This window comes from Mesocricetus auratus, unplaced genomic scaffold, assembly GCF_017639785.1.
Source record: "Mesocricetus auratus isolate SY011 unplaced genomic scaffold, BCM_Maur_2.0 Super-Scaffold_100029, whole genome shotgun sequence".
Taxonomy (NCBI): domain Eukaryota; kingdom Metazoa; phylum Chordata; class Mammalia; order Rodentia; family Cricetidae; genus Mesocricetus; species Mesocricetus auratus.
This window is the reverse complement of record NW_024429210.1, coordinates 10,761,500-10,905,678: the sequence shown is the minus strand read 5'-3', so window position 1 is coordinate 10,905,678 and position 144,179 is coordinate 10,761,500. Positions and strand designations below refer to the sequence as shown.

General features: G+C 43.9%; 2 protein-coding genes across 9 annotated transcripts in view; one reads left to right on the top strand and one right to left on the bottom strand.

Moving 5' to 3' along the window:
• Positions 1-43,733: 43,733 nt before the first annotated feature.
• Aftph (aftiphilin) lies at positions 43,734-105,590 on the top strand. Of its 5 annotated transcripts, none has more exons than XM_040733139.1 (10): positions 43,736-43,919; positions 63,633-65,578; positions 76,239-76,396; positions 79,791-79,917; positions 80,715-80,771; positions 85,222-85,344; positions 92,953-93,013; positions 94,496-94,576; positions 98,547-98,670; positions 104,478-105,590. In XM_040733139.1, the coding sequence occupies exons 2-10, from the start codon at positions 63,665-63,667 to the stop codon at positions 104,623-104,625; spliced, it is 2,793 nt and encodes a 930-aa protein (XP_040589073.1). In that variant the 5' UTR covers positions 43,736-43,919; positions 63,633-63,664; the 3' UTR covers positions 104,626-105,590. The 5 variants fall into 5 exon arrangements, with proteins under 5 accessions (XP_040589076.1, XP_040589077.1, XP_040589073.1 ...); XM_040733140.1 differs by lacking the exon at positions 43,736-43,919 and adding an exon at positions 44,564-44,749; XM_040733142.1 differs by lacking the exon at positions 85,222-85,344 and having other exon boundaries at positions 43,734-43,919.
• A 36,217-nt stretch (positions 105,591-141,807) lies between these two features.
• The window catches only part of Sertad2 (SERTA domain containing 2), a 103,101-nt gene continuing 100,729 nt past the window's right edge, over positions 141,808-144,179 (bottom strand). For all 4 annotated transcript variants that reach the window (XM_013113621.3, XM_040733157.1, XM_005070393.4 and 1 more), the window contains exon 2: positions 141,808-144,179. This exon is cut by the window's right edge and continues 2,749 nt beyond it. The gene's annotated coding sequence lies outside the window, so the exon portion shown is untranslated.

Sequence of the window (144,179 nt, the reverse complement as noted above, 5' to 3'; positions counted from 1 at the left end):
CCATAGGACTTTTGAGAGAGTGTAGGAATGAGGCAGCACCAGCCCAGAGCCACTTTTAGAAACCCAGCAGGAAGTGAGAGGCCGAGCCAGTCTCCCATGGGGAACCGGTCCTGTGTGGCGCTGTTACGTCTTCTAATATCTATAGGATAAGTGCAAATCTGTCAGTAGCAGTAAACTAAATATGTAAGGGTAGATGATCTTCTGCTAGGGCAAGCGCGTCCCCAGGCTTCAGCTTAAAGGACTGAGCAGGAAAAGGGTCCTGCTTTGCATCAGTTTGATCTGATTCCCCTACAAAACTCCCTAGACTCCCTCAGAGGCCTTGGCCTCTTCCATACAGGCAAGTCTCTTAGCCTGGGAGCCTGCTGAGCACAGAGGTCATCCTCTACTGGAGCCATGTGCCCTGCATTTGGGGGTCTGATCATTTCACAAACTGAAGGCTTTGGATCAGCCTGAGAAAGTTTTGCATTTTGTTTGTTTGTGGGGATGGTGTTTGTTTTTTGAGACAGGGCCTTAGTATGTCACCCCGGCTAGCCTGGTGCTCACTGTGCAGACCAGTTTAGCCTCAAATTTAACAATGATCCCTTTGCCCCTGTCCCTGCCTCTGCCTCCTGAGTGCTTTCATTACAAATATGCACACCGGGGCCAGCTTACCTTGGGAATTTTTGTGTGTGTTGTTCATTTATTCACGCCCTTCTTTGAAAAGGTTTGCAGCATGTTGCAGTATAAAAAGACATTTTGAGAAGTCCTTCCCCAGAGAGACATAAACAACGTCTACCATTCCCTATAAGCTCCCACCAACAAACCAAATATGGTTCCACCAGCTCTCACTAGAGAACCAATGTGTTTGCTGGCCTTACTCACAGAGGGGGGACAGACTACTGACAAGATGGGGACCCCCTTCTGGAAATCTATGGTTTCTCCATAGCCACATAGGTGGAGCTCTCTGTCACCCACCCCTGCCTCAGCTCACCAGTTTAGGGCAGAATTGCATACAAATAAATGGCTGGAAGGAACAGGAGGGAGCCATCCAAATCTCAGGTGAGGACACCCTGCTCCTCAGAGGGACGGTCAGCAGTCACCAGCCCCGGCTCCCCATGGCCTCTAGTAAGCAGACACAGTGAGCTGATGAAAACTGAGGCTGCTTTGCTAGGGAGACAAATATTCACGATTTAATAATTGGGATTGGGATGCCTTCCTAGAACACCTGTGGGGCAAGGGTTCAGGCTCCCCCTGCTGGTTTAATTTTGCCCCTGCAGCCTCTTTTTGTCCAGAGGCTTGCGTCCCAGTAATAGGATGCAGAATTTCACAGGGACAAAGTTGGACTCAACAGATTCAGAAAATACTCTTCCTCTAAAACCAATAATAACTGTACCTGTTAGGGTAATCATGCTCAAAGCTCACTCCATTACGGTCCGCCTTTCTTTCTCAGTAGATCTTGTGAATATATTACAATGTGTTCATTTGTGGAACATTGAATGGGCCCTGGTCCTCCAGTTCTGAGTCAAGAACTAACACTGGGCATGCCCCAGTGAATGAGCAACACTGACTGTGACATCGGGAGGCCAGCAGACATGGAGCTGCCGCCTTTTAGAAGCTAATGCTACGGTTGTACTGGCCATAGACTAAGGCAGAACTAGGCTGACCCCTGCAGGTGGGGGCAGGGAGTGCTGAGCATCCCAAAGGCTGCCCTTGGTTGCCTCTGCTCTACTACAGGGCGCAGGGTAACCTGGCCTGAAGACATCTGCGTATAAGCTCTCAAATGGGAGCAACGCTTCCCCTCGGACCTTAACAAGAGCAAATTCTCAGAGCTAAAAGGAAACCCTAGGGTGGGCCCTGACGTCTGTGGTTTAGCGAGCCTCACAGGAAGAGTTTGAAAGTTTGAGACCCACTCGGTGTAGTGTGACCTCCCTGGCAGCCCTCGTTGAACTTCACAATTGGGTGTCACAGGATGGCCTCTGCTGCCTCCGTCAGACTGAAAGCACATTTCTGAATGTGCCGATTCTGTTCTCCTTACTGCTACAAACGGGAACATTAAGGTTTGCCCAAGCCCATTTTCTCCCCATGTTTCTAACCTGCTTCAGAGGAAAGTGGAAGCCAGTAAAAGAGGTCTCCCTGTCCTCAGAGCTTCCGATAGTGGCTTTTAGCTCTGATCAGCTGCTCTGTCTGGAGTCTGCTGCTCTCAGGCCTACAGCTAGATCACCACGGAACCGTGGCCTTCACTCTGGTTCTGTGGGTCCTTTGTCTAGTGTTCTTTCTGGGATCCATGTTACCTCAACTTTCTCCTCTTTGTTCACAGACACCGGGCTGCCCCTCACTACAGATGGAACATGCAAGGCCAGCCATGAAAAGGTCGTAGCAGGGTTTGCTTTTTAAACCAGTCTCCAGCATTTAAAACACTGTCACTTACAAAGAACTAGGGAGTCACTAAAGACCAAAACCCCTTGAGGATGGAAGTCTATTCCCAGTGAGGATGGATGTCTGTCTGTTCCTGTAGCCCGGTCATAGGGCACAGATGTTTTCAGGTAAGTACAGGGTGGACTCAGCGGCTGCAATAAAGGGAATACGCTGACACTCCCCCCCCCAGCATTCTTTGTTTTGTTTTGTTGTTGTTGTTTTTTCTGAGACAGGGTTTCTCTGTGTCTTTGGAGGCTGTCCTGGAACTGGCTCCTGTAGACAAGGCTGGTCTAGAACTCACAGAGATCCACCTGCCTCTGCCTCCCGAGTGCTGGGATTAAAGGCGTGTGCCACCACCACCCGCCCCCACAGCATTCTTTAATGTTGACTTTCTGGCAGGAGAAAAGAATAGAGCTTCTATTGATATTGGTGCCTTTGTGAACATCGTCAGAGAACTGGACACCAAAAGGGAGGTTGTACCTGGAAGACACAGCTTTCTCTGAGGGAGCAACAAAAGTGAGGGCACACAGTAGGAGCTCTGTGCACAGAGCTCACTGTGGGGCGTTGAATCTGCCACCGGCAGGCTTTCTGTGCAGAGCTCTCCACCTACAGGTTCAGTCGTTCTTCCTCCCTTCCCTTCCTTAGCCATGGTGGGAGGAGCACAAAGGGGAAACCGTGCCTTCTCACCAAGCAGATATCATGCTATGAATGCATGGAGGAGGATCTGGGGGACAACCTGTGGTCGAGCAGCCCTCCGAGAGGCGGGCTCACATAGCCCTCTTCACTCACAGGAGTTTCAGCATGTAGGCAACATGGCCGGGTTTCAGGACCGGAAGTAAAAGGAAAGAATCATGCAGTTAGCACAGGAAGAGGAAACTGGGGTACGGCAGGAGTGACCGCCATGTACACACAGTGCGAATACACAGAGTGGGCTCTGCCTTGTTTCTGGATATCCTTCCAAGAAGTGTCCAGCTCATCCATCAGGAGGAACTAAACGCTAATGTTTCTAGAAGATAAACTCCTTCCAGTCCTTAAATGAATGGCCATCCTACTGGAAATCAACCATCTAGACGTGGGCTATGTATAGAAGGATGGGGCATGAACTGAAGGAGAGAGAGATTTGTAGGCTCATGAGTAATTGGGACCTACACCTTGGCTCTCTCGGAACCCTAGGGATGGGTAAAGTCCTCTGGGGGAAGTGGTGGGGACTATGTCTAAGGGAATCGGATCTGAGTGGGGACACAAAGACAGCATAGGAGCGAGAGGAACCAGGGGTCGGACACTTTGGCTGTGTGACATGGAAGTGACCGCTTTTGACTGCTTCTATCTGTGGATTAGGGTCATTTATTCATTCCATGAATACCCATTGTCCTGTATGCGGCAGGCAGCGCTCTAAGGCTGGAGAGACGGTCACTAACAGAGAGAAGCCCTCTTCTTCAAGCTTGTCTCTAGACAGGACAAGAAAACAAAAAAGCCACAGTACCCCATTGCTATGAAACCTCCGAGCTTCGGATGCCTGTTAGTATGGAGACCCAATGCCTCCGTGCGCAGAAGAGCAGGGGTGCTGAGGATCAGAGAAAGCAGGAGCTGTGGGGAATGGGGCACGGGGTGGGTCAACATGGGTTGACCCGGTGAGACGTTACTGTCTGAGCAGATCCAAAGACTAAGAAGAACGTTTGTTTCATCAAAAAGGATGTTCTAGACCAAAGAATAAAATTGCCTCATACAAAACTATCTATGTAGAGCATTGCTGAGTTCCTAGAACTTTGATAGCATCCCATAAGTGTCGTCTATTGTTAATTTTTACCCCCAAGTGCAGCCCAGCAGTTTCATGAGCTAGGCAAATGGGCAGTGTTCAACCAGCACGCTCTGAGCTGGGGGCCTCTTCACATGTCTGGCTCTGGGTAAGATGCACGGCTTTTGTTTGAATCTCAGCTAAAGGGAGGAGCCTGGTGGTGACTGAGCCCTCCGCCCTGGTGTCTTAGGGTTTCTGTGACTGCGATGAAATATTGTAACCAAAAGGCAAGCTGGGGAGGACAGGGTTTATTTGGCTTAGACTTTAGCATTGCTCTTCATCACGGAAGGGAATCAAGACAGGAACTCAAACAGGACAGGAACCTGGAGGCAGGAGCTGATGCAGAGGCCATGGAGGGAGCTGCTTACTGGGTTACTGCCCATGGCTTGCTCTTTTTTTTTTTAATGTAGAATGTTTATTGGGAGAAGTGAAGGGAGTGAAGGAAAGGAAGGGAGAGAAAGGAGAGAGAGAGAGAGAGAGAGAGAGAGAGAGAGAGAGAGAGAGAGAGAGAGAGAGAGCAGCCCACCTTCCTATAGAACCCAGACCAGCAGCCCGGGGATGGCACCCCTCATCTCCCGGATGAGATTTTTGAGCCCATTCAATTTTAACCCCTTTCTTCTTCAAAGTGAGGAGATTGGGAGTTATAAAAACACTTAAGAACGGGGCTGGAGGCTTGGCTCAGCAGTTAAGAGCACTGGCTGCTCTTCCAGAGGACCCAGGTCCAGTTCCCCGCTCCCACACACAGCTCACAACCACCTGTAACTCCAGTTCCAGAGGATCTGGCATTCTCTCCCGGTCTCTGCGAGCACCAGGCACAAGCAGTACACAGACATGCAGGCAAAACACCTTTACACACACAAATACAATGAAAATTAAGAAAGAGCTCTCTCTTTCTCTCACTTCTCTCTTCCCTTCTCTTACTCCCTTACCTTCCCCCAATAAGCTTTCCACATTAAAATAAAATTAAGAAAGCATATGGAAACCTTGCCTGGAGCCATGTGGTGCTGGTGAGAGCCTCGTTCACAGGGTCAGAAACACAACCAGCTTGCAAAGCCACGGGAGTGCCTGCTGTCGGGACGGTGAAGGCCAGACGGGCCGTAGCCAAGCACTGAGGCAGAAATGCACACAGGAGCAAATCCAGGCTCTGTGACAGGGATGGGAGGACAGTCAGTCTGCTGTCAGTGTGTTCCGTAAGCAACAGGCAGACAGCAGCTCTCTGCGACCCACATGGTTCGTTTCATAGCATAAAATAAACCAGACATTGACATTGTTGGAGGCAGGGTGTGGCTTGCAGCTTAAAGTGGCACCTTCCCCCAACAGCTGTTCCATGTGGACCTGAAACAGGGTTTGTAAAGAAATGGCGCATGCGCTGAATCCAGCTTTGTCTGACCCTCACAGCAAGATCCCTTTAAAATCACTTACTTAAGGAGTGCTTGTTGAGTGCTCACTGTGTTTGGCAGTGCTCTGGGAGTCACTTAGCATAGCATCTATGGACAAAACAGAGGTTAGCCTCACCTCATATACTTTTATTGTAGTAGCCAGGCCAATCAATAAGTCTTTAGAGCCTATGATTTAATCTAACTTCATTAATTTCTTTTTTTTAAACAGGGCTTCCCTATGAAACCCAGGGTGGCTTTAAACTCAGGTTCCTCAGACCCCAGAGTGGTGGGATTACATCTATAGTCTACTGTTTTTGAAGATGATAAATTATGGAGAAAGGAAACCTCCAGCATCAGGAGCTAGTGCACCACAGGAAGAAGGGGCGCGGTTTCAAGTGTGGACCAGGAAACGGTTCGCCATGGAGAAGGGGGTTTGTCCAAGATCTGAAGAGAAGGCTTTGGGCTGCAGGAGCCTAGGGCCAGAGACACAGAGACAGCAGCAACACACCTGGAGAGCTAGCCAAGACGGCTGCGTTTCAACTTTGCCCTGTGATCTGTGTGTTAATAATTCAGAGTCCCCATATTAAATCTAGGTTTTCAGTTTTTCTGAAAACAACTTTTAGCTAGGATCTGGCAATGTTATTCCCCACATTATTTTAGAAAACGATGAACAAGGCCTGACTAGATCACAGCTCATCCCCTGTAACGGGCCCTGCATCTCCCACTCAACAGGCCTCTCCATGTCCCTGACCTCTTGCCTTAGATTCACCACGTTACTTCCTTATTTAGCTGCTGATCAAACCCTTCTGCCTGTGTAGGAGAGGCTAGGATGTGTTCCACATGCCTCGGTGGTTTGATTTAACAAATTTACTTCTACTCACACAAAATTCAGGAGCGGGTGGCATTTCAGGCCACTCCAGGAATGCTGGTTATTTCCAGCCTGCGGCTCTACCATTTCAACTTGTACTAGAAGGGAAAGCCAGAACTTGGGGGAAAAGCACTTTGACCCCTACAAGCTTGACCATGGACATGGCGACTCACAGCACTTCCTTTGGCCTTTTATTGGCCTGAATTAGTCACAAGGCCTTGCCTGCCTGCAAGAGTTCTAATACAGTATAGGTATAGTCTTCCTCTGCATTCAGAACAAAGGATGGGGGTAGAAACGAGTTACTTCTGCCTCTCACCGGCCTGTCTGGGGTAGGTCTGGAAGAGCCACCTGAGTGTGTCTCTATGCTGTGATATTACTGAGGAAACCTCCCAGAGAGCTGAGCTGCCCAGCATCCTCAGTAATTGTATCCAGGGGATCGGACAGTCTCCATTCCACGGTGCATCTACCACTGCTAATAAGTACTCTTGGACCAAGTTCCTCAGCCCGTCTAAACCTGTTCTCTTCATCTTTAATTTGAAGGTAAGTCTACCCATCACAAGGGGTTAATAAGAGGATTAGAAGGTATTATGCATACAAAGGGCTTTGAAGGTTACTTGGCAAGTTCTCAATACGCATCCATTGTCCTCAACAAATAGTCTCATCGTTTTGAGATGCTTTTAAACTTTGCGTTATTCAGACTGCGCAAAAACAGTGCAAAGATTCACTGGTGGTTTTCTTTTCTTTCTTTTTTTGTTTCATTTTTGTTTTTTGAGACTGGGTTTCTCTATGTGCCCTGATATTAATCCCACTGAATGAGAGTAAAGACTTTTACCCAATTTCTTTTGGTTAAACTAAGCAAGCTTTATTGTCCGTCAGAGAGGGCCGTGTCTCTAAAGCAGGGTTTGAAACAACAGCAACAGTGGGTTTTACGTGGTTTTAAAAAGAATGGCAAAACCGGGGTGTTTCCAGGGGCTGGGGGATGTTTTTTTGGTTATGTAGGAAATGGGCTAAACACTTTAAAAGTTTCTGGCAGGGCATCTTATCAGAGTGAAGGTCAGGGCGGAGGGTGTGGAATGTGTCAAATTCCCAAAAAAATGGCCAAGACTTGGTCAAATTTAAGTTTTGGGGGAAACAGGAATGAACTTACTTTGACCTTGTAATAAAATGGCTTCTAATCTTAAAATGGAATCAGGCTAGTCCATTACTGACTGTCCAAGAATTTACTCTGTAGAATAGACCATGCTCAGAGATCTCCTGCCTCTGCCTCTTGAGTGCTGGGATTAAACCAGCTTCCATATAGCCTTCTTGAATTCCCAAAAATGTTATTATTTTACCACATTTACATAAAAATTCTGATTCTTTCTGCCAGGTAGTGGTGTCCCACGACTTTAATTCCAGCACTCTGGAGGCAGAGGCAGGTGGATCTCTGTGAGTTCAAGGCCAGAAGGACAGCTAGAGCTACACAAGGAAACCCTGTCTCAAAAAAACAAAACAAAAACAAAAAAAGAGGAGGGGAGAAGGAAGGAAGGAAAAGGAAATTCTGATTCTTTTTATGTACACTTTTTCTGAAATATTTAAGCACACATGACAGACATGCTGACTTTTACCTCTACATATTACAGTGTTTCTTCTCCAAAACCAAGAACTTTCTTTTATACAACCATAGTAACTCAAGACACTAACAATGAAGTCATGTATTATCTAATCTGCAGAACTTACTCAATTTGACCAAAATGGCTCACCAGTGTCCCTTATCATTGTCTAGAGTCTGATGTAATTCGTGGTGTGACACATTGAGTTGTAACGCTTCTCTAAATCCCTTTAATTTGGTGTAATTTCTCCTTTTTGCCTTTGTGATGTTAGCATTTTAAAGTTACATTTATTTTCTCGTGTGTGTGTGTGTGTGTGTGTGTGTGTGTGTGTGTGTGTGTGTGTGTGTGTGTGTAGGGGCAAGTGCACGCCATGACTCAAGTATGGGGTAAGAGGCTGACTTGTAAGAGCTGGTTCTCTCTTCTTCCACCACGTAGGTCCCAGAAATGGAACTTAGGTCATCAGACTTGACAAGCCAAACCCACTGAGCCACCTCACTGGGTTTTTCTAAGAGCACTTGCTGCTTTGTATAATGTTCCCATTTTGTGAGCCCGTTGTTTCTTCATAGGCAGATTCAAGCTATGCATTTTTGTCAGACATATCCCCGGTGTGATACTGTACCCTTCTACAATCTTAGTGTAGAAGCCATAGGCGGTTTGTCCCCTTGTTTAAGGTGACATGGGTCAGATGGCTCCACTACAAAATTACTCTTTTGATCTTTCTTTTTTGTTTGTTTTGTTTTGTTGTTTTTTGAAACATGGTTTCTCTGTGTAGCCTTAGCTCCTAACTGTACTTGAACTCACTCTGTAGACCAGGCTGACTTGCAACTCACAGAGATCCACCTGCCCCTGCCTCCCGAGTGCTGGGATTAAAGGCGTGTGCCACCACTGCCCAGCAATGTTGGTCTTTCTAATCAGCATCCTATTTGGAGATATTTTGAAATTTTGTGAATGTCCATCCTCTCATCTGACTGTTTTCAATGAACTAATTTTTGCAGTGGGAACCTCACTCAGGGTCTGGTCCCTGCAGTTAAGTACTCTACGGCCAAGCTGCACCTTCAGTCTTTTGTAGGAAAGGGGTGGGGGGGGGGACAGGGTATTACCTGTTTCTTTTCTATTGTTCTCTTTCTGACCTAGCGTCTCACAATGAGTCCAGGCTGGCCTCCAACTCACTATGCCCCTTGAGAATGAGTTGGCTGTTCGATATTCCTGCATCCTTGTGCCGAGAGCTAGGATTACAGGTACGTACCACCATGCTTGGGTTACATAGATGCACAGCCATGCACTTTCTAGGGAAGTCTTTACTAACTGAACGATATTCCCAGACACTGTTTGATTTTCTTAATGATTTACTTATTTTTATTTTATGTGCATTGGTGTTTTACCTGCATGTGTCTGTGTGACGGTGTGTGATCCCCTGGAGGTAGAGCTACAGGCTGCCTTGTGGTTGCTGGGAATTGAACCCAGGTCCTCTGGAAGAACAGCTAGTGCTCTTAACCACCGAACCATCTCTCCAGCCCTGATTTTTTGAGACAGAGTCTTGCTATGTAGGCCTCCAGACAAGTCTGGAACTCTCCTGGCAATCTTCTTTCCCTGCCTCCCAAATGCCGGCTAATTTTAGCTGTCATTGATGAGCCTTGCCTGAAGCAATTAAGACCATGACCACAGCCAAATGATCATTTCCCAAAGCCATCATTCCTTCATTCCATGTGTATTTATAAGTACTCATTAATATGAATGTATCTGGAGCCTCTCGATGGAATAGGCCTTCTGGTGTGGGACCAGGAAACTTGCCCTTAACATAAAGCTCAAGGAGAAAAACTGAACAATGAAAGGACATGTTGATATCAGAAGACTTGTGGAATGGACACTATTATTCCTAGAGAAACTGATAGCATAATTTCTATCCTGAATGAATGTGGTCACCATCACCACTCACACTTTTCCAAATTGGCAAATTAGGGTAAGGCGGTAAGATACAGGCTTGCACACCTCTCAAAATTATCCAAATAAACCACTTCTTCTGAGACCCAGGACCCTGGAAGCACACTAAAAAAGAGTCAGTTCCATCCTGTCTTCAGAAAGCATGGCCACGAGTGGGGAATCACGGAGAGACAGGGCTGAGAGCAGAGGGACCCGCTTGTAGGAGAACCTTCTGATGTCTGACTTAGACGGGACGTGCAAACCAGCTGAGAATCCTGTGACGCTATGCAGAACACGGTAAAAGTCTGAAGGGAGAGCCATGCAGCATTGTCTCTCCACTCCCCGGTGTAGTTTTCAATGTAAAATCATTTGGGTTAATGTCAGTGTGCTGGCTAGTTTTATGCCAACTTGACACAAGCTAAAGTCATCCGAGAAGAGGGGACCACAACTGAGAAAACACCTCCAGGAAATCAGGCCATACACAAGCCTGTAGGACACTTCCTTAACTAGTGATCCATGGGGGAGGGCCCAGTCCGTTGTGGGTGGAGCCATCCCTGGGCTGTTGGTCCTGAGTTCTATAAGAAAGCAGGCTGAGCAAGAAGGGGAAGCAAGCCTCTGCATCGGCTTCCGCCTCCAAGTTCCTGTCCTGACTTCCTTCAGTGGTGAACAGTGATATGGAGGGGTAAGCCAAATCATCTCTTTCCTCCCCAACTTGCTTTTTGGGCATGGTGTTTCATCACAGCAATAGAAACCTAAGACAATTAGTAACAAGTAAATGGCTCAGAATACATGACATATTTTAATGGAATACCTAACTGGAGCTACATTTTTTAGTATTAGCAATAATCCCAGGAGTATAAAGTAGGGGAAATCTTCTCTATGGGCTCTGAGATATTTGTCTAAGGCCTTTCCCCAAGGGGAAAAACCACACATGGCCATCCATTCTCCCAGGAAGTACTGCAGCCAAACACATCAAAATGGACAAGGCTCACTGATGTGATTCTAACAACAGAGGCTTGAGAGCCCATTCTGCCCAGTCCTTCTGTCCCTGTGAGGAACCATGACCAGGTTCTGCTGTGCTTCAAGGTGACAGTGAGTGAGAACTTGAAGGTGCCAGAAGGTGACTGCTCTAGAACTAGGGAGGAAAAGGAAAAGAAAAGGCAAAGAACCAACGATACTCCAGACAAAACTAAGCACCTGATGAGCTCCGAGGCTGGGAACATATCAGGAAGCCAAGAGAGGAGAAGAATGAGGAGCAGCGTTTGGAATGGTCAAATTCACAAATGACTCAGAGAAATCACAGGGCTGCCTGAAACAGAACAGCTTAAGGATCTGTGCCTGGGTGATGTGTTAGTCCAGACGAATGGCCTCAGAAATCTCCCAGCTGTCTGCTTGTTGTAACATCTAGCTAAGTGTCTAAGCTTAACAGAGATCTTTAGCAGAATAATAGCTGCAATAACCATTATCATGCACTTTTCAGTACTTAGAGACAGGAGATCTTTCATTCCCATCGCACTGTTAAAATACTCACTGTTCCTCTTAATTTCAGAAGCTCGCCCCTTACAAAGGCATGTGCACACACCCACACACACTCTCACACACTCATATTCACATACACTCACATTCACACACACTCACATGCTCTCACACCCACACACTCACACACAGTCACATTCACATACACTCACATTCACACATACCAACCATGAGCTGTCTTGATCTTAATTTCCCCGCCCATCACCGCACCCTGTCATTTTTTGACACACTGACTTTCTTGTGACCTCATTATGGATTTTTCTGAACAAAGTTGGCTTTCTACCCATTCCAGTGACAGCAGCCATGGGTCTTTATTAGATGTATTTGTGTCAACTCCAAAGCATTTACTTGTGGTGATATTTTGTTTATGATGTAACAAATAAAGCTTGCCTGGAGATCAAAATGCAAAGCTAGCCACAGTCATAGAAGCCAGGCAGTGGTGGTACACATCTTTAATCCCAGCACTCAGGAGACAGAGGCGGGTAGATCTCTGTGAGTTCAAAGCCACCCTGGGCTACATGAGAGTGAATCAGTCTAAAAGAGAAACAACTCACACCTTTAATCCCAGGGCTAGGGAGTGAAAGGGGTAAACTAAACCCAAAGGCTTCACTTCTAATAATTTAGAAATAAAGGGACCAGCCCCTCACTCAGCCCCCTGCTTTAGTAGCCATGACAGGCTACAGAAAAGACATGTAGGCCTCTGACACCAGGAAACTCTAGATCCTCTGGCCCCCCAGAGCCTAGGGCCAAAACTAAATACAAAGAAACTCCAGACCCCCTCTAGCCTTCTAGATATTTGGCTTCCGGGAACTGTTTCACCACAAAAGAAACTCCAGGGGAGACCAAAACCTTCCCTGTAGTCTCCAGGATATAGTTCTGAAAATTATTGGTGTCTATATACAACAGGCCACCTTGTTGCAAGTAATAAGACAATGCCATAGAAACCATAGAATGTTCCCTCTCAGCACTGACCAATGGGAATAATTGGTACACAGGTATTTCATGCCAAAATATGACTTTGAAAAATGCTCCTAATTGTTCCCAAATGTCAACCAATCAGAAACCAATCTGTACCTAATCATGTGATCTTGTGACTTTCATCTATAAAACCTAGCGGTAGACAGGGAACTTCACTCCCTCTGGAGGCTGCTGCATCAGCTTGCTAGACGGGGTCCCTGTCATGGTTGGATGAACAATTAAACCTTGCTTTTACAGTTTGGTGGGTCTGTCTTCCTGGTGGTCTCTGGGGACTTTGCAACTTGGGCACAACACGGAGGTGGAGACAGGAGGGATGTGGCTGGGCAGAAAGAGGAATGTAAGGTGGGGGAGGCAGGAACTCATTACAGTCTGCAGTTGCACTGAGGACAGGATCGCCCCTTTTGGTCTGGGTCTTGGTAGAGGTGAGAGCTCTCTAGTTGTTGACTGCTTTGCTTTTCTGATCTTCAACTTGAACCCCAATACCTGTCTCTGGGTTTTTATTTATGCTGCCTTTACTCATATGCCTGTGGTCTTCTCTGCCACAGTGTGGTCAACTAGCAATGAAACGCCAGTCCTTTCTTCCTGTGCTTCTGTGGAGAGACTTTGAGAGTCATTTCCTGAAGAGCTGATGCCTGTGAGCCCCGGCAAGACAGGGCATGGCTAGCCATGGGAATAGGAAATGCTTGGTAGGGGAATGAATTTAGGCTACTGATGCCAGAAATAAGGTACAGTTGTTGGGGCCACCTCTTTCTTTCTAGCTTCTAAACAGCTTCTATGGCTTCAAATGTAAAGAGAGGCCTTCCTGCCAGCCTGGTTCCAGAGCCGCATGAGTCCCAAATAAACACACAGGAGGCTATATTAATTATGAAGCTGTTGGCCTTGCTTGTTTCTTACTGGCTAGCTCTGACTTAAGTATTTACCCCATAATTGTTAATCTAAGTATTTCTCTTACTGGAGCAAAGTTCCAGACCTCTTATTTCTCTTGCGGGCTATATCGTGACTTCCTGTGTTTCTCCTACCCAGAGTCCTCCTTGACTCCTAGTCCCACCTATCTTGCTTCCCTATTGGCCAACAGTGCTTTATTGACATATACACAGGACTTCCCCCATCATCTCCTCTTTTCTGTCTAAACAAAAAGAAAGGTCTTAACTTTAACATAATGAAATTATATATAACAGAACAGCAATCAAGCAAGAACACAGTTACAATATATTGTCTATCAACATTCAGCAATATTTAAAGAAAATATCATCCATCCCATCCTTGTGAGTCCAAAGTTCTATATGTAGCTTATCTTTTATCATAACTAAGGAAAACTATAACTATCTATCTGCCTTCAACTCTATCAAAGACCACAGAAGGATAATATATAAACACTAGAATTGACAGAGACATCTTGCTACATGGACAGTCACCTGAAGTTTCTCTGTAATGTTGGGGCATCCATCTTCAGCCCATGGGCCACAGTGTGTCCAGAAGATTTCTCAGCAAAGCAGGAAATTTCAAACTGTCTATCTGCATTGGCAGTCTGTCAGTCATTTTTCTGTGTCCTGCAGAAAGTCTCATAGACTCTTCAATGAAGCAGGAACCCTGTAGGACTGTTTGAGTTTAGCAGTCACTTTCCTGTGGGTCCTGCATGTCCAGTTCATACAGCAACAGTCAAGCAGTCTAGGAAAAAGCAGTTTCTTGCCCAAATGGCTAATCTTGTCATGTTGAAAGCAAACTCCATGATGAGTTTCTTCGATGCCCATCTTCCTCTCAGACATAATTGGTGCTTCCAGGAGCAGACATTTCTCATTGTCAAGAAAAACCCTAAACCATTTTAAATGCCATTTTCTGAAGGTCTTTGAAAGGTTTGAAGACTATCTATCTGTCTCAAATATATTTCTGTATATCTAGAAAACCCAACTAACCTAACTATAAGATCTAACTATTATAAGTAACTATCTATAGTCTGTATTCAATTATGCATTATGTATTAAAAGATCAGTATAAGCACAATACTAATCAAGAAGAGAAATATACACATCACAAAATTGACCTTGAATTTGCTCAAATCCATACAAATACAAAGTACTCATTTCCATATCATAATCCCATTTTTCCTTTAAGAAGAGATTGGTTGTGATCATTAACCAATTATAAACAATCCCATTTAAATGAAAACAAAGATTTATAAACAAGATGGGAATTAGGACGTCGCTCATTCCTGTAGGCTTTACCGGACGCTGTAACAATACGCGACACACAATTACTGACAGTAAAGCTAAGTATTTAATGTAGAAAATTACTCACAAGATACCAAACCCAGAGGAGCAGTTTTCAGTGGCTGAACTGGAAGCCGAACTCCAGGAAAAGAGACCGAGACTTCCTGTGTGCTGTCTTTTATGCCTTCCCCAGTAACGCCCCTAGCCATGCCCAAAAGTGGGCCTGGCTAGTGATGTAGTTCCGCCTACGTACATATACGTCTTTACGTCCAGCCGTATACGTCTTTAGTCCTGCCTAAAGTGGGTGTGGTTAGCGGTGTGGTAAACCGCCCTTTTATTACCTCATCTGTATGCGCCTCTAATAAGTCACATGTTTAATGGCGGCATCAGACTTCCTCCTACAATTCCCCTTTTAGTCTAAAAAGGACAACTAACTTGTGTCCATGAACAAAATGTATCAAACTTCTATCTAAACCTAAACTTATCTGAAAGAAACACCCAAATATGAACACCTCCTTCCAATCCCAACTCTAAAATAATTGAAAACTAACACTAACAGGTGTAAACTATCTTATAATATCAATAGTAGGGAGAGGGGGCGTGGAATTCTCAAAACTACTTCCTGCTGAGATGGGACGATGATAATCTCATGGGGACCTGTGAAAAGAAAATGTTAGTATAACAAAATCTCAGTAGATCAGACAGTCTCAGTATGGCAGGAGATGCTTGATTGAAGTTCCTGACTGGGGTTCTAGTGTTGATTGAAGCTCTCATCTGAAGCTCTGGCCAGATTGTAGAAGATATGCCGTTTCAGTTTCTTGATCCGGAGTTGTGTAGAGTGATGTAGTTTCAAGCCAGTTTCAGGATAGTGCTTGTCAGGTGGAGTCAATGATGTGGGGCAGTTCAGATGCCTCCAGTCGAATCAGGTGAAGTCAAGGAAGTGGATCCTCATTCTCTTTCGGAAGCAGTTGAAGATTGCTGTCAGGAAATCCCTTGTTCTCTGGAAAACTCAAACATTAATGTTAACAAAGAAATATTTTAACTTTCATATGTATGCATACCGGAAGAGGTGACAATAGGGAAGATGGAAAACCTGGAGGAAATTAGACTGTTCAGAAAAAGAAATCCATAGATAACAGTCCCTCATTTTATTTCTTCTGTCTTATATCAATGGCTCTTTGATATAATACAGAAATTCTGAATTGTATTTAAATAATATGCTTGAGTTTAGAGTAGGAGAGCCAATCCAACTCCAAAGCCAGCGTCAGTTAAATGAATGGGGACTGAGGTATGTGAAGAAATAAAGATAAAAGGGTACTATGAAAAAACAATATAGAGAGATTTAGACTTTGATACCACACAGTGAGTTACTGTTTGTTTGATGGTCCCCAGGGTAGCTATTCATTCTTCTACAGGAATCCATATGTCCAGTATTCCTTGCTGAGTTTACCTGTGAAGACAAAAACAAAACACTTCTCTTTCCTTTTAGGAGGTCACTTTACCCATGGTGGACTATGAATTTGTAGATGGGCTGTTATCTTCCTCCTCCTGAGATGTTTTCTGTTCTGATCGAATTTTAATTAATTTTGATGGAACCCAAACCTTTTCTTCTCCTGTGGAAACAAAAGCATAACCCCTTCCCCAACGTAACACATATCCTGGTTTCCAGACTGAGGTCATAACATCCTTAAAATACACCGGTTGGTTCAGTTCAGAAGTCTTCTCTGTAATCCAGTGTCTTTCTGCTGCAGTTTGTCCTTTTTCATCAGCATTAAGAAAATTCAACGTTAGTAAAGCATTGTGTAACCTGTGTCTAGGTGTCTTTGTTTTCGCTGGCTGTTTATGAAGAATCTCTTTTAAGGTTCGGTTAGACCTTTCAATTATTGCTTGTCCTGTGGGATTGTAAGGTATACCAGTTACATGTTTTATATTATAATATTTGAAGAATTGTTCCAATTTACTGGAGACATATGCTGGACCATTGTCAGTTTTTATTGTTTTAGGTATACCCATAACAGCCATTACCTCTAAGAGGTGTGTAATAACAGAGTCAGCTTTTTCAGAGCTGAGGGCAGTAGCCCATTGGAAGCCTGAGTACGTGTCTATAATATGGTGTACATATTTCAAACTGCCAAATTCTGGGAAGTGAAATACATCCATTTGCAAAAGTTCATTTCTGTGAACACCTTTAGGATTACGACCTGCTGGTAATGGAGTTTGATTGTACAATGAGCAACTGGGACAATTTCTTACTATTTCTTTGGCTTGTTGCCAGGTGATAGAAAAATCCTTCTTTAAACCTTTGCTGTTAACATGGTGTTTCTTATGAAATTCTGAAGCTTCCAACACAGTACCTACTAATAAACGATCAATTTCATCATTGCCTTGTGCCAGAGGACCTGGCAGACCTGTATGGGATCTGATGTGTGTTATATATATAGGATGAGTCCTGTTTCTGATGATTTCCTGCAATTGTAAAAACAATGAAGTTAATTCTGTATTATCAGGAACAAATTCTGCAGTCTCAATGTGCAGGACAACTCTTTCTGCATACTGAGAATCTGTGACTATATTGAGAGGCTCTGTAAAGTCTTTAAGTACCATGAGAATGGCATATAACTCTGCCTTTTGTACAGAGTTGTAAGGGCTTTGAACTACTTTACTTATTTTTCCTGATTTATACCCTGCTTTACCTGATTTGTTTGCATCCGTGTAGAAGGTAAGAACTCCAGAAATAGGTGTTTGCCTCACGATACGTGGAAGAATCCAAATTGTTTTCTTTATGAATTTGATTCTCTCTGTTTTGGGATAGTTATTACTAATACTTCCCAAAAAGTCACTGCAAGCTATTTGCCAATACTCATCCTTCCATAAGGAGGAAATTTCCTCATTCGTTAAAGGTACAATAATTTCAGCTGGGTCTTTCCCAGTCAGTTGACGAAGCCTTAATTTACCTTTTAATATCAAATCTGAGACCTTTTCTATATAAGTTTTCAATTTTTTATTCTGTTTATGTGGCAGAAATACCCATTCTAGAATGATGTCTTCCCTCTGCATTAATATTCCTGAGGGGTATTCTCTAGATGGTAAAATAACCAGAATACAGTCCAGATTTGGATCCACACGGTCCACATGTGCTTCTAATATTCTCTTTTCTACCCATTCTAATTCTTTTTCAGCCTCAGCTGATAGTACTCGTGGGCTGTTTAGGTCTTTATCTCCTTTTAAAGCCATTTTCAGGTGTTTTAAATCATGCCCTTCTACACCAATAATCGTCTGTAATTGAGAGATTTCTCCTAATAGTTTTTGAAGATCATTAAGAGTCCGGTAATGATCTCTTCTGATCTGTACTTTCTGTGGTCTAATTTTCTGAGCATCTATTTTATAACCTAAATAGTTAATAGAATCTCCTCTTTGTATTTTTTCTGGGACAATTTGTAATCCCCAGCGAGGCAAAATTTCCTTTACTGCCTCAAACATCTTTTCCAAAGTATCCTTATTTGAATCAGACAATAATATGTCATCCATATAATGATATATTAACGAATGTGGAAATTTTTTACGAATTATTTCTAGAGGTTTATTCACAAAATATTGACACAAAGTTGGACTGTTTAACATACCTTGAGGTAGTACCTTCCACTGGAATCTCTGTACCGGACGGGAATTATTATAGGTAGGTACCGTGAAGGCGAACTTTTCTCTGTCTTTTTCTTGTAACGGTATGGTGAAGAAACAATCTTTTAAGTCTATAACTATAATTGGCCAATCCTTAGGAATTAGAGAAGGTAACAGCATCCCAGGTTGTAGAGACCCCATAGGCTGAATTACCTTGTTGATGGCTCTAAGATCAGTAACCATTCTCCACTTACCAGACTTCTTCTTGACAACAAAAACAGGTGAATTCCATGCACTAGTTGATTCCTCAATATGTCCAGCATCTAACTGTTCCTGAACTAACTTCTCCAAAGCCTCTAACTTCTCAGATGTCATAGGCCATTGACCCACCCAGACAGGTTCATCTGTCAGCCATTTTAATGGTAGAGCTTTCGGTTGCTCTGTAGGTTTGGCACTAGCATCTTGCTTCTGTACAGCCTGTACATTTGGCATCTGTTTTCTGTACTGTCTTACTATATTCTTTCTACCACTAAGAGCTTGTCTATAATTCCTAGCTGATACAGGAGGAATGTTAATCTGCATATTCCATTGCTGGAGTAGATCACCACCCCAGAGGTTTATAGCAATATCTGCAACATATGGCTTTAACCTTCCTCTCTGTCCTTCTGGCCCAATAAAGTCAATCCATCTAACGCTCTGTTTAACTTCAGATAGGGTTCCAATCCCTAAGAATTGAACATTAACCTCTTTTAAAGCCCAGTTGTGTGGCCAGGACTGCTGATTAAGGATAGTGGCGTCACTTCCGGTGTCCAGTAATCCGTAAATCACCCTATTATTTACCTTAACTGGCAGCTTGGGTCTATGATATTGTATAGAAGTTTGCCAAAATATATGTTTTGTATCTCCTCCTGATGTAATTGATTCATCCTCTGGAGCTAATGTATTATCCAGTGCCGTATTATTTACAATGGGCAGTGGATCTTCTAATTGTCCTGGGAGAGGCTGTCCTCCACTGTCACTGGGAATGACCGGATAATCTTCCTTTTCGGGCTCCATTGAGCCCCGGAACCCCGTTTCCCTGCTGTAAAGATCTACCTTGTCTGTCTATTGTGGAAAAGCATTCATCAGTCCAATGGCGCCCTTCCCACACCTCCTGCATAGACCAGGAGGCTTAGGCCTTCTGTTTGATGCATTCCTGGTAAAAGCATTATTTCTAGGAATGCGTTGTCTACAGTTCCTACTAAGATGTCCTATTCTAACACAGTTAAAGCATGTTGCATCTTTATGCCTATTTAGATTCTTTGAGATTGCCTTCCCTACCCATGCCTCTATATCATCACAGGTAGGGTATTTGGCATCCTGGTGCCTCCTCAAGCCTGTAGAAATAGCTTCACCTACCCAAGCTCCTGTATCCTGACTTTTACATTCCAGGTTCGCTGTATGTAGGACCCATTCCTCCAATGGCGCTGATCTTATTTTTAATGGCCAAATTACCTGCCTGCATTGAGGATTCGCGTTCTCATACGCCAAAGATTCTATAAGGAGACGCCTGGATTCTGGGTTCGCTACCTGTACTTCTACTGCTCTGGATAATCTCTCTAAAAATTCAGTGAACCTTTCCCTTGGGCCCTGTAATACCTTGGTGTAGGGTTGCATTATCTCTCCTGTTTCACAAACCTTATCCAAGGCATTTAAAGCAGCTGTATGGCACAAAGACAACATGCGCTCATCATATGCAGATTGAACCTGCGTGTCAGCGTAAGGACCCTCCCCAAGAATCTTGTCTTGGGGTACTTCATGACCCTTCTGCAATTCCTGAATCTCAATTGCTTTTGCTTCTTGCCTCCACAAAGCTCTCCATTGAATTTGACAAGAAATTTCGAGCACTGCAGAGGCTAATTGGGCCCAGTCTTTTGGGGTTATTTTATTTACAGTAGCCCATGAGGTTAGGAGCTCTCTGACAAAGGGAGAATGAAGACCATACATGACAATGGCCTCCTTAATATTTTTTAGATCCTTCATCTGTATAGGCTCCCAGTGATAAGCAATGGGACCATTTGATTGATTTTTCGTTGCTGGTTTTTCTGTTACCGATACTGGAAAAAACATAGGGGAACGCATAGCAACCTTAGGGAAATCATTCCGGCATTTGAGAAGCTTTGGGAAACTCCTGTCCTGACCTGTTGCCTGTATTTCTGATTCTGAAGTATCAGATTGAGCATCTTCTAAATCCTGCAGTCTATTCATCATTGTTTCTCTGAGCTCTTGAAGTTCTTGGGACAAATAATTTTCTAAGGACGTCATGGAATCTTTCATTTTGTTACATTCATTATTTACATGTGATTCCAAATTTCTAATATTCTCATCCTTAGCAAGTACCTCAATAGCATGTAAACTGCCTTCTACAAATGATATTCTATCAGTTAGTTTATCATTGCTCTCAGACATGGAACAATTCTTTTCTGCTAGCATTTCAATTTTATGTTCCAGTCTTTGTAATTTGCTAGTAAAATCATCAAACATGGAACCGTGTTTTTCGTTAAATGTTTCAACATTATGTTCCAATTTTTCAATTCTATCTGTGGAACACATTTTTCCTGATAGTAATTCAATTTTGTGTTCCGTCTCTTTAAACCTGTTCGTCAGACCTACATTATCATTTTTAATATCCTGAATATTATCTACCAACCCTTTCTTACTCTCCTGCAATGAATTTTGCACTTCCTGAATCCTTTGTATTAAGATTTCAAAACTATCCTGCGATGACTGTATGACCTGTATAAGTTTATTCCTATTTTTGAGCCATTTCATTAACAAATTATATTGATTATGAAGCTAATAATCACCATCGTGGGTAGGAAGTACATTTCAGGTAGGTCCTCAACCCTTTCTAAAATCCCATCCATACAAAAAACAAGAAAATTCTTAACATCCTGCATCATAGTGTTAGCTGTTGACATTGTATAAAGCAGTTACGTTTGTTACCAATGGAGTAATTCAGGCCGAAATCAACAGGCTGCCAGCGAAAGAGCACGTGGCCGGAGTCAGCAGGCCGCCAGTAAAACAGCACGTGGCCGCAAGAGAAATCTTGGAATACCGCCTAACTTTACTGGCAGGTAGGAGGTGCTGGTTCCTGGCGGCAGGAATCGTGCCTTGCCGAGCGAAGTGGTGAGGAACTTAGCGAAAGGAGAGTCCACTTGTGCCTGGTCGGGCTGAGAGAAGCCGCTTTTCTGGGTGCCTGGGTCCGGATTCCAATCCCACCGCTGCCACCAAACTGTAGGCTTTACCGGACGCTGTAACAATACGCGACACACAATTACTGACAGTAAAGCTAAGTGTTTAATGTAGAAAATTACTCACAAGATACCAAACCCAGAGGAGCAGTTTTCAGTGGCCGAACTGGAAGCCGAACTCCAGGAAAAGAGACCGAGACTTCCTGTGTGCTGTCTTTTATGCCTTCCCCCGTAACGCCCCTAGCCATGCCCAAAAGTGGGCCTGGCTAGTGACGTAGTTCCGCCTACGTACGTATACGTCTTTACGTCCAGCCGTATACGTCTTTAGTCCTGCCTAAAATGGGTGTGGTTAGCGGTGTGGTAAACCGCCCTTTTATTACCTCATCTGTATGTGCCTCTAATAAGTCACATGTTTAATGGCGGCATCAGACTTCCTCCTACACATTCCAAACTGCTTCGTGCTAGAAGGGGGCACTGTTCATACCATGGGGATCATGACAAAACTCAGAAACCTGCATAAGTCCGTATTTTCGGGGTCTGTAAGACTGCATCATCTTAGCTGTTTTACATGTTTAATCACTTGGGCCATTGCTTCCAGGGGTCTTGGTTCATCAAACCACAGAAGCCTGGAAGGAATCCTCAGCTTTTCATTTTCTGTAGAAACATAAACAAAAGCTCCCTTCCCAAGTAACATATCCTTATACTTAAATTTTGAAGTCAAGGCATTTTCAAAAGATATAAGTTGAATTAATTCAGCAGCATTTATAATCAAGTGTACTTTAGCACTTGTTCCTTCCTTAGCAATGAAAAAACTGAAAAACACAATAGCATGCAGTATCCAGACTCTGTGTATTTTCCATCTTTACGTGGCTTATTTATTTATCTATTATTACTTCATTTCTTTTACTTTTATTTATTTTTCTCTGAGACAGGGTTTCTCTTTGGAAATCTGCCTGCCTCTGCAGCAATTCCTACTTGCGTGCACCACCACAGCTGGCTTTTCTATTTATTTACCACTTTGCCGTTTCTTTTTGTCTCTCAATCTTATGTATATTTTTAAACACACTGTAAACCTTTAGAGGTTTTGTTCATCCAAGTCTGACTTTACTGTAAATCTTTGTGTTTTTCTGGCCATGTGTCTTATCTGTTAAAAACAAGGCTGTTTAAACTGCCGTTTTTCCAAGATGGCGGGCGTAAGCGTGATTCCAGCTCAGTCCATGCTGAGATCCAGCAAAACCTACCAGCCTAGAGATGTGGTCACTGCCACTTCCAGCTGTACGTACACACCTTTAAATCGCTAGTAGACCCTTGGTTTTTTTTGTTTGTTTGTTTGTTTGTTTTGTTTTGTTTTATGCTGAGTCAGGAAGACTCCCTTAAGCAAGCCACTTGAGTCTTTGCTTGTCGATAGCAAAATAGAGCACACCTGAGAAAAATGCTGCTACCAAGAACCCATGCTTTTCTCCGTTCTTTTGTTTCTAAAATTCCTTTAAATCTTTTGTCGTTCTACGTGGAAATTCATCATCCCACTCCTGATCACCATTATGTAAAGAGAAGCCTTCCCGCCAGCCTGGTTCCAGAGCCACATGAGTCCCAAATAAACACACAGGAGGCTATATTAATTATGAAGCTGTTGGCCTTGCTTGTTTCTTACTGGCTAGCTCTGACTTAAGTATTTACCCCATAATTGTTAATCTAAGTATTTCTCTTACTGGAGCAAAGTTCCAGACCTCTTATTTCTCTTGCGGGCTATATCGTGACTTCCTGTGTTTCTCCTACCCAGAGTCCTCCTTGACTCCTAGTCCCACCTATCTTGCTTCCCTATTGGCCAACAGTGCTTTATTGACATATACACAGGACTTCCCCCATCATTCAAATCTTTGGCAAATGGCAGCAGCTAAGCTGGTAAGTAGTGAGGAGCATTCACCTGGCCAGGGGAAGAATGACTGGGTGATGCCGTCCCAGAAATCCAGGCATAGGAAAATCCTGTGGCAAGCTGCTCAGAAGGGAACTCAGAACAGAAGAGTAGACCTGTGCTTCAAGCACTCATGAGCCACAGTAGAAAGGACAGAATGAAAGCCCTCCTCCTCAGTCATCCCTTCACAGAGATGGGATAGTCAAATTTAGAGGCTTAAACAGTTGCTCAGCAATTTAGAATTTATATTATTTTTGTTATTGGAGGCTGATGCTATTTAATAAATGTTTATCATATTAAATCTTGCTGTGGATTATTAGTGTGATGTTGCTCTTTGCTAAATGTACCTTTTTTTAAAGTCTCCAATTACTGATGCTTCAAAAAGTGATTTGTGTAAGGAAAAAAGTAATCATAAGGTTGTGCAATTAAGAGAAAGTCAGGCTTGAAGTCAGGCTGTGCTCATCTGTGGAGGCCTGCTGGACTCTTCAAGTGTGCATTGAATCCATTGAGTCTCAAACTGGATGAGAGAGGACGGGTTGGATGCTCTGGGCATGTACCTGTCCACAGGTAAAGAGTACAAAGAATATGCATGAATAGAGTGGGTTACTCACAGGAAATTAAAGCAATTAGGCAGAAACACAGCCAGACAGGTTATATATTGTATCCTTTTCCAAGTTTGGCTTTTCCATAACTGTGCTGTTTGTCTCCTAAAAACACGTGAATAGCTGCAGAGTCAACGTTTTAGCTAAGGCCTGAAGTCAACCAAGCACATCCAGGAACATCCCTGTTGCTGCAGACTCCTTGAGCGGGAACTGAAGACCCTCCCTAGCTTCCCAAAGGGAGACATGGAGGAGCCAGCAGACCCAGCAGCGTTCCAGTGTCCTCAGTGTCCTCTTCACATTCTCCTCCTGCGACTCCCAGCCCCTCCCCAGAGCCCAGCTGCACTCTGGGAGTGCTCTGGCCACCGGTTTATCACAGCCAACACCAGGCTTGCTCCATCCTGTCACAGCAAAGCATTGCGCAGACATAGTACAGGAACTACTGTGTCTTAAAGCTACAGAAGAGGAGGAGGGGAAGGGAAGGAAAAGGGAGCAGGGACGAAAGCACTGTGTGACTGCATTTTGGATTTTAAAAGGTAATTTGTTCAAAGCTCTATCTCTAACAAGATGATACCATTTTTCAAAAACAAAGAAGACAAAACACATCGTAAGTCAGCTTCCCGTGGGTTTGCTTGAAGAGCAATAGGTGGTTGACAAAGGGTTGTCCTTGCTGTCCTTGCTGGGCGGGCTGAGTGTAACCACTGAACAGGTCTAGCTGTAGAAGAGCAGGAGAAGGAGTAGGAGGAGGAGCATGGGGAGGACTAGAGCCAATCCTAGGCCAGAGACGCCCATCAGGGGAAAGTTTACCCAAATAGACCAGAAGCCACCAGAAGAGGAACTGCTCCTTTGGGGACATGTTATCAGAGAAAGTCCCTGTGGGCTGTGACATGGTCACCTCTTTCAACAGCCAGTTTCTCAGCTCAGAATATTTTAGTGTCTTTGCTTTGTTTTGTTTTTAATATACTTTGGGTATGAAGCTCCTTGTTGAATTTTTGGTCCAGAAACTTGTCAGAAGAACTTTTAAATTTATTTTGTTTTTAAACCACTGCAGAAGGGAGATCACAGAACACTAGTTCAGTGCCTTGAACTCCAGAGACCTCACTGAATGGTCTGAAAAAGAGAGAAAATACTTTGAGTTCAATATGTATGTATTTTCATACAGCAAATAAGAAGTAGTTGGTGAACCATCACCATCAACTACAACTGTCTTCTTACCTTCCATGACTGTCTAAGAGTGTCACGAACTCTGTGTCCATACAGATGCTATGGATTTACATTTCATATGGGCAAGGCTCTATCGAAAAGGCATTTGACAACACTTATCACTTTATAACTAGCGAGGCAGAGAACTCAGTGCCCTAGTGGATATCAGTGCACACATTTATAGCAATGTGAGGCTTTCCCACCATTCTAATAGTGAGCAACAAGGACTTCTTGTTTAATTCATTGGGTCCTTACTTCAGCTTACTTTTCAGCGAAGATCAGGACACGTGCAACAAAACCCTGATCAAGGAAGATGCATCAAACACAAGTTACTTACTTCATAGAGTCTGTTTCATATAAACCAATTCCCCTTTCAGGGGAAAATACCTTTACTTTTGCATGTGTTAGTGTTTTACCTGTGTGTACGCCTGTGCACCTCTCATGTTCCTGGTGCCCACAGAGGTCAGGAGGCACACTGCGCCCACTGGAACTGGGGTTACAGATGGTTGTGAACTGCCACCTGCTGGGAATTGAACCCCAGTCCTCTAGAAGAACAACCGGTCCTCCTAACCACTGAGCCATCTCTTCAGCTCCCACTTAGGATTTTTTCCTACTATTATTTCAAATTTAAGCATAGTCTTTTCTGTGTTTTTTAAAATTGTTTGACTGTCCTGGTGTTTATTATCAACTTGACACAAGCTGGGGTCACTGGGAGGAAGTGACAGCAATTGAGAAAATGCCTCTATCAGACTGGCCTGTAGGCACGTCTCTGGGGGAATTCTCTTGATAAATGACCGACGTGGGAGGACCCAGCCTACTGTGGCCGGTGTCACCCCTTGGCAGGTGGTCCCCTTTGACGGTTCTCTTCAGCAGGCTCTGTGCCTTCCTCATGCCCACCACCTGCACAAGCGCGTCCCTGTGTGCCGTATCGTCTCTTAAGCCTGGTGATAATTTGTCCCTGCAGCTGAAGTGAGGTGATGTCTTCCACTCGTTGCTAATCTCTAAGTTGCGTCTTTGGCTCCTGCTTGGCCTCTCAGTGGCCCTGATCCTGTGTATAAGAAGGCAGTCTGAGCAGGTCGTGAGGAGCAAGCCAGCACGCCGAGTTCCTCCATGGCCTCTCTTCAGTTCCTGTCTCCAGGTCCCTGCCCTGAGTCCCTGATTTGACTTCCCTTGATGGACGGCAACCTGTGCTGTGTTCCCTGCCCCTTTGTTTAATAGGTGTGTACTGCAGCCACCCCTTTCCTGAGTGAGATAGCATGGCAGGTCAGCTGAAGACCTATTGTGACTCTTCTGAGAGTAACCGCACATCTTTCAGTTTTGAGCCATGGTTGTACAACCACAAGTTTGTATCATCTAGTTTCAACAAGTTGGGATAAACACCACGCAAAATGTGTGTACCCTTTGACCTTGCACCAAGGGAAGCTTACACAGAAATGCACCCCAATGCAAAATGGAGAATTAATTGGATGCTTTCAATCAACGCAATGCAACACAGACACCGTAAAGGCTAGGACATTGGTTCATATATCTAAATGGAAAATGTGCTGAACGTACAGCCAATAGGAAATAAGCAGGTCACCAAATAATATGAACAGCATTGTTAAAATGTGTTTGAATGACCAAAATGCTGTGGTCACACACACACACACACACACACACACACACACACACACACGCACGCACGCACGCACGCACACATCCATACACACACTCACACACATACACACATGCACGCACACATACACACATGCACGCACACACAAACACATACACACATGCACGCACACATACACACACATACACACACACACACATGTATTTGTTTTCAAGATATTGACATTGGTAATTTCCCATGATAGTTTGTGTGTGAAATTGTGGAGTTGGATACTTGCTTTTTATTATCTAAAAAGGCTTTTTCTTATCTTTTCCATTTTAATTTTTATATCAAGTAATTTTAAAGTCTAATACACTACAAACAGATGCTGGAATAGACTGGGAATTAAAAATGAGCCTTTGCTTTTCTTTTTAAATTTTTTTTTTGGTTTGGCTTGGTTTTTTGTTTTGATTTTGGTTTTGCTTCAGGACAGAGTTTCTCTGTGCAGCCCTGGCTGTCCTGGAACTCACTCTGGAGACCATACTGGCCTCGAACCCAGAGATCTGCCTGACTCTGCATTCCAAGTGCTGCGATTAAAGGTGTGCGCCACCACCGCCGGACACACGTTTTTTAGTCCACACCTTGAGGCTGAAGGCACGCCTTTAAACTGGCCCACACCTTATGCTGGAAGCCTATGTAAGGACAATGGAAGAAGGAAGGGGGTGTTCTTCACCTGCCTGCCCTCACCTCCGTCAGGACTCTTTTTGTTTTTTGAGATCCCAGCAGACCAGTTGAGACTCTCAGTCTTATAGGTCTGAGCAGCTGCCAGATTCTTGGACTTTCCATTCTTAACCATTGTTGGACTGCAGTATGTAAATCACTCCAATAAATTCCCATATATGCATTCCCATATATTTACATGTATATACACATGTATGAGAATATGTATATAGATAGAGAGATTCATTCCATAATTTCTGTGACTCTAATACACGTGTAATTGAGTACATATGTGATTAATGAAATAACACAATAGGAAGCCAACAAAAATTATGGAAAACCTTGCTTCTAAGCAAAAGAGTTCTGTTTTTTATTGTACAGGCAAGCTGGGGGAAACAACTGAAGTGTTTTTTGTAATAAACCACATACTCAGATTTCTAGTATAGATAATTACTCTGGAAATAGCCCCGAGGTTGAGTTTGGAGGTGGCTAGACCAGCAAAACAGATGGGAAGGTGGTGTGTAGGTCCAGATGTGATCTGTAATGCAGTGAGTGATTTGTAGGCTCCCTCTTCATCACTGGCTGCCCTGCTTGACTGAAGGAGTTGAGTCTACATGACTGTAATCTACATTGCTGATCTGTGACGGGACTGCCAAGGATGAGTGTTGGTAACACTGCTCTAGGCTGGGGGCTTCCGTTTGTGCAGCACTAGTGTAAGCTGGTTGTCCTATGTCCCTACCAACATGTGTGCTTATTTCTGAACATGCTAATAACATCAAGATCTCTTAGCCCTTAGTTCTACCTTTCTTTTCTCCAGAGCACCTTAACTGTATGATTCTTAACCTAGATCCACTCAAACATGTGCCTGTGTTGAGATCAGTACTTGAATTTTTCAGGATAGACGTATTTCCACAGACGACAGCACAGGCAGAACACAGTGCTTTTTTGACCTATTTCATTGTTTGAACATCGTGTTTGCCTGAAACTGGGGGAACTGTAAAAGTATCCTGTGGCACCCAGAAAAGCTTTCAGGGGCTGGGATCACCAACCCTGTCTCCTTGGGGCATGGATTTTACAGGTTCTCTCTTACATATTGCCTTGGTTTCACTAGCTCATAAGACTAAAAGCACCATAAAGTATGTCTATCCTCTCACTACTGAGTTTTCTTACATAATTCTTCTCAAATAGTTAAGGTACTCTAGGGAATATTATCTAAATGGATTTTAAAAGCCACACTTTCAACATTTTCACATCAAAAGAAATGAAAGTAATTGTTGGAATAACAATGAAAAGTTTTTTTCTAGTATAAAAGGGGAACCATTACTATTGAGAAAGAATCCACTAACATTATCAATAGGGGTAATTTCCAAAAAAACTTATGACTGATACTTTATAAAACTAGTGCTCTAAAATTTGGTCCATCTTATTTAGTAAACCCTCATGGGCATGATACTATAACAATAATGTCAATGATTTTTTAAAACTTTGAAATGATGCATATTTACATAATATTACTGAGTACAGAATTCTATACCATCCATTTGATCCATTCAGCAAATGTGTGATGCCAGTAAAATAGAGATGAAAAAGAACTGTTCTTTCCCTTTAAGGAAAACCTCCAAGTTGTCAGTGTAGTGGAATAGACTGGGAAATGAGAAACTATAATAGGTATAAGACCAATATTGTGGGTATGCACAAGTTACTGAAAGGGCTTAGAAAAGGGGCAACAGATGGGGAAGTGGGAAGTAGGAGAAGGTTTCAGGAAGAGGGACTGGAGCTGTGATGGTTTCTTCTTCCTTTTTCTTCCTCCTCCCCCTCCTTTGCTGTTTAGGGTTTGTTGTTTTTTTTTTTCTTTTTCTGAGACAGGGTTTCTCTGTGCAGCCCTGGCTGTTCTGGAACTCACTCTGTAGACCAGGCTGGCATTGAACTCAGAGATCCACCTCCTCTGCCTTCCAAACGCTGGGATTAAAGGTGTGTGTCACCACCCGGTTTGATTGTTTCTTTAGGAAAAAATAGGAGAGAACAAATTCAAGAGTATCTGTCAGAGTTCTAAGCAAAAGAGGTCAACATCAGCTGGTTAAACAGTATGGAAATGATGATAGGCTCCTCAATAACTTTCTAGGCTAACAATAAGATAAGCTTCGGTGTCCACACAGCCAGAAGCAATTCCCAAAATCATATAAAAAAATCTAGTCTGGATGCTGCTGAAGTGCCTCTGGCCCTGAACATCAAATAGCACCCAGCCCCAGACCTCAGGGCTTCAGTCTTGTTGCAACTGCTAACATCACCATCAGAAGAAGTTCTCCATGCTTCTCTTTGTGTATCACTGGCTCTGAAATCAAAGTCTACGCTGGAGATGACACACCTGTACCAGCTCTTACATTCTTCCCAACCAATTCCTCTGTAACACTGCTCCCTGAGCTTTAGATGGGAAGGTCTAAAAACTCCTGTTTAGGGTTCAGCACTCCACCATCATTTATTCTTAGAAGCTTACATAGTGAGTTTGTGCATTTACTTCTAAGAGAAGGGTTCTCTAAGAATGAATGCAACATTTCTCTGTGTGTATAAAAATAGATATTTGGAAGGCACTTTGATACTGTATCAGTAAGTTCCTTCCTAAGGTCCATGACTACCCAGTCATGTGTTTTGAGTAGATTTGCCGTACCAGGCTTCAATTCGTACTTTCCAGTGGGGCAATTTCCTGTAGGGCAATTTCCTGTAGATGGGGGTGATTTCCTTCTGTTGAGTTTAAGCAGAGTAGTTGGTTGTTCTCATAACAGTCATATTACTATTAGACAACTGGGCTCGTCTTGCTTGGCAGGTTGGTAATGTAGAGTTCGTGGGTAAGATGTTGACACCTATTCTCCCCCTGCAGTCTGAACAGCATCTTCTAGCACTGTGAAAGCTAGCTAGCAAGGAGGACATTTCCAGTTCAGTCATAACTTGATTTCCCTACTGCCTTACAACACAGATAAGTGGTATCTTCAGCTACTGGGTCTCATCTAGTTCTCATGGATAACAGCAGAGACTCTAAGAGCCTGTATTATTGGAGGTCTTGATCAACAGCTACAGAAGACCCATGCCTGGAACTGGGATTTTTGTTAGCAATACAGTTCTTGTGATCAATATTATCCAGTTATGCAGGATGTATCTCTCTTTTCTTTTCTTAAATCATATTTTTAATTGGGTTACAAGGTTTCCATGTGGCTTTTTCATACACCTTCTCCTCATCTTCAGTATTTCCCCACTCCCCTCCCTGCTTAAACTCTTCTGCCTCCAGTATTCTGTTTCCTGTTTTCCACTCTTATTATACATAAGTTCTACTACCCCAGCACCCCCACCACAATGACCCCTTTCTAGTTTCCTCATTTCATAATTATTCCAAGTTAAATACAAAAGCTAAAGAGTCAAAGCTGAAATCTACATATGAGAGGAAATAGGTGGTGTTTATCTTTCTAGGCCTAGCTTACTTTATTCGATTTTTTCCAGTTCCATCCATTCACCTGCAAGTTTCATGGTTTCTTTTAAAACTATTATCATTTTTGTTGTTATATGTGTGAGCATATGTGCCATGGCAGGCATATGAAGACAATTTGGGGGCTACATTCTCTCCTTCCACCTTTATGTGGGGTCCAGACATCAAACTCAGGTCATTAGGCTTACATAGCAAATGCATTTACCTGGAGCCATAATACCAGCTCCCAGATTTCATAATTTCACTTTATTTATAACCAAATAAAAATAAATTGCGCATAAGTGCCACATTTTTATTATCCAGTCATCAGTCAATGGCTATCTAGACTGATTCCATTTTCTACCTATTATTGATCGAGCGACAATGAACATGGATGAGCAAATATCTCTTTGGTAGGATATAGACTCCCTTGAGAATGTGTGCAGGAGTGATATAGTTAGTTCATATGATAGTTACATTTCTAGTACTTTTAGGAAACTTCCACACAGGTTTCCGAAGTGGCTGTATTACATTCCCACCAACAATGCATAAGGGCTCCCTGAATATTCATACTAGCACTTACTGTCATTTTTATTCTTGATAATAGGTAATCTGACTTGGGCCATATGGAATATGGTGGCTAAGGTTGTTGAATACTTTTAAAAGTATTATCTAGTCATTTATATTCTTTTGAAAACTCTCTTCCGTTGCATAACTCATTTTTAGTTATTTTGAAGTTTTTTGAATGTGTGTGTGCGTGTGTGAACTACATGTATGTGGGTCCCCATGGAGGCCAGAAGAGGGTTTCAGATACCCTGGAGCTGCAGTTACAGATCATCTGGAATAACTGCTCAGTCTCTCTGCAGCCTTGGCATTGAGGCGTTTTAGTCTGTGTATGTTTTAGGCACTAGTCTCCTGTCAGATGTATAGCTGGCAGAGATTTTGATCATTATGTAGGCTATCACTTGACCGCTATTTTTGCTGTATAGAATTCTTCAGTTTCATGAAATCCCATTCATCAAGTGTTGGTTGTATTTCTTGAGTGACCATAGTCCTATTCAGAAGGTACTTTCCTATGCCTATATGTTGAAAGTGTACTCCCTAACTTTCCCCTCTAGAGGTTTCAGAATATCAGGTCTGATGTTGAGATCCTTGATACATTTAGAGTTTTTGCAGGGTGAGAGATAATTTTATTCTTCTACATGCTTATTATCTAGGTTTCTTGGAGCTGTTTATTGAAGATACTGTCTTTTCTACAGTTGCTACTTTTATAATAGTAGTAAAAAAAATCAGGTATTAATTACCCGTTAATTATTCCATTTTAAATCTGTATCTGTTGCTTGTGTGTGAGTACCACAATGTTTCTATTACTGACTCTGTAGTATAACTTGAAATCAGGTATGACAGTCTCTCCTGAAGTATTAGTTTTGCTGAGGATTGCATTGCCTATCCTTGGTCTTTTGCACTTCCAGATAAAATTTAAGATTGTTTTTCCTATGTCTCTGAAGAATGACTCTAGAATTTTGATTGTAAATGTAGATTGCTTTAAGTAGGATGGATATTTTTACAATTGTGAGGAGCCACCCTCACTATCGCTATCGCCATTAGAAGATGGCGCCGACATCCATTGTCAGTTGGAGTCCACCGTTTAAGCTCTGCCTCTCCCGTGGCGTCATCTGGGGTGATGAGCAAACCACCAATCCCGGCTCTACACGTCTCACTCGGAGCTCCTAGGCTTATATAAGGGGCTGGGTTTCTTAGCTTGGGGTCTCCCTCTCAGAAGCTGATCATCTATCTCTCAAGATGCATTAAAGCTTTACTGCAGAAGGATCCGAGTGTCCTGTGTCGTTCTTGCTGGCGAGACTGTGGCGCGGGACATCTAGTACCGAAACCCGGGAACTCTTCAACATCGCCGGCGCCGCGGGAGACCCCTTCGGAAGACAGGGCAGATTCAGTACTGCAGGGAGGTAAGTTCGGAGAGGTATGCTTGATCCTGAACCCTCCCTTTCTCGACTTTGGCCTTAATTTGTCACCACCGTGGGACGGGTCAGTGGAGGCTTTTGTGCTAGTCCTGTTTGTCCTTCTTCTTCATCGTGGCTGGTGCTAACAGAACGGTGCTGTCAGTCTGGTAAAGGAGTCGAGCGCCGTTTTTTACTTTTGTTTTGCCTCCAGCCGCGCCATTAGATAAGGCGCCAGCAAGATGGGGTCGTCACAGTCAGTGGTTACTGCCCTACAGACTGTGCTAAAACAAAGAGATCTTAAAATTGCACCACAAACACTTCAAAATTTTGTGAAGGAGGTAGATAGAGTGGCACCATGGTATGCTTGTTCCGGGTCCCTCACTGTGGCCTCGTGGAACAAGCTAGGTAAAGACCTAGACAGGAAGCATGCAGAAGGAGATCTCCGCTTAGGTACCAAAGCCATTTGGAAGCTAGTTAAAAACTGCTTGGAAGATGAGGCCTGTCACCCTGCTATAGTAGAAAGTCAGGGAACCTTAGAGGAAGTTCAGGATAGCATGTCAGAAACTGAACGGAGTGAGAGAATGGGAGCTTGCAAAAGGAAAGACATGTCTAAGAAAAAAGGCCCCCCCAAGAAGTTAAGAAAGGGGGAGAGAAAGAAAGGAGTGATCATTCACCCCCTAACAAATCTAAGAAAAAGAAAAAGCCAGAATCTAGCCTATACCCTACGGTAGAGCTAGAAGCCTTGGAGCTAGATAATTCCGATTCTGACACTCTGGATTCTAGCGAAGAAGCTGATCTAGAGGAGGAGGCGGCACGGTATGAGGAAGAAAGATATCACCCTGATAGACACCGGCCGCTGAAAACAAAAATGAATGTGAGGCCACCGCCTATAAATCCGGCGGGCTCACGCCCCTCGGCACCTCCGCCGTATGAGCTTCGGCTGAATACTGGTACTGACTCCTTTTTACCTTTAGAGGAACGGAGAAAAATAAAGTGGCTTTTCCAGTATTCGAGAATGCAGAAGGCAGAAGAGTACATACCCCCATAGATTACAATCAAATCAAAGAATTGGCTGAATCCATTCGTAATTATGGGGTCAATGCTAACTTTACCACAATACAGGTGGAAAGGCTTGCTAATTTTGCCATGACTCCCACTGACTGGCAGACGACAGTGAAAGCAGTGCTTCCCAACATGGGACAATACATGGAATGGAAGGCTCTCTGGTATGATGCAGCCCAGGCGCAAGCTAGAGTTAATGCCACGGCTGGAGATGAGAATCAGAGGCAGTGGACATTTGAAATGCTGACAGGTCAGGGTCAACATGCCCTTAATCAAACCAACTACATCTGGGGCGTCTATGGTCAGGTGTCGGCCGCCGCTATTAAAGCATGGAAGGCCCTCACAAAAAGGGGAGAATCCAGTGGACACCTTACAAAGATTGTCCAAGGACCCCAAGAGCCATTTTCAGACTTTGTGGCCAGAATGACCGAGGCCGCCGGTCGCATCTTTGGTGATTCAGAACAAGCTATGCCCCTGATTGAGCAACTTGTCTATGAACAAGCAACCCAGGAATGTCGAGCGGCTATCGCCCCTCGCAAAAGCAAAGGTTTACAAGATTGGCTCAGAGTGTGCAGGGAGCTGGGGGGACTCCTAACCAATGCAGGACTAGCTGCCACCATTTTACAAATGCACAGGCATAGAGATTTATCAAATCGAAAAGCTTGTGGGAAAATGGGGCACCTTAAGAAAGATTGTCAAGCCCCTGAAAGAACAAGAGAACTGGAGCTTTGCCGTCGTTGTGGTAAAGGTTATCATAAGGCTAGCGAATGCAGGTCAGTCCAGGATATAAAAGGGAGGCTTCTGCCCCCTATTGAAGAACCCAAGTTACCCCAATCAAAAAACGGGTCACGGGGCCCATGGTCCCAGGGCCCTCAGAAATATGGGAACCGATTTCAGAAAAGCAATCAAGAGAAGGTAGAGGCTTCCGAGGAACCCCCGGAATGGACTTGCGTGCCGCCTCCGACTTCTTATTCATGCCCCAAATGAATGTTCAACCGGTCCCAGTCCATTCCCCTGGACCTTTGCCCCCTGCCACCATTGGGCTTATTCTGGGCCGCGGCTCCTTAACTTTACAGGGACTCATTATATATCCTGGGATTGTTGACCTGTATCATAAAGAGGAGATTCAAGTTCTCTGTTCTAGCCCTCGGGGTGTATTTTCTATAAAGCAGGGAGATAGAATTGCACAACTGGTGTTGCTGCCCTCCCTTGGGGATGGAGAACCCTACACGTTACAAAAAAGGGCTATGGGATCTTCTGGAAGTGATTCAGCCTATCTGGCTATACCCCTAAATGAGAGACCTACAATAAAATTGTTAATTAATGGAAAAGAATTTGAAGGGATAATGGATATGGGTACAGACAAAAGCATTATTTCACTCCATTGGTGGCCGAAGTCTTGGCCCACTGTTGTTTCATCTCATTCTCTACAAGGTCTTGGATACCAGTCCTCTCCTGCCATCAGTGCCTCAGCCTTAACCTGGCAGAACGCTGAGGGCAAACGGGGATGTTTTACCCCCTATGTGTTGCCACTCCCTGTAAATTTATGGGGACTGGATGTGTTACAAGCCATGGGCATGACCCTAACTAATGAATACTCCCCCCAGGCATCAGCCATTATGGCAAAGATGGGGTATACAAAGGGTAGAGGCTTGGGTAGGCAAGAACAAGGCAGAATAAAACCCATTATGCAACATGGAAATCTGGGTAGAAAAGGACTGGGTTTTATTTAGGGGCCGTTGAGGCTTCACGACCCATACCATGGAAAACAGAGGAGCCAGTATGGGTCTCTCAATGGCCTCTATCCTCTGAAAAATTAGAGGCTATCACAAGATTAGTGCAAGAACAGGAATGGCTGGGGCATCTAGAGCCTTCTACCTCCCAATGGAATACACCAATTTTTGTTATTAAGAAGAAATCTGGGAAGTGGAGATTACTCCACGACCTGCGGGCCATTAACAGTCAGATGCATCTTTTTGGCCCTGTTCAAAAAGGCCTTCCTTTGCTTTCTGCGCTTCCTCAAGATTGGAAGCTTATTATTATAGATATTAAGGATTGTTTCTTCTCTATTCCACTTTACCCACGGGATAGACCAAGGTTTGCCTTCACTATCCCTTCTCTTAATCATATGGAACCAGACAAGAGATTTCAGTGGAAGGTACTGCCGCAAGGCATGGCCAATAGCCCAACGATATGTCAGCTGTATGTGCAAGAGGCTTTGGAGCCAATTAGGAAGCAATTTACATCTTTAATCATGATCCATTATATGGACGATATTCTTATTTGTCACAAAGAGTTAGATGTTTTACAAAAGGCTTTTCCCATGCTGGTGGCTGAATTAAAACAGTGGGGATTAGAGATTGCGTCAGAGAAGGTTCAAATTGCAGATACAGGCCTCTTTTTGGGCTCAATGATTACTCCCAAAAATATAGTTCCTCAGAAAATAGAAATTCGCAAAGACCACTTACAAACATTAAATGATTTTCAGAAACTTCTGGGAGATATAAATTGGTTGAGGCCCTTTTTAAAAATTTCATCTGCTGATCTAAAACCCCTCTTCGATCTCCTGGAGGGTGAGCCTCATATCTCCTCACCCAGAAAATTTACCCCTGCCGCCCACCGAGCCTTACAGATGGTGGAAGAGGCCTTACAGGAAGCACAATTACAACGTATTGAGGAGTCACTACCTTTTAGTCTGTGTGTTTTTAAGACAGCTCAATTGCCAACTGCAGTCCTGTGGCAACACAGACCATTACATTGGATTCATCCAAATGCTTCCCCCGCTAAGATTATTGACTGGTACCCTGATGCTGTTGCACAGCTTGCGCTTAGCGGAATAAAAGCAGCTGTTACGCATTTTGGCAGGGATCCTGATTCCTTGATTGTGCCTTATTTTGCTGCACAAGTTCAGACCTTGGCAGCCACATCTAGTGATTGGGCAGTTTTAGTTACTTCCTTTTCAGGACAAATTGATAATCATTTTCCAAAGAATCCAATTTTACAGTTTGCCCTAAATCAGGCTATAGTGTTCCCACAAGTGACAGCTAAAGACCCACTCCCAGATGGAACTGTGGTGTACACTGATGGATCGAAAACTGGTATGGGAGCTTATGTGGTCAAGGATAGGGTCATATCTAAACAATATAATGAAACTTCACCTCAAGTTGTAGAATGTCTGATAGTACTGGAGGTTCTTGAGGCCTTTCCAGGACCCCTCAATATTGTATCAGATTCCTCTTATGTGGTTAATGCAGTTAATCTCCTTGAGATAGCTGGAATAATAAGATCCTCCAGCAGAGTTGCTAACATCTTTCAGAAGATACAAGCTGCCTTGTTAAATAGGAGATTTCCTGTTTTCATTACCCATGTCCAAGCACATTCTTATAAGATCCAGGAGAGCTGTGTGTATTTTTCCACAGGAGGAAGAAAACCCCCTGTGGATCCCTGAAAGACTCACTCGAAGAGCTCCTTCACAACTCCAGAATAAGAAGGATGGAGGCCAAGTGGGTGATGAAGACTCTCCTACTCGAGATGATGGTTCCTAGTATGATGGGAGAGTTACGGTGGGCCATCATGTCTACCTTCCCCGTACTGATGCCAGTGATGCATAATGCCCAGGTGTTCCCTAGATTTTTCACAACTAATAGAGAGTTGGGGCTTGCCTTTTTGGCTTTGGATCCTCAGATACAGAGTTTTCAGGATGAGAGAACTTTGTCATTGGTAGGAAGCTTGTGCTTTACTGTGATTTCTTCATTAAAGGATAATTTTACTCATATGGATCCAGAAAGATCTAATGCTAATCCTTTTGATCCATGGTTGCTTTGTGGAATTAATGGAAGCTGTACTGATCTTTCTCCTATGGCAATGATTGCTGGAGGATATAGTGAGAAGGGACAGATTACTTTTGATTGGAAAGGGGCATTAGGCAACAGTCTGAGTAAGGGACAGAGCTCTGGATCATCTGATTGGTCCTCCTCCAATGTTAAGTATACCCCTTTTAAGAGAACTAATTATTCAGCCGCCCTTTATTTGGGTTGTAATGATACCTTAGGTAAGAATCAGAAAGAAATAAATTGCTCTGCTTAGAATTGTTTTTATGCATTATGCTGGGATGCTATTAAGCACCCTTTTGCTTTGGTAATGTGCATGCCTCAATTTGTTCCAGTTCCTGTTGAGGCGCCAAGTAGTTTTGAGTTTGTTTAGGGAAAAGCGAGATTTTTGGGATCTCTGCTATTATTGTGGGCCTGATAGCCGCCGCCGCGGTTACTGCTTCGGTTACCGCCTCGGCCCTTGCACTTTCCGCCACTGTGCAGACAACTCAAACCATTAATGAACTATCGGCCACTGTGACCATGGCTCTAGATAAACAGGCCACTGCCAATTCTCAGATACAAGGAGGCCTGATGTTGGTAAACCAACGGATTAATTTGGTTCAGGAACAATTGGATATATTGTGGCAGATGGCCCAATTGGGATATGAACAAAAGTTGCCTAGCCTTTGTGTCACTTCAGTACAATATGAGAATTTTACAAGAGCAGCTAACCTGTCAAAAGCTCTGTCTCAACATTTATTACAGAATTGGACTTTTGAGTTTGAGCAGACACTTCGTGAGTTGAGAGTGGCGATCCTGCAAGTTAATTCGACGCATCTGGATCTTTCTCTGATGGAAGGCCTCTCCTCCTGGATTTCATCTGCATTTTCTTATTTTAAGGAATGGGTGGGGGTGGGATTATTTAGCCTAGTTCTCTGCTGTGGAATAGTGTTGATGCTTTGTATGGTGTGTAAGCTCAGAGCCCAAACAAAAAGAGACAAAGTGGTGGTGGCACAAGCACTTGCTGCCTTAGAACACGAAGCCTCCCCTGACATTTGGTTAATCATGTTAAATCAATAGGTCGCTGGCCTCCCGGCTCTTGCACCCCACGAGGCTAGTCTCATTGCACGGGATAGAGTGGGTAGGCTTCAGCAGCCCAAGGAGTTGCAAGGCTAAGCACTGCACAGGAGAGGTCTGCGGTATAACGACTTTCTCCTGGGAGATAAGTCATCTTGCATGAAGGTTCTATGTCATGATCTCCTTCCCCCAGAAAAATGACATCGGGACTGGTCAGGGCTCCCTCTGAGGATAAGACCCTGGAGAGGAGCTTTGTACATGTTCCAAATTTGCACATGGGGATTTGACCTCTATCTCCACTCCAAAGTTGTGGGTGTCCTATGGCTTCAAAAATAAATGAATAGGGGGAGATGTGAGGAGCCGCCCTCGCTATCGCTATCACCATTAGAAGATAGCGCCGACATCCATTGTCAGTTGGAGTCCACCGTTTAAGCTCTGCCTCTCCCGTGGCGTCATCTGGGGTGATGAGCAAACCACCAATCCCGGCTCTACACGTCTCACTCGGAGCTCCTAGGCTTATATAAGGGGCTGGGTTTCTTAGCTTGGGGTCTCCCTCTCAGAAGCTGATCATCTATCTCTCAAGATGCATTAAAGCTTTACTGCAGAAGGATCCGAGTGTCCTGTGTCGTTCTTGCTGGCGAGACTGTGGCGTGGGACATACAATATCAGTTCTTCCAATTCATGAGCACTGGAGGTCGTTTTATCTTCTAATGTCTTCTGCTATTCAGTTTTCAGTGTAAAACTATTTCATTTCCATCACTATATTTATTCCCAGGTGCATGTGTTGTAAATAGGATTGCTTCTTTGATTCCTTTTACAGTATTTTTGTCATCTGTATACAGGAAGTCCAATTGGTACTGTCACGTAAGTAGTTATCCTCTCCTGATAAGTTCTGCTATCCTTCTAATAATCGTGTATTAGCACTGCTCCACACTGAGCAGAGTTGAAATTCCACTGTATTTGTACACATGAGACAGTCTAAACTAATTACAGTTGATTCAGGAGTTACAGTCATTGTTTGTTTTCTCTTTTCTACATCTTTAAGATGCTTTTCAAAATCACCATTTAAAAGATCTGCTCCAGGATGAGAAATGAATTAGACAATGATTGTCTAGGAAATGTAATAATTTATAAATAACTAAATCCAAACTTCATTTGTATACTCAGGTATTTTAAAATCTTTTCTTTACAAAAATAGTCTAAGCAGCAGAGAAACAGAAAGCACAGTATGATAGACACTGGTGTATCTATTTACCACCTAGAGTCAACTCAATAATAGCATTTTGCTATATTCATTTTATCTCTGTGTATACGTGGAGTCTCTTTAAAACTTAATTATAGATACAATGTTTCAAACACTTAAAATGTGCATTATATCATTGTACAGCTCCATAATTTTATTAATATACCTAAAAATTAACAATATGTTCTTTAATGACAGTACATATCCAGATTTCCTCAGTTGTCCAAGTACCTTTAATAACTGGCTAAAGGGCCTCATGATAAGCAATGTTACTGGTCAGAATTAGTATCAGCAGCCTGAGGATGCTCTACAGCAGAATTTCTCAAAGTTGGCAAGACTGGCATTCTGGATAATTCTTTGTTACAGAAACTGGCATGTTTTCTGCATTGCAGGGTGTTTATACTGATCCCTGGTTTCTCCCTACTAGCTTCCAGCTGCTCTTTTCACACCAATTGTGGTATTCAGAATTTCTCAGTATCCCCAGTTATGGAGTAAGGGTGGAAGGTTATGTTAAAATGACCCCTAGCTGAAAACCACTGATCTTGGGAAAGATATGACAATAAGATTTTCCACTTTGGAACAGATTTTTGACACTTATTGGGATATTTTACATACATTATAACATCCATCTCCTCTGGATAACAGGTCTGCAAAGTAGGGTCCCTTCTTTGATTTTTGCACTTAGGGAAAGTAAGTTCTTGGTAAGGTTGCATGCTATTGCTAAGGTTCAAACTTGACCTATTCCATCTCAAAGATAATTCTTTGTTCATAGTCCAAGCTATTTCTCTTCTTGATAACAAAACAGACAAAACTGCTGGGATGTCCACATCCCCAACTTGAATGAGATGTATGAGGGGCAGTATCAGCTCTGGGAGAGAAGAGGGTCGATGAGTTAGAGTATCCAGAGGGAACAAGGAACTTCACCAGTAGTCTTTTGAGGTCTCTGGTGTCAGTGAATACTTAAGAAATGGCCACAAGAGAAGCCTTGGAGTTGAAGGAACATGAATTAGATTCCGGACACTAAGGAAAACATGATAGGCCCATGAGATATGACAATGGGGCAAATCTTCGTAATTAGTTCTTCTGATTCATGAACATTGAGTTTTCTATCTTCTAGCGTCTTCTATTTCTTTCTCCGGTGTCTTAAAGTTTTTATTGTAGAGGTATTTAGCTTCCTTCATTAAATTTAAATATAGTTGGGCATGGTGAACATATACCTATAATCACAGCACTTGAATGGTAGAGACAGTAGGATAGGAGTTCAAGGTCCTCTTTGGTTAGCAAGTTGGAGGCAGCCTGAGCTACATGAGACCCTGGTTTAAAATAAAAAATAAAAAACCAAAAAATTGTAAATCAGTATGTGGTAACATTTCTTCAGGTTTGCAGGGGGTTTTCTGTGTTTTGTTTTGTGTGAGGCAGATTTCTCTACCTAAGGTATGATTCACAGTATTGTTCCCAAATGAGCCTTTAGAGGTCAAAGAAATTCAAGTGACTGAGATGTTAAACAATAGTGCCACGACATAACACTTGGCTTAACGGTATATAGGCATAAAAATTACTATTTATATTATCATGTCAATTTTTTAAAAGTCTGAATAGAAGGGGGAAAAAATCCAGAAATACAATAAATGGACAGGCTTTTTTTATTTTCTTGATGCCAAATGTAAGACAATATAATCATGTGTTTAAAAGATAAGCAAAAATGTTGCCACTGTCTCCAAATGCAACGATTTTTAGAATATTCTCAGACTTGTCATCTTAAAAACATTCAGCAATAGCCAGGAGGTGGTGGCACATGCCTTCAATACCAGCACACGGGAGACAAAAACAAATGGATCTCTGTGAGTCTGAGGCCAGCCTGGTTTAGAGAGTGAGTTCCAGGACGCAAAGAAACCCTATCTCAACACGCCACCCTCAACATACAACAAGAAAAATCATTCAGCAGAATTTCCTTTTGTAATATAATGTCTAAGCACTAGAATGCTGTCTTGGGAATTACACTTAAGAATATGCAATTACTAATAGGTTTATTGTGCTCCAAAGTCATTTGGACAAATAGCTACTCAACTTCCGTGGATTAGAAAAAAATATACAGAATTTGCCTCTTCACTTACCTAGCAAAAATATCATTTGGTAATCATAACCTGTGAAATCAGGGAGCTATTTTCCAAAAAGTATGACTTTCTTTTAATGTTTAGATCCACTGATTTAAACCTTTCTGATAGGTTAAATTATTTGAAATTTGCCATTCAAACGTTTTCTTCGGATCTTATTCGTTATTTGTTTGGTAGAGCTATCAATCGAAAACATGTTTGTCTAAAATCCATTAATTTCCAGTTTTACATACAGTTCTTTTGTGACTTTCTCTGTCAAACATTTGCAGCGACAATTAAGCTGCACCAGAAGGGGGAGAAACACAAAGGGAATAAATTTGACAGGCACTATAGATTTCTCTCACTTCACTGACTGGGCAATAACCAAAAAAACCAAACAAACAAATGCAGCACAATCGCGAAGCACGTTCCAATTGAGAATGATTCGGTCCCGGCTACCTCGCAGTGAGACAAACGCGGGTCTGTTTCAGCTTCTTCGTATTACTTTGGGCCATTGCAGGGGCAGGGACAGACCATAATGAACTCATCGCTACTGTCCCTGTCTTTCCCGACACGCGCAAGTCCTCCACTCAAAGCCCCAGGCAGGTCTCTGCGGGGACCGGGCGTCTTCCGCCCGGGTTCCCTGGGGTTACCGCTGAGCTTTGCGGCTTTGGAACTACTTTCAACGATTCACGACCTGCAGGGTATACCGAGCCCCCCAGGGCTCACCGTGTCGGGCAGCAATGACAACCCCGCAGTCTGGGCTCCGCAGCGGCGGGCGGGCGCTCTCACGGACTCGGGGAAGGGCGGCGTGGAGAGGCCCCAACGCGGACGACCAGCCGCTCGGGGCTGGCGGCGGCCTCCCCTCCGCGACGGGAAACCCGCTCAGGAGCGCGAGCTCATCCATCGGAAAGGTGTGTGGAGGCGGCCTTCTCCAGGCCGCAGCGCGGTTCGCCCGCCCGACCGCTCGCTCGCCCGCCCGCGGCCTGCGGGCCTGAGGCGGGACGCTCGCTCTCTCGCTCGCCGGCCAGCAGCCTCCTTCTCTGCTGGCTTACATTAAAAAGAGGAAGGGGATGAGAACGCCTCCTTTCCGGGCGCGCGGCCTCCGCGGGTCACGGGCGAGCAGGGAGGGCGAGCGAGCGCAGCCCGGCCCTTGAGCGGTCCCGCGAGAGACAGAGAGGGAGTCCGCCCGCACCCAAGATGGCGAGCGCCGTCCCGCGCACGGCGCCTGCGCGGAAGGAGGAAGACGGCGGCGACGCTCCTCCCCCCTCCCTCCCGCCGGAACGTCCTCCCTCACCTCCCACGGCCCCCAGCGGCGCCCGGCCCCGACCCAGCCACCTGCGCCCGGAAGTGACGCAGCAGCGAGCAGCGGTCCCCCGCTGCATGATGGGAGAGTGTGTGGAGTGGGCGGGGGTCTCGGCGGAGGAGGAGGCGGAGGCGGCGGCGGCGGCGGCGGAAGAGGGCGGAGGGGAGCGGGATGGGGGTCCCGCGGCCGCGCGGAAACTCCGGGGGGGCGTCCGTGGCGCCGCTGCGCTGACCGGGGCCGGGAGCCGCGCGCCTTCCGCCCTCGCCAGCTCCGCGTCCGAGGTGCCGGTCCTTCCCCGGGGAGAGCCAGTTCCTCCCCCGGGCCGCCGAGCCATGCCCATCGCGCCCGTGCGGGACGAGCCAGGTGAGTGGCGCCGCCGCCGCGCTCCTCCGCGCTCCGCGGGTGCGGGCAGCCGGCCGGCCGGGCCTGGAGCACCTGCCGGCGGCCCGCTGCGGGCCTGCGAGCTCCGCTCTTCCCCCGCTGGCCGCGCCGGGAGCCGGGGGCTCGGCGTCCGGATCTTCGGCCGAGCCCCGCCGGCCGTGCCCGCCCTCGCGGCCGCCGCGGCCCCCGGGCGTCCACCTGGCCGCGCTCCGAACCGGGGCTGCCCCCCCCCTGCCGGCCCGGCCGCCCAGGAGAAGTTTGGGCTCCGCGCCGGCTTCCTCTTCCCCTCCTCCCCCGTGACAGGTGTAAACACCGCCCGCCTCGCGGAGGCCGGAGCCCGGCCGGCGGCTTGCGGGGGTCTCGGAGGAGTGACCCGGCTGGCCCGGAGCTGCGTCCCGGGCCGGGGGCGGGGGGGGGTGGGGAAGGGCGCGATCCAGCCGCGCCTTCGCCCTCGCCCGCGGGCTTCGCAAAGTTGAGTCCGTGTCCCTTGAGCGCCGGGCTCGGCCGGCGCCGCGGGCTGCAGGGGACAGAGGGCGAGTGGTGCTGGGTTCTTGTGGTTCCCCTGTGGGAACCGGGACGCCGCCCGCACCCCACCCCCCAGTCTTCTCGGTGTATTGAGCGGTAGCGCGGTTTCCCCCTTTGACTCTGTGGCGGCTGAGGGAAGAACTGACTCATACGTGTAACTAGGAACCGGGTGGGGGAGCGTCCGAGGAGCGGTGGCTCTGTCTCAGAGTTCTCGCTTTAAAAAAACTTTCACCCGTAAACTTCCCGGCGTACCTGTCCTCCGCGAGGCGTGTCCTCACTACTCTGAGGTGGGTTTTGGTTTTGGGGGGAGGTGGGGGCTCGGGAACGGTTTAAATCCGGTTTTATATTTAACTGTTGCTCCCAGTTAAACTACTAGAGGAATGTATGCTAAACTCTAGGGGGAACTATGCTTCAACTCTAGTGGGTTGATCTCATCAGCCTAGTTTACCTACGTTTCATAAATTTATAAATACTGGCATTTGTAGCAGTCGTTTCCAACAGCTTCCAGGGGTGTATTTTGTTAAAACAGAGTGTCCTTATGCATGGAGATTATCTCACAGGACTAAAAAGTTAGATCCAGATCAACTTTCTAGTCCAGCAAATAATACCTACGAGATTATTAGATCTAGTCCCTCTCTTTTGTTTTTTTGTTTGTTTTTTGGTTTTACGAGACAGGGTTTCTCTGTATTGTTTTGGAGGCTGTCAGACCAGCCCGGCCTCAAACTCACAGAGATACAGAGATTCGCCTGCGTCTGCCTCCCGAGTGCTGGGATTAAAGGCTGTGCCACCACCGCCCGGCGATCTAGTCACTCTTAATGTGTGTGCCAGATTAAAATGATGTTTAGAAACATTATTTTAAGCCACTAAAAATCCCCTGAAAGATGTTTAATAGGACTCATATAATATGTAGGGTCCTTGAGTTTGAGTATTACTTGATCTTTTGACCTAGAGGCTGTAATGAAGATAATCTCATGTCAACCAAAGATATGTCCTTAATGCCATTGATAAATTTTGCAAAATCCTATTGCCCTGTGAAAATCTCACAATCTAGGTGATTCCATTATAGAGCATTATTTTAAATTTTAATATGTTCTGTTTATAATTAATAAAAAGCTAGGTGCAAAAAAAAAAACAGTGAAATTTGAATGCTGATTTTTTTCCCCCTGAAATTTAACAGGCAAAGAATTCTTTAAATAGCATCTCATTGAAGAATTGTTTCCCCAACCCTCCCCTCAAGTCTCATAATAGCAGTCTCTTACGTAGATACTTAAAAACCCTCAAGAATTACCTAAATTAAATGTTTATATTCCAATTTAATGTCACCAATAATTTGTTTTTGGGTTTTTGAGGCAGGGTTTCATGTAGCCTAGGCTAGCCTCAAACTCCTACTGCATCTCAAATGCTTAGACTACAGGTATATGCCATCATGCCCAGCTTCCAAAAATTAGTAAATTAAAAATAAAGGATTTTCTCTTTAAGCACTTTCAGTTCCTCATTATGTAGGCCAGAAAGACTTTACTGCCTAAACTTCTGTTTTTGTTTGTTTTAATGTAACTTTGAAAATATTCAACAATTATGTATTTTACATACGACATTTTGGTAATTGTTTTTTTTCTAATTAGTATATGCATGTGTGTGTAGACACTATCACAAGACTTTTGGCACCTCTGCATAATAATTTCTACACTGATATGTGCTGCTTTCAATGAGCTAAATACTTGCTCTTTGTTTGTTTTGTGTTATTGAGGCATGAGCTCAGGACACAATGCATTCTAAGCAGGTACTGTACCAGTGAGCCCCATCCCAGCAATATACTTTTAAGAAATGTTTTGGTGAGTCAATGAGATGGTTCAGTGGGTTAAAGGCACTTACTGCCAAGCCTGGTGTGACCCGAGTTTGATCCCCAAGCCCCATATCGTGGAAGGAGAGAACTAATGCATGCAGATAGTCCTCTTGACTTCCCCGCGCATGCCATATAAATGTAATTCTAAAATTCTAAATTCTTCCTGAGAGTACACTAAGTTATTTAATCCTCACAGGAACCCTATAAGGTAGCATATAGAGTGCTATCCCCACAAAGAGTAATTTTCTTAAGGCAAATCACTGGTAAGTAACAAAGCAAGACACAACAGAATATGCAGATTTATTTATTTATTAATTATTGTTTTTGAGACAGGGTTTCTCTGTATTGTTTTGGAGGCTGTCCTGGAACTCGCTATGTAGACCAGGCTGGCCTCAAACTCACAGAGATCTGCCTACCTCTGCCTCTTGGGTGCTGGGATTAAAGGTGTGCTCCACCAACGCCTGGCTAGAATATGTAGTTTTATTTATTTATATGTATGTATTTACTTATTTGGTTTTACAAGACAGGGTTTCTCTGTATTGTTTTGGAGGCTGTCGGTCCAGCCCGGCCTTGAACTCACAGAGATTTGCCTGCCTCTGCCTCCTGAGTGTTAGGATTAAAGGCGTCTGCCACCACTGCCCGACGAATATGTAGTTTTAAATACAGACTATATCACTCTTTTTCTAGAATTGATGAAACATGTATCAACAAGTATAAAACTGCATGGGCTGGGCGTGTTCTGGGCTCAGTGGTAGAACACTTGTTTAGCTTGTGTAAGACCCTGGGTTCAGTCCCAGCATTGCACAAAAAGAAGTGGGATAATAAATACCATGTAAGTAGGAAAGCTAGCCTCTGGAGAACTGGAGAGTGCTAAAGATCAGAAGGCACCTCTGACTTTTCAGATGCATCTCTGCTATGTGACACACAACTTGGTTACAGTAGTTAAGTAAGTTGTAACACAGTTGTGCAGTGGGTGTGTGATCATTTCTTTTCCCCAAGCTTTATTTTATTGCTTGAAAAATGCAGGAGCTGTTACTTTTAAAATGCTTGAATTAAAGCTTTCCCAGGTTTCTCTGCCTTAACTTCTTTTGCCTGGGTACTCAGTCTAAAATTGCTTTCAGACATCTCAACAGCCCTATATGACTGGTGTGGTTTATATTTCTAGGTGGGCCCTAAGATTAGGGGCTCATTGGTCAGTAGGTTAAACCAGCCTGAGAAAGAGAGGTCAGAACTGTTGAGTGGGAAGAGCTCCTGAGGAGACAGATGCAGTATTCCATCTTCCTCTGACACTGCCACTCTTTGCAAATAGCCAAGATAAAGGCAAATCTTTCAAAGGTAAATTGCTAAGAATCTAAAAATCTGTGTGATCAGAGCTTAATTTACAAGCACTTTAAGAGTGATTAGTTCCCAGAGGAAAATAACATGGTAAATTAGGGTAAATTCCCATTTTTTATTCTATTTAGGTAGATATAGTGTCTTGTAAATAATCAGCTAAATTATCTGCTGAGGTTCTTCATGTGTTCTTAAAGTGGTCATCGAGTACCTGCTCTGTGTCAGGCCCTTTGCTAGATGTTGGGGATGCTGAAATGAGAAACAATAGAATTTTGCCCTCACAGAACTTTGATTTCTTGTGTATATACATGTAAACATGTTTGTGTTTCGGACAGGCAAATATAACAATAAGATAGAGATAGCAGACATAAAAAGAGTTGGTTTCAGGGGTAAAGGAACGTTACTTTTTTAAGTCATGGACTACGTGGCAATTATAGGGTATTGATGATGGGTCTTGGTATTTATGTGTGGTGGGGATGAAGACTTAAGACCTGCAGGAAGTAAAGAGAAGGGGGGGGGAGAATGGTAGACACAAACATGTGCCCAAAGTACTGAAAAACAGTCTCAGGTAAGCACAGTGTTTCTAGAATAGCAGGCAGTAGAGATAAACAGGGTGTCAGATCAGAGATAGGGTGCCATTGAGCAGTGTTGGAAACCCTTTGTAAACATTTCAGAGACTAGCTTTTTACTGTGTGCAGTGGGAAGCAATTGCAAGGTTGTGATGTCAGGTAACATATGATTTGCTTTATTTTGTTTATATTTTGTATGTATACATTGTGCCTGGTATCCAAAGATGCCAGAAAAGGTTATTAGATTCTTGCAAGTGCAGTTATGGATGATGGTATGATTTGCTTTATTTTGTTTATTTTTTGTATGTATACGTTGTGCCTGGTGCCCAAAGATGCCAGAAGAGGTTGTTAGATTCTTGCAAGTGCAGTTAGGGATGGTGGTAAGCCATCATGTGGGTGCTGAGAATTGAACCCAGGTCCTCTTGCAAGATCCTTGTGACAAGAACAAGTGACCTAAATCACCAAGCTAACTCACCACCCATTTATGTTCTAAAAGAATATGTTAGAGCTGAGGGTGCAATTCAATGGTAGAGTGTCTTTAAGGATGTATAGTGTTATAGGTTCTCACACACACACACACACCTACACACACCTACCTACCTTCAGACGAAAGGAAGCATGTACCTGCTGTACAGAAACTAGACCGTAGGAATGCAAAAGTAGAAGCAGAAGCATTCATTGAACTGGGTACAGTGATGCAGCTCAGACAAAGTGTCCAGAACTGATAGCACAAAGGTAATGAGAAGTGGCAAGACAGTGCTTAAGTTGAAACCTATAGTCTCCCCCATTGCTAAATTCAAAGAAGTTATAGTGGCAACCCTCTTCTAAAAACTGAAGTTAGCACAACCAGTGTGCTAGCCTATTCTGACACTTCATCTATCCTACTTTCTAACCAAATTCTAGTACATCTTACGGTGCCTCGACAGGGCCTCCTTGTATTATCATTAGTGCTAGCCATTTTCTCTCTAAAACCCTTCAGAAACTTTCTCACTCAGAAGACCAGCCTGGTGTACATAGAGTCCCAGGCCAGCTACCTGTCTCAAAGAAAATTCTTTTTATCACCAGAGCATCTAATCATTTTCACTATTTCTTCTTTTCCCAATCAAGTGCAAGCTTTTTCTTAAACTCCTGTTCTCCATACTTCACACACACACACACACACACACACACACACACACACACACACACAGTTGTAAACAGTTCAGCCCTTCCCATATTAATCCCCCTTGTTAGCCTTAAATTTCATTGTTATTAGTACTTTCCTCTGTTTTAGCAGTTTAGTGTATAGTAGATGCTCAGTGAATAGTTGGTTGTATATTTTATGCTTAAAGCATACAACAGTAACAAGGGACCACATTAAAAAAAACGGACCTTACAGTTTTGATTTTGTTTGGATAAAGGGGGTCATATTGTGAACCCCTGGCTGGCTTGGTACTTACTGTGTAACCCAGTGTGGCAGGCCTCCTTCCTCCCCTCCCTTGTAAAGGAATTTACAGGCATGTGTCACCATGCCTAGCTCCTGATGGCCCACTGTTAGTAACTAGTATATATCCTCCTGAACATTTATATATTTATGTCTGTGTATGCTTTTCACCAAAAGGAGTTGTTGAATTGTTTGCTAAGAGATCAGGGGATAACTTTGTGGATACCTGAATTCTCTCCTTCCACCCTTTTCGTGGGTTCCAGGGATCAAATTCAGCTCACCAGGCTTGAGCCCCTTTACCCACTCAGCTATCTTCCTGGCCCACTAAAGTGGGATTTGGTGTATACTGTTCAGATTGTTGCTTTGTCAAGTCACCAAAACCAGTATTCAGGGCCATATTCAACTTCTTCCCCAGTCCATCCAAAAAAATACACCTGATTTGTTGAAGTCATTATTAACCTCATGTTACATTTTTCTGGTTCTTAAAATTATGAAAGTATAGAAAAATATGGAAAAGTAGGGGGGGGATTCTTCATGTGACAGGAATCCATCTGTTTGATGGCTGTCACCAAAATAAGACTGAAAAATATGACTAGAAGGAATACTGTAAAGGAAATGTGTCCTGGCCTCTGTGTGTGTAGGGGGAGCAGAGGACAGCATCAAGTATCTTCCTCAAGTGATATATGTGGGGTGGGGTGGGTGGATGGATGGATGGTTTTTAAGGCAGTCTCTCTCACTGAACTGGAGCTCACTGAGCTGGCCAGGCTGTCTGGCCTCCAAGCCCACCCTCTGTCTCCATCTGCTCTGGGCTGGGATTCGAGTCTTTTCAGCCTGGCCACAGATGCAGCTTCTCAAGCCTGTGCAGCAGGCACCTTACCTGGCCATTCTGCTTCCAAAAGAAAGCTGCTAACACTTGGTTTTCCTTCAGTTTCTTGTTTGAATCAATGGAATGCTTTTTCTTTTTTTCTTTTCTTTCTTCCTTTTTTTCTTGTTTTGTTTTGTACTGTTTTGTTTTTGAGGCAGTCTCTTGTAACTCAGGCTAACTTCTAACTTGTTTGGTAGCAAAGGTAACGTAACCTTGAACTTTTAATCCTTCTGCCTCCCTTTTGAGTGCTGGGATTACAGGTATGTGCCACCGTGCTCATCATATGTAGTGCTGGAGATCAAACACAGGACCTCATATTCTGAGTAAGCACTCTACCAAATAAACTATGTTCTAGCTTCTTACTAGCAAGTTTCTCTATGTTACTAGTAATCTTAAAATACGATTTTTTTTTTAGTGGCTGTGTAGAATGCCATCAAGTGAGTTTTAAGTTATTTTGCTATTTCTCAACAATTAAATGTCCTGTTTTATTCTTGTTTGGGTTTCTCTCTCTCTTTGTTGAAGTTAATTTGATACATGCTAGACTTATTTGAGAAGAACTTCAATTGAGTAGGCAAGTCTGACTGGCATCCTGATTAGTGATGTGTGGGAGGGCCCATCTTGCTTTTGTGATGCCACCCCAGGCAAGTGGTCCTGGGTTGCATTAAAAAAGCAGACTGGGCAAACCTTCAGTAGCAGATCAGTAAGCAGCATTCTTTCATGGCCTGAGCTCCTGCCCTGACTTCCCTCAATGATGGACTGTAATCTCTTTTTTTTTTTTTTTTTTTTTTGGTTTGGTTTTTCAAAACAGGGTTTCTCTGTGGCTTTGGAGGCTGTCCTGGAACTAGCTCTTATAGACCAGGCTGGTCTCGAACTCACAAAGATCCGCCTGCCTCTGCCTCCCGAGTGCTGGGATTAAAGGCGTGCACCACCAACACCTGGCTTGGACTGTAATCTTGAAGGTGAACTAAACCTTTCTTCCCCCAAGTTGTTTTTGGTCATGGTTGAAACCTCACTAAGACATTGGATTTTTCTGTTTCTTCTGTTACAGAAGAGCATCTGGGTGAACAGGTTTGTACAGAAATACTATACCTTTTGTTATTTTTCATTAGATCAAGTCTTAGAAACAGTTACTAATCCCTCCCTTCAAGAAAAAGTTTATTGCTTCCAAGAGGTTATAATAAAACCAGTTCTACCAGTGGTGGCTGAGTACATCCTAATTGATGATCAGTGAATGCACATTTTTTAAAGTGTTTACCTGAGCTGGGTGAGGTAGCACAAGCCTGGGAAATAGAGGGAGAAGGATCAGAGTTCATGATCAACCTGGGTATCAGATTGAGTCTTTGGCAACATAACCTAAGTTACATGAGACCTAAAAACAAATAATTTACCTGATTTATTTTTAGGCACTTTTGCAATATTGAAGAATTTTTGTGTAATTGTAAAGTCTTTTTAAGGGGATCTGGCAGCTCACAAATAGGAATTTGGTCATTGTACTCCTGAGATGGCTCAGTGGGTGGGTAAGGGCACTTGCTGGCAAGCCTTCTGGGCCGCACTTGATCCTGGGACCCACATAGTAGACAGAGAATCAACTCCTGAAATTTGCCCTCTCTTTCAACATGTGCACCAGCGCATGTATGCGTGAGCACACATGTTAGATAAATAATAAGCAAAGAAGATTAAAATAAACTTCTTGTACTACTGAAAGCAGTAATTGGAATTGAAGAAACTGGAAAAGAAGGAAAGAAAACACTTACTTTTTAATACTTTGGACAGGAGCAATTTCTGGTTTGCAAAATCAATTTAGGGGGTCTTGCCCAACTTTTAAGAAGTAAGTATGGTATGGTGGTACATGCTATGAGCTAGCACATGGGAGTTTGAGGCCCCCTGCCCTGGGCTACATGAGACCCTGTCTCAAAAAAATCAAAACTTAACAAGAAGGAACAAGTAAAATAGAACTAAAAAAGTCAGTGTGTGCAGAGAGTGAATTCCGTTTTAGTGGAACTTTTTGTTTCAGGAATGAGCCCCTCAACTGTTATCAATACAAAGTGGGAAGCCCTGAAATCATATACACAAGCAACAAAAATGGACTCAGCATATTGTATTTATATATTTTTGCATTTCTTTTTCTGTAAATGTAACAGTGTTATTCAAAGGAGGAGGAGGGGTTGGAGGGCGGAAAGGACAAAGGGAATGGGATATAATTATATTTGATTTAAAAAATATTTTTAGAAGCTTTCTTCGGCATCCATGTAAGATGTAGTCTGTGGGTCATCATTAGAAAATGGTGTGAAAAATCTTGTTTATATGTAGACTAATTTCTCACTCATTTCTAACTGTAGATATTTGGTAGGGTACCAATAACTTATTCCCCTTTAGTCTTTAGTCTTTCTCCCTTTTCTATCTCGGGCAAAAGCAAAACTTTTAAACAAAGACATTAAAAAAAATCAACCAGTTAGAAATGTTGCTGTAGAATTCTTTCTTGGTTTCCATGGAGTTGTTGGTATAGGGAGTCTGCCTGGCTGGTCTACATATGGGTGCCCTGATAAGCACTATTGGCAAAGCTTTGGTTTTGATAATCTCCCCCCAAGAATGTCATTGAGGTAGTATTTCCATCTGTGGATCACGTATGTATAGTTTACTTTTGGTTTATTGTGTAGTATGTATAGTTTATTGTTTATATTTATAGTTTGTGCTTAATTTATTTCCTGGTTTCCTCTTGTGCTATATAATGCTGTTGCTTCAGTGGAGGGCAAGAGAACAATTTAAAGTCAAGCTAGTATTACCTGGAAAAGAATTTGTAAGATAAATCTGCTGTTACTTAGGTCAGATGTTAAGACCATATTTGTGAGTTTTAGATTATCTAGGATATTGTCTACTTTCTTTCCTGCTAGCTTAGCTAAGTGAATTTTCTACACAGTAACTCTTGTAGACATTTACTGTTGTGTGGAGAGCAGATTGTAAGAGAAGGGCAACAGTCAAGGACTTGACATTTTCTTTTAGTTATATACTGTAGTGCTGTCTTTATTCTTTTTGTTTGTTTGTTATCGAGACAGGGTTTCTCTGTATTGTTTTGGAGGCTGTCCTGGAACTGGCTCTGTAGACCAGCCTGGCCTCGAACTCAGAGATCTGCCTGCCTCTGCCTCCTGGGTGCTGGGATTAAAGGCGTGCACCACCACTGTGATGTCTTTATTCTTGGAAGTCACAAAGTAGTTCGTTATTTGGGGGAGTGTTACAGGTTTTTTTTTTGTTTGTTTTTCTCACAGTATTCTAGTCTTGTGAAGTTTAATGTATCAGTCTTGACTAAAATGTGAACTTAAAACATGCCGCAAGAAATTTCTTTCAAAGAGTGTCAGCCATTCCTGTCAGCTGGTTTCCGAGTTGTCTGTAGGGGATTTTTCATGAAGTACTAAAGCAAACTGCTAGAAGCAGAAAAAGCAAGACCATTAGTTGTCCTAACCAGTGCAGCAGCAGCTTTGGTGACACTATGACACCTCTGTGCATGCTGAGTAATTGCTTCAAATCTAAGCACAGATGCTCATGTCAGCAGCTCTGGTGAATAAAAACACAAGTCATTTTTGTCCTTTAGCGATTCTTCTGTATAGCTAGCACGTGAAGTACTACCCTGACAAGATCCGCTTGTTTCTTCAAACAGGCTGCAGCACAGCCTTTCACCTCACCTCAGGTCACCTCACCTCAGGTCAGCAGCCATCATCAGAATACACCTACCCCAGTTCACATGTGTGCTTTCTAACTCACTTGGTGCACCATTGACAGGCCAGAGGCCAGGTACTGAAATCTACTTCCTGTGGGAGGCATGGTGCATTCGAGAGCAGATGGCCCAGTAAGAACAATATGGGTTCATTCCCTATTTTGAGGTAGGCCCTGAGGATGGAGAACCAACAACAGAGGACTGTGACTGCACAGCATTGCTGTGAAGTAACTTGCGGCTGAAGCCAGCAGTTACTGTCTGGAGGACTTGAATGGAAAGTTTGGAAGTAGAGGTAGTCGGAGAGAGGCTCTGTGAGGGGATCAGAAAGGCACAGGGGCAGGGCTTGGTTGTGTTCCAATTTGTTTTCAGAATGAAAGAATCGGAAGAGAAAGAGTCGGTAATAATGAAGAAATAACTTGAGAGTCCCTGAGCACAACTGGGAAGGAAAAGCAGAAGGTTCCAGGACTGTTTATACACAGAATTGTGGTTATAAGTGAGGTTTTAGTGAGGAGGCGTGGAATTGAGCTAGCACTCTGTCCTCTAAAAGTGTATTGTCCTTGTAAAGATTATGAGGGTAGAGAGAGTTTCAAGGTGAACTAGTTTGCAGAAAATAGTAAATTCTCAACAATGGCCAGTTAATATGACAATTTAAATTTAAACAATCGATACTATTTCTGTTTACCTTAATTGTTATTTGAAACCCACCCAAATACATTATTGTGGGTATGCATGCATTTAGACGTTCAGTTAAAGGAATTTTCTTCCCAGTGCTGGAGATTGAACCTGGGGTCTTGTACTCTGCCACATGTATCTCTAGCCCAAGTAAAATGCGTAAGGGATTTTTTGAAAGCCAGATCTTATAAAATGATAATGCTTAACTGGTATTTAACAAGGTAATTAGCACATCAGCATATATGTAGCTGCTCATGTTATAATTGGCATTGTGTAGTAATATTTATACTTCTATGTGTTGACATTGTGTAGTAATACGTGTTGTCCTTATTGATATTAAAAGCAGGGTAATCAAAACTTTATGGTCACTTTGAGCATTCTGGCCTTCTCAGGCCGATAGAATAAATGTAATTTGTGTTTGCTTTCCCTAGTCTCAGACATCGAATATTGTGGACAATAATTTTGAAACTGGTTTGTTTCTTGGCATATTTGTTGGTTATTCTTCGAATTTATAAGATCATCTTTTTCTGAATGAATGTGGATGTTTCAGGGAACATTTTCTGAACAATGTAGATGCCTTTTAATAGGAATTCTTTTATTTTCTGTCAGTCATTTCTGAAATATTTTAAACCTTATCAAATATTTGATTAGTCAATTCAGTTACAGGTAAGATAAATTTTTAAGCTTTTGTTTCTTCATATATAAAATTAAGATAATTTCTCCCTCGCAAGAAGAAGTACAAGGACTAAATGATGTTGTATGCCTGTAATCTCAGCTGCTCTAGAGGCTTTGGTGGGAGACTCAGTTTGAAGTCAGTCTGCAGCATACATAAGAACACCATCTCCAAAAGAAAACAAAGATTAAAGGGGATAGTGTATGAATATTTTCCACATAATGTTAGAACATAGTAAACCCTTAAATACTAACTCAGCACTGAAGATGGGCATGGTGAGTATGTGTCTGTAATCTCAGGGTTAGGTAATCTGATGCAGAAATATTGCTCCAAGTTTGAAACCAGCTTAAACAGTATCCAGATTTGAAACACATGTACACATACACACAAACACACATGAGCACATATGCATGTGTGCATACATACAAACAGGAATGAAACATACATGAAAATAATAACAGCTAATACATCTTTTAAACAGTGCTGCATTTTATTTTGCAGCTGATGACATATCAGCATGCCTGATATCTTAAATTCTTGGTTTTAAGTCGGTAGACTAATTATGAGATCTTTAAAAACAGTTTGGCACTGTGTTGAAGAGAGTATATATACTGGTCTTTAAAAAAATAACTCTCTTAATTCTTCACTGAAAGTGTGTGTTTTAGGTGTCCTCTGTTGTTTTGTTAGGATATGTAAAGCTAACTGCCAATAACAAACCATCCAAAATAAAATAAAATAAAAAACATTCCATTGATTCAAAGCTTTTTTTTTTTTTCCAAAGTCAACCTGTCCCTCTCTGCTCACTACATTGTAATAGCAGTTTTGTGTTCTCATGTGACTATTTGGCTTTAAATCAAGCCTTACTATCTGGTAGTTTAATTGTTCTCCTTGAAAACTTTTAAATCGCCAAATTGAGCTAAGTGTTGTCCCCTTTCTTTTTTCTTTCCTTTGCCTTCCTAAGCTCATTTTGACTCTTCTCGTTAAAGGTCTCAGCCTACAGGCTCAGGAGCTCCTCTTTTCCGTGCCCATTTCTGACCTGGAGCTAGAAGTCCTTAAACAAGTGCAGCTTCTCCTGGTGAGAGATTAATACCAAGGTGTCTTCTGACAGTACGCTTTGCTGCCCTGGCTGCTGGTCTGTGGCTGACTGCAGCTTGGACTTCAGGATCATTCCTCTGACTCTAAACGCTTTGACCTTTCTGGTTTACTTATAGTCCAGAAGGTATTTTGCCTTGGATTTTTTTTTTTTAGCGTAATAAAGGAACAATTTAATTTTGTCTGGTAGGTGGAGATGTCTTCACAGAGATACTGACATATAAGTTCATTTTTTGTTTTTATTTTTATTGATTATTTGGGACTTTCCCATTGTGCTCACCTCCCAATCTTCCCATGTCCACCCCTCTAAGAAAAACGTCCATTTTGTGTTTGTTCATATATTCACTAGAGCAGGGTCAAATCCCTAGTTTTGCCTTGCATTTTTAATTACTTCCCTTCCTTCCATTGACCTCTAGCTTTATAAGAATGCTGAGACATCTTTCCCCTGCTTTGACCAATGTTGGTGTAGCCCTTAACTACTGGTAATGAGACTCTTGTGTCAACTCTTTGTTACTCTGGTTCTGCTGTTCTCATGCCAAGACAATACCCCGCGTGTGTATTCCCTTCTAAAATGTCTTGGAACAAGCAGGCATAAAAGTAGCAAGTGAAATGCCTCTCCTCCCCCCACCTACTTGTCCAGGTAATATATAGAAATGAGATGACTGGTGGAAAATTTTACGGTGCTGAGTAAATCATCTATTAGAAAGGATGAGGAAACAGTGTTGTATGCCAGGTACTGCATTGAAATAGCTCATTTACCTTTCCATCCCTGCTAAGCATAAGCAAATATTAAAAACCCCATATCAGTGTTTAAAAGCAGTGGATTGTGTAAATCAAATATAATTTTTAAGTTCATTGTACAATAGCTACTTTAATATAATTTTTTTAAGTAGAATTGACTTGGACTCAGTATAATTATGTGAGAATGTATGAGTCTTCTCCGCGCCGCCTGGTTGGCCAAAACTTAGAAGCAGTGGAATGATCTTTCTGAAAGTGTCGGAAGGGCAAACGAGTCAGAGCCCAAGCCTGCTGGAGAGGAAATAGAGCGATGCTAGTTCTTTCAACAGGTGACTCTGGGTTGAGACGTATAGACATTTCTGTAATCCAGAAGACTAGTGGAGTTTATAACACCTAGAAAATAGAATACCTTGCCAAGATGTAACAGGAAGAAAAACTACTGTTTCCTGTGTTCTTGTCTTGGTTACAAATGTCCTGGTTCAGATTTTTGTGTTTATATTGACAACTGATTTTGAAATAGGCCTGAACCAATTAATGATTTCATTTTTAAACAGTGAAAGATCCTGTAAAAGCAGTAGTTTGGCTACAAGCAGTTTCTACTAGAAACTTCATACATTGTTCTTTAAATATCAGATACTGTTGGGCATGGTGCCTGATGTCTGTATTCCCAGCATGTAGAAGAAGACTTAAGTAGGAGGATTGCCATGAACTGAGGCTGGCCTGAGCTACATAGCAAGGCAGTCTTATTGAAGAAAAAAAGAAGATCCAGCATAGTAAAGTGAAGTGATACATTCACTTGAAATATCTCTGGCAGGTTTTAAAAACCTAAACACGCACTTAACATAGGTTCCAGTATTACATTCTTGGCATCTTATGTTTCTAAAAGCACCTGTATACGGATGTTCTTAGCATCTTTATTATTAATTCTGCTTTTAATAGAAAATAATAGAAACTACCCAAATGTTCTTTAGCACGTAGGTAGTTGCACAATAGTACATCTGAACAGTGAAATACTAGTGACTTGTGGGCAGATGTGATAACCAGGGTGAACCTCAAAGGTATTATATGGAGTAAAAGGAAGTCAACACTAGTGAGTTTGTATGGTGCTATTTACCAGACACTGTGGAGCTGGACCCGGTAGTGTGGCCTGAAATACTGGCTGCTCTTTTAAGTCTTACTATTTCAAATAAAAACTTAAACAGAAAGTATGTCATATATTCATGTTCATGGAAGCATTCACAGTAACCAAAAACACATGACCAAACCAAGAATTTACTGGCAGCCTATGGCATATACATACAGTGAAGGATTATTTAGCTGCAGAAAGGAATGAATCCTGAGATAAACTACAACAGATGGACTCTGGAGACTTTATGCTTTGTAAAATAAGCATGAGGAATTGCTGTTTGGTGAATACAAAGATGTTTCAGAAGATTAAGGACCAGGTTTTTAGAGATATATATTGACAGTGGTGTATAGTTTGTATAAGTAATACATTTATTTACATATACCTTTATTTATTTATTTATTTATTTTTTAGTGAGACAGGGTTTCTCTGTATTGTTTTGGAGGCTGTCGGTCCAGCCCGGCCTCGAACTCACAGAGATCCACCTGCCTCTGCCTCCCGAGTGCTGGGATTAAATGCGTGTGCCACCACCGCCCGGCTCCAATTTTTATTTTTTAAATAAATGTGAGTGTTTTGCCTGCATGTATGCATGTGTACCATATGTGTGCCTGGTGCCTGAGGAAGTCAGGAGAGAAGGTGTCAAATCTGTATGGGTGCTCGTAAACCACTGTGAGGATCCTGGGAACTGAACCTAGGTCCTCTGCAAGGGCAGCTCTCCAGCCACTTAACTTCTTTTTAAGAAAGATTTGTTTGTATTTTATGTGTCTGTTTAATAATATATGTGTGCAGGTGCCTGAGGAGGCTGGAAGAGGGTGTCAGATCCCCTGGAGCTAACAAGTCATTGTGAGCTGCCCAACACGGGTGCTGGGAACTGAACTAGCCAGAGCTCCTAAATGCTGTGCCCTCTCTCTGACCCCGATGTCCATTATCTGTTCATTTTATTTATTTTCATTTTGAGAGCTGGGGAAATGGCACAGTATATAAGAACTGCTCTGCAAATATGAGGGCCCAAGTTTGAATTCCTAGCACCCATATAAAAAACCAGGCATGCCTATGTGTGCCTATAACCCCAGTATTGGGGTGCAGAGACAGGCAGACCCCATGAGCTGGATGGCCGGCCAGCTTAGCTAAGAAGGTCAGCATCCAGTTCAGTGAAAGACATTGTCTTTCGGCAGTAAGGAGGGAGCAAAGGAGGAAGAAGACGCCCAGTGAAGTGCTCTGGACTTGTGGGCATGTGCACATAACACACTAGACAAGAAAACACACTTATGCACACTTATGGGTATCTTTTATGATTTCTTTTAAAACTAACAGAAGGACGGGCAGTGGTGGTACACAACTTTAAACCTAGCACTTGAGAGGCAAAGGCAAGGGAGTCTCTGAGTTTGAGGCCAACCTGATCAACAGAGAGTGAGTTCCAGGACAGCCAGAGTTGCACAGAAAAGCCCTGTCTCAAAAAACCTTAACAGAACTCCTCAGCTATTGTAGTTATTTTCTCCTTTATGGTGATCTCATAATGAAAATAATTTAGGGTAAATATGCCGTAATGGATTTTTTTTTCTGATTTGTACACTTCCATCATGTAAGGCTTAATGGCTGACTAGTCCCTGATCTCTAAATCACTTTCAGTCTGTCTTTTAATTGAAGAATTAAGCTATTTTACTCACAGTTATTGCTGAAAGATATATACTAATAACTCCTATCATTGTGTTGTTTTCCTTCTGGTTATTTTGAATAGTCTGCACCCATTTCTTTTTTTCTAGATTCATATTAAAGGTTTGATGGTTTATTGAATCAATCATATTTGATTGTTTTTTTTCTAATTCTCAGCTTATTTTAGTATTCTGGTGAGGCTTATTATTTCTTTCATGATTGTATTCACCCTCCTCCTCTTTGTATATGGTTTAAAGGCCATGAATTTGGCTTAGGCTTATCTTGGGAGGTCTTTATCTCACCTTTGGTTTTGCTGAATGCAGTAATCTTTGTCAACAGTTTTCTTTCAGGACTTGAATACAGCATTCTACACCTTGTAACCTTTAGAGTTTCTGCTGGTAATGTTGCTGTTATTCTGATGGGCCTCCTTTATAGGTGACAACACTTCTCTTCTGTAGCGTTGTTTTGTTTTGTTGTTCTGTATTTTTTTAAGACAGGATTTCTCTGTGTAACATCCCTGGTTATCCTGGAACTCGCTCTGTAGACCAGTCTGGTCTCGAACTCACAGAGATCCACCTGCCTCTGCCACCTGAGCGCTGTGATTAAAGGCGTGCGCCGCCACCCCTCCCCCGGCTGTCTGTAGCTTTTAATATTCTTTCCTTGTAATGTACTGATAGCAGTTTAATTATAATACGATTTGGAGAGGTTTCTTTTGGGCGTGTCTGCTTGAGATTCTAAATGTCTGTAAGGTTTGGGAAATTTTCTGCTAGTGTTTCCCTGAATAAATTTTCCATGAGTTTTGCTTTTGTTTCTGTTTCTTTGTCTATACCAATTCATAATTTTGGTGACTTGCCTTTCTTAGGTCTTGTGTTTTCTATCGATGGCTCTGAATGTGGTAATTCCTCAGCATTGTCCTCAAGCCCTGGTCTGCTTGCTCTATTTCCTGGGGAGACTTTCAGCTGAGTTACCTGATACATTGAGTTTTTCACTTCTAAGAACTGTTTGCCTCTTTTTCAGACCTCTTATTGACATGTTCTTTCAGATCCTCTATGACAACTCATAATAGTAATAAATAGTGAGTTTTGTTTTGTTTTGGTTTTTGGTTTTTCGACACAGAGTTTCTCTGTGTAGACCTAGCTGTTCTGGAACTCACTCTGTAGACCAGACTGGCCTTGAACTCACAGAGATCCTCCCGCCCCTGCCTCCCGAGTGCTGTGATTAAAGATGTGCGCCACCATTGCCTGGTTTATTTTATTATTTTTAATTGTTCCTTAATTTATTGAACTGTTTTATTCTCTGTGAGTTCACTGATCATTTTTTAAATTGATCTTTTTATTATTTTCCCATAATTACATTTATTTCATAGATTTAAATTTAACTACTGCTGAGTTATGTACTTTGCAGATATATTGCCCTGTTTATTCATAATTCTTATGTTTTTCTGTGTTGGTATGTGAGCATCTGTTGGGGGGACTATCTCTCACTTTTGTGTGAGGTCTCCTTAGTGATCAGCTTCTCCTGAGGGCTCAACCCCAGTTCTGTGCAGAGGAGAATGCAAGCTGCAGTAACAAGTTGTACTTGCTCTGCAAGAGCAATAAGTGATTTGAACTACTGAGCCATCTCTTCAGCCCCTAACCTTGGCTTTTAATGTTGGGTCTCTTGTTGGTCTTCACACAAAGGATCAGAATAACCCTGGCAGTTTTAGTTTAAGAATTAAGTGCATGAAATATTATAAAGTAATGAATATGGGAAAACATATCCAGAAAATTTACTTAGGTCTTTAAATTATACCACAAAATAAGTTTTATTTTTTGGGTTTTTTTCTTTCTTTTTTTGTTTTTGTTTTTTTTCAAGACAGGATTTCTCTGTGTACAAGTGCTGGGATTAAAGGCATGTACCACCAACGCCCAGCTCAAAATAAGTTTTAAATTTGCTTCTTTTAATGTTCTTTAAGTACAGAAGTAGAGGACAATAAAAGTGAATGTTTATTAATTCTTAAGTTTGTATGATAGCAAAAAGAAGAAAATTGCAGATGAGAATATTGTAAATTGATTTGTTTTTATAAAAGTGAATTTGAAAAAGTAGTTTTTCAGATTTTTTTTAAATGAAGTTGAACATAGCATATGACCCAGCGTTCACATTACTGGATACCTTAGAGAAGTGAAAGCTTGGGTTCTCAGAGCAATCTGCACATGTTAAATGTATGTCCTGTTCATGATCTTTTCAATCTATGATAACGATATAGCCATGATAAGTCAAGAAACATCTGTACTGTGATTGTTGGCTGCATTACCATTGGGAGAACCTTGGTAAAGTGTACATATGAGAACCCTACAATTCTCACAACATCTTCTGAGCCTTGAACTACTTCAGAATTAAGTTATCCAAAAGTCAACTTGAGCCAGAAGTAAATTGAAAAGCAAAATGCAGAACATAATTAGTAGTAATTATTAGAGATAAGATAATTGTATTGTGAATAATGTTTTGTATGCACTCGTGCGCACACGTGTGTGTGTATGTGTGTATACACATATGTATATATGTAGAGAGAGAGCTCACTCATATAAATCTACCTATAGGCAAGTACTGAGTCCTCAGTAAATTTGAACAAGAATTTTTAGAAGATAGGAAAGTGAGAGAAAATTTCCTAGGTGTACTTTTATAATTATATGCTCAAGATTCTCTGAAATCACAGCCAGGTGATAGTGACACACATCTTTAATCCCAGTACTTGGGAGGCAGGAGGATCTCTTGAGTTTGAGGCCAGCCTGGTTGGAGAAACACTGTCTTGAAAAACCAAAAAAAAAAAAAAAGGAAAAGATTCTCTGAAATCCAAAACTTTCATTGTTCTGCCAGATGCTCCCAGTAATAAATGCTAAAAAAAAAAAAAATTAAACAATAGATCATAGCTATGCATTTTCACCCAAGACAAAAATAGTGCTTGCCAAAACACAAGAACCTGAGTTCTGTTACAGAACCCAAGGGCAAAAAAAAGTCAGCAGAGGTAGAGACAGGTGTTCCTGAGGCTGACCAGCTAGCCTCGCCTACTTGGCAAGTTCTAGACCAGAGAGAGACAGGTCTCAAAAAAAAAAAAAAAAAAAAAAAAAAAGAGGTGGTTGGAGTCCGAGCAACAATATGTGAATTGCACTTAAAGGGCACATGTGCACCTGTAATCACACTTGTGTGTACACACACAGAAAACAGAGCAGTGGTTTTCATTGCTTTTGTGGTGGTGTTTTGGTTTATTGTTTGCTATTTTGAGAGTAATAACCAGATCGACTCTCTCTGTATGTATTTATGTATGTATACACACACACACACACACATATTTATCTGAGGGTGACCTTGATCTGCCTGCGTGCGCTTCCTAAGTTAACATGCCCAGACAACTTTGTACTGTTTTAAAACAGCTTGAAAAACCTTGTCATATATAACCTGTCTTCTCAATAACAACAAATGCTTTATATTTTTTAAGGCATAAATTAATTATTGGAAAGCTGCTAAACAATGGAGCCAGACATCATTCGAATGTACTCTTCATCTCCCCCACCACTAGACAATGGAGCAGAGGATGACGATGAGGATGAATTTGGGGAATTTGGTGGATTTTCAGAAGTCAGTCCTTCTGGTGTAGGGTTTGTTGATTTTGATACACCAGATTATACTCGTCCTAAGGAAGACTTTGTACCTTCAAACCATTTTATGCCAATTCACGATTATTCAGAAAATGTAGATAGCCTTACAAGCTTTAAGTCCATTAAAAATGGTAGTGATAAGGATGTCACTGCTGAACTTTGTACTCCTGTGAAAAGTCAATCTGATGTTGTACTTTCTACCACCAGCAAAGAGATGATTCCATCTAAAACTTCAGATCCTTCCATCGATGGCATGGGAAGACCAGGAGATTTAAATAAAGTTGTGGTTCAGGGACCAAACACTGGACAGCCCAGAAGTTTCTCTCCAGGAGATTTTAGAACTGATCTGAACATTGTTCATCAAACCAAGCAGTTAGAGAGCTGCAACGGTGAAAAGCCTCCTTGTCTGGAAATTCTAACAAACGGGTTTGCAGGTTTAGAAACTGTAAATCCTCAGGGAACAGGTGACCTGGACAGATTCGCTGATTCAGAGGGACTGAAGCCTCTTGGCACTTGTGGCACTGAGTGTGGCTTAGATTCTACAGCTAGTCCTGCTAAGGAATTTGCAGATTTTGCTGCATTTTCCCAAACAGAGAGGATACAACTAGAAGAAATAGAATGTGCAGTTTTAAATGATGCTGACGCACTGACTGTTCAGGGAAACAGCAGAGTCAAGGAACTGAATTCCTTGAAGGATGTGTCTTTGGGAAGCTCTGCGGATGAAGGAGTTACCGATGGAGGACATCAGGTCTATGTTTCCGAAGTGCATGTAATAACTGACAGAGGGTTCAGTGTTGACAAACAAGACCCTCAAACACTGCAGAAGAATGAATTTTTAAGTTCAAGAGTTCAGTCTGAGACTTGGAGTTTTGTAGACTCAACTGAAAATTCAGAAGCCATTAGGAGGGACCCGTGTAAAACTGAGGAAAATGATTTATTTGTTTCTAAATGTGCTGACTTATGCATGAATTCTGTTAAAACTGATGTTAATGAAGTTGATTCTTCCAAAGAAGAAAATAGAAAGTTTACTAGTTCCAAAAGCCCAAATCTTGATTCCACAGAAGAAAATGTTTTGGATGATTCGGTTGCAAGCATAAAAAATGGTGACAGTGGTAACGACTTTGTGACTTGCCACGATACCAATGAGGATGATTTTGGTGACTTTGGTACGGCCAGTGGCACCACTCCACCTTTTATTACTAGTACTCAAGATTCAATGAGTGATGTCACTTTTGAAGAGTCCTCGGAGCATTTTCTACATTTTAGTGAGCCATGTGATGATTTTGGAGAATTTGAGGATACAAATGCTGTTTCTTGCCAAGAGGAAATGACGTTTGCTGAGTCCAACCTGAAACAGACCCCTGGTAGTTTATCAGAGGAAGATCAGTTGGCAGGAAAGTCTGCTGGAAAAGACAGTGAACCTGACTCAAAACTGGAACATGGTCAAGACGGTGAGTTTGGAGATTTTGATTCTGTGCCAAATACTCAAGACAGCAGCAGTGCTTTTCCAGACTCGGATGATTTTGCAGACTTCAGCTCAGCAGGTCCTGGTCAGACTGTAGACTGGAATGCATTTGAGGATGAGCAGGAAGACGCTTGCTCTTGGGCTGCCTTTGGAGACCAGCAGCCTGCTGAGTCTCAGCATCAAAAAGAAGTCTGGCTGTCACATAGGACAGGTGAAAATACTGATGCTCTGGGAACCCCTAAGATGCACAATGTCTCTTCAGCAGCTTCCAAAGGAACAGTTGCTAGTGGCCATTTGCAGGATTCAGCCACTTCAGTTCAGGTATTTGCTAATTTCCTCTATTTTATATAACATGTTAATTGCTAGGGAAACTCGTAATACAGCTTTAAAAATTAGCTGAGTACCTGCTAAAGGGGTTTCTGTGTGAGACATGATATTTGCTGGCTGGATTTCTAGATTAGAGTTTTCACAACTTTTGAAAAATTGTAAAATTGCTATCATGGGGAGCTTCTTAGTTAACAGAAATTTATCAATTTAAATTATTCATGAATGATTGTTTTAAATATTAGCCATTTTTCCCTCGGTTTTTATCTTTACAGTAATTTTTTTGAAAAGGTTAAGTCATTTTTTTAACTTTAGAGGTTAAAAAATCAGTTAACTATGTCTCTTAAAAATTAGAGTTTTGATTACAGGGTAGAGCTAATGGAGTTTGAACCCTCATAATTTAACAGCTGCAAAGAGATCTGGCATGAAATAAGGTTTAGCCCTAGAAGAAGTAGCTGTGGATTAAGTTATTGTGGTTATATCAATTTATTTATAGTTTGTTGTTTATGTATATATGTGTTTTTTGTTTTGTTTATAACTAGTCTTAAGGAGCAGATATATCAGGAAGAATATTCTTACTACTCAGCACCTGTGTGCAATTCTTTCTGGCTCATGCTCTGTCAGAAAAGATTCATTAATACTTATTTTGATCTAAAATAGCCCCTGTAGTTGTATCTTGATATTATTGTTTCCCAGTCTTGAGTTGGACTCTATACTAATTTTTACCGTTACTCAGCCCAAATAGGAGAGGGGCATTCTCTTGAGAAAAAAACAAGTCACTTCTTTATGTTGATTGGTGTGGTACATCTTGTCCGTAGGCTGTTTTTAATATTAGTGTGGTTTACTGTATTTTCAGTTGTCTTTTGCTAAGAAATCCATTTTCAATTGGAAGTATCTCTGAAGTCTGTTAATTGAAATAACTATACTTCATTGCTTTGGTAGCTTTGATACGTGTGCTGTTACCAGTTGGTAGTCACGGCTTTTGAGTGTCTGAATAGTTTGTTTGCTAATTCAGTTATTACCTGGCTGATCTAATGTGCAGTATTACTATTTAATAATTTATCATTGACTAAAGAGCCTTATAATTCTAACAAATTAACTGATTTTAATATAAAATGAAGGCTGTAGCTTTCACCTAACCCTTTCCCTATTTAGTTTCATTGCAGTAAAGTATAGGGTGACAGTGGTATTGGATGATCTTTAGTTTGTAGCCTTAGAACTTCTAATAACATCAGATAATTAATTTTTAAAAGTATGACCACTTCAAATGGAAATTTCTTATATGTTGAGTTTATTTGTACATCATTTAATAATTGACTACATATACATGCATATACATAGACTTCGCTGGAATATGACATGATTTTTTTTTTTCATCTTGACAGCCTCTTGGAAACTTTACGGTTTGGGATAATAAGTGAAAAAATGTGCAGAAGGAGAATTTTTGTAAAAATGAAATGTAAGCTGCTTAGAGGTAGCACAAATACTTATGAAAACTTGCTGCGATCTTTTGACCCAGGCTTCACACTTCTATTAATGGGGAAGGGACATGAAGGGTTTTTAGATGCAGAGTGGAAGAGCAAACTCCTGAGACAGTTTGGGAGAAAGCCTAAGTGGGGGTGGGTAAGCCTGCCTGCAGAGTGAGTCAGAAGTGCGCACACATTCAACACGTGCTTTCTCGGCCTGCTTTGAAGGAAGCTGGCCTGGACTTTCCTCCCTGGACTTGAGATTCTGCTGAAAGTGTGCACTAGTCCTATCTTGCCCTTTGAGAAAGAGTTCTGTTCATTAATGTTTTTCTGAAATGTCTTCTAGCTACAGCAGTCTTCCTATGTCAGTCTAAGTGCTGGCTCGCAGGGGTGAGCCCCCTGGCCAAGAGTCGTGATTAAACGGCCTGGAAGCCTTTTCAACAAACGAGTTTATAGCATAAGCATTGATTTAACCCTGAGCTTCTGTAAAACTAAGTATTACTCAGAATGTTACTCCAGAATTTAGGTCATTGGTAAATACGAAGATTTTCTTCTACAAGGGAGGCCATAAAGTTATTTTTTGTTAACAGCCATCCAACTGGTATTTCTGAAAAAGATTGTTAGATGAAATTTGAGACCTTTAAGAATGAAGGGTTGGAAAGATGGCTCAGCAATTGAGAGAGCTGCTCTTCTGGGTAAGATTCAGTCCCCAAGCATCCGTGTCAAGAGGGATCCCACACACCCATGCGGAGTAACACACAAAATTAAAAATAAAAAATAGGATTGGAGAGATGGCTCAAACTGTGAAGAGGTCTACTCTTCAGATGACCCGGGTTCAGTTCCCAGCACCCACATGGCAGATCACAGCTGTCTGTAACTCCAGTTCCAGGGGATCTGGCACCCTCACCAATTATACTTGCAGGCAAAACACCAATGAACATAAAATAAAAATAAAGAAATAAAATAAATGAATTTTAAAATTTAATTCGAGGATGGGGCTGGAGAAATGGCTTCGCGTTTGTGTGCTGCTGCTCTTGTAGAGGCTGCACAAGTCTAGTCCACTGCACCAGACATGCACATGGCACACATGAGTAAATGCAGGCAAAACGTCACACACAAAATAGCTTTAAAATTCTGAACTAGGTAAGTAAAAGTTAATGGTGTGGGCTGACAGTTCTTTCACTACTGCCGTGCCAGGCCTCCTAGTAAGTATAGTAAAAAAATCTTTTCGGAGATCACAAAAAGGGAAAGGGGGTGGTGAAAAACATTTTGACTTCTGCTATTTGAGGTTAAGATAGTAGTGTTTCACTGGAAAGTCAGCATTCTCAAACTGAATATAACAGTCATCTGCCCAAGATTATGTATGTTTTACTTTTACATGCACATTTGAATTTGTGGCTGGAAATAGAAGCATCAAAATAAAGGAATTAAGGCTGTTCATGTGATGGTTCATTCCAGTAATCCCCATATCCTGGAAGCTAAGACAAGAGGATGGGGGTGGGGATCAAGGCCAGCTTGAATGCTATAGAGGGTTTTCCAGGCCAGCTTAAACTTCATAATAAAAACCTATCTCAAAAAACAAACAAGCAGGGCTGGAGGGGTGGTTCAGTGCTTAAGAGCACTCGCTGCTCTTCCAAAGGTCCTGAGTTCAATTCCCAGCACCCACATGGCAGCTCACAACTGTCTGATGCCCTCTTCTGGTGTGCAGATGTACATGCAGACAAAGTACTCATATACATAAATACATGAATGAGTAAATCTTTTTAAAAAAGCAAGTAGCAAGAGTTAAGATTTTGGCCTTATAGGTCTTTGTTTACTAAATGTTTGGTTGAATTATATTTCTTCTTTACTGTTTTTCCCCCCCTCAGAAAATTTGGCATTCTGACCATTAACACCAAGTAGAAGTGTTTTGTTAGATTTGTTCAGAAACTGTACAGAGGGAACTAATCACCTTTTCAGAGCATGGTAAATATTACAGTAGTCACTCATTTTATAGTTTGAAATTAGGGATTGATAAGTATACAAGTGTAGCTTGTATTTGATATCTCACTTAATATTTAATGGTGGTGAGGCATAAGGTGTCCTCTGAAGTAGAAGGTTAAGTTACTTGGATTTTAAGTTTCTTCTACATAAGTCTTAGAGTTAACCAGTAACAAAACTATTGTAATAGAAAAACCAGGATTTCATCATAATGCAAGAAAGAAAAACTATCTGGAAATAAGCTGAGGAGATTTTAACTGGTGCCTTAAATACAAGATACTTTAAAGAGATGTGCATTTTAGTGGCAGAAAAAACAAGTCTAAAAATCCCCAGAAGCCAGTGCCACTTGTGCCTCTGAGAAGCTGAGCTACACTTGCAGTACAGTAAACTTTCTGAGTTTTGTTTGTTTTTGAAATACTGGGCATTCAAGATAGGACTTGTCTACTAGCATCTACCACTGAGCCACATCCCAGCCCCGTACGCCCTTTTTATATTCTGTGTCATTTATGAACTAGAGATGTGTCATTTAAGGAAATGCATAAATGGATCAATTGATCAATCCAATAGGGTATGTATAAGGGGAGGAAGAAGGAATGAATGTATAATAGATAATATGTACTAGAAATTAAGAAGCTGAAAATACACAGTAAACTAGAGACCATGAAAGCTGTAGTTGTGGTATGAATTTGAAGGCCTGAAAACCAGGAGAAACAGTATTGTGTGTTCTAGAAATAACAGTTCAGGTGAGAAGACAGGAAAACTGGTATCTTTATTCAGAAATTCCCTGGTTCTCAGGTTTTGTTTTTCTTCTATCCAGGTCTTTAACTGGATGCAGCTCTCTCATCTTAGGAAAGGTTGCCTGTTTTAGTCAGTTTATCAGCTACTATATTAAATTTCACCTAGAAGTGTCCTCATGTTTGACCAATATCTGAGCATCTGATGACCTCATCAAGTTAATGTACAGAATGAACAGTGAGTGAACAGTCTTCAGGATGTTTGGAAGGCTTGTAACCTGTTCATGGCTAAGACATACCATAAGGAGCTTTCTGTATTAGGTAATATGTATGGCTTATTTGCATCAGTAGAGATGAAATGACTGCTACCTACAGACCCCAGGGCTTGGTCCCCTGTCTGCAGACAAAGAGTGGGAATGAGTCATACATAATGCTTTATCCTCTTTGATGAATAAAACTTTCAAGTGATTAATCATTTTCACTTTTCCAGGAGTCAGTTTGGTTTAATTATATAATTATAGAGGTATTCAAGGTAATGAAGACTCTGATAGCAAATTATATATGAGAATAGAAAACTGGGGAAGATAAAGAATAAAGGCCAGTGGTATGTATAGCCAGTGCCAAATTATGACTTTTTTGTAAACCCCTTCACCATAAAAATGCTTAAAATTCTGTTCTATGACTTGAAATAACAATGAGTTTATTCTTATGTAAGCATAATACTGCATAATAATATTAGATATTAAAACATTTTCATAGACTCCAATAAATATTCTGGACCATAATAGCAACTAAGTGCTGTGGCTTCTGTGTACCTTAGCTCCAAACATAGTATATAAAAATCTCTATAGTGGTGCTAACTTCCCTGTCTCACGACTTACACAAGGACTGGAGAGACACTGTTAGTACAGTGCTTGTAACCCCAGCACGGGCTGGAGGGTGGGAGTGGTGTGGAGAGACAGTCAGGTCCCTGGAACTCCATAGCTAGCCAGCCTAGCCAAACCCTTGAGCTCTAGATGCAGTAAGAGGGAAAGAACCCCAGGGTAAGCCTCTGACCAGCACATGCGCAAGCTTCTCTCATGCGTGTGCGTGCACAGACTTAGAGAATAGTAGTAGTACTTGTTTGTTTTTCGAGACAGGAAACAAAAGCAGGCAGTTCTCTGAGTTTGAGACCAGTCTGGCCTACAGAATGAGTTCCAGAACAGCCAGGGCTACACAGAGAAATCTTGTCCAAAAAAAAAAAAAAAAGATGCTCAAAAACAAAAAACTGCTTTCGTGACAACAAATCAGTGAAGTTGAAATTCAGCCTCCCCTTTTAATATTTATGGGACCATAGGCAAGTTATGCTCTATGTTCCATTTTTCTCATCTAGAAAGTGGGTATAGTATTGTTACTCCTGGAACTGGAGAAATGGCTCAATGGTTAGGAGCACTTTCTGCTTCTACAAAGGACCTGTAACCCCAGATACCTGCATGCACATGATACATACACATACTACAGTACACAGTAAACAAATAGATAATATATAATTACTTCCTAAATGTTTCCATGTCTTACATAAGCCAGTATTTGTAAGGCATGTAAAATGATGGCAAGTACGACGTAACTATAATGTCTTAAACAAAAACTGCAATACATTAATTATATCAGGCCTTTTTTGGATCTGTTTAGAGAATGAATACCTTTGGTCTTCTGCTAAATTTAGTTCCTCACTTTCCTGAACTGGGTTGTACTGATTCTGTTTGCTTTTACAAATGCCATCTTACCCATGTACAGAAACTAGAGCTCAGCCCTACAAGTCCACATATATTAGAGTATGTTAGTAAACGTCACTGTTCAGCAAATCATGCTAGTACATGCCTGTAATCCCAGTACTTGGAAGACTAAGACAGAATTCCATATTTGAGACCAGTCTTGGAAGTGTGGGCTGGAGAGATGACTGCTCTTCCAGAGAACCTTTACGTTGAAATTCCTTACAAAGCATATCTGGCTTCTTTCACAAGAATGGATGCTGTTAACTCAGGGATAGTGCCCAAGACTTAGGGTCTAGAGAGCTTGACTGAGGTAAACATAATGCCTGTGGGTATCGGGATTGGCCGGGCGCTAAGATAGCGTAGAAGTCACTTAGGTTGTTATAAAGCACAAATGAGCTCACTTGTAAGAGTGGATTTTATGGTCTGAAAACAGTGTTCAGGATTTAGGGGGAAAGTCTTGGGTAAGTAAAAACATAAATTCTGGGAGATACGGGCAGAGCCTGTCTCATCAGACAGTAAAGGATCATCAAGTTGTAAAAAGACATCATTCCTAGCGTTCCAGGAAGAGCATCTTCACACCTCATTCCTTTGAAGAGGTGAGGGCCTGTTTAACTTCCCTGGCTTCTCCAGTGCCTGTCTGTGTACACAAAGCTCTTTGCTCTCCACAGTGGCAGCCAACAGCCTCCATAAGCACCAGGTGTGCGTGTGGTGCACAGACATACACACAGGCAAAGCACGCATAAACGTAAAATTCATGCTACCCCGCCACGAGGACCAGCCTCTGGCAGCTCAGGGATTGAAGGAGAGCAACGGAGTTGGCCGACTAATAACTCAGCTTGACTTTTCTGTGTGAGCGGGGAATAAAACTTAACTCTCTGGGGCCGTTGAAAGGAACACACACACACACACCCTCCTTCCCTCCCTTTGGGTTCTCTCCATCATCTTCTCTCTCTGTTTTTTATTTCTTTTCTTACCAATATCCACATCCCTTCTGTCTCTCTTGATCTTCCTTCTAACTATATTTTTTCCCTTACAGCTTATATGCCCCAGAAAAATCTCTGAAGCAGTATAAAAATTACAAGGTGGTTAGAGTTTATTTTTCAAGTGAATGATTACAGTGAATATAAGTAAGAAGCAGCATGTTTTCTATATCCCTTACATGATTAAACATTTTGTATATTACAGGTGAAAAACAAATTGTCCCAAGAACCCACATCCATCCATCCCCAAGCAACTTGTTATAGATTAACAGAGTGTAAGCAAGCGAGTAATTTTCTTAGCCAGTTCTCTTGATGGCAGACTATATTCTGCAGTTTCAAAGAAAGGACCAGTCATTTTATTATTTATCTCAAAAGTTAGTCTTATCACAAATCTAAACTTTTATATATGAAAAACAGTCAGCTCTGTTTTATATCCTCAGGGTGCATATCCATTCATCAGCAGTTCATTATATCAGGAAGCTGAGGACAGAAATGGGTACAAGGAATTAATCATCACCCTTGATCGCCACCCCGTCCTAGCAGGTCAGCCAGCAATAGCCAGTCTGTCACTGTTCTTGTTCCCCGACCTCAACAAGTCCCTTGCTCAGCTACTAAAAGTACGCCTTTAAATTGTTTTCCAGGATTTTTTTTTTACCCCAAAGCCATTAACAAAAACAACTTAACCTAACCTTAAGTCATTATTTAAAGCTTTGTTTTAGCTATGATGCACACCAAAACATGTGAACATATATAAAACCTTAAAAAAAAAAAGAAGTTCATATGGATAGGTCAAAATAAACAGTTCTTTTACTCATTAAAGTAAATTCAGATTTAATATTTTACTTGAGCAACTCTAGCCTTTGATGTGATAACTTTTATGATCAAACCCTAATGGTAAAGAAATGGTTGTTAGGGTGTTGGTGGTGCACGTCTTTAATCCCAGCACTCAGGAGGCAGAGACAGACAGATCTGTGACTTTGAGGGTAGGTTTTCTTCTCTTCTGAGCATTATATTGGTTTTGTTCTCATACCTATTCTACTTAAAAAGCTATTTAACCCATATCCCACTACATTTTTACGTAATTGTGCTTTTAAGAAACAAAATAGCCAGGGGTAGTGGTGGTGCACAAATCCCAGCACTTGGGAGGCAGAGACAGGTGGATCTTTGAGTTCGAGGACAGCCTGGGCTACACAGAGAAACCCTGTCTTGAAAAACAAGCAAAACAGCAATAGAAGGTAAATGTCACAAAAAAATTTAATTTAATCGAAATTTTGTTAATTCTGTTAACTGCTGTCAGCAGATCCTGGTTATTTAATATTTATTTATTGCCCCAGTTTGGGGGTTGGCAAAGAATAGCTCAGGAGACAAATCTGTCCCCTCATTCTTGCTTTTGTACCTAATGTTTTCCTGGAACCCACTCATACTGGCGTGTTTAGAGATGAGCTACAGAGCGTAAGTCTTTACTTTGAAATACTGCTCGACCCTGTTTTGCCTCATGTAACAGAGGAGTGGAAGCAAATGTATTTTATGCCTAATTCTAAAGACATGTAAAACTCAGTTTTAAATATTTATATAGTTTATATCCTTTGTGGGGGAGGCTGAAGGAACAGAAGTTGAAGTGATTATGTTAATGGAATTTCCTCCTCGAACACACTGCAGTCATTCGAGCACTTGTTCGTTGATAACACTAGTATGCCTGAGACCTAAGTTGTGTGTAGTATTGTCCAGCCAGTTAATTTAGGATTCCTGTTTTCTTCTGGTGACAGGTTGAGTTTTCCCCTGTCCCTTTAAAAAGGTAACAAACATGATACAGTAAAGATTTAATTTTCTGGGTAAATAAAATATGGTCCTAGGTGAGTTTTTAATTTACCTTCCCTGCCCAGGAGGGAAGTGCTCATCAGGTTTCCAATTAGATAGTTATCTGATCTCTTTCAAAGTCATGCCTGTCCCTTCCCCCTGTTGAAGCCAGTTAGTACTGTGTCCCCTTGACAGACTCAAGTTTCAGGAGCCTGGGGATCTTAAGTCCACCCTTTGCTTTAGGGTTCATAATTGAAAGTGAGACTTGTTCTCTTCTCACATAAATAACGAGGGCGGCAGAGAACTTTGGCAGTTAGCAGGGGTACCCTGAGACTAATTATAATTGATACGGTTTTTGCTGTGCTGCAGCTTCCAAAAGGGAGATCTGGCACTTGAAAAATGTGATTATGGAAATTATGCCTTTTGTTCTTCCCTAGTTACTGACTACTACAAAGAAGAAATCAAGTGTTAGCTTGTTTGTATCCATTGTCAGGAGGCAATTTTTATGTGGTATTTCTGTTATCAATTTCAGTAGTACATTTAATCTTCTAACAGGCTTTAACCTACTACAGTTTGTATTCCTACTGATGTTTAAACAATAAATTGCACTCCGTTTTAAAATGTCTTGCATGTATATGAAACACAGTTAAGAAAATGGAAATAAGGTTTGCACATATACAATAAATACAGTGATTCCCCCACAAAGAAAATCATTATTCTAAATCCAACAAATTTGAATTAACAAAACTCAAAATGCCAAGTAAATATATGTTTATTTTATGATAAAAGATACTCTAGTAAATGTCCAGGCTTTACCTCAAGGTAAGTAAAGAAATGGGATTTCTAGAAGATAGTGCATAATGTCAAAAAGGTAAAGAGCTTTGGAATTTTTTACCAGTAAAAACTGAGACACTCAGGCCAGCAGGATGGCTCAGTAGGTAAGAGTGCTTGCTGCCAAGCCTGAAGGCCTGACTTTAATTCCTGTGAGCCCTGTGGTGGTAGAGACCCAACTCCCAAAAGTTGTCCTCTCGCCTCCAGATGGACACCATAGCATGCTGTCCTACCACCACCACACGCAGAAAGTAAATGCATGTAAAGTAATTAAGATTTACTTTTATTATCTTGTGAGTGAGTGAGTGAGTGTGTGTGTGTGTGTGTGTGTGTGTGTGTGTGTGTGTGTGTGTGTGTGTGTGTGTGTGTTTACATATGGGTATGTGCATGTGCGTACAGGTGCCCAAGGAGGTCAGTCATGGGATCCCCTGGAGCAGGAGTTGTGAGCTACCTGGTGTGGGTGTGGGAACTGAACTTGGGTCCTCTAGAAGAGGAGAAGTACTCTTAATGACTGAGCCGTCTTTCTGACACCACCTCCATTATTTTTTTTTTAATTGAGACACTCTTAACTGTTCTGCACTGTTGCAGCAGAGGTATTTCAAAAAGACTTTCACTGCTAAGTGTTTGTCAAGAAAACGGTTCTGATTAGCTGTGGTGCCTCCTTCTCCCAGATATTCACCTTCTTGCTCTTCATGTCTTTCTGCTTGTATTAACTGAGTAAGGGAGAGAAGGTGAATGCTCTGAGTCTTTTGTTTTGACTTTTGGAAGAGTATTCAAACTTGGGGGTTACTTTCGTACTATACAACAGAGTGATACTTTTTCTTTGTGGAGATCTGTACCATCCTAAGATACCATATGGGAAGTACAATTGCAGGTTTGGCTCTTTCCTGCTTTATTTGTTACCTGCTGGAGCGGCGTAATTGCTGAATCATTTAGAGTGATAGTTGAAGTTGTTTCTCACTGTTTTCTGTACTGGAGTGGTGGTTTCCTTCCTTACAGTAGTAGATTGTGTGTGTGTGCGCGCATGTGTGCGAGAGAGCACGCATACATGCACTAAAATTATGACATCATTAAAACTGAAGAAATGAAAGTGAACTTTTTGGGGGTTGATTCAGACAGCTTTACTCAACCGGTTGGAGAGAATTTTCGAAGCCTGTTTTCCTTCTGTACTTGTTCCTGCTGCTGATGCTGACGAGGAAGTTACTTCCCTGAAGCACTTGCTGGAAATCAACACCTCGCCAGTGAAAACAAGAGAGGCCTTAGCTGAAAGTGGGTAAGTAGTAGATGGTTCTTAGAGAACTTCAGATTCTCTTAGTTTCAGTTGTTCTCATTTGTACAGCATTGTTTTAAAATACACTTGAAGCCAAAATTATCCCTGTTTCTCTACTTCTGAGATGTTTATTTTGATGTTTTTAAATTTACATCCTGATCAGCCAATGTTATATCACCTCCTGACTACATAGCCCAAGCTGCACCCAAACTCAAAGGCCTCCTGCTTCAGCCTCCCAAGGGCTGAGATCACAGGTATGTGTCAGAACACCTGGCTTAACTGAAAATTTAGATTTTCTGCTATTTTGTTTTCATCTTCTCAGTATATTTTCCTCACAGCTTTTGGTTAACTTTTTAAATCTCTTATTTTTCTTTTAACTGTGTAACCACTATGTACTGCTGAACAAGCTCTTGTTTTCTTTATACACGGTCTCTGAACTTTATGCAAGATGAACATTCCTAATCTGGAAATCCAGACTTAAAAGGTGCTGTGAAATCCCACACTGTGGGGAGCTGTGGGTATAGAGCAGTTGTAGCTCATTGGCCTAGCCTGCTTGTACAAGGAAGGCCCCAGGTGTGATCTCCAGCACTGGAAAGGGAAGAGAGGCTGATTTTTTTTTAATCCACAGATTTTGAGCATTAATATGACATTCAAAGAGTTTGTAATTGTGGAACATTTCAGATTTTAGATGCCTGACTGGGAAACTCTACTCAGGTATTGTAAGACCTAAAACATTCTGAAGCTGGAAACACGTCTGCTCTCAAGCACTTTTATTTTCTACATCTTTTCCTGCCCCTGAGAGCCTATTCCATAGGTAGAGTTTTCCTTTTTTGGCAGCCATGACCCAGATAACTGACACAGAGGCTTAATATCACTTATAGATGCTTGGCCAATAGCTCAGGCTTGTTACTAACTAGCTCTCATAACTTAACCCATTTCATGGCTTTTACCTCTATCCCATTTTGTGTGTCCAACTCATTCTCTGTCTGATTGGCGACTCCTCTGACTCCATCCTTCCTCATCCTGTCATTCTGTTTGTCTTTCCCACCTAGCTTTATCCTGTTCAGCTATTGGTCAAGTGGTTAAACCAATCATAATGACATATATTAATTCACACAGTGTACAGAGGGATCATTCCACAGCACTTATTCATACAATTTTACTTAATCAGTTTTTACGTGAGATGAAATTTATCAGGCTGTCATCCCCTGCTTCACCTCCACCAACTCTCTTGCTCCTATTTAGAATGGTTCAGCCTAGGCCTCTTTATACCTGTCATCTTATCCCCTATTTGATGTAGCCTTTTAGGGAAAAATGTACGGAAACAAAGCTGTACTATATTCTGTTAGTGCAAGTTTATAAGTTGTTGCTGACCTGACATTTCACAATGAAGTATCTTAATGTGAACATTCCTTTTATAGTTTTACCTTTTTTTTTTTTTTGGTTTTTTACAAGACAGGGTTTCTCTATTGTTTTGGAGGCTTTCGGTCCAGCCTGGCCTCGAACTCACAGAGATCCGCCTGCCTCTGCCTCCCAAGTGCTGGGATTAAAGGCGTGCGCCACCACCACCCGGCTTATAGTTTTACCTTTACAGTTACCTCTTTCCTTTGCCTCTGTTTTCTTTTCCTGGAACTCCTGTTCATTATTTGCTGTTAGGGCATCTAAATTTATTTTCTACGATTTCAAAGTTAGTTCCATTTCTTGGCTTTCTTTTTATACTTTTATCCTTCTCTGCCTCTGGCAGCATCCTTTCCTTCCCAGGTTTCCCCCTCTCCCATACAACTAAGTCACTTGTAACTTGTTTGCCCCTCTTTGTGACCTCAGCATTTCTGGTACTGGCTTTCCGAAAGGCACAAATCTCATTCTAAGAGATTCACTCTAAGGAAATAATTTACCATACAGTAACATACCCCATAAAATACTGAAAGATGGTCACTGCCAACCTAATGATAGGACCCAAGTAGTAAAAGGCATCCTTTACTGAAAGCTGTAGGCTGCAGCTAAACAAATGGTGGTTCACTGGCTTAGTTGAGTGTTATGTGGCCATTGGCAGAGTCACAGCAGCCCCTCCCTATCCACAAGGAGTGTGCGCCAAGATCCCTGAGAATGCTGAAAATATTGAATAGTGCTAATCTCTATACATCCTATGTTTTTCCTATATGTCCACAAATCCTCATTTGTAAATTAAACATAATAAGAGATTATAAATAGTAACTAATAGAAGAGTATATTGTAATAAGAGTTATATGAATGTGATCTCTCAGCATACCTTATTGTACTATGATATAAGATGATACAGTGTCTGTGTGATGAAATGATATAAGGTGAATACTCATAACACCTAATTAAAAATGTATTATGTCTTACTAGAATTTCTCCTTTAATATTTTCATACCATAGTTGGCCACAGGTAACTGAAAACCATGAAAAAGAAATGACAATGACAGATAGGGTAGAAGGTACATATGCAAGCCAGAAAACAATTTGAAAAAGAAATAGAAAATCATATATTACATATCTATATATAGAGGGAAAGATATATAATATGATTGCACCTTTGTGAATCAATACTGGAGGACGGTTAGACATGGTAGTGTATGATTTCAGCACTCTAGAGGCTAAGGCAAGAAGACCCAGAGGCCAGGTCTACTGGAGCCAGTCTCAAACCACAAAAAGGAGAAAATGCAAATATTGAGTAATTCTTAATAAATGATGGGTTCCAGGAATTTTTTGTTTTGTTTTAAGTACTGTTTTTTGTTTTTAAGAATATCTCATGTATCACAGGCTAGCCTGGCACTTACTTTGCAGCCAAGGATGAACTTGAGCTTCGGATCTTATTTCTCCTGAGTGCTAGGATTGTAGACCTGCACCACTTCTCAGTGCTTGGATGGAACCCAGGGATTTGGGCATGCAGGGTAGCACTCAACCAACTAAACTGTAGCCCCATCCCTTAGATGCTTTCTTTTTCAATAAAAATGAACAAACTAGGACTGGAGAGATGACTCAGTGGTTAAGAGCACTTTGCTCTTGCTGAGGACCTAGTTTTAGTCCCTGGCACTAGCATGGTGGCTTACAGTTTCCCATAACTCCAGTGTCAGGGGATCTGACACATCTTCTGGCCTCTGAACATGTGAGACACAAATACAGTGGGCACACATGCAGACAGAATACTCATGCGTATAAAATAAACAAATAATTTTTAAGGAACAAGCTAATCCCTTCATAAGAGTTTAGCTTACCTTTCTAATTACTGTTAGTGCTGGCTTTTGATTGCACTGAGATAACAGTTGATACAAGATTAATTGCAATGCCTGGTATAGCATCAATGTATTGAAGGTGAAGTTTGTGGTGACAGTGCTTGAATAACCTGTTGCTGGCTTCATTGTGGCCTTTACAGTGAACTGCTGGATGTATGGACGGAACTGCAGGATATTCACGAAGCACATGGCTTGAGATACCAGTGGGGTGGCTCCCATAGCAACAAGAAGCTTTTGTGCTCTTTGGGAATAGACACTCGAAACATTGTGAGTTTGTTAGAATCTTGAAAAATCCTTTAATCAACCTGTGCATTTTTTAAATTTACTATTCCGTTTAAACTGTGATTATATAGCTCTACAGAGAAATAGTTGGCTCAAATGTTCATTTATTTTGGATATGACAGAAAGACATTGTAATGTTCCTTTTAAAGTCAGTGATCCTTTTTTGATTGATTGAGTGATTATGTATACAGTACTCTGCCTGCAGGCCGGAAGAGGGCATCAGATCTCATTATAGACGGTTGTGAGCTGTCATGTGGTTGCTGGGAATTGAACTTAAACCCTGAAAGAGCAGCCAGTGTGAATTGCTGAGCCATCACTGCAGCCCAAGTCAGTCGTTCTCAACCTTCCTCATGCTGTGGCCTTTTAATAAAGTTCCTCATATTTCAGTGAGCTCATAACTCTTATTTTCATTGCTACTTCATAACTGTAATTTTGCTACTGTTATGAATCATAATGTAAATATCTGATATGCAGGATATCTGATAGGCAACCCCTAAGAAAGGGCTGAGACTCACAGGTTAAGAACCACTACTCTAAGTATTATTTCTTAGAAAAATTTTGTTTTTCCTTAACTGTAAAATGAAAGAATGGACTGGGTTACATATATACACACATGTATGTTTATACATATTTGTTGGTGTGAGCCCATAGGAAAGCTGATGGTTTATTCTGTTCATTGTTCACAGTATAATAAAACATTGCAAGCATATTAGAAACATTTTCATTGTATGACAGACAACTAATTATCTAATACATGTACTTTCTCCCTAATGCAAACATAGCTATTCACTGGCAATAAGAAGCAGCCTGTTATAGTGCCCATGTATGCAGCAGGATTGGTAAGTGCAGAATATTTCTACATATATTCATCATTATTTCATTTATTTTTTAAAACCATCTTACATAGCATGACAAAAAAGTAGTTGTTTGTTTTGAGATACAGTCTTTGTATATAGACTGGGCTGGCATAGAATTCTCTGTGTAAATAAACAGTCTGGCCTTGACTTAGAGATTCACCTGCCTGGCTTTGCCTCCTGAGTGCTAAAATTAAAGGTATACATCACTACACCTGTCATAAAGTGGTTTTGTTCTTATTTTGTTTAGTTGGTTTTGGGGTTTTTTGTTTGTTTGTTTGGGGCAGGAGGTTTGGTTTTTTAAGACAGGGTTTCTCTGTGTTAACAACCCTGGCTGTCCTGGAACTCACTCTGTAGACCAGGCTGACCTCACAAAGATCCGCCTACCACTGCCTCCCCAGTGCTGGGATTAAAGGTGTGCACCACCACACCTGCCCACAGGACACAGGTCCTGGGATCCAGGCTCTGGTTTCACCTTCATAAGGCAGACATTGAAGCTAGCCGTCCCCTAGCCTGTCTTTTCTAAACTTTTAAAAAGAAAGACAGGAGATAAAGTACCTAAAGCCTTAGAGATATGTTTTAATTCAATTATTTTATTTTTTTATTTTTTTATTTTTTTAAGTTTATCTTGGTGTTTTGCCTGCATGAATGTTTCTATGAAGATGTCAGATCCTCTAGAACTGGAATTACAGACAGTTGTAAGCTGCCATGTGGGTGCTGGGAATTGAACCCAGGTCCTCTGGAAGAGCAACCAGTGCTCTTAACCTCTGAGCCATCTCTCCAGCCCCAATTATTAATTTTAAATAAAACAACATTGAGGCAATGGATGTCAAAAGAGCTTGACAGTACCAAATTACAGTATATGAAAATGAGCTAGAACCTTGAAGCTTTTATTAATATTGTAATATTTTTAATATGTTAAATTTTGTTTTTCCAGATATGCCAGGGAGTTCTAGCAAATGGGCATTTTTTATTTTATTCTTTAGCAAGATCCAGTCACATTTTTTAGCTTTGTGAGGAGTGGGTATGCATGTGTGGCCGGTGTGCGTAGAGATCAGGGGAGTGCATAGGAATCCCATTCTGTAACTCTCGGCCTTATTCCTTAGAGACAGATTGCTCACTAAATTTGGAGCTGGGCTACAGGCATGTGGGAACAGCCACACCCACTTTCTAGGTGAGTCCTGAGGATTTGAACACAGGTCCTCAGGCTTACACAGCAAACATTTAGCACCATCTTCCCAGACTCTCAGTCATGTTTAAAAGCTTGATGTTTGTGGTTTTGGGGTGAATTACTCCTAAATGAAATGTCCTACCCATTAAACTAAAAATGTCATGTTATTATAAGGAATAAATTGAACTTAAGGGAAAAGTGTTATAAAAACTGAAGAAAGGGGCTAGAGAGATGGCTCAGAGGTTAAGAGCACTGGCTGGTCTTCCAGAGGTCCTGAGTTCAATTCCCAGCAACCACATGGTGGCTCACAACCATCTGCAATTCAATCTGGTGCCCTCTTCTGGTGTGTAGACAGAACACTGTATATGTAATAAATATATAAATCTTAAGAAAAAAATAAAAGACAATTTAAAAAAAAACTGAAGAAAGCTGGGTGTAGTGGTACAGACCTACAATCCCAGCAGTGAGGAGGTGGAGGAAGGAGGCCAGGCTCTTCCTTTTCTCATGGCTAGTTCAAGATTAGCCTGGGCTACATGAGACCTTGTCTCAAAGAATGAAAGAAAAAGTAAGGAATCATGAAACAGTCTAAATTCTACCACCTATATGTGCGTGTAAAGTACAACTTGATTTTTCTTGATCCAGTTTATTTTCTGTGAATAGCTACTAATTTTATTGGTATTGAACTGGAACACTTGATTTGTTTGTCGTTTGTTGTGGAGTTTTCTGTGCCAAAGCTTTCTTAATAGTCTCTGCTCCCTTATTTACCTTGCATTGTGTGTTTTTCTGTTGTAGATGAATACGGCCCAGAACATTTCTTTAATTTATTGGTTATCTAGGTTTCTTTTTTCTCTGACAGTGGTACTGCAGAGGTGGTTAGTCTCTTGATCTAAGTAGCAATTAGGAATGTCACTTGTAGACAGTCTGGTAAGCTTGCCAGCAGGGGCCAGCTTTATGCACATGTGTTGGATCAGAACTTTAGCTGGCTCAGAGTCCTGTGAGGAGTTGGTGGCTAAAGCTTACACTGCATTTTTAAACTTTATTGCTTATAATAGTAAAAATTTACTGTTTTTAAACCCTGTACTAAAATTTATTTAGTGAACATAAATAGGTCTTCTCACTTCTGTCTCTGTGGTTTCTGGATGTGGGTGGTATGGGTACATGTTGCATATCTCTGTCCATCTGCTTCCTACCCAGGCAAGAATCACCGGCCCAGCTTGTTTCACCTGGGTGAACATTGAACTAGTAAGGTCCTCATGCTTGCAATGCCAGGGCTTTATCCAGGGCGTCTTTAATACCAAAGTTTAATTATAGCTGCATTTTTTTTTCCTGTGGTGCATTTTATGTGAAGGAGTAGACCTGAGTAATTATTTAAGGTTCCTATTCTCCAACTTCATCAAAATTTATTGGAAGATTTCTGTTGTCTGGGTGTGATGGCTCACGCCTTTAATCCCAGCACTAGGAAGCAGAGGCAGGTGATCTCTGAGCTCAAGGCCAGTCTGCCTGGTCTACAGATTGGAGTTTCAGGACAACCAGGAGTACACAGCATATTTTTTCTTGAAAAACCAAAAGAATCCAGGCACTGGTAACTCACACCTTTAATCCCTGCAGAGGCAGGTGGGTCTCTGTGAGTTTGAGTTCCAGGACAACCAGGGCTACACAAAGAAACCCTGATTCAAAAAGAAAACAAGAAAAAACGAGAAGAAGGGGAAAAAAAGATACAGATTTCTGGTGCTGTCTTAAGTTTTTTATTAAGTGGATCTGAAGCAAAGCTTGGGAATTTATGCATCTGATAAAGTTTTTATAAGAACATATTAAAGAGCCTGTATAATATATATGTGGTACTAAGTTGACCAAGAACTTATTTTCATTTTTCTATCTAGTACATTAAAGCCTTCCGTGTGTATTGGTATGAGGAATTAGATCTGTGGAAAGGGGAAGTGTTACGAGAAGCTTTTTCCTTGCTAGCTGCTTTGGTTTATCCCCTGCCAGCCGCCTGGGCTCTGCTGCATTGTAGTCCCCAAATAACACACAAGATGCTGTATTAATTATAAAGCTGTTGGCCTTGCTTGTTTCTTACTGGCTAGCTCTGACTTAAGTAATTACCCCATAATTATTAATCTAAGTATTTCTCTTACCGAAGAATAGTTCCGGGCTTCCTACCCCATGGCGGTTACGTGTCGAACTCTCTCGTGTTTCTCCTTCCCAGAGTCCTCCTGGACTCCTAGTCCCTCCTATCTAGATTCCCTATTGGCCAGACAGTGCTTTATTGGCATAAGACTTCCCCAACAGGGAAGAGTTGAATATATGTTTTTTTTTTTTAATCAGTTTCTACCTCTGTGGGAGTGGGAATTCTCCTTAACAGGCATCTTTAGAAATCTACAGGTTCTGAGGTTACTGCCTTAGCAGCTTTGATCTCCAATACTCATGCTACATAGAGTTAAGAGTGACTGATGTGTGGATATAAATGTTGTAATATTCAAGAGCTTATCAAGTTGTTTAGTCTTGTTTGGTTGGTTTCCAGAAGGTGTAAGCATTTTACTCTGGTCCTTAGCTATGGTTTATAATATGAAAAAAACAAACAAACAGAAAACAAAATAAAACTTTTCCGTGCTATCAGCCTGGATTGTCCATTTTGTGTTTGGTAGAGCCTTGATACCAAATGATTTTGTTTGTCTGTTTCTATACCTATCCAAAGTATTTACCATTTTTACTTAGAAAGTACGTTTGAGCCAGGCAGTGGTGTTGCATGCCTTTAATCCCAGCACTCAGGAGACAGAGGCAGGCAGATTTCTATGAGTTTGAGGCCAGCCTGGTCTACATAGTGAGTTCCAAGACAACCATGGCTACACAGAGAAACTGTCTTGAACCCCCACTCCCACAAAAGTGTGTTTGAATTGTTTCAGATGCAGTGTAGTACATAATGTTTTCCTCTCTGAAATGGCAGTCTTTCTATACTTTCTTTGCTGAACCCAGGATCTAACTGAAGCACCAACTCAGATTTAAACACATTAAATTCATACTAGAACACCTTGTGTTTTCAACATAACACCATGTAAAAAGGTTGCCTTCTCATGTAATATTAGTGTCTTAAGCATCGTGGAGTAAAAAAAATCTTATTTAAAATGGAAGATTTGACTTCAAAAATTTTACTCTAAAATAATCTTTTATATATAGTATTTTGAAAAAGGTCTTTATTATTTATTCTCATTATTACCAACTTTGTGTTGACCCCTCTCCAGTGAATGACTAATACACCTTTTTCAGGGTATGTTAGAGCCCACCAAGGAACCATTGAAACCACTGTCTGCTGCAGAAAAAATTGCTTCTATTGGTCAGACAACCATCATGACACCAGAAATGAACACATGTACATCTGATCCATTCCAGGTAAAAATATTTGTATGTGTGTAAGCATGTATGTAGACACATAACCACACATGCTGTTTTTATCTTTATATTTTATAAAACTTGATGGTAGATGTGTTTTTGATTGTTAATTAACATTCTCAGAATACATGAACAAATTATCTGTATTTTCAAAAATAAAAAGATAACTGGGGCAGTGATGACACACACCATTAATCCCAGCACTTGAGAGGCAAAGGCAGGTGGATCTCTGTGAGTTCAAGGCCAACCTGGTCTACAAAGTGAGTTCTGGAACAGCCAGGGCTACAAAGAGAAATCCTGTCTCACAAGAGAATGAAGACACAGAGAGACAGACAGAGGCGGAGACAGAGAGAGAGACACAAATAAAACATTGGTCCAACCCTTTCAAGTGTGTTTCAAGAAACACCTGTTGTTAACTGCTATATGCCACTGTGGTTTATTCTTGGGCATAGTTTAAATTTCATTTACAAGCCAGAATATTGCTGGCTCAGTATCAGTAGATAGCTACGCCTGGTGTACACACTACCTGGCTTATGAATGGCTGGGCAGCGTGTATCAGTCACCCTCCTTCCCTAGCCCTCATACAGCCCTCAGAGGCCTACTCTGCCTGTGCTGACTCCTAAAGTTATCTTTATTATCATCCTCAGTGCTGACTGTTGGCTGCTCTGGTGTTCTTACTGAAAGTGGAGCTTTTGTATTGAGACACTTCGTGTCAGTTCTTCCCTCATCCCTCCTCTATCCAGCCATCTCCATAACTCTTGCTTATGTCATTGGAGTTAGCTGCTGCTTGTCGTTTTGCCCCTACAGCTTAGAAGCTTCTTCTGGTCATAGCCTTACACTGTGTTATATTTTTATTTAATTTAATTCAGACTTAACTAAAGACATATTCCAAGTAACCAGATGAGATACATGTATTTTAATTTGGAATTTCGTGCTGAGTTGCTTGACTCCATACCTGTGATTCAGCTTAAAAGAGGCACCTGAAGTGCATTGTGAAGCTCTTCTTCATGATAAGTCTCACCCCTAGTCATCGGGATGCCATGTATAATTCTCATGTCATTTTTTGGTTCATACAGTAATACTGTTGTATCTGGTCATAGTTGTGCTTCCTGGGTGACATGACCATAGCTGGTAATGCAGGAAGTTTGCAATACCTGTTCTCATTTTCTTTCTTTCTCTCCCCATAAACCATACTTCCTTGTATGTTTTCATTTTTAGCATCACTGAATAGTAACTTTCAAGCATACCACATTTGCATTATTGCATAATTTCTTTTCAGCCTACCTAATCTATCCCAATTTAAATACTTGTCATCAGTAGACGTTTCAGCCACTGATAGTTTTATTTTATTTATTTATTTTAGTTTTATTTATTTTAGTTGTGAATCAGTGTTAAGTGGGAAATGATTATTTCATACCATGCCCCCCTTCCCAACACACTTGGGAAAGCTAGGTCCCTCCACCACCTCCATGTTTCGTCCTACTTACAAAGTAGGTTTCCCCCAGCGTTGTCTTTAACTTATTTAAAATAATTACAGATGTCCATGGCATTTCAAAGAAAAGACCTGCGTGTCCTTTGCCTGCGTGCCCCTTGGCTACCTTTCACATACATACAGTAAATATGAAGTACAGTCAGGAATAAGACAGGATCTTGCTTATATAGGTTTTTATCACTTGGTCATGTATGTGGATGCAGGTAACCACCCCACAGTCAGCATACAGAATCCTTCACTCACCATAGAGACCTTCTCAGGAGCTGAGAATGTAGCTCAGTGATGGACAAGTGTCAGACCCTTGGGAGCCAGTGCACAGCACAGACTTGGAACAGAGGCACCCTGAGTAGTTATGTTCACTCTTTCCCACTGTCTTTATCTCTCACATCTTTTTTTAATTAGTTTCTATTTAAATTAAAAACAAGCTTGTTTTACATACCAATCCCAGTTCCCTCTCCCTCCCATGCCCCCCATCAGCCCCCTTCCCACCCCACATCCACTCCCCAGGAAGGAGGAGGAGGCCTCCCATAGGGGGTCATCAAAGTCTGTCACATCATTTGGGGCAGGACCTGGGCCCTCCCTACTCCCCATGTATCTGTGTTGTGACAGTATCTCTCCATAGGGAATGGGCTCCCAAAGCCCATTCATGCCCTAGGGGTAAATACTGGTTCCACTGCCAGAGGCCTCACAGACTGCCCTGGTCTCCCAACTGACACCCACATTCAGGGGGCCTGGTTTGGTCCTATGCTGGTTCCCCAGCTGTCAGACTGGGATCTGTGAGCTCGCACTTGGCTCAGGTCAGCTGTTTCTGTGGTTTTCTCCAGCATGGTCTTAACCCCTTTGCTTATTACTCCTCCCTCACTACAAGTGAATTTCAGGAGTTCAGCTTAGTGTTTAGCTGTGTCTGCTTCTGCTTCCATCAGCTACTGAATGAAGGCTCTAGGATAGCATTTAAGGTAGTCATCAGTCTCATTATAAGGGAAGGGCATTTAAGGTAGCCTCTCCACTATTGCTTAGATTTTCAGTTGGGGGCATCTTTGTGGATCCATGGAGAATTCCCTAGTGTCAGATTTCTCGTTAAGCCCATAATGACTCTCTATTAAGGTATCTCTTCCCTTGCTCTCCTCTGTTCTTCCCCCAACTCAACCTTCCCGAACTCTCATGTTCTCCTCCCACCTCCCCCCCCCCCATGCTCCCAATTTACTTAGTAGATCTTATCCCTTTCCCATTGGGGGGGGTCCCATGTCTGTCTGTCTTAGGAAACTCCTTGTTTCCTAGCTTCTCTGGGGTTATGGAATGTAGGCTGGTAATCCTTTGCTCTATGTCTAATATCCACTTATGAGTGAGTACATACCATGTTTGTTTTTCTGTGTCGGGGCTACCTCACTCAGGATGGTTTCTTCTACTTCCATCCATTTGTCTGCAATTTTGAAGGTGTTATTTTTTTTCCGCTGAGTAGAACTCCATTGTGTAAATGTAGCACATTTTCTTTATCCATTCTTCAATTGAGGGGCATCTAGGTTGCTTCCAGGTTCTGGCTATGAAATGCTGCTATGAACATAGTTGAACAGATGTCCTTGTGGTATGAATGTGCATTGTTTGGGTATGTGCCTAAGAGTGGAATTGATGGATCTTGTGGTGGACTGATTCCCATTTCCTGAGAAACTGCCATACTGATTTCCACAGCAACTGTACAAGTTTGTACTCCCACCTGCAATGTTCCCCTTTCTCCACATCCTCTGCAGCATAAACTGTCATTGGTGTTTTTGATTTTAGCCATTCTAAGATGATATCTCAGAGTTGTTTTGATTTGCATTTTCCTAATGGCTAAGGATGTTGAGCACTTTCTTAAGTGCCTTTCGGGCATTTTAGATTCCTCTATTGAGAATTCTCTGTTTAGCTCTGTACCCCACTGTTTAATTGAATTATTTGGTGTTTTGGTGACTGGCTTCTTGAGTTCTTTGTATATCTTAGAAATCAGCCCTCTGTCAGATGTGGGGTTGGTGAAGATCTTTTCCCATTCTATGGGCTTCCATTTTGTTTTGTCTTGTTGACTACGTCCTTTGCCTTACAGAAGCTTCTCAGTTTCAGGAGGTCCCATTAGGAAATCCAGAGAATTATCAGAGCCTATCTCTGGCATCTCTTAATGTTAGCATTTTACTTGGTTTTATCCCTTCCTCCTCAGCCTCTAAACTGGACAGGCTGAAGTTGATTTTTAGAGACTAGATGCTTTTATTAATTTGCCTATCCCTATTTTACCAAAACAACTATAGTATCTTCCCCAAAGAACTAATTCATGTTGCTATCCTATATATAATAGCATCTTTACCTGGAAAAAAAAAGTAAGTATAATGTTGTAATAGCACCTTCCTTACAATGAAGCATGGTTAGCAATGCCAGCAATATGAACATAAATCAGCAACAACATGTTGATATTTAAAAATCTAATAGAACACAAGTTATTTCCATAAGTGTTGTTAACATAACAACAAAAGAGAAAACAAAAGGTTTTCTATATAAATGAGCAGTCACTTCATTTTAACATCTGTCAATTATCTTCTTTTTTTCTTGTTTATTTATTTTTTACATTCCAATCCCAGTTCCCCCTCCCTCCTCTCCTCCCGCTCCCCTCACATCCCCCCTCCTCCCATGTGCTCCACAGAGAGGGTAAGGCCTCCCCTAGGAAGTCTACTAAGTCTGTCCCATCATCTCATTGAGGCAGGATCATGGCACCTCTCCACCCCTACACCCTTGTGTCCAGGCTGAGCAAGGTATCTCTCCATATAGAATGGGCTCCACTAAGTCAGTCTGTGCATTAAAGTTAGATCTTGGACCCACTGCCAGTGGCCTCATACATTGTCCCAGTCATACCATTGTCTCCTATATTAAGGGAGTCTAGTTTGGTCTTATGCAGGTTCCCCATTTGTCAGACCTGAGGCAGTGATCTCTCACTAGCTCGGGTCAGCTGATTCTGTGGGTTTCCCCATCACGAATTTGACTCCTTTGTTCATATTATCACTCCTCCCTCACTTCGATTGTACTCCAGGAGCTTGGCCCATTGGTTAGTTGTGGATTTCTGCATCTGCTTCCATCTGTTTCTGGAAGTGGGCTCTAGCTTCTCTGGGCTTGTGGATTGTAGGCTGGGTATCCTTTGCTTTATGTCTGGTATCTACTTACAAGTGAGTACATACTGTATTTGTCTTTCTGGTTTGGGGTTACCTCACTTAGGATGTTTTCTTTTTTTCTAGTTCTGTCCATTTGCCTGTGAATTTTAGGATGTCATTGTTTCTTACTGAGTAGTACTCCATTGTGTAAATATACCACATATTCTTTAGCCATTCTTCAGTTGAGGGGCATCTAGGTTGTTTCTAAGATCTGGCTATTACAAATAATGTTTCTATGAACATAGTTGAGCAAATGTCTTTGTGGTGTGAATGTGCCTCCTTTGGGTATATGCCCAACAGTGGTATTTCAGGGTCTTCAGGTAGGTTGATCCCTAGTTTTCTGAGAAATTACCCTACTGATTTCCACAGTGGCTGTACAAGTTTACACTCCCACCAGCAGTGGAGGAGTGTTCCCCTTTCTCCACATCCTCTCCAGCATAAGCTGTCATTGTTTTTTTTTTTTTATCTTAGCCATTCTGATCTGTGTAAGATTGACTCTTAGTGTGGTTTTGATTTGCATTCCCCTGATGACTAAGGATGTTGAGCATTTCTTTAAGTGTCTTTCTGCCATTTGAGATTGTGCTGTTGAGAATTCTCTGTTTAGATCTGTACCCCATTTTTTAAGTGAATTATTTGGTAGTTTGATTTCTGGTTTCTTCATTTCTTTTTATATTTTGGAGATAAACCCTTTGTCAGATGTGGGGTTGGTGAACATCTTTTCCCATTCTGTAGGAAGTCGTTTTGTCTTGCTGACCATGTTCTTTGCTTTACAGAAGCTTCTCAGTTTCAGGAGGTCCCATTTATTAATTGTTGCCCTCAGAATCTGTGTTTCTGGTGCTCTTATTTAGAAATCAGTCTCCTGTGCCCATGCATTCAAATGTATTTCCCACTTTCTCTTCTATGAGGTTCAGTGTGGATGGATTTATATTGAGGTCTTTGATCCATTTGGACTTGAGTTTTGTGCATGGTGATCGATATGGATCTGTTTGCATTCTTCTTCATGTTGACAGCCAGTTATACCAGCACCATTTGTTGAATATATTTTCTTTTTTCCATTTTATATTTTAGAGTCTTTGTCAAAAATTAAGTGTTCGTAGATATGGGTTGATATCGGGGTCTTCGACTTGATTCCATTGGTCTACCTGTCTGTTTTTAAGCCAATACCAAGATGGTTTTATTACTATAGCTCTGTAGTAGAGCTTGAGGTCAGGGATAGTGATGCCCCCAGATGATCCTTTATTGTACAGGGTTGTTTTGGCTATCCTGGGTTTTTTGTTTTTCCATATGAAGTTTAGTATTGTTTTTTTCAAGATCTGTGAAGAATTGTGCTGGTATTTTGATGGGCATTGCTATAGATTGCTTTTGGTAAGATTGCCATTTTTACTATCCTGATCCTACCTATCCAAGAGCATGGGAGATCTTTCCATCTTCTGATATCTTCTTTAATTTCTTTCTTTAAAGACTTTACTATCAACTATCTTTCTATTTGATATTTGCCATTGCTCACTTTGTGTTGTGAAATTTAAAAACCTAGAGTAGTCAAACCAGTTGTAACAATTAATTTTAGACCCGGTGGTGGTGGTGCAAGTGGTCCTGCACTTGGGAAGCAGAGGAGGGTGTGTCTCTTGTGCATGCAATGATTGCACTTGAGGGCCAAACAAGAGTGTGAGTTCAAAAACCAGCCTGGCCTCACCGCGTCAGTTTAAGGCCAACCTGAGCAATGGAACAAGACCCTGTCTTTAAAAAGGAAAAAAATAAATAAATCTTGATTCCAAGTAAATTCTAAGCCAGAGAACTTGATACATTAGTTGGGCTGGAGAGATGGTTCAGTGGGTTAAGAACACTTGCCTGTGTAAGCATCAGACCTCAGTTTGAATCTTTTGCACTTGAATAAAACGTAGGTGTCCATTCAAAGTCTATAACCCAGCACTGTGCAGGACAGAAACAGGATGGTCCCTGCAGCTTGCTGACTGGCAGCCTAGCTCCAGGTTTGCTGAGAGACCCTGTCTCAAAGGAGTAAGGTAGAATGGGATAAAGCAGGGTGTCCAGTGTCTTCCTCTGGTCTTTCCCCCCCCCCCAACTCACTTTCTCTCTCCTCTCTCTCCCTCTCTCTCTCTCTCTCTCTCTCTCTCTCTCTCTCTCTCTCTCTCTCTCTCCCCCTCTCTCTCTCACACACACACACAAATACACACAAATATCTGAAAATTGATACTTTTAAGAATGTACATCCAACCAGGCATGGTGACACACACCTTTAATCCCAGCACTCTGGAGGCAGAAGCAGATGGATGTCTGAGTTTGAGGCCAGCCTGGTCTGCATAGTGAGTCCCAAGACAGTCGGGGCTACAAAGTAAGACCTTGTTTCAAAAACAAACAAAAAAGTGTGCATTCACTTATTGGCCCCCAGTTTCTTCTCTTCTGAAATCAGGAAACTTGTAAAGAACTAGAGACTTTGGAATCTATGCCTTCTCATTTTATATATCACTCGATAGCTAAGTTAGTAAAGATCACATGTAATTAGTCATCATCTTCAACTATCCAGATACACTTTCAGTGTAATTCTGTCTCTGTTATATTGCATTTTATCTGTTAAATGTAATCACACAAAAAGTTTGTTTTAAATCCCTTTCTTGAAATCAGTTTAAAGTAGAACATGAAAAAGATTATCAATCCATAAAATTATTTGAAAATGTAAAGATACTCCATTGTTGGATGTAAATTTTATAATGTCAATAAGCATACTATTTATAAATTGTACAATTTCAGTTTGTGTTAATATTTGCAAGTAACCTGAAATTGTGTATTATCCAAATTTGTCTATAGGTACATTGTTGCCTAATGGTCTTGCTGTATTTGGGGGTTTTGCTTTAAAGATTCTTTACATTGCTATTACCTGTACTGATTAATTTTGATTTTTTGTTTGTTTGTTTGTTTTGTTGTTTTCAACTCTAGGAGTCTCTCCCACCCGTCCAGTTTGACTGGAGTAGCAGTGGCCTTACTAACCCTTTAGATGGTACGTCTCTCCGTAGAGCCTCTAGCACCAGAGCTAGAGTTAAGAAAGCTACACAGTTCAGACAGACTTCTCTCTGCTGATTTCCTTTTTTGTTTAAACATAACTTCTTATTCTTATCTTTGGAAATTCAGGCTTTCTTTCTAAATAGTAATTGCTCAAGACATCAGCCATTACTATTATCAACAGTATTAATACCCAAATATTGGTAGTAATACCAAGGTAAAGTTTTAGTTCCTTTATCTTAAGTCAAAATTAGATAGTTTAAATGATATTTTAGCTAGGACCAATTTATTTGAATGTTTTATAACTTTACTTTGTGAGATCTTCTTGGATACAAGGTCTTGTGATTAGAGGTTGCTTCAAAGCATAAAGCACAATTAATTATTCACTTAATCAAACAGTGCAGATAAACCCATATTTATTGACTTAATGTAGTTTTCAGATTCAGTAGCATTTTATACAGTACTTACATGCAAGTGAAGATGAAATGATTTTCATGATTATTTTTATCTCCAAATAATGACAGGGCAATTCCAGAAATCAGTGTTTTTTCTTAGGACTTTAAAACTCTGAAAGGGGAGTGACCTACGCAAGTCCTGTAGGGTCTTTAACACACAGTACTAGTTTTAGAGTCCATGCTTTGAGTTTTCAGTGGACCCTGAGTTATAATTGCTCCTTAAGCCATTTCAGCCATTGTCTAGAATATCTGTTAATTGTCATCTCAGTGGCTTTTACCATGCCATTGCCTCAGATACTCTTGCCAGCTTTTCCTTGTAGCTAGGATCCTAGGACACCTGGAAACCGTCAGTTGAATGTCCTCCTGAAGGAAAGCCTGGATGCACCTTTTGCTACTGTCTGGTGTCTTCAGTCAAATCATCATGCTTTTTATTAACAACTTTTTAAAAATGTATACTATTTGTGATGCCTGTGGCAGAGTTAAAGGGGAACATACAGCTAGCAGCACATCAGGGTAGTTAGACCATCCATATTGTGTTATTTTGAATAAGTTAATGTATTTATTGGTGCATGGCCTACAACTCACAATTCTGTCATTGTTTTAAAAAGCATTCATTAGAAACCAGAAATTGTTCATAGAAACCAACATGAAAGATTGGGCATGTAGTGATTTAATATTGGGTTAAGGTTAAGTATTGTTTCCCTTTAACTAGTATGCCTTCCCTGGTCTTTCTGATACCTTTCAGTTTTGATCGAAAGAACTGACTTCTAACTAAAACCTAACAAAATGTTATTATATTCTTTACAATGTACTTGAGGAAATATACATTCAGTTAAATTGTTACTTTAGTCATAAAAACCTAATACTGTACACATTGTTTTAATGTTGATTTTTAAAATGTGTAATGACTACTAATTATAACCTGCATGTTCAAGTGTGTGTCTTACCCCTTTTTACACATAACCCCTCCTCCCTTGGCTTACCTTCTGTGTGGCTGCCTACCAACACGGTCACTGAATTCCAAGCTAGTGGAGGTTCCACTCTTCTGAACCTTGATTTCTTTGGGCCCGTGGATGACAGTAGCTCTAGCGGCAGCACAATCCCAGGTCAGCAGAGTTTAAGAACAGTTCTGGTTATTTACTAAAAGCATGACCACACTTGACTTTCCTATAAACAAGGAGACAGGTAGACTGTATTCTCTCTAATGCTTTGCCTTCATCCGTCTTACTTTGTAATGTCTGATTGTAAGGAACAACTCGCATGAAGTACACCTTAGGGAAAGCTTTCTCGGAGGGTAATGTTCAGAGCTGGTGGTGGCGTCTGGTAATACAGCCCTCCTGGCTTTAGACAGCTATGGAAGTGGGAAATGTATTTATATGCTTAGTTTGAAAGCATATTCTATAAAGCCATTTGAAAGCAACACTAGTTTAGAGAGGGAAGGATTTTAGTACACAGAGATGACTTCATGTTACAGTGTCTATAATAATGTAATTTTATAAATTCTAACATTTTAATTAGTTCTTATTAGTGCTGTTAAATATATGATTGAATCCAAAATGTTGGAATCTAGCATGTAGTTACATAGTTCCACATCAAAAAAATTACTATTTTTAATGTAGCTCTTAAATAGAAAACATACTGTTAGTGTACATGTAGAAAAAAAAATGTTAACAAAAGTTAATAGTAGAAAGTAATTACTATGAACCTAACAGCTAAAAATTAAGCTTACTAGTACCTGTTAATGTTCAACCCTACAGATCATTGACCAAAGGACTAATGTACTTTGTCATTTTTCTAACTAAATAAAAGATGGAAAGTATAATGGCATTTTAATGTTTACATTTTATTGAATATGACTTTAATGAATCCCTGCCATCCCAAGTTGTGATTTGGTAATTATTGATTATCAGACAGCTACTGAGGTTCTGCTCAAATGCTAACTTCTGGAATGCATATTGAGGATTTCCTTCTGTGCCCCGTAGTGGCCAGTTTTGTAGTTAGCCTGGGTTCTTGAGAATTGGGGCTGGGGGTGTTTGCTGTGAGTCTATTAAGTAACCCAGTCACCCTCTTCAATGGTTTATCAGCCATGCTGGTCTATGAAGGAAAGCAACAAAGTCTGCTAAGGGCAAGCCTGGACCCAGGATGCCCTTCTCTTATACCTAGCTGTGCAAACCTGCTACTGCCACAGGGGAGCCCAACAAATCTTAGGGTAGAGTGACGAAATTCCTCAGATCTAAGCTCCTCGTTTTTCAAAATTCTTGTGGGTGTATGAAAAAAAGTCTGTCTTTGGTTTTGCTCCTTACTTAAGTTTGATATTTTACTACTTAAAGTTCTACTAAGTGTATCTGATTTTTGGAACAGCCTGGAGGAGCTAAAATGTCTGGCTAGTCATAATACTTAGTGGAAGGGAAGGAGAAGCTGGGAATTATCCAGGTTCCCTCCCAGTCTGCATTACAATTAAAGTGAGGTCGCTTTCTCTTTGGGGTGCCTAAAACTTGGTTTAGATTTTAAATTTGCTTATATTTTAAATTCATTTAAAAATATTGATAGGAACACCAATAACCTAGTTGCTCAGAGCAGTGAGAGACTCCCTGATAATTGGGCTCAGGGTGCAGCCCCAGGTTTGAAATGTCTAATGCTGCAGTGGACGGAGCACAGCATGGTCCAATGCAGTCTCTACCCCATGAAACCCTTACTACTTGATTTCATCAGCACGCTCCAGCTGCTGGGTACATTTGGTTACAGTCAATTTATTGTCATTCGGGTGTCAGTCAGTCCCTTCCATAGTGTCCCACGCTTCACTTGTTTATGGGAAAGTCATTTTATCTTACTGCTGTTGATTATCTTGTGTGTGATTCTTAGGCGGGTGTAGAACGTGGATGGCTACTTTAGTTGTGTAATTAAGCTGTGCCTCATTAAGGTTCTGTTAAAGAAAAAACTTCCATTAAAAAATTCTCTCTAGTTTTTACTAGATAATTGCCTTGTCTCTGAAAACATTAACTGTAGTTGTTAGAGATCTCGGTCATTTTTTGGTTTGGGGGTAGCTTATGAAAAGGGAAGAGTATTTTGGGGGGCTGGAAAGGTGGTTTTCTTCTGTTGTAGTCAGCACTTCTCTCTGATAGCTGGGTATCCAGGGCTCTATAAACCCACCAGAGACTTCCCTGGCACTTCCCTGTTGCCCGTCAGAAGGCAAGTGCCCTGCATCATGTGGACACCTCATCTTAGTACTGTGTTACCCAGAAGCCAGCCTTTAACCATGGAGGAGAGAGATAGTGTGGGCTCATTAGGTCTTTATGTAGACAGCTACAATTTTATCCATTTTAACTTTGCCCTGTGTGCTTACTGTGGGAAGACGAAAGTTTTAAAGTCTGTCTCGAGAGTGTATGTTAATGAACTATTAAGAACCTGGGAGTCAGCAAGCACCTTCTCTCACCTTTCTCCCATGGCGGGCTTGGTAACTGTGGAGGCAGGTGCTCGTTGGTTTCTCTAAACATCTGAAATCCACACTGCTACCTGTGCTCATCCATAGAGCTGGTTCACAAAGGAGAAAACTTGTTCATACATTTATTGTATTTTTTTGACTAATCTTAGAGGCTTTTCTTAAATAGAATTGAGCCAAGTACAGCCATGCACATCTGTAGTCTAGCTGAGGCAGGAGGATCACCTGAACTCAGTTCAAAGACAGCCTGAGCAATATTGTAACACCCTGTCTCAAAGAAAAAAGAAAAATAAAAAATTGGAGAAGCTACCAAACATTTTTTGTAAGCTGATGCTTATATATATAGCCCCGTCTTAGCTTCCCTTCTGTTACTCCAGCTTTGTATCTAAATGAAACTATACATACATAATTGGTCCTGGAAGTAAGCATTTTCACCTCTTACTTGAGGTACATGCCGCATATTGTTAGTTACAACTTGATGCTTTGAATACTTTTCACATCTCTAGTCACAGTTAAGATAACCAAATCATTTCCTACAGCAGAGACTTTGTATTAATCTCCAAGTCTCTGACATGGAAGAAAACACTGGAGTTAAGCAAAGTTCAAAATGAGGTTCATTGGCTAAATTAAAAATTGAGAGAGTTGAGCTAGAGAGATGGTTCAGGTTTAAAAGCACTGGCTGCTCTTCTAGGGGACCTGGGTTCAACTCCCACCACCCACATGGCAGCTCACAACTCGAGTTCCAGGGGATCCAAACACCTTTACACAGACGTACATGCAGGCAAAAACACCAGTGCACCTAAAATAAAAAATAATTTTTTAAAAAGTTGAGAATGTTAGAGGTCAGGTGTGGTGACTCATACCCATAGTCCCAACATTCAGGAAGCTGAGACAGGAAAACTGTCATGAGTCCAAGCCAGTGTAGACTACAGAGTAAGACCCATGTCAGAAATTGAAAATATCATAGCTTGTTCATTCATTCTATCTATAAACACTGAGACCTGTCAGGATGAATGTAAAACTGAGTGATAGATTCTTGTAGCATTTGGACATTTATTCTAAAATGGGATTTTTATCTGTTCCTTTTATAGATACTTCAAAGCCTACCATTTAATTCAATAAATAAATATGGGGTTAATTAGCTCAGTAGTTAGAGCACTGGCTGCTCTTACAAAGGACCTGGGTTCTGTTCCTAACACCTACATGGGGCTCACAACTATCTGTAACTCCAGTTCCAGGGGCTCCTGTACCCTTCTGGCCTCCTCAGGCACTAGGCATGCATGTGATGTGCATGTGTAAGTGCAGACAAACACATAAAATAAACGCAGACAGCTCAGCAGGTACAGGTGCTTGCTGTCCAAGCCTGCTCACCTGAGTTCAGTCCCCAGAAACCATGTAAGGGAGGAAGGTGAGAGTCAGCTGCACAGAGCTACCCTTCATCCACACACTTGTGGTGTGTGTGCCTCATGCAGACGCACACAGTAATGGCTTTTCACATTCAGAAAATAGTCCATGATCTGACAGTGAGTGTTTGTGAGACTTGGGTGTAACTAGGTATTGGTTGCTGTTAGGTTTGGACTGTGGCTCACTGTAACCCACGTGGCTTGCCCTCACTCACTGTCGTTCTGTGATGTAAGGTGTGGATCCAGAGTTGTATGAATTGACAACTGCTAAGCTGGAGACCTCCACCTCAAGCCTCAAAGTGACTGACGCATTCGCAAAGCTCATGTCTACAGTGGAGAAGACAAGCACGTCGACCAGGTAAGCCAGCTCTGAACCTTGCCCTGATTTTGTCCTGGTTTAAGTGTCCACAAGCAAAGCATGCAAGTGGGCATTTGTGTGTTAAACTGACTTCACCGGTTAAAGCCAGTAGGTGCAAAGCCTAGAAAACACTATCAAATTAAGGCTCAATGATAGACTTTATTGAAGATTGACAGATGAAGAAGTTTTCTCCTTCCCACAGTCTTATAGAAGACAATTCTGGTTGAGTATCGAGATGCTGGTGCTGCTGGGGAGCATTGCAACCCTTCTTATTGTGGGGATAAAGCTTTTTTTCTGAGCCAGTTTCACGATGCGGGGACCACACAGGGTACTTACCATGTTTTCTTTGAAGCTGGGGCAGTAAAGCCCTTTTTTCTTTTCAGAACTTTAGCTCATGTGCACCCTAACTTGAGGCATCGTGTACTCCTTTACCAAACTTATGGGGAGCTTTTTAGGGGCAGTTATCTCCTGGTTGTATTTAGAGTGTAACACGGTTATGTCATCCTTGTCTTGACACACTAGCATCAGATAAGCTAGTTCCTAGTAGAGGGAGTTGCTCCTGCCAGGGCAGACACTGACTGGTCAGCAGTCTTCGTGTCCAGGTCGTCCATCTGCAATTTCAAGGGACATTCATGTGTCACTTGTTCGCCCTGGGAGTTTCCCATTGAATGACACACGCCATTTACGTTTATCTTTTAAAGTCAGTTCTCTCATAGGAAGCATCTATTTCACCCTTTTTCTTGTTGTGGTCTTTTTATTTTAGCTTAAATGATTGCAGTCTCTTAAGAGTTTTTGTTTTTGAGATAGGTTCTCTATGTAGCTTTGGCTATCCTGAAACTTGTTCTATAGACCAGGCTGGCCTTGAACTTAGAACCACCTGCATCTGTCTCCCCAGTGCTGGGGTTAAAGGTATGCACCATCAGGCCTGACTTCAATGATCACAGTGTCTTTGAACATTATTCTCTGTGGGTGTCCATTTTGAAAAGCTGCTGTTGCTGGCCTCATGACTGTAGATGCTGCCAAGTCTCCTGGGAAATAGATTTGTGTACAGGGTCACTCATTGCCACAGTGGCCCTGCATTGTCTTTGCCCTGTTAAATGGACCTTTTGCTAATGATGTCTGCTGTGGGATTTGTGCTTTTATTTTCGGTGACTCCCTTGCTGTTTGTAAATCACTCCTACTCCTTCCTTACCTTTCCCTACTTAGAGCACTTTCCCCCCATGAAATGAACATTCATCCTCTGTGCCAGTAGGGGGAGCTCTACCCACGTTGTTAGCTGTGCACCTTCCTTTTTTAGGGATCCTTGATATCCACTGTATCTATCGCCCAACCTCTGTCACTACTAAACTTCTGTCTCATCTTCTGAACTAGAAGAGTAAACTAAGATTGTAGCACACATCTAGGAGGCAAGTTGTAGCTGCCAAAAAGATTCTCTAATAATACTGACCCTTCTGTTGTCAGGTGCCACAGAAGAAGCCCAGGACCTTGCTTGCGCACTGAGGCACTACCACCGGGCTGTTTTCCCGGACCCTCTTTAACATGTAAATGAGATAGATTGAAAACAAGCTGCCAGCTTTGGATTTAATTTTGAAGGATGTTTAGTTCTTTGAAAATAGTGAGAAAAAATACCCACATCTTAGTACTTAACGGTATTAAGTATCATTGAGGAGTCTGAGTGTTTTGTTTTAATTTTTGTTTTTGCTGAGATGAAACCGAAAGCCTGGTGAGCGATAGGCAGACATTTACAGCAAAGTCAGCCCCGGCCTTCCATGATGAGGTCTAGTTGTACGGAGAAGACAGGCAGGTGTCATGTGATTTCAGGTTTTTCAATGCCTTGATCTTTTAAAGTAATGGTTAGCAAAGTTTCTTGGCTCTTGGCATTGAATAGGAGGTTGAGTGAGCAAGTCTGATGGCAAGTTACAGGATAAGAAAGGGTTAACGCAGTAGTTGAAATGTCTGTAGTGATAAAGTCTGTAACTTCAGCACTCAGAAAGCTGAGGCAGGAGGATCATAAACTTGAGACCAGCCTAGGCTACAAAGCAAAATTCTGCCTCTGAGGGCAGAGAAACTGTAGTTGCGATAGAGGAGGACATCTGACGTGGAACAGTTCTCTTTCCATTTCCAGAATGACGTTTGTTTAGTTACTGTCGGGGTGATGGGTGCTTGAGCCTGGTGCACGTGTGATGGTCAGAAGAAGCTGGGCGTCAGTTCTCTCCTTGTACCTTGGGTTGTCAGGGTCTGTGATTGACTGAGCCTCTTGTAGGCCCTCATACAGTTTCCTAAGAGCCTTTGAGTATTGGCGATCATTTCTCACTTCACTTCTTTCTTGGTTGGTGGTGGTGGGTGTCTTGATGTGCTCTATGTCTGACCAGTTTGTCCCTCCTTAGGCAACCTGGTACCCACACTGGAGGGGCCACCGCCTGATGGCAAACTTTGTGTGAACCAAATTGGCATAGCGCACTTGCGTGTGTCACTGCATCTGGCTGTGGCGGGGATGCTGTTCCTGGGGCCTCACACGTGCCAGGCGAGCACCGCACCCCGACCTACATCACCAGCAACACTGTGTCATTTGTAAGGAGATCCAAGTTCTTCTTGCTCAAGTGTGCTATTGTGGAGAACAGTTATTTCCTAACTTAAATTAGTGTATGGCCAGCTGGGTAACAGCACAGAGAGGCCACTGACAGTTGTACAAGCTAAAGAACTAGTAGCCAATGGGAATACTTTGGGCTTTTCAGTTTGAGATTCTATTAATTTAGTTAACATCATAAAATCTTTCACATATGTGAATTCACTAGTTTTTAATAGGTTCACAGAGTTTCGCAACTGACGTCATCAAAGTAACCCAGGAAATATTTATTGCCTTAAGCCTAAAATCCCCTGTGTACATTTGACTATTCCATTGTGTGGTGTGGGTGTCGCTTTCTGATTAGTTTGTTTTTGTCTTGAGTCAGGGTCTCTTAGCTCAGCAGTAGCATTGCCTAGTGTGCGCAGGTCCTGGGTTTGAGCCCTAGCACAACGTGGCAGAAAGTGTGGGGTGGGGGTTGGAAAAGCAAAAACAAGCAGATGCAGGCTTGCCTCAAACTCACTATTCCTCACCCTTTTAGGAGCTGGGTACAGACGTGCATGTCACAAGGCCTTCGGCGCCTGTGGTAACTGGTTGAGACCGGGTCTCATGCTGCCCACTGGCCTTGAACACCTGATCCTCTTGGCATTCACCTCCAGAGTGCAGGATGGTATTCCCACCAGTAACAGCTTTCCAGTTTCTCCACATTCTCTCCGAAACTTGTCTGACTTTGGTTGTAGCTGTGCCAGTGTATGAAGTGGTGTCTCCTCATTGTAATTTGCATTTCCCTGCATCTTCTGATGTGCTCATTAGCATCCCTGCCACTAGGATGCCTTCCAGGATGCTGCTTTAGATTCTCTGCCTGTTTTCAGTCTGATCATTGTAAGCTTCCCCTGTGTGCTACAAATACCAGACGTGCAGGCTGGAGAGGGGGCTCAGGGTTAAGAGCACTGGCTGCTCTTCCAGAGGACCCAGGTTCAATTCCCAGCACCCACATGGCAGCTCATAACTGTCTGTAACTCCAGTTCCAGGGGATCTGACTCCCTCACACAGACATACATGCAGGCAAAACACTGATGCACATAATATTTTTTTAAAAATCAAATTATATTTTTAAAATACCAGACTTTTCTCAGATACATAATTTTCAAATATTTGCTGTTCTGTTATCTTTTCAGTTTTTATACCATGCTCAAAAAAAAATGGGTTTCATCAAAATGAGACTTTTTTTCTTTTATTACTTGTGCCTTAGGTTGAAGAAATGGTTGCCTAATTCAAAGTTAGGAGGATCTTACACCTAAGAGTTTATAGTTTCAATCCTTATATGTGGGTCTTTAGTGCATTGTGCATTTTGGTTCGGCTGTTTGTTGTTGTTGTTTTTTGGGTTTTGGGTTTTTTTTTTTTTTGGCTGTTTGGTTTCTTTCGAGACAGGGTTTCTCTGTGTAACCCTGGCTGTCCTGGAACTCGCTCTGCAGAGCCAGGTTGGCCTCAAACTCAGATCTGCCTGCCTCTGACTCCCACATGCTGGGGTTAAAGGCATATGTCACCACACCTGACTTTCTAATGCATTTTTAATCCATTTTAATGTGGAAGGTGGGAGAGGTCTATATTTTGTTGTCCCCCCACTCTGCCCTGCATAGGGATATCCAGTTGTCCTAGCAATTTCTCAGACTTTCTTTACCCTTTTGGAAAGTCTTATCATGTCTGTGAATTGATCACAGGCCGTTCTGGACTGTCATTTGTGTGTAGTCCATTGGCAAATGGTAAATCTCAGCTAAAAAAGAAATGGAGATTGATATAATTGTTCTCAGATTCTTAAACATGTCCTTTGTATATTTTAACAAGAGTAGCTTATAGAAATAACTACAAATAGATGCACAAACTTAAAGGTTGTAGGAACTTTTAAAGTTTCTCTGAAAACTATTGGTCACACCTAGACCAGCCGTCACAGTTGTGTCTTGGTTAGGAACTTTCCTTGTCCTTCCCTCCCAAACCCACTTGCACTTCACAAATGGGGAAATGGTCAGGACTACCTCTACTTACCGGTGTTTTCTGCAAGTAATGTTCACTGAGCTCTTTATTCCCCCATGTTCTCTAAACTGGAAATTATATCCAGAGGCTTGCAAATACAGGGTAAACATTTTGCCTGCAGTACATCAGAAATCTGCCAGCACATTGGAAACACCCTGCTGACTGCATGGCCACAGGCTGACCATTACACTGTGCAGTTCATGTTAATGATGCTGATGCCAAACCTAGGAAGCAAGACACGTGTTTGGCTTGGAAGTGATGCAATTATCTACGAGTTCCTCAAGCATCTAATGATGGATTGCCGTTAAGTGCAATCTAAAATGTAAATATCAATTTGTTTTTTAAGTGTAGGATTGCCATTGTGTTCTTCTAATCAGGACTGGGTTGAATATTGACTGATTTATCTGTTGGTAATCAATAAAGAATTGGGCTTTCTGTAGTCAGTTTCAAATGATCTTTGGTCTGAAATTGATCTGTGTGACTGTAATGGTCCTTTCAATGTTTTTAACAACCTGGATGGTTTGGATGGCATTGTACACTGTTTGGGCACATTTGATGTTGACTGGGCATTTTCTTCAGCTTGCCCACTAGTTCATCAGGAATTTTTGTGCATCTGTGATATGTTTCGAGCTATGTACTTGTTACAGTGAGGGAAGATGTGGTTATATAGACATTATCTACAAGGCCAGAGGCCTGAAGGGTTTACAGATTGCCTCCCTGGTTCCTGCGTGCACCAGTTCTCGTGCTGCTGCCTGCATGTCAGCTTGGCTGAAGGCTCTCTCTTAGAACTCCATTAGCTTATGGAAGCCTGAAGTGAGATGACGCCCAGGCCTTGCGCTTCACCTTCCGTGGTAAGGTGATTTTGGTAGTTTTGCAGCAGACAGGGGAAGTCCAGTGGGCGGATTGTTACCAAAGCTTTAGCACTCTACTTCTGCTTAGTAATGTTTGACAATTATGGCTTCGTAGATGCCGCCAGCCATAACTAAAGTCTTGACCTATACACATGTACATGTGGACATCTGTCTGTTTTTATGGTTGACGTCATGGACAACACAAAAGCCATGTGCATTGTTCTTCATTCAGCAGCTAGCAGAGGAAAAGGCAGTCAGATGCCCCTAGACCTCTGACTGCACACCTTGAGAGGGAATACCTTTTCCCATTGACCTACAGCGCAGTCCCATTAACACACTTGTCTTTTCTCCCTGGCTGATAGGAAACCAAAGAGAGAGGAGCACCTGAGTGAAGAAGCAGTGAGGGTGATCGCCAGCCTCCCTGACCTGACCTTCATGCATGCCAAGGTGTTGATGTTCCCAGCCACACTGACGCCTTCCACAAGCTCCCAGGAGCGAGCAGACGGATAGCTGCTTGAATTGGACACTTTCAAATACTTTTCCTTTCCTCCATCCCTTCCTGCCATCAAAACATATCTGCTGTAATTTAAAAATAAATAAATACAGTCAAGTTCAGCTGATTTGTCGGTAAGCCACACTAGAAAGGTACACATAGTAATGTATATTTATTTACATATTGAAGTCCTAAATTTATATTAGAAAAAATGTAAATAATTGGGGATGAACATTTTTGAAGATTTATTCTTTTGTGTTGCTGGGGTGTATACATTTATGTCTTTGTGAAAATACACTGGTGGTGTCCTTCTTTAAAAAAAAACACTTTTGAAATAAAAAAGAAAATTAAAAACTCAGATCTCCACTGTCTGTGAAATCCCTTTTAGTCTTTGCACATTGCATTGATGGCTCTTAATTTTCCCTCCTGTATGCACTATTACTTTTACTATCACAAAAGCTCAAGTCCCTGTCTGATTTTCAGTTTTGTATGTGAAAGTTTGTGTCAGGCCTGGCTTTTGTTAACTTCTCTGGGCTCTGTTTTTAGTCTTTTCAATCTGGCGTATTGCTGTGTGACCTTTTGCAGAGGTCATCGCTGCTCTCTGGTTGTGGGGTGTGGATCACTGTCAGAATCTGATTGGAGGCTTGAACGAGATTGTGCCTGTTTTAATTAGTGTGATTTGGAGAAGGACCAAATGATATGTCTTAAAATAAAATTTGTTAGAAATCTTTCTGTTCTATCATACCATTATTTTTTTGAGGATTTTGCACAGTGTAAAAATGACATAATCATAGGTTGCTATGGTTTAGGCTGTATATACAGTAAAAAAAAAACTGGGTTTTCAATGTTTGGGGAAATTCCTATGGAAAAAAGAAATGTAGAAAAGCCTCTAACAAGGTTAGTGTGCATGCCCAAGGGTTTTAAGATTTCAGTGTGTAAATTTCCTTTTAGCTTACACAATAATAAAATAATTTAAAAGAAATTTAGCCTTTTGTCTTTGTACTTTAGCATCTCAGGGAAAATGTAATACATTTGAATGTGAGGTTTTATTCAAAATGAATGAGTTTTGTTCCAAATGAAGTGATTTGGTAGAACTTCTACCTGGTTAAAGTGAAGCTTGAAAATCTGGTCTCTTAAGAACTGAGTCGTGCCGGGCGGTGGTGGCATACGCCTTTAATCCCAGCACTCGGGAGACAGAGGCAGGCAGGATCTCTTGTGAGTTCGAGGCCCAGCTGGACCGACAGCCTCCAAAACAATACAGAGAAACCCTGTCTCGTAAAACAAACAAACAAAAAAGAGAGACTGCTTGAGGGTGAAAAGAAGACTCGGGTTCTTGTACTGCGGTGGCTCACAACCGTCCATAACTGCAGTTCCAGGGGATCTGACTCTTCTGACACTGGAGGGTACCAGGCACAATTATGTTAGCAGATATAATACAGACAAAATACTCATACACAGAAAAAGCTCTAGGGCCAGTTAGCCTGGTTTACACAGTGACAAAAGAGACTGTCTCAAACAAGGTAGAAAGACGACAACCCTAAAGGTTGTCTGCTATACACACACATCCCCCCCCCCGCAACACACAAAGTAATAGGATCAGTGCTTTTTAACAACTGGACTATTTTTATATGTACAACATGAGCTCATAAAAGAAATTCCCATGACTCATTATAGCATGTCTTCAGAATATTGAGATAGTTGAGTAAGAACTTAATAGGGCTGTGCAGTAGTGACACAGGCTTTTAATCCAGATAGAGTTCTTTGAGTTCTAGGCCAGCCTGATCTACAGAGTTCCAGGACAGCCAGAGCTACACGGAGAAACCCTGTCTTGGAAAACAAAAAAATTTCATAGGGAACCCCCCCAGAAAATGTATCCATCAAATTAGCAGAAAATTCCTAAGAAGTGATTTGGAGGTGGGAGGTCCTGGACAGATGGCGCAGTGCTGAAGAGCACCTGTTGGTCTTGCAGAGGGCCAGGGTTAGCTCCTCAGCAACCACATGGTGGCTCACGAAAGTTGAAACTCTGCTTCCAGGGAATCCAGCTCCTGGTTCTAACCTCTGGCACCAAGCACACGAGTTGTGTATACATACATGCAGGCAAAATAACCCCACATAGGAAAATATGTAAGTCTAAGACAAAAGTTGTTTTATAATATTGTCATTAGACATTTTCCAGAAAAAAAGTTACATGACATTTGCTAGGGAATAAGCTGTCAGCCAATGGAAGCCTACAGTGTCCACTAGAATGTTCTAGTGGTAGGCTTGACACCATTGGCAGCTTCCTGGTTGCCAGGTCAGTGTGGCCTAGAGTTGACAGATTCTCCAAGTCTCTGATATTTCAGGCATTAAAGTAAGGAAAGTACAGCACTATCTCCCAGCCAGTGGACATAATCCACAAATTCAGCTGGGCCTGCTTAAGACCGTCATAGCTTGCTGACTGTTGACCTCTCTCACAGAATTGAGGATGGGAAGTCATGGGACCCTCACTTGAGTACCCAGCCACTGGTATACAACTTGGCTCTAACTGCACATAGCCTTTGTGTCTTGAGGGGCTACACTGTGTAGTCTGAGGAAGACTAGGGGAAATGGGCTTCCTCTACACAGGCATGAGGAAGCCACCATCCATACAGGATGACGGCATTCCAGTGTGGCTAGTTTGGGATCACTGTGCTCCTGTTGGTAGCCTCTGATCCATGCCCTGTAAGTATGCCTGATAAACTCATTAGGTATGTGGGGGGGGGGGTTAGATCTGGAACTGTGCTGTGTCATTGGGACTTTACAAGGAGGGATCTATATTGCAGTCTCCCTGACCAGGATGAACATGCTCACAACAGGAGTGGGGTGACTATTTTAGTTGTAAACTTGACTGCATCTAAAATTAACTAAAACCCAAAAGTGGCTGGGCACTCCTACTAGGGATTTTTGCTAAATCAAATCATTTGAAGAAGGACGACATCTTTAACTGAGGTGAGAAGCCTCTAATCCGAGTCACACCTGCTAGAACCCTGCATAAGGACATGGAAGGAGGCAGCTTTTGCTCTTTGCCTCTTGCCCTTGCCTCCCTAGCAAATCCATTCACTCCCTGGCTTCAGAACCTACTTCAGGACTCCAGCATCTACGGAAGGCCAGCAGAGACATCCAGCCTCATGGACTGAACAACTACTAGATATTTGGACCTTCCAATCCCTCATTGTTGGATTAGCTGGACCACACACAGCCAGTAGATCATCCTAGTAAGTCCCCTTTCTATACATAGAGGGATTCATTCTACAAGTTCTGCTACTCGAGAACCCGGACTAATATAAAGGGCTAAAGAATCAAAACTCCGGGGGCATAGCAGTCCAGCGTGTTTGATACCCATAATGTCCTAAATTTGACCCCACGCATGTATGCTTGTAGACACACACACACACACACACACACACACACACACACGCGCGCGCGCGCGCAGGGTGGGGGGGGGGAATTGAGGTGGAAGCAACCTTGGGGAGTCTAGGCTTTGAGGGCTGAAAGAGGAACTACTCAATGCTCCCCCAAACCTCTCCCAGGAACTCTCAGAGGCATCAGAGCCAGGACACACATGCGGCCAGGGATTGTCTTGCCATAACACACCCTAGGCTAAAACTGGGGCTGAGTGGCTACAAAAAACCCTACTCAATGTTGTAGAGTATTAAGGGCCAAGGATGAGTCAGTTCTCATAGCTAAAGAAACAAGCATAAATAAGTTAACTGACTTGTGTACAACATCACAGCTATACCCAGAGGCAAGACCCAAGCCCCGGCTTTGCTTACACCTTCCTGTGTTCCCTCAGAAGAAATGACCTATAGTCTGAACATGTGTAGGGTCACCACTGGACTCAGCCCACAAGGTAACCCACACACACTAGCTTTGCTATCTCTGTGATTAGGAAACCTGTCATCATAACCTTGTGTTGTTGGATAATCCTAATCCCTTTTCCCCACATATCTGAAGGTCACTGTCGTGTTCTCTTTCACCTGGTCTCCTCCTCTGAATGTCAATGTGTTCCCCAGGCTGGACCTGGTGTCACCTCACCATGACATGGGTGGGCTTCGTGGTTATTCTCTTTCGGACACTTAACCTATCCTAAAATTCTATCCCTAGTGATGATGAGTCTGCCTCTTTAATGTAGGTGAGAAGCTCCCCGCCCCCCCCCACACACACACACTACCATCAAATCAGACTTCCCGTCATCTTATATCTCGGAGTTGTTAAAACCTAAATGCATGTTTTACATTCATCCCTTTCCAACCTTACTAAGTCTGTTTTAGACACTGTTTTAGTCATTCACTGACCCAGACTGTCATTGTCCCCACTGTGTGCAGACTCTTCCCTCCTTCCTCAGTCTTGTCACCCACTGACTGATAAACATAATTCATGCTTATCAGTGAACACTGACCAGTGGTTCCTACAGATGCCTGTGTGGAGCACCAGGCCAGCCTGGGCACTGTGGCTCTCAACAGAGTACATCATGCTTCTTCCTCTTGGCTACAGGTCATGACAGGCAAAGCCCTGCTGAATCCAGTCACAGGACCTGTGACTTCTTTTGTTTGTTTGTTTTTTAGAGACAGCGTTTCTCTGTATTGTTTGGAGGCTGTCCTGGAACTCCCTCTGTAGACCAGGCTGTGCTTGAACTCACAGAAATCTGCCTGCCTCTGCCTCCTGAGTGCCGGGATTAAAAATGTGTGCCACCAACGCCCTGCTGACCTGTGGCTTCTCATGGGCCATCATAAGCATTTCCTCTGTGTGCCTCAAGAGGTGATAGGAGGTCCAAGAAGAAATGGCCATCCAGGTGTGGCAGCCCGCACCTGTGACACCAGCTCTCAGGAGGCTGAGGCAGGAGGACCAGGAGCTGAAAAGCAGTCTGGGCTACAGCGAGAGATTAGAAAGGGTAAAATGGTATCCATTCAGGCTCACGTCTGTGGCACACAGTAAACACTAAGCCAGTAATTTTTATCATCATCCATTCGGGTCAGTATTCTGTCACTAAAGATGAGGCTAAAGATAAGAGTAGACAAACACAGATAACTGTCTCCTAACAGTAGTAAGCCAAAATGTCGTCCTCCCTGCCAGGGAGCTAAAGCCACCCTTACAATGTGTGTCATGCTTCAGTTAGTCACTATTTCAGCTACCTTAAACTCCTCAGTGACAGTGTGAACCATGCCCTTAGCTCCTCTGGCCCTCCCTGCTCCTCACATACCTCAGTGGGGCCTCCCGGTCCTCTCCCATCTCCATCCGAGGGTCAGTGACGCAAACCACCAAAGACCCAAAGGCCCAAGGCATGAGGATAATGAAACCTGCAACCACCTCCAAACAGGTTACTCTAGTCTTTAACTTGAGTCTATTTCCTCCCTGGGTCCCTCAAGCAAAAAGCTTCCAAAAGATCAGGCATGGTGTCCATAGCTGCAATTCCAGCATCCAAAAGACAGAGGGGAGAAGATCCCAAGTTTGAGACCAACCTGGACTACACAGTGAGATCTGATTCAAAATATCAAATGAGAGAAGGAAAGGAGTGGGGGGAGAGTCCCAGTTTCTGGATGGAGCTTTCTCGTGGGGCCGTGGGTCGGGCCGTGGGTCTCCTCTGCCACTGGCCAGCCTCACTGGAGGTCCAGGACTCCAGCTTTGGTCCCCATGCACCATGGATGGCACGCCCCGTATCCGCTCTCCTTGCTAGGCCCTCTCCCATCCTGCCACAAACACAAAACCTCGGTGGCTTGGCTAGTTTTACACCAAAGTGACACAAACTAGAGTCACTTGAGAAGCGAGAACCTCAATTGAAAAAAGAAGCCCTTGAAGATGAGACTGACCTATGGACAAGCTTGTGGGGCATTTTCTTGATTGATGAGAGAGGGCCCAGCCCACTCTGGATGGTGCCACCCTCTAAGCTGTCGGTCCTGGTGCTATAAGAAGGCAGGCTAAGCAAGCCACGAGGAGCAAGCTGGTAAGGAGCATTCTTCCATGGCCTCTGCATTAATTCCTGCCCTGATTCCCCAACCCCCACCCAAGTGATGGACCGTGGTACAGAAGTAAAATAAACCCTCCCCCCCCAAGGTGCTTTTGGTCATGGTGTTTTATCACCGCAATGGAAACCCTAAGACACCAGTTCTGCAAGAGACTCCAGACCCAGGTACCATGCTCACAGGAGATCAGTAGGGACACCTGAGTCCCCAGCCAGGCCAAGCATGGCTCACCAAAGCTTGAGATTCTTGAAGGAGGCCATCAGTAGATGTGATGATAACTGTTAAACTCTAGTTGACACAGATGTCTGCCCAAAGGCCAACAGCACAGACTGCTGAGGTCTGCCTGGCAGCCATTGTTTCCCAGTGCCTTATGATGCTCCTCTGGTATTTAAAGAGGACTTCCTCCTGTGTTTGTGCTGGCAGTAGGCAGACAAAGAGGGTTGGGATTGCCCCGGACTATGAGGTTCTGAGAATAACCCTAGGAGCCCAAATCCAACAAGATCCTGCCAGAGTAGCTCCGTTGTGGGCCAAGGGACTGCTCCACCCACCGCCCTCACTCTGGTTCACAGACGAGGTCCTAGCCTCCCCTCCGCCAGCTCCTCTCCTCTCTCAGCCCTCTTCCTCTTTGTGACCACCTTTCTGGGCCTCTGGCCCGTGTGGCATTGGTTAGAGCAAGAAAGACAGGGGTGTTGCTAGTCTCTTCATTCAGTGTTTGCTGTTGTAGCTTTCGGAAAGAAAATGCCTTAGTCGGTAGCCTGGAGTACTCCACTCACACTGCAATCTGGACTCTTCTTTCCTGCCCAGGGTTTTCTGGTTTTGTGGCTACAGACTAACATCTGTGAGGCAGACAGGGCTGCATGGGTCCTATGTCACAGACACCTGCTGAAAGGCTGCGCTGGGGAAATCTGGGCACAGCTGGTATCTATTCAATACCAGCCTCAACCAATTGGAAAACAGGAAAAGGATGGGCAGCCCAGCTCCGAGGAAGACAGGAAAGGTGGCCTGCACTGCTGACAGGGACTCTCCCGCAGGCTCCTTTGTCCTAACTGCTGAGAGAGCGGACCTCTCTACCTACTCTCTGCTGAAGGAGAGTGTCTGCTACCATGCCACACATCTCCACAGAGCACGTCCCAGCACTTCCTTAAAAGGCGATGTCAGCCAATCTGCCAGTTTGGGGATTGTGAAAGAAAGGGCGTGAGCTATTGTTTTAAGTAATCCAACATGTGGCCAGGGAGGGAACCAAGAACAGGCCTGGCTGGAGCCCATCCCTGCATCAGAGACCACTCACAGACCCTGCTGCCTCCAGGCTTTCCTAGGTCCCTGCTCACAGACACCTGCCCCAGGACAAAACAACAAACATACAAAAAACAAACAGGCAAACAAACAAACAGAGAAAAAAACAGACAAAAACAAACAGACAAACAAGCCCTTGAGTCCGGGAGTTAGGGGTGCAGACCTTTAATCCCAGAGTTTGGGAGGCACTTTGGGTCTTCACACACAGGGCCAGTTGAGTGCATGTGCATGCAGACAGACAGACAATGATAAATAACTAAATGTAATAAGAGAGATGATATGAATGAGAATATGAGTTAGGCACAGAAGCTCATAGTAGACCTATTCAAACCCCCAAACCATTCACAAGCTATGATCTCCCTTGAGCTTCAATATTGCATTAATTATCCCATGCTACAGGTGAGCACACGGATCCACACAGGTGAGCACACGGATCCGCACAGGTGAGCACACTGATCCGCACAGGTGAGCACACCGATCCACACAGGTGAACACACTGATCCACACAGGTGAACACACTGATCCACACAGGTGAACACACCCATCCTGGGTTGCTTACTGTGCTTTACTTATCTTTGAGGGATGAGGGCCAGAGGAATTCAGAGTTCCCTCAAGGAAGGGTGACCAGAGAGGATCAAACAGGGAGCATGGAAATCTGCAAGACCGTGAAGCAGACACCCAAGGGGCCGCATCTATGTGAACAGGGATTCCCCCTTCCACAAGTAATGGGTTATTTTCCCAGAGACACAGAATGAGATCCAGTCCTCAAGGCTAGCACCCACCTTATATGTGGTTGTGAGCCTTTAACGGTTGAGGCATCCGCCCAGCCCTAGCACACACTCTCATTCTCTGCTATGCACCCAAGCCTCTGGCGGTTCCTGAGACTGTTGCAGACCCCTAGACACTCCCCTTGCACACCCAATTGTGTTCCCTGCCTCTAGGTTTCTCCGGGTCCTTCTTACTCCAGCTGCCATGTTGGATGGACAAGGGGCCCAAGTTAATGCAGTTAACTTGTTAATAGTAAAAGACTCTGTGCTTTTTGCATTGGAATGGGTCTCTTGGTGATTTTTGAGGTTCAGAATTTGGGCACAACACTTACCTCCTAGTGTCTCAGTGGACCAGAGAGCAAGTTCCTTTTTCTCCCTGCTTATATTCTGTTTCTGCCCAGCCATCTCACTTCCTGTCTGTCTGCAGAGACCTCCAGGCCTCTATTGTCAGCTGGTGGCAAACTCCATTCTCTGACCTTCAGACAGGCTTTGTTTGTACAAGGAAGACTATCACTACGCACCATGCCACACAATGGCCTTGGACACGTGAACATGTCAAATTCTAACTAATCAGCAACTCAGAGCTGTGGGCCAGGTTCCCCCAGTATCAGCTATGGCCAGCGTGTCTTGGTACATTAACTATACATTATCCATCATGCCTGACAAATGGTATCTGTAGCGTGGAACCACTACCAAAAAGTAGAGCCTTGGCAGAACTTTCTGAGATGTTCTGTGCATTGTTCATATGCCTACCGCTTTGGGTAGCCTTTCCTCTCTGTATCCAGCTGACGGCTGGCCTACCTCTGCTTCTCAAAACCCTATTGGTAGAGACAATTTGGGGTGAGCGAAGCATGTTTTAGTCAACCCCTAGGCTCTGCTGATCGGTCCAGAAGTAGGGTTTGGCCCAAATACCTTCAATAACAGAAGCCTGATTTCAAGGTTGATTGATGAAGGGGTGAGCCTTGGCTAAAGGTCCTCTTGTCTAGATTTAAAGCAAATGACAACAACAAAAACCCTTTTATTCGCCGGGCCGGGTGGTGGTGCATGCCTTCAGTCCCAGCACTCGGAAGGCAGAGGTAGGCAGATCTCTGAGAGTTCAAAGCCAGGCTGATCTACAAGGCAAGTTCCAGGACAAGCTCCAAATCTACACAGAGAAACCTGTTTCAAAACAAAAACCAAAAACTCACTTTTAATGGCAGACTTGCAAACTGGGCAAGAGTCCAAGGTATTCAGAGACCAATTGCATCCTTGCCCTTGGTACTGGGTATTAGCCTTTACCTGGATTATCTAAGTGAATCAATATATGCGTGCGAGTTTATGTTTTTAAGCTTCCTGAAGGGACACTTATGGCAGGCATTCTGGAATACTTCTTTGAACCATCGGGATACTTCATGGGAGACTCCTTTTATGCAGGAGCCTGGGGATATGTTGCCTATGGATTAGATGAGTCGGAGGCTGTCATCAGGCTCACAAATTAAAATGCAGCCATCTTGAACACATCGAAAAAAAATCTATAGGACAGTGAATTCAAGTTGAAAATAATGTCGTTGGCCCAATCCAGGAAGCATATTTGTATGCTCCCAAAGCTAAAAGTTCCCAGACTTTATACCCAGGAGCCTGAACCCTGTGTCAGTCTCCAGCCTGCACTGGGCTTCCTGAGGTCCAGCAGTGAAAGGTGACATAGTGGCTGTGGTATCTGAATGGAATTGGCCCCCATAAGCTCACAGGGAGAGCACTGTTAGGAGGTGTGGCCTTGCTGAAGGAAGTGTGTCACTGTGGGGGCGGGTTTTGAAGTCTCCTATATGCTTGTGCCACTACCAGCGTCTCAGACCACTTCCTGTTGCCAACGGCTCAAGATGTAGGACTCTCAGCTCCTTCTCCAGCACCGTGTCTGCCTGTACATCGTCATGTCTCACCATGACGATAGTGAACTAAACCTCTGAAACTGTAAGCCAGCCCCTCTTACATGTCTTCCTTTAGAAGAGTTGCTGTGGACCTGGTGTCTCTTCATGGCAATTGAAACCCTGACAAGACAGCGGCATACCCAAGTGAAGTTTCAGCTTCCAGGGTGAGTTTCCTGCCCAACTGGATTTTCCAGCCGAGTCTGTACATCACTCCTTGTTCCTTCCTTCATCCTCTGGCAAACATCTCTGCCAACCCTGGGGCGCTGCCAGCTGCACTCGGGGTGGCCTGCAAGGGGTCTTCGGCACCTGTGTCCCCACCCCAGGCTGCCCTTCTCCCTGCACGTCACAGCCCAAACTGGCTTTGACCTCGGCTCTCCCTGGCTCAGACTAGTGCCTCCCTCTGCCACTTACGTGAGGGTACTAAGATGGAGAGTCTCAAATCAGACTGTTAAGCAAGGGAGGCTCATCAGAGCTGGGAGGAGCCTCAGAAACCCATCCCATCGACCCCACTGCTCGCCGAGGACATTTTGACCGAAACTCAAGGGGGAGGCTGAAGGCTGCCACCTTTGAGGCCTTCACTGGGACAGAACCCAGATAGGTGGCTGGACTGACAGCCTGAAGAGATGGAACCATCAGAACCTTTATCTCCCATTGTCTGAGAAGTAAGGGCTGGAGAGACGGGACCTGGTCAGCTTCTCAAAACGCGGTGAGGGCCCCTTCCTTCTGCCTTCAGCACGGCACGGCCAGCTTTCTTGGCAGCTGGGGAGCACTATTGCACTTGGTGGCATGGGCTTGACCCACAGTCTCCCCAGCCTTCTCCAGTACATCAGAGGGGATGGGGGATGTCACTCCTGGTCAGGCAACCCTGGTGGCTACAGCACTAGGGTCCCCGTTAGGTTGTGGTTCCTGGCCCTTGGGCCTCCCACCTGTCACCCTCCCCTCCTCGAGCCATGCCCTGGCTGTCACTGCTCTGATCTGTGTTCCTCTAGGAGTTTCTCTGGGACCAGCAGCAGCAGCAGCAGCCTGTGAGTCCAGCACAGACCTCCAGGATTAGTCTCTAGGCCCTCCGGTATTCCTGGCCACCCTCTGCTCTGCAGCCACAGCTGTCTGGGAAGGTAACCCAGGTCCCTTAAGGTTAGGGATCCTACCTTGTCTTCTGCTGATTGGCGAACCCCGGAGAACTGTTCCCACAGGCAGTCCCGGGCCTAACAGAAATGGTCTTTCTTGGACAGTGACTAGTAATGATGTGGAAACTGAGACAGATGTCCTCAAACGACTGACCCACTTAGGACCTGTTTAGACTGAACCTTGAGCTGTTTACAGTGGAGCTGTGAATCGCTGCCTCTGGTCCTGGGGCCTCTGAGGGTCTGTAGGACAGAGCAAGACATGTCCTTACAACGTCCTTTACAGCTGAGCGAATACCCACCTATCCAAGGTTTAAAGATAACATTCCACAGGGAGAAACTACTAACTAGAAACGTGTGGAGCTTTTAAAATAGATTGTCTATGGCTTTTCCCTGCAGAATATTCTCTCGTTTGTCTGCTTGTTGGTTTCAGTTTTTCACTGGCAAGTATTTATTATACAGAGCAGTGTGTTCCATAAGGACATTGTCATACAAATATGTAATGTACCTTCGCCATGTTGTCTCCTCCTTACCCCCCTTTCTTTCCCTTTTCCACATCCTGTTGCGGGATATTTGCACACTGTGTGAAGATGCATTGCTGTGATTGGTTTAATAAAGAGCTCAACAGCCAATAGCGAGGCAGGAGGTATAGGTGGGACTTCCAGGCAGAGAGGAAGTAGGAGGAAATAATCGAGGCACAAAGGAGACACCAGGAGACACAGAGAGGAAACAGGAGATGCAACATGGAAGAGATGACACCACATGAGAGAGCATAGATCAATATGCATGGGTTAATTTGAATTATAAGAGCTAGTTAGGAGCAAGCCTAAGCTATAGACCAAGCTTTCATAATTAATATTTGGGAGCTGACCATCAAGACAGAAAAAGACTCATTATAATACCCTAAAAACACACACACACACATACACACACACTTTAAGGAGCTCAGCAATTAAGAGGACTTACTGCTTTTCAGGGGTAGGGGGGAAGGGGACATGGGTTCTGAGCACCCACATGGAGACAACCCACTATAGCTCCAATTCCAGGGGATCTCACACCCTCTTCTGGCCTCTTCAGACACAGCAGGCAGATGCACACAAACCTTCCTGCATGCCAGTCCACACACATACAATAAAAATAATAAATATCATCTTGGCTTGCTTCCTTCCTTCCTTCTACCCTCCCCTCGTTTCTCTCATCCTGCTCTCAATTTGGAAACAGCCCAGGCTGCTTAAGACTACAGGTTAGACCCCTCCCCCCTCTACAGGTTAGACCCCTCCCCCCTCTACAGGTTAGACCCCTCCCCCCCTTCCAAGTGCTGGATTCCAGGCTCCTCCAACCACACCCAACTCAACATATTCTTCAGACAGTAATACTTGCAGAAAGACTTAATACATGTAATACAGGTCTATCTCTACACATACCCTCTATACCACTGACGACCTAGTGACCACATTCAGCTTGGGGCCAGAGATCTCTTGCTGAAAGTCTATTTGCAGACAACAGTCTTGGAGCCGTGCTGTTCCTACCCCAGGGGCATAATTCTGATGATGGAGTCAGATCAGAGATGAGATCTGGGGCAAGTCATTGAGGCTTCTCAGTGTCAACTCCCTCTCGCCTGTGGTGAGAAGGGTCCAGCAGGCAGGGCTTTCTGGTAGTGAGTGAGTGGGTTAGGGTGGGGATGGTGGACCTGTGTGGGAGGGAGGAAGAGGGTTTAACAACACAAGCGTCTGTTCAGGGCTAACTGTACAAAAACCTCATCTCTACCCAAACAACCTAGGAGTGTGTCCTGGGGGAATAATCAGAACCTTCCCAAGCAGTCTCATGAGGATGGACAGGAGAAAAGTGGAGGGCACAGAGGAGAACAGTTGTGCAGCCATCAAAACGGCCTGTGACTCGGTGACAGGGCACTTCCTAACACACAGGCTCTGGGTTTGATCCCTACAATCGTAAGAAGAAATGGAGGCTAGAGACAGATCTGGCAGTTAGGGGAGCTGTTGCTTCTGCAGAGGACCCAGGTTCAGTTCCCAGCCCCCCGACATGGCAGCTCACAACCATGTGTAACTCCAGTTCCAAGGATCCAGGGCCCTCTCCTGAACCCTGCAGGCAGTAGGCAGTGCCCAAACATAAATGAAGGTAAAACAATAAATTAGTAAATCTTTAAAAAATTAAAAGAAATGAAGTTCCAATCTCAGGATTTCTGAGACGCGAGTTTGGATGCACTAAAGCTGAAATGAATGCAACATAGGAAATGATAATGAATAATGTTTATGGTGCCCATACTGTGAAAATAAGTATTGCTTGTCTAAGGAAAAGTCTGGCTGCAAACATTCCAGTGGGTACTGTGCTGTGAGAAGCTGAGGTGGGAAGACCACTTGGAGCCAGCTAGAGCACCAAACAGAAACCCCCAAGTCTCTACTCCCTACCCACAGAAAGGAGATAAAATGTAAGTGTGACACTGTGAGGGCAGGACGGATGGAAGGACCATGATCGCAGGAACCCAGGAGACTGGCACTGCCATCCAACCCACAGGGCAGGACATAGGCGGCCAGTATCTACCACAAGAGCTCAGCTGGCCTGGCTTCCTACACCTGTGAAGTGGGCAGGCGCCACAGGCTGCGAGCACAGCTGAGCTCGTAGAGCTTGCCCTAGCACGCACAGAGCCCTGGGTTCCGTCCCCAGCACCACACAAACCTGAGCACAGCGGCGCCCAGCTGTAATCTCCACACCCAGGAAGGATGGGTTCCAGGTCAGGGGCTGGGAGGGTTCCTCAATCAAGGTCAGATGCTCAGCACCCAAAGGCAGGCACACCCCAGTGTACCTGTAATTCCAGCACTGGGGAAATGGAGAGCTCCAACTTGGGAGAGACTGTATCCAAAAGTAAGGTAGAAAGCAACAGGAAAGAAATGCCCAAATCAATCTCCAGCCTGCATACACAGAGACAGACACAGACAGACAGACAGACAGACAGACAGACAGACAGACAGACAGACAGACAGACAGAGACATTCAAGGTCATCTTCAGCTAAATAGCAAGTTCCAAAACAGCCTGGTATGTATGATACTTTTTCTCAAAAATAAAATAAATGAAATAAAAATAAAGACATTCATGAGCAATTAATAAGTCAGTGGAGACAAATGGTCCCTGACGCAAAGCACAGGGCCGGGGTGACGGGTCCAGAGGTGTGGTGACGGGTCCAGAAGCATGGCATTTGTACTGAGCAGGGGGAGATAGGACAAGGAAGGTGGAGCCTCAGGTAGAGGAGGCTGGCGCAGGTGGAAGACATAGCTTCTCGGGGCGGGGGGAGGGTTAGAAGGTCACACCAGCAGCTGGGAGTCACGAACAGTGAGGAATGAATGAGAAATCGCGAGAAGATATAAATCCAGATTTGATGATGCCTGTCACTCCAGTGTGGCCGGGCCTCCACAGAGCATGCCTGGAGCATTTATGGGATCTACCAGGTGCCACTTGCTACTTTTTCAGTCCCTCCATCGACCTCAATATTTGCATTGCCACCCACTTTACAGATGGAAAATCTGAGGCTTAAGCGTATGCTTGGCCTCAGGGAGGCGGACTCAGGCTACAGACCACGTTACCCTGAAGACCGGCAGTTGCCATCCTCTGGCTTCAAGGCCTTAAGCAAGGGCCAGGCTGGAACACCATGGAGACAGCCGGGTCTCCAGCGACCCCAGTCCCATGCCCAGAAGGGCCCTGCACATGCGCAGAGTGGGAGTGTAGAGGAGACACCACAGGAAGAGGAGTAGATCCTTTCTTTGGGTTTGTGGGAAATGAGATTGTCACAGGTCCTTAAGAGAACTGGAAACAGCAGCCCTGCAACTCAGGGATTCTTTTCATACCTGGGGTGTGTGGGTGTGTGTGCATGCGTGCGTGTGTGTGCATGTGAGAGTACAACCCCACCTCTGTGGCCCCGACCTTACTTCTAATTTCACTCCACTTGTCTCTCCTACAGAATCACACCCAGGACACAGCCTGGACGCAGCGCTAAGCCTGAGTCTAGACACCGGTGAGAGCACATCGGCTGTGTCCGCCAGTGGTTACCGCAGAGAGACAGCACTGCTAAACCCTGCCTTCCCCGTCCAGATGAGCACTGCTGTCCGCAGCGACACCTGTGGTGTGAACAAGTCCTTCCCACCCACCTTTCCTGAAAGCCTGCCTGCCCCATGGGACCAGAGAATTTGCAGGGGGTGGGGGTGGCGGTGCTCTGTGCCCTTGCAAGTCTGCTGCATGTTTTTTACAAGCGCTAACTGGGTGTCAAGAATGGAGAAGAGATTCTGTAATGGAAGCTCGAGGAACCAGACAGTGGGAGAAATTGAATTTTTAAGCACAGTTCTCACACCATGGCTCGGATTAAAAGAGCTTTACAAGGTACTAGTGCCCAGGCCCCTCCAGGGGTTCCCGGGATGAAACCCTCCCTCCCTCCCTCCCTCCCTCCCTCCCTCCCTCCCTCCCTCCCTCCCTCCCTCCCTCCCTCCCTTCCTTCCTTGGTTTTAAAAGTCAGCCACGTGATTATCCTAGATTATCCTATGCATGACCTGAGAGCTACCCATCTAAAACTAAACACTCACATTAAAAACAACACCCACCAGAAAACCAGAATAAAACAGGCTAATAGAAGCTCAGGAACCCGTTGACCCCAGTGAATAATTTAAGAATGCTAAATAAAACAATAATGAGATAACATTTCATGTATCAAATTGTCAAGCTTTTTTTCCCCCTACTGATAGACTATTCCCAGGAATCCAGGAATCATAAAGGTGTTTTCAGGCACTTTTTTTTTTTAAGGGGAGGGGATTGGTTTCAAGCCCTACTTTTGAGAATGAATGTCAATAATTTTTTCAGAGGCCAGTTTGGCATACAATTTTGACCTGTCAATTTCTCAGAAAGATCCTAGACAAGGAGCAAGGAGCAGGACAGAGTTGTCATCACTGTAGAGACAGTTGTCAGCTCCTAACATCTGATATTGGGAGATCAGTTCAATGGGTTGTGGTGGCTCCACAGGCCAGCGTGGCACCGTCACTGGGTGACAGCCAGGAGGACAGCCGCAAAGGGGGTGCATCAGAACTCAGAGAGACCTTGAAAGCAAGGACGCTGAGCTTAACCCATGCACACCTCAGACTAGAGCACAGACAGGCACCTTCCACTTTTATTCCTGTTTTCTAGGACATTCCTAGCAAAGACACATTTGGATTTGTCAAAAGGGAAAACTATTTTTTTTAAAGATTTATTTATTTATTACATATACAGTGTTCTACCTACATGCCAGAAGAGAGCACCAGATTAAATTGTAGATGGTTGTGAGCCACCATGTGGTTGCTGGGAATTGAACTCAGGACCTCTGGAAGAGCAGTCAGTGCTCTTAACCTCTGAGCCATCTCTCCAGCCCGAAAACTATTTTTTTATTTAAAATGTTACTTTGGGGGGGCAAGTTGAACAATGCCTTCTTATCTGGAAGAGGATGATCTACACATTGGAGCAATGAAGCCCCTGATAATCCCTCGCCCAGATTGTCTCGTTTTTTGCATCTCATCTTTGACTGGTAGCTGGATTTATTCCTTGCCGTGCTCCCGGTATTTTTCCATATTGCTGGGCTGTGACGGGAGGGAGGAGGAGCTAGGGATGAAGAGGATCTAGGGGGGTCTACGGAATCCCACCTCCAGTTCTGTTTAGCCATGTGACTTGGGGTCTGTGTGCGCGCTACTATAAAAATGAGCAGAATCTGCCCTCCTGGGTGCCTGTGAGATAGAGAGATGTAAAAGGCTCGGCCTATGGCCAGGCACAGGGCATTCAGTAGACACCCTCTGATTGTTGTCAAGAGGTAGGCAGGTCACACACAAAAGTGTCTGGGCAGCAATGGCGTCCACAAACCCACATGATCCAGCCTGGGAGGGAGGCGGGGTGGTTGGGGGACAGAAGTCAGGCCCCAGAGTCACTTCTCCAGTAGGGTCTTCCTGGATTCTGGGCCTGCTCGAAGCCAGTTGATGGAGGCTTCTGACATGAGAGCCTTCTTCACCTCACCCCTTCTCCTGCCACAGCCTCCTGAGACACATCTCACCACAGGTCAAAGTCCCCTATAATAAGGTGGCCTTGGGAGTCTTAGGTCAGCTCTTCCCATTGAACCCCTGAGTCCCATGTCTACCCCGTGCCTTCAGGGACCTTACAGTCAGTCCAGGGAAAGTTGCCTACCAAGAAGACTACAGAGGGAGGTCGAGAACAGGGAGTTCCCCCAAAGCCAAAGCCTTTCTCCAAGTCCATGGATGCCTTGGCGCCATGCAGAACCCCGGAGACACGTTGGAAGGTGAAATGGCTGTATTCTAAAAGTCAAACTTGGAAATCAGAACTGCCGGGTCAACCTACTCTCCTTGGGCTGACTGGGACTAGGGTCTCCCAGAGAGTCTGCTAGCCGATGCTTTCCCACACTACACTGTAGGCTGTCCCCCTGTGATTCCCAAGCTCCCTTCTCTGAAACCAGGGGGCTGGCAGAACGCACGCGCCAGCTTTCACTCCCTCACCTCGTGACTAAGGAGGCCACCTTTTTTTAATAGTTAAGGTAGAGAAAGAATAAAACACCCATGAATGTGCTAATGCCAACTAGGAAACAGATAAGTCCCGAAACTCCATCGAGCATCGCACAAGTGCCAGCCGGTGGTGACATTTTGCATCTGCTACCCACAGCTCACATAGAAATTAGGCCTGAAGTTCAGCTAACTACGTATGAATGATTAAAAGACATTGCCACACGTCTCAGATAAGGTGTGGGAAGGCAGCAGGAACCCTAAGTGTTGTGTCTCCACACCCACAGAGAGTTAAAATCACGAGTACTTGGTGTGATTTGACAACTCTGTGAGCCTTGAAGACAAGCACCTGCAGACCGGAGCACATTTTAAAAATGAAACTAACCAAGTAGGAGGGGCAGGGGCAGAGTGGGGTGTTCCGCTCACACCCCAGGCTGCGGTCTAGAAGTCTGGCATAGAGATCAGGACTTCTCCTCAGGCAGCTAATGAAGTAACACCTGCCAGGCCTCAGGTCTCCCCTCCAGCTGCCTGCCCTATGCACTCTCTCTCCCTCCCTCCCCACTGCCTCCGTCCCTACCTCCTTCCCTCTCTCCCTCCCTCCCTCTCTTTCTTTCTCGCCCCACACATGCAAGCACATACTCACATGCACACACTCAAGCATGCATGCACACAGGCATGTATGTACATAGGCATTCACACTTACACGCACACACACATATGCACGAATGCATGCATGTACACACACACACGGTCATATGCACACACACTCGAATAGTATGTTCCTGTCCTGAGCTATGCTGAGTGCTCAGTGCTTGACCCAATTAGAATTTACAGACAGTCTCCCAAAAGAGAGACAGCAGGGGTGAAGAGATGGCTCAGAGGTTAAGAGCGTTTACTGCTCTTGCAGAAGACATAGGTTCGACTACCAGCACCAACGCTGAGCAGCTCACAACTGCCTGTAATTCCATCTCCAGAGAGATGGGATGGCTCCGAACTCCGTGGGCTCCTATAATCATGTGCACACACACACTCACAAATAATTAAAATAATAGAAAAAGAATGTATAGGCAAAAAGAGAGAGGAAAATATAAAGAATGTGTAGAAATTATATTCTGGACTTTGAACTTCTTCCTGAAACCAGGGATCAAAGAATTCCTGAGCCCAGCCTAGACCTTGTGTTATCTTAGCAAAAGCTACCAGTGGCTTTAATGCTTTGAACTGCACACGGCTCCTGGGCTCTGAACTTTGACCTGCTCCCATCTCCCACCATGGACTCCCTGGGCAATGTGTTTCCCAGTGTGAGTGGGGTAGGGCCCAGGTTGACAGACCACCCCTTCACCCCAAACAGTATTCAAGGAGAAGGTGTGCCTCTGTCAAGCCAGAGGAATTGGTATTTTTCTCCTGGGGAAAGGCCCCCCTTTTTGTGACTCAGATCCTGGGAATCTGGAAGCCTGCTCAGCTCCAGCTAGAGTTGTGATCCCCTGGAGCCCTCGCCAGGGTTTAAGTGAATGTACTTGGGTTTCTTAGCGCCCCCACCCCCACCCGCCCTCCCAATTCCCCTCGGTGGGCTCCTTTTGTCCTTGCTAAATCCCCTCCAATCTCCCACCCCAAAGCTGGCAGATCCAAGTGGAATTCAACACCCAAACCCTCACACAAAGGCTGGGATTAATAGCTGGCTTTGTCTGGGCACAGATGTGCAGCCGCTTGGGAGGGGGCACAGTTCTCCTGTCACTTGAGTCAACCGGCCAGCTGGCTCTGCACTTAGGGGCGGGGAGAAGAGGGGAGGAACTACGGCAGGGATTCCCCTACAGGGCACCTCTCCCCACTTCTGGTAACTTTTGGGGTCCCGGAGCTGGTGACTGTGAAGGTCTGCTCTGCCTTCCTGGCCCTGCCAGAAAGTTTCTGGACTCAACTCAGGTCTTCCAGAGCCTGGATGCTGAAGAGGGCCACAGCAACCCTCCAAGCTGCCTGAGAGCCAGGCAAGCCTCTGAGTTCTCGGGACACTTGCATTTTAGAAGGGGAGGCGAGGGTGACTGGGGAGGGCATGGCTGGGTTTGAGAGGAAGAGTATCCTTCCGGGACTTCAGGAGCCAGTGGGTCAGGAGATGAGGCAGGGGAAGCCACTCTGGCTGAACCTCAGAGTAGGGCTCAAGGAACACGTGGAACAGGAGGCGGGGTTTTGTTGTTGCCAAGGAAACAACAAGGTGTTGCAGAGCTGGTTCCTACCCAGGCTTCTCACCTCCAACAAAGTCCTTTCTGTGAACAGTCCACTATACTGTTCAGCCACGTGATCTTGGAGATTATGAGTGTAGTCTCCAACATGTATTACAGGCCAGAAACATCAGATCCCCCATTCTCGGTCAGGTCCACCAGGCTTCATTCCTAACCAGAAAGCTGGTCAGAAATATGACATTAGTCAATTTTGGGGTGTGTGTGGGACCTGTTCCTCCCTAGGTGGTGCAGACATTTGAGGTCTGTAGCCCATGTGCTCTCTGAGAGACTCACTGGCCAGGACACAATGTCCACTGTCAGGAGCATACTCCTATACGCCAGAGGGAAAAACCAGGTAAGAGAACAGAAGCCAAGTACACGATATGACCTCTGAGGAGATAGTCTTCCAGGCGGCCGTGGGGGACATAAGGAATGCTGGGGTGGGGGGTGAGGAAGGGAGTGATATGCTTGTCAGAAATGTTCCAGTGCTGAGGTGGCCACAGTGGCCTTGTCCTTGAGGGTGTTCTGCAGATTGGAAAAGCGAGGGCTGGTGTGGGAGACCAAGGGTTGTTTGGCTGTCCCTTCCTCTAGAGGTGAGACACAGAGACAGACAGAGTACACACTTTAGAACGCAGTTAGTGCAGCCATGAGCACGAGGGCCCCGGCACTCTGTCTCCCACACGTGAGTGGACACAGGGTGGATGCTTCCAGCACAGCCACTGCCAGGACTGCACAACAAAAGACGCCCGGACTCCTCTGCGGACTGAGTTCTCCGCTGGTTCGAAGCAGTACCCGAGGCTCTGGGGCCTTGGGTTTGGATAGTAGGCCTGCAGTGGTCAGAAGCTATGCTGAGGAATTAGCTTGAGCCAAGTCTTGAAGATGAGAGGCAGTGAAACCCAGCGGGCACATCCCATGCCCCCCATGGCCTCTGCTGATGGATAAAAGCAGACATTGTCAGGTACTGGAATTCACTGGGTATTTCTGCATTTCTGTGACCAAATGCCCAAAGGAACGATGTAATGGAGGATTTCTTTTGGTTCATGGTCTTGGAAGGTTTCAAATCATGAAGATGGGAAAGGCATAGTAGAGTTGTGGCAGGGGAAGCATGTGACAGTGACCAGAAGAGCAGGAATTTGAGAGCACGAGCAGGAAGCCGTGCACAGCCACAGCCTTCAGAGGCCACCCCTAGCGGTGCACAGCGAACCCAGCAGCAGAAAAGCAGGCTTTGCTTTCCTCTTTGCTTCAGGCCCGAGAAGCAGCCTCTTCCATTTTGTGGAATGAAATGTTGCTTAATTCTAAGGTCAGGTTCAACTCTTACATCTAAGTTCTTTAAAACTTGCCAGGCTGAGAAGGTGCTCTGATGGCCAAGTGTCTGTCACGCAAGCAGAAGCCCCTGGGTTTGATTCCCCACAGCGCAAAAACGAGTGTTTTGATCTTTTATCCAGCCTGAGTTGACAGTCTCTGGATCCCCTCCCTCCGGGTGGGCTGTCCTTACCCCTTCCCTTTCTCATGCCCTGACTCCCAACCCCCACCCCAGTCCTCACAGTGTACCCCCCCAACCTTGTCCCTACCTCCTGCAGGGATGGAGTTTCCAGATTACCAGGGATGCCTCTCCTCTGTCAATGACTGATCAAGACACAATTCCATAGGAAGCCGGGCCACCGATCAAGAGGAAGGAGAAGGAGAAACCTCTAAAAAGCCATGGACACCAAGTGTCCCGCGCTCTATCTCGCCCGCAAGAATGACGCGGCACACGATCAGGATCCTTCTGCAGTAAGCTTTATTGCTCCTGAGAGGAGGAGCATAAGCTATCACAAAGCGAAGACCCCACGCCCTAACGGGACTCTCCTTATATAGAGAGTTTCTCTCGCCTCGGACGTGGCAGTTAATTACTGGTCCAATTATGTCACCCGAGGTGACGTAAGGCACAGGCACCCCCGGCCTCGTGGGCAGGGAGCTCCTGCTCATGTGCAGCAGGGTTGTCATTGCAACTGTCAGGCGGATGTCAGTGCCATCTCGCCATGGCGTGGTTCCAGGGCAGCGCCCAACATCTCCCCCCTTTTTATTTTAATAAAAGCACACAAAAGTGTCCCAACTGGGCTGCATAGGCTAAAACACCCATCCTCGTGCAATGCAACAAAGTCGCTGAGGGTGCAAGGGCTGTTCTGCCGACAGCTAATGGCCACCTCGTCACCAGAGACAGAAACCAGATGAATGGCCTACATCCGTTGATCACCATCAGGCTCTGCAGCCCATCAGGGTTCGAAACAGATGAATATACCCCATATAGCACCTTTCCGCGTGCAATGAGACGAGCTCAGCGCTGATTAACCAGCATCAACCCTCCCTGAATTTGAGTATTTGCCGAACTTTGTCGGTCGAGCGCCACTGATACTGATGATGAAAGACCATCAAGAGTATCTGCCGTTTGTACAGATGTGGATAGGGCCATTGCCGAGGCGGTCACAGAGGCAGCCACTGCTGTAGTGGCCACAATGGCTACAATTATGGCCGAGATGCCGAAATCTCTTTTTGTGCGTAGCAGAGACAAGCTACTCGGGGCTTTCACCGGCACGGGCACAAACCTCGGCATTCTAGTCACCACAGCATAAGAATATTTCGTGGCATCCCAGCATAATGTATAAAAGCAGCTCTTGGTATCACATCTTAATTCCTCATTCTCACCTATAAAATTATTGCTTACAATCCATAAAAAGGGGGCCAAACACAAACTGGTGATGGGGCATATTCTTTTCTAATAAATTCTTTATGCTTCATATCTGAAGCTTGCCAAGTGCCGGAGCCAGATCTCCCCGAAAATTTGCCCTTCCAATTGTAAGAGATTTGTCCTTTTTCCCCAGCTCCTCCTCCTATCATTACCATAGGAGTCAAATCCGTCAAAGGGATTGACCCAAGTTGTCAAGGGTGTCATATTCAAAAAATGATGCCCTAGGCTGGGTGAGAAAGTGAAGGTATTAGGGCCTACCCAGTGTTGATACCTAGATTGACATTCAGTCCAAGGCAGGATATACTCTTCTGATTGAATCCCTTTACAAAATGGAGCTAACTTTGGCTGATCATGGGGAGTAGCATTAGTACTAACCGGCAGCGCCCAACATCGGATGCATTGGCTACAATCTCTAAATCAGTTCCCCAACTAGCCTCGCCTTGCCAGGCAGCCGATTGATTCCTCAAATTAACACAGTTAATACTATTTTTATTATCATTTACTTTGGAAAAATGAAAGCATAAGCTTCCTCTTAAGGAGAGGGAGCGATTTTCTTGTACTGCATGAATCTGATTATCTTGGGGCAAATAAGCTAGCCCTAGCTCTTTATTGGTGAAAAAAATCTAGGAAACACTTGTGCATTATACATCACCGGCATGGGGAGGGGAAAGGTCGACATGATTCCCCATCTTCTTTCTCCCGTTGCCCTCCAGGCTTGAGCCATGATCATTATCATCAGGGTTCCCCATCTTACGAATGAGTCTTTCCGGAACCCAGAACGGATTGTCTTCATCCTGTGGAAAAACACAGACAGCTCCCCTGGACCTTATCAGGATAGGATCCGGGCCTTTCCATTGATTAGTTAGCACATCTTTCCATTTCACCCATTCCCTGGGCCTTTTAGGTTCTGTGCAATGTCGCTCAGCCGCACTCATCCCTGAATCATCCAAGTTCAAAAATTCAGGGTAAAGAGTGACATGGCTATGGCCACTCTCGGTCCAGGGGTAGCTCCATTATTGCTCCCCTTTTTGCTTTAATAAATATGATTTAAGTGTCCGATGTGCTCTCTCAATGATGCCCTGACCTTGAGGATTATAGGGCAATCCAGTAATATGAGTAACTTGCATTTGTGCACAAAATTGTTTAAATTTTTGTGAAGTATAGGCAGGCCCGTTGTCGGTTTTAAGACAGCGGGGTTTGCCCCAGGCACTCCAGGCCTCAGACAGTGCTGAATCACATGAGAAGCCTTCTCCCCTGAAAGTGGGGTGGCAAAAATATTCCAGAACAAGTATCAACAGAAACATGTATATATTGCAATTTACCAAAAGGGACATAATGGGTAACATCCATTTGCCAAACTTGTAAGGGGATCAAACCTCTCGGGTTAATTCCTCGATGGGGGACAGGCAAAAACTGACAGCAATTTTGACATTGTATCACTATATCTCTAGCTTCTTTTCTGGTTAAAGAAAAGCGTCTGCGTAATGTCTCTGAAGTAACATGAAATTTATTATGAAATTCTTTTGCAGCTATTATGGGTGAAGAAAGCGCAACAGCTGCAAGTCTAGTGGCTTGATCAGCGAGCGCTGCTCCCTTTGCCATGGGGCCGGGAAGACCAGAATGAGCTCTTATGTGTTCAATAAAGAAAGGATGCCGCCTTTGCAGCAGAGCAGCTCTAATGGCTTCAAATATGTGAGCCACCTTACTAGAAGGTCTAATCAACCCGGCAGTTTCAAGAATTTTAACTGCATTAACTACATATAATGAATCTGAAACAATATTAAGTGGGCCCATAAATTGTTGTAAAACTTCTAATACCACGAGGCATTCAACGACTTGTGGGGAAGATTCAGGAAAATGTTTTATATAAGTCATATCATTTACAACATAGGCCCCTTGTCCTGTTTTAGAACCATCTGTATATACTACTATCCCATTCTTAATTGGGGTATTAGAGGTAATTTTTGGGAAAACTAAAGGCTGGGCCAAAGCAAACTGTAAAAGTGGATGCCTGGGATAATGATTATCAAAGGTCCCTGAAAATGAAGCACATAGGACTGACCAGTCGCTAGAGGTGGCGGCCAAAACCTGTATTTGATCCGGAGTATAGGGGCTAACAATGATATTAGGCTCCAGACCAAAGTATTCTATTGTCATTTTAATGCCTTTTATAACCAATTGTGCAACAGCAGCTGGATACCAATCAACAATTTTAGCAGGGGAAGCTCGAGGATGGACCCAGCATAAAGGCCCTTGTTGCCAAACAACGGCGGTGGGTAGACCTTGTGTGTTCAAGACACATAACAAAATTGGCTGGGTATAATCTATCCTATCCAGCTGGGCCTGAGTTATAGCTTTCGACTTTGCAAAGAGCCTCGCTTGCCGAGGGATCCAATTTCCTTGGGGAGGTGATATGCGGGTCCCCTTCTAAAATATCAAATAGAGGTTTTAATTCAATGGTGGGAATTTTTAAAAAGGTCTTAGCCAATTAATATCACCCAATAACTTTTGAAAATCATTTAGAGTTTGTAACTTATCTTTTCTAATTTCAACCTTCTGTGGTCTAATGAAATCAGGTCGGATAACCGAGCCCAGGAATGATCCGGAGTCGGTTATTTGTACCTTTTCAGTGGCTAGGGAAAGTCCCCATTGACTTAATTGCTTTTGTAAGACAGGGAACATTTGCTGTAAAACTGTAAGATCTTGATGACATAACAGCACATCATCCATATAATGGATAGACAGGACCTGCGGGAACTGTCTTTTAACTGGGGCAAGTGCCTGATCAACAAAGAGCTGACAGATGGTTGGACTATTGGCCATTCCCTGAGGCAAAACTTTCCATTGGTATCTCTTATCTGGTTCTGCATGATTTAAAGAAGGTACCGTAAAGGCAAAACGCGGGCGATCAACGGGATGTAAGGGTATGGAGAAAAAACAGTCCTTAATATCTATGATCAGAAGGGGCCACCCTTTTGGCAGGGCAGTGAGTAGAGGCAATCCTCGCTGGACCGGACCCAATAGTAACATTTGTACATTAATGGCCCTTAGGTCATGCAACAAGCGCCATTTTCCCGATTTCTTTTTGATAACAAAAATCGGAGTATTCCAAGGCGAAGTGGATGGTTCTATATGACCAAGGCAAAGCTGTTCTGTAATTATTTTCATGATGGCATTCAGTTTCTCGGAGGTTAATGGCCACTGAGGAACCCATACCGGGTCCTCCGTCTTCCATGGTATGGGTCGTGCTGCCTCAGTGGCGCTCAAGAAAAACCCAAGCCCGTTTTACCTTCATGAGGTCGGGGTGATATAGGGCGGGGATTGCCTTGCTCAAGACGTCCCAAGCCCCGGCCTTCTTGAAACCCCATCTTTTCCATCATGTTTCTAACTGAGGGCGAATAATTATTGGTTAAGGTAAGGCCCATTTCTGTTAGGATGTCTCTACCCCATAAATTAACTGGTAAGGGTAAGACATAGGGGGTAAATTGGCCTCTCAGTCCTTCTGAGGATTCCCAAGTTAGGGCACTAGAGCTGATGTCAGGGCTGGATTGATATCCCAGCCCCTGTAGAGAATGAGAGGACTGTGTGACCACCCAACTTTTTGGCCACCAATGTGTTGAAATAATACTTTTGTCAGCCCCTGTATCCAAAATGCCCTCAAAACTTTTGCCATTAATTCTAAGAGTTAACTTAGGCCTTGTATTTAGTGCCACAGTTAAATAGGCCGAGTCCGTCCCTGTGGATCCCATCGGACCTTTTATATCTTGTGAAATTTGATCTTTTGCTGGAAGCAATACAAGCTGAGCTATCCTATCCCCCTTATGGATGGAGAAAACACCTTGGGGGCTGGAACAAAGAATTTGAATATCTGGAATATGGTGGTTATCAATTATTCCAGGATGTACAATTAGTCCCTGCGCAGTAAGGGCACCACGGCCTATTATAAGTCCTATCATACCATCAGGCAATGGGGGATGCAAAGGTGCCGCAGGCACTGGATGGACCCCCATATGTGGCATTAGTAGGACTGAGGTGGCGGCACGCAAGTCCATCCTGACGTCTCTTGTGGAGTCGTCTCCTCCTCGGAACTGGCCTTGGCAAACTGAGTCCCGTATCTTTGCGGGCCCCGGGATCGGGGGCCCACCTGGCCGTTTTTTGGCTCTTGGTCAGCTGTACCTGGTTTACGGGGGAAGGAGATTGCCCTTAAGGTCTCTTATGGATCTGCATTGGCTTGCCTTATGGTAGCCTTTCCCACATCTGGCACAGATAGTATCCTGACCCTTTTTTAGAGCTCGACATTCTTTTTTTAGGTGCCCTGGCTTTCCACAATTAAAACAGAGCCTCCGATCCTTGAAGCCCGTCGGCTTTCTTTGTGATTGAAGAATGGCAGCCGCCAAGCCTGCATTAGTAAGCGGTCCTCCGAGTTCTCTGCATACCCTGAGCCAATCATCCAAACCTTTTCCTTTCCTAGGGGCAATTGCTGTTTTACATTCTTGTGTAGCCTGCTCGAAGATGAGCTGTTCTATCAACGGCTTAACCTGCTCTGTATCTCCAAAATTCTTCCTGCCGCTTCCGTCATCCTTGCCACAAAATCGGAAAACGGCTCCTGAGGTTGTTGTATAATCTTGGTAAGTTGTCCACCTGCCTTCCCTTTCTGCGTAAGTGACTTCCATGCCCTAATTACCAGGGTGGCTATTTGAGCATATGCGCCCCAAGGGTAATTAATTTGGTTCACAGCATAGACTCCTTGTCCTGTAAGCAGATCGAAATTCCATTCTCTCTGCTCTGGGGTGAGTGCTATGGCGTTAGCCCTCGCCTGTGACTGGGCAGCCTCATGCCATAATGCTCTCCATTCCATATATTGCCCCATATTTGGTAATACTGCCTTCACCACCATCTGCCAATCGGCAGGAGTTAGGGGATCCAAGGCAAGCCTTTCTATCTGCATAATAGTAAAGTTGGCATTAGGTCCATAATTACGAACCGATTCTGCCAATTCTTTTATCTGTTTATATTCAACCGGAGTATGTACCCGCCCTCCATTCTCTACTTCGAAAACGGGGAAGGTGAGATGGACCTTTCTTCTAATTTTTTCAGGTAAAAAGGAGAAACTATGTAAACGCCCTTCATAAGGGGGGGGAGAGAGCGGCATAGGCGGAGCAGATGGAGTTGCTATCGCTTTTGCTGAGGCCTTGCCCTTGGGTAGCAGTTTAGAGAAAAACTCCCCATCCGGGTGATATCTCTCCGCCTCGTACTTTATAGCCTCTTCTTCTAGTTCTGTCTCATCTCCAGGGCCTAGAGAGTCTTGTTCGGAATCAGAAGACTCAGAACTGGCGGAGCTGCCGAGGTTCAGCGCCTCCAGTTCTTTAAAAGGATACATTTGACCTGTCCCTTTAGTGGAAAGGCCAGGAAGGGCATCTGGTTTTGCTATAATGTTCTCTCCTAAAACAGGAGGGCTCTTTTTCTTAGTTTTTCTTTTGTATACCTCCGTTTTCTCGCGTGCGCCTGACCTCTCACTACGTTCGGTTTCTGACATGCTATCCTGGGTTACCTCGAGAATGGCCTGACCCTCTACAACGGCCGCCTGGCAAGCTTCATCCTCAATACAGTTCTTCACTAGTTTCCATACTGCCTTGGTCCCTATCCTTAGGTCTCTTTGCTCTAGGTGTCGATCAAGATCCCTCCCCAACTTATTCCATGATGCCAGGGTGAGAGAGCCAGAAAGGGCATACCAGGGTGCCACACGATCGACCTCCTTGACAAAGCTCCGTAACGTCTTTCTGTCAACCTTGATATTCCTCTGCTTTAATACAGTCTCCAAGGTAGTTAATATGGATTGAGAGGACCCCATGGTGGCTGCAGCTTATCTACGTCTGACTAATCACCACCGTTACCAATGGTACAGATGACCGCGGCTTATCTACGTCCGTCTTACAGCAAATGGGGAAAAACGAAAGCAAAGGACAGAAGAGACTGTTCAGGCCCCTTTATCTACAGGAGGCTTAGGTGACCAGTATAAAGAAGACAAGAACAATACCAAGGAGGACGATTGCTTCAGGCAAACCCTCCCAAGGCGGAGACAACCCCAGACCAAAGTCCCAGATCAGCATACCTCTCCGAACTTACCTGCCTGCAGTTCTGAATCCTCCTCGTTTCCAAGGGGTCTTCGATGGTGCGGACGATGGCTTGGTCAGTTTCCCGGGTTTCGGCACCAGTTGTCCCACGCTCTATCTCGCCCGCAAGAATGACGCGGCACACGATCAGGATCCTTCTGCAGTAAGCTTTATTGCTCCTGAGAGGAGGAGCATAAGCTATCACAAAGCGAAGACCCCACGCCCTAACGGGACTCTCCTTATATAGAGAGTTTCTCTCGCCTCGGACGTGGCAGTTAATTACTGGTCCAATTATGTCACCCGAGGTGACGTAAGGCACAGGCACCCCCGGCCTCGTGGGCAGGGAGCTCCTGCTCATGCGCAGCAGGGTTGTCATTGCAACTGTCAGGCGGATGTCAGCGCCATCTCGCCATGGCGTGGTTCCAGGGCAGCGCCCAACAACCAAGCAGGAGGCCCTCAGATGGGTGCTGGCTGGTAATAATTGTGTATTTAGCTGTAGCGACGATTAAATAGGATTAAATGAACCCTGCCACAGCCCTGTGCGGACAGGACAGGAGAGGTCAGGGGCCACCTACCTGTCCCTCTGCCCTCTCCTGCTGGGTGACAGAGGGCAGGTTCCAGATCCGCCCTAGGCCCTTGCACCTAGCATAGAGTGTCCAGCCCTCCCAGGCACCTAGACTCCTCAAGAGAGATATGATCATCTGCCACACCCCCATGAGGAAGGGGCATGGTTATGAGATGGGAGGGAGCCTGCAGTCACCTGGCTGAGCGGAAGGACAGGAGGGCTGTTGGGACAGGAGAGAGGTGAGTGGACTAAAGAGGAGGGGAAGGGTCCTCAAAGGTCACACATGGTAAGAACTCTGGACTGGGTGCCAGGGAGGCCAGGAGGCCTTTCGAGTGCAGGGAAAGTGTAATCGAACACTTGGTTTCTAGGTGTATGGTTGGACCAACACAGTCTAGGAAGTTTCTAGACATGAAGAGCTCCAGATGCACCCCCAACCGCCCAAATGAGAAGCTGCACTGTCACAGCCTTAATGTCTGCTCCTGCCCTTCAGACCCCTCCCCTTCTCTCCCTTCCTTCCTTTTGGGGCTGGAGAGATTCCAGGGCCTCAGGCATGCTAGGCAAGCCACTGAGCTAATCTCCAGAAGTTCACCTCCATTTGCAAAGGGCCACTCTGGGCATTGTCTTGAGGACAGAGGACCCAAGTAGTGGCTGACTTGGGGGGTGGGTAGTGGCGGTGGAGGTGGGGGTGGGGGGTGGGGATACAAACCTGGAGATGGAAACGCTGCTGAAAATTTACTGTGCAGGGGTGGAATGTCCGGGTTCCACATTTCCTGTGGAATGGTTTCCTCTCAGGAGTAGGTCATGACCCAAGAGATTGGTTTTAGGTGAGAGCTGGTGCCGCCTCCTCCCACCCCCTCGCTTCTGGTTAGTGGAATGAAAATCAGTGGACAGGCATTGTGACACACACCTGCAATCCTGGCTCTTGGTAGGCAGAGAGGACTGCTGTAAGCTCCAGGCTAGCCTGGGCTTCAGAGTGAGACTCAGGTTAGCCTGGGCTACCATGTGAGACCATACATATATCAACAAATAAACAATAAAAAACAAAACAAACAAACAAGAAAACCAGGATGACAGGGCTAGAGAGATGACTCAGCGGTTAAGAGCATTGGCTGCTCTTGCAGAGGACCCAGGTTCGATTCCCAGCACACACACACACACACACACACACACACACACACACACACACACACGGCGGCTCACAACTGTCTGTGTGACTCTGGTTCCAGAAGATTCAGTGCTATGTTCTGGGCTCCTTGGGTACTACGTGCACATGGTGCACTTACATACGTGCAAGAAAAACACTCATACACATAAAAATACAAACTCTTAAAACAGCTACAAAAACAGAGGCAGTAGTGACGCACATCTTTAGCCCTTGGAAGCTGCCAGCCTTGTCTGTACAGGAGTTCTAGGTCAAGCGTGACCCTGTCTGAGAGACAAGGGGATCTGGGAAGAGGCAGAGAGAAAGCGAGCATGAAAAAGTAGAAAAAAGAAAGGAGCAGGAGAAAGTCAGTGAGTCACAAGGGGGCAGCTGCCCAGACAGCTTCACAGTGCCCGGGGCTGTCTGCTCAGCTGAGCTCAGAAGGTCGGTGCAAACCTGTTCTTCCCTGTGGCCAAGCTGAGCGGCAGCCGGGCCGGGGTCTAGACTACCAGGGTGTGGAGACTAGAAGCTGTTTTACTCCGCTTCTCTGATGCTATGAGAAAACTGATTGAAAGCAGCCTGGGGAGAGAAGGGTTCCTTTTGCTCATCCTTCCAGATCGTGGAGGAAGGCAGGGACTGAGGCAGTGACCACTGGAGGGCTGCTGCTTACTGGCTCACTTCCCCTGGCTTAGACAGCCCAGGCCCACCTGCCCAAGGCTAGGACTGTCCGCAGTGGGCTGGGCCCTCCAACATCAGTCAGCAATTAAAAACAAAACAAGAAAGTCCCACAGACAAGCTCACAGGCCTTGCCGATGGAGGCAGTTCTTTGAATGAGATCCCTCTTCCTAGATGTGTCAAGCTTTGTGTTGAGCTGACACAAAAACCAGTCACTATTAAACCAAAACCTGTGCTTTCTTCTTGTTTATCCCCAAGATCTTGTGTTACTATCACAACATAAAATGTAACTTTAAAACCCCACCATCTTTCAAATTTTCAAACATTTTAAGTTTCTTTAAAATATCCAAGCTCTCTTAGCTGTGGGTTCCTGTAGAAACAAAACCAAGTTAAATACTTTCTTATTCCAAGAGGGAAGAACCAGTTACAATCAGATCAAAGTAAAACCAAATGTAACAATGTATGTAGTTGTGTGCAACATATAGAACTCACTCATGACTGTTTAGGCTCCAAAGGGCTTGGACAATCCCCCTTTTCTGACTGCTACCCCTGCCATTCACAGCTTGTATGGAAGGTTCCACTCCACACCTGCAGCTCTACTTGGTGGTCATCTCATTGTCCTAGGGACTCCAATATCCTGGTATCTCCACTGCAACTGAGGCTGCACAGTCACCAATGGCTTCCTGAACTCTTCAGGGACTCCAAGCCTGCCACATGGTGTCAAGCCTCAGCGGCTTCTCTCCATGATCCTTTCAATCCGAGGGGTTTCCACGACACCTGAGGCCACCCTCTCAGCAGTGGCTGCTCTTAGCTCCTCAGAGCTGCTCTTTTTAATGGCTTCAATCTAGCATGCACGAAGCCAAAGCCAGTTAACAATTGGGCGATTCTTACATATTACTGAGTTTGGTTTGTTTGTTTTTTCCAGATAGGGTTTCTCTGTGTAACAGTCTTGGCTGTTGACCAGACTGGCCTGGAACTCACAGAGATCTACCTGCCTCTGCCCCCCAAGTGCTGGGATTAAAGGTGTGTCACCACTGCCCGGCCAACATTGCCAAGTTCAGCTGCTAGGTTGAGCTCAGCCCTGACAGCCTCTGGAAAACTCCCAGAAGACTTCACCTCATATTATGCCGGTCTCTTCTTGGTCATAGCTGATTCTTCAGTTCTAGCCGACCAGTCTATAGATCCTTATAATACACCACCCACTTCCCACAGTCTTTAAGGGCCTCTTCAACTCCCCTGTGAGATGTCACAGGCCAGGCCTCCATCATTTCAGCATTCTTATCTTCCAAGCTCTGGTGAAATGTTCCATCATTCTGTCCCACCATTCTGAGCACTCAATGACTTTCTAGCCCAAAGTTCCAAATGCCACCACAATCTCCCCAAAACTGTGAAAAAAAATCTGTCAAAGCAACGTCTCACAGCTAATGCCCACTTCCATCCTCGTTTGCTGTTGCTGTGATAAAACACGGACCAAAAGCAACCTGGGGAGAAGAGGGTTAACTTGGCTCTCACTTCCAGATCATGTCCCATCAACGAGGGACAAACTAAGGGCAGGAACCTGGTGCCAGGAACTGAAGCAGAGGACACTGGGAAACTGGAAGGCCACTTATTGCCCTGCTCTTATACAGCCGTATACCTTTCTTACACAGTCCAGGCCCACATGCCCAGCACTCAAGAAAACGCTCCACAAACATGTCACAGGCCAATGGTATCTGCTTCGTGCTGTGTCCATATATCGCCTCATATGGCCCGTGGCCCCTGGGCAGCACAGCAGTGGTCTCCCAGATGCAGAAAGGCACCTTGCAGCATGCGTGATGTCCGCTCCCACGCCCGCCTGCCACCTGCTATGAGTCCTCTTGGACCGCTCATGGTTACTCAAAGTTCCCAGACCTCCAGGAGCCATGATCTGCCCAGCTTCCCTGGGTCTATCTCAGACTCAGAGCTGAAGTCCAGTCTACCCGACCCCGACACAGACCTCATGAGGCAGAGGACAACCCAAGGTCCTGGGGCAGCAAATCTCACTCCAAGCAGGCATGCAGGATGCAGAAGGGGGTTGGCTGAGAGCGAGGGGGGGGGGAGAAAGTTGGGAGAATGGGGCTTCCCACCATCAGCAGGTTGGGGAAGACCTAGGATCTGGCTCACTGTAGGTGATGGCTGTCCGGCTAGGCTGTTCATATTGACCGTCTCACAGCTGGGAAGTTCCCATCCCCTCAACTGTGGGTAGGCATATGTTTGGACAAGGGAGAGGGAGGTTCTCCACAGCAGAAAAGGCTAGAATTATCTCTCCTAATGGCTTCAGTCATGGATGATTTCTGTTGCAAAGCTCCAAGAAAAAGTGTGACTTCTGCCTGTGGATTCCAGTGTTTCTGTAGCAAAACTTTCCTGAGTCTAGGCTGCAGCATCCATGATCCTGCGGTGACCTTGGAGGTCCTCTCTGTCTCTACTCAACACCCCCAACACACACACACACACACACACACACACACACACACACACACACACACAGGCACACACTACCACCCTGAATTGTCACATCACAGCTGTCTGAGAAGCATTGTAGTTGCACACACATCACAGACTGTCCTCATTTCTGGACCCAACAGTCACGCTGCACAGGAGAGCAAGAGCAGGCCACAGAGCACGAACTTCAGCCACTCAGCTCAATCCTGCGGCAGCTAGGATTCAGAAATGGGACCAGGCACTCGCCACGTCACAGGGCCAGAGAAGATGTCTGAAAGGAACCCTGTTGGACCGCGAAGGAGGGAGGGGACTGACTGTGTGAGGGGAGGGCTGGATTTGCCTCAGACTTCTCCCAGGAACACAGGCCAATGCTATGGGTGTGGAGAGCTTTCTCAGCCTGCCACCCCTCCCCCATGCTGCCTCCAGCCTTTCTCTGCAGCCATTTCTTGTCACTGCTGAACAATAGGCCCTGCTGGCAGCTGGCAGCTTGGCCCTGCCTGGGAGGTGGGGGAGGTATGGAGAGCTGTGGGGTTGAGACAGCCAGCCTGCTTCAGAGAGGGTTCCCAGCTCCAGGGACAATGTCACCATGTGTTGCCCCATCCTGTCACGCACATGCTATGCTGTCCCAGAAGCCTGAAGGCTGGCACCTCAGGGCACTCAGGAGCTCTTGCAAAGCCTCCAGGCCTGCAGCCCCAGGCCAGCCCTCCCACTGCGATGACAGACTCTCAGAGAAGCCAGACATTCAGTCTTCCCCTTGCTCCCAAGGGGAGGTGACTGATCTGAAGTCACACAGTCAGGGCAGGAGAGTCTGTGAACACCTGGAATGTCCCTCCTCCTGTTCCTTGAGGCAATGAGGAGGGACTCAGGACACAGACACGCGCGCACACACACACACACACGCGCACACACACACACACACACACACACACACACACACACACACAGACACACACACAGACACACACACGGGGAGGAGAAGAGTTCCCAGGCCTCCAGGCTGAAGCCAAGGTATGCTGTGCTAAAATGATCTCAAGAGTGACAGTAACTATAGTCTAAGCAACCCAGGGGCCAAGACAGAAGCATTTACGTGCAGATGTTTGAGATCAGCCGGAACAATGACTGTTTCAAAGCACACAAATAAAAACAAACAAACTTGTTTAGGGCTGGAGGGAGAGAGCTGAGCAGGCTTGGGATGGTGACAAAGGATACAAACGGATACAAACTCAGGTAGTCTGCTTATGAACCAGGCTGAATGCTACCCTTTGAAGCCTCAATTGCCTTGAGACCAGCCGTTGTCATTCCCTTTTCTGTTTTCACAGGCATAAATCAGGCTCGCTCCCAGACCCCTTTCCAGTTCCCTCTGGCCCCTCCTCCCCAGCTCTTGGTGCTCTGGGGCTCCCGGGGCACAGGAGCTCCTGCTCTCTAGAGATATACGTCCTTACAGAAAGCCCTGAGCCCGTCTGGCCTGTGGCTGACACTATCCTAAGGACTGCAATGTCAGAGTTTGGCGGTGTTTTTCTGTAAAGGGTCAAATGGGAAGTCTTCAGGAACCATGAGGGTCAGTTTAACTGCACCTGCTCGGCTGTGCTGTGGAGCCAGAGACCAGAGGGGACGCACAGCTAAGAAGCACAGCCGTCCGCGATCAAGGGCTTTACTGCTTATGAAAACAAGCAGTATGTAGCTCATGGAGGCGTGGCATACCAAACTCTTGGCGGAGAGCAACAGCCCAGGGGTTGTGTTCCTCAGAGCTGCAGTGTTGCAGAGAAAACCACATGCAGTCAGTCTGAAGCCAGGGCGGCGTCTGCCACGTCCAGAAGCCTGCAGGAACTCAGGAGCCTGCAGGAACTCAGGAGCCTGCAGGAACTCAGGAGCCTGCAGGAACTCAGGAGCCTGCAGGAACTCAGGAGCCTGCAGGAACTCAAGAGCCTGTAGGAACTCAGGAGCCTGCAGGAACTCAGGAGCCTGCAGGAACTCAGAAGCCTGCAGGAACTCAGAAGCTTGTAGGAACTCAAAAGCCTGCAGGAACTCAGGAGCCTGCAGGAACTCAGGAGCCTGGCTCTTACTAGGGGGGTGTGGAGAGGGATTCGTGGACGGGCATGAGGTTGGCCTTGAATGAGGCTGTCCTACACAGGAGAATGGGAGCCAGGACACAAAGGCAGGGTGCTAGTGTGAGCCAGAGCTAGGGACCTGCAGAGGAAATGCCGGGTGCTGGGCTTCTTGTTCTGTAGGGGTGAATCCTCACCTAAGCCTTTGCCACCCTGCTTTTCTCTTTTTAAAGACAAGGTTTTATGTATCCAAGGTGGAATGCAAACCTTGAACATATCATCAACCTGCTGTCACTCTCTGGGTGCTGGGGAGAGCACTATGGGCTTCACAGATGTTCTCTTCTGAGGGACACACCCAGCTTCTCCTGGAACCACATGCCAGAACAGTCCTGGGCACAAAGGACAGACAAGGCATTCTTAACTTGCAGTGGTCTTGCCAATGTCTTTAAAGGGCTTTAGGGACTGTGTGGCTGATCTTGTCCTTGTAAACCTGGAGGTTGAATGACTTACCAAACAAAGCTGCATCGCCAATCAACAGCAAATGCTCATCACCTCAGGTTTGAAGAGGTCCCCACTGGACCTCCTGACAAAATCTGCCCTGTGGTACTTAGCCAGAGCTTCAATGACAAAGGACCCATCCCAGGTAGACTCAACAAGATCAGCTCACCTTTCTGGAGGCTAGGAATCCAAGATCAGGATGGTAGCAGGTTGCTCCTTTGGCAGCTTATTTAAGAAAGGCTTCCTTTGTGTCACCACTAGTGGCTTGCTAGCCATCCCCAATGCTCCTTGATTTGCAGAAATATGGCCCTCATGTCCACCTGTCTTCACACAGTATCTCTGCATGCATGGCCATGCCGACAGGATTTCTAATCTCATGTATCTCTATAAAGGCTGTCGCTGAACGAGTCACATTCTGGGGTATATAACCTCTGTGGAGAACAATTCATTTTATAGGCCACCCCACCCCCTGCCTTCCATATTCCAAAGCTGATTTAATGGAGCGTGCATTTTCCAGTTCTCTTACCCACGTCTGCTGCTTCACCAGCCAGCAGTGGCCCAGCTGCTACGGAGTGCCTGGACATCCCTGCCCCAATAGGCCCTGATGACGGCAGGGTGGCCCAGTCTGGCATTATGGTACCAAAACCACCAAGACAGAAAGACCAGTGATGTACGGACACCAGCAGTAGGTGGGGATGATATCGGGTATGGGTCAGAGAAGCAGAGGGAGACAGGAAGCTGTCGGAGGGGACAAAGAAGCTGGAACCGAGGGACAGGCTTACTGTATGGGGGCTGAGTTGAGCCTGAGGAGCCAAGTGGCCTACTGGAGAGGGCTAGGAGAATGGCCAACAGAGAGACACAGCACCGCTGGTAGCAGTGAAGCCCAACAGTTAGGGCTAGTCACGGGCTTTCAAGTCCTGAGTGTGGGTGCAAGACCGTCTCAGGTTACAGACAGGGTAAAGGCTCTGAGTAAAAGTGAATCTGGAGAAAGCTGGGTCAGAGAAGGAAAAGGAAGTGAGGAGGACCTCGAGAAGCCTGGGGAGCAGGAGGACAGGAGGGGATGAGAACGGGGAAACCACACTGCATGCTGTACCAAGGCGGGACCAAACAGTCACGACACAGGCGGGTGGTACACCAGTCGGAAGAAAACTGTAGACACAGGTCTCATCCTTTAACTGTTTATTGTATAATATAAAACTACAAAAGACCGCTCATTTCCATGTACATTTAGTCTGTCCAATTGTTTAAAATACAGTCTGAATGAACCTACACTGAACACAGCCCTCTGGATTCTGATGTGACGTCTGTAATATTGCATAGAAAAGGCACAGCTCTCAGGTCTGTGGGGAAAAGTCACACCTACTTTTGACAAAAAGCCCTCCTCAAAATCCACACACCTAACATGTCCCTATGTACACTTTCAACACTTTAGTTGTACATATGGACTACATTTCCTCTCCAAATTCCCCAAAAGAAGTCCAAAAATTTTATTGGCTTTGTCTGCAAGAGCATTTGATCCTGGCTAATTTTCAAGGACCATGTAGACCCATTTTTGGAAGCACTGGGAACAATCCCACACGGGCAGATGCACACCCTGCTGGCATCCAGGTGCGGGGTGGCACAAGAATTAACCATTTACAGCTAGGACAAGTCAAACATGCTCTTTTCTTTCTATTTTCAGAAATGTATAAAGGTCCAATTTGTAAGAGCAAGGGTTCAAAATTAAGACGACCCACACCAAGTAGAACAATCGCTGCAAGGCAGTCTCTCTCTCTCTCTCTCTCTCTCTCTCTCTCTCTCTCTCTCACCCAAGAAGGCTGCCCTTGCAGTGTTCATAATTCATTGTTTACCGCAAAGGTGGTTAATAAATTTAAGCTTTTAAAAATGATCCGCAAGTTGATACTTTGGCTCTTTGGAGCTTACTTTGTTAAGAAATTTTCCTTGATTGACCTCAGGATGGCTGGGGCACTTCAAGGGGCTATGGCCATAAAAGCTCAGCTGCTAACCCTGGAGCAGTGTGGGAGGGAGGCTGTGGCCATTCCTCACCCTTTGGTCTGAAGGTGGGTGCCCTGTGTTGCCCCTTCTGTCATAAGTGAAAGTGCTGCTAAGAAAACTTTAAAAAATTATCAATCCTTTTATACTTATTTTCTTAAAAATTTGGAGGTATTAAAACATCCCTTATCCACACCCTTTGCATATTTCAAATAGACCCATATTGGAGACGAGAGTGAAAATGAATGTGGGCTGTGTATTTGATGAGAAGACGGGCTGGGGGCTCCCCCTTTTAATACAGATTTACATTCCTACAAGAAATACATTCTGCACCAACCACCCAGATGTTGTTAGAGCGCCACAGCAAAATAAATATATTTACACAGGAAAAACAAGGAATAAATAACTTATGGGGAAAACCACCTCTTCAAACCTCTCAGGCCAAACACCCAGGCTGTCCGCCTGCCTGTGGATGCCACGAGACTGTCTTTGTGAAGGTGAGTCACAACTGCGGCGCGTCCCGCACTCAGACTGCGACTTGGAGAGCTCGCTCTGGGGCTCCACCTTGTCCCTGTTGGGACACCACTTAATATAAATAGGATACAAAGTCAGCCTTAACTCTTGATGGGCTTGCTATTTCTGAAACGGGCCATTAGCTTCCCATGCATGTCTGCAGAATAAGCACATGCCTGCTGAGTTGGGGTGGGTGTTTGGATTTTGAAGCCTGGCCTTACTAATGCACTGGAGCCAGAGAACTAAGTTTGGGCAATGCTTCTCTGAGCTTATTTGAACTGTTGCCCAACATACGGGATTGTTTAAACACACGGTTTGCTAATCCAACAAAAGTTCAGTTGTTCTATGTTACTGTCGATCAGTCTTCAACAATGGCAATCAACTGGGCTGTGCCATTTTTGTTGGGAATAGTCAACATTACTGTATATGCACACGTATGCAGTGACTGTGGCATGTGGCCAGTTCACAGGGTCCTCCAGGTCTAACACACAGAGGATGGGTAGAGCTGCTTTCTTCAAGAAAGAATGGAAAGTTCTTAAAATGGACAGGCACAATGTCACTTGGGAGCGTCGGCAACAACCCCTCACCTGGTCATCTGGCCCCTGGCCCTACATCAAAGCAAACACATTTGTGTGGTGAGAGGGGCTGTGGAGGGCGCCTGCAGGACAGCGAGTGCAGCTGGGTGGGCCTCTCGCTGATCCATAGCCTGGGAAGCGCCTTTCAAACCCATGGCCGCGGGAGAAGGTAAATTAGGGTGCAGAAGGATATTAATCACACCACACACAAACCTTTCGCTGGGATGAGCATTTCCTTCATCATGGACACATTTGCTTGCCATGTGCATTATAAAGATAGAACTAGCTATGGCTTGTTTAAAGTGCCATTTATAAACTTATCTTTTTAATTGGCCAGAAAGACCCAGTTTTATCCATGGCAAGAAGTGAGCAGAACTGGTGACAAATGACCAACAACAACAAAAACAAAACAAAATCCCATAATTTAAATAAATATAAAAGTTATTCCTAAGGAAG

Coding starts and splice junctions, on each gene's coding strand:
- Aftph (XM_040733139.1), top strand. CDS start 63,665: ATGGAGCCAGACATCATTCGAATGTACTCTTCATCTCCCCCACCACTA. Junction 79,918..80,714: donor GAATAGACACTCGAAACATT/GTGAGTTTGTTA, acceptor ATGCAAACATAG/CTATTCACTGGCAATAAGAA. Junction 98,671..104,477: donor AAGACAAGCACGTCGACCAG/GTAAGCCAGCTC, acceptor CCTGGCTGATAG/GAAACCAAAGAGAGAGGAGC.